The sequence below is a fragment of the Bufo gargarizans genome, chromosome 5 (assembly GCF_014858855.1).
Source record: "Bufo gargarizans isolate SCDJY-AF-19 chromosome 5, ASM1485885v1, whole genome shotgun sequence".
NCBI lineage: Eukaryota > Metazoa > Chordata > Amphibia > Anura > Bufonidae > Bufo > Bufo gargarizans.
Genome location: NC_058084.1, coordinates 417,731,071 through 417,875,249, shown reverse-complemented (window position 1 = coordinate 417,875,249; position 144,179 = coordinate 417,731,071). Strand labels below are relative to the sequence as shown.

The following is a 144,179-nucleotide window of genomic DNA, read 5'->3' as shown; positions in this document are numbered from 1 at the left end:
AACAGAAGTCTGGCATTGTTTCCAGGACTATTCCTTGGGGTGAAAACAAAAACAGAAAATATTTGTAGGAATAAATGTAATCCCGTCCTTTCTGGCTGTTTCTTCTATCCTTTAGGCCCCTTTCACACAAGCGAGTATTCCGCGCGGGTGCAAAGCATGATGCGAACGCATTGCGTCCGCACTGAATCCGGACCCATTCATTTCAATGGGTCTGTGTACATGAGCGTTGGTTTTCACACATCACTTGTGCGTTGCGTGAAAAATCGCACCATGTTCTATATTCTGCGATTTTCACGCAACGCTGGCCCAATAGAAGTGAATGGGGCTGCGTGAAAATCGCATCGCATCCGCAAGCAAGTTTTTCACGGATGGCTGCTAAGAGATGTTGTTTGTATACCTTCAGTTTTTCATCTCGCGCGTGCAAAAAGCATTAAATCGCATTGCACCCGCGCGATAAAAACTGAACTGAACGCGATCGCATTCTAAACTGAATTAACTTGCTTGCGAAATCGCGCATTTTTCACTGAACGCATCCGGACCTCATCCGCTCACGCTCGTCTGCAAGGGGCCTTAACCACACATAATTGCTTATACTTGTGGCCTTCACAATGAAAGTTTGCAGTGGTTATAACTGAAATAAGCTGTCAGATTTGTCCAACCAGTCAGTGGTAGCGCGAGAAGAATAACTGCCCAACATCTGTTTTAGGCCTCTTTCACACTACCGTATGGCTTTTTCAGTGTTTTGCGGTCTGTTTATCACAGATCCGTTGTTCCGTTTTTTTGTTTCCGTTTCCTTTCCGTTTTTCCGTTCCGTTTTTCCGCATGGCATATACAGGTCCTTCTAAAAAAATTAGCATATTGTGATAAAGTTCATTATTTTCTGTAATGTACTGATAAACATTAGACTTTCATATATTTTAGTTTCATTACACACAACTGAAGTAGTTCAAGCCTTTTATTGTTTTAATATTGATGATTTTGGCATACAGCTCATGAAAACCCAAAATTCCTATCTCAAAAAATTAGCATATTTCATCCAACCAATAAAAGAAAAGTGTTTTTAATACAAAAAAAGTCAACCTTCAAATAATTATGTTCAGTTCTGCACTCAATACTTGGTCGGGAATCCTTTTGCAGAAATGACGGCTTCAATGCGGCGTGGCATGGAGGCAATCAGCCTGTGGCACTGCTGAGGTGTTTTGGAGGCCCAGGATGCTTCGATAGCGGCCTTAAGCTCATCCAGAGTGTTGGGTCTTGCGTCTCTCAACTTTCTCTTCCCAATATCCCACAGATTCTCTATGGGGTTCAGGTTAGGAGAGTTGGCAGGCCAATTGAGCACAGTAATACCATGGTCAGTAAACCATTTACCAGTGGTTTTGGCACTGTGAGCAGGTGCCAGGTCGTGCTGAAAAATGAAATCTTCATCTCCATAAAGCTTTTCAGCAGATGGAAGCATGAAGTGCTCCAAAATCTCCTGATAGCGGCTGCATTGACCCTGCCCTTGATAAAACACAGTGGACCAACACCAGCAGCTGACATGGCACCCCCGACCATCACTGACTGTGGGTACTTGACACTGGACTTCAGGCATTTTGGCATTTCCCTCTCCCCAGTCTTCCTCCAGACTCTGGCACCTTGGATTCCGAATGACATGCAAAATTTGCTTTCATCCGAAAAAAGTACTTTGGACCACTGAGCAACAGTCCAGTGCTGCTTCTCTGTAGCCCAGGTCAGGCGCTTCTGCTGCTGTTTCTGGTTCAAAAGTGGCTTGACCTGGGGAATGCGGCACCTGTAGCCCATTTCCTGCACACGCCTGTACACGGTGGTTCTGGATGTTTCTACTCCAGACTCAGTCCACTGCTTCCGCAGGTCCCCCAAGGTCTGGAATCGGTCCTTCTCCACAATCTTCCTCAGGGTCCGGTCACCTCTTCTAGTTGTGCAGCGTTTTCTGCCACACTTTTTCCTTCCCACAGACTTCCCACTGAGGTGCCTTGATACAGCACTCTGGGAACAGCCTATTCCTTCAGAAATTTCTTTCTGTGTCTTACCCTCTTGCTTGAGGGTGTCAATGATGGCCTTCTGGACAGCAGTCAGGTCGGCAGTCTTACCCATGATTGCGGTTTTGAGTAATGAACCAGGCTGGGAGTTTTTAAAAGCCTCAGGAATCTTTTGCAGGTGTTTAGAGTTAATTAGTTGATTCAGATGATTAGGTTAATAGCTCGTTTAGAGAACCTTTTCATGATATGCTAATTTTTTGAGATAGGAATTTTGGGTTTTCATGAGCTGTATGCCAAAATCATCAATATTAAAACAATAAAAGGCTTGAACTACTTCAGTTGTGTGTAATGAATCTAAATTATATGAAAATCTAATGTTTATCAGTACATTACAGAAAATAATGAACTTTATCACAATATGCAAATTTTTTTAGAAGGACCTGTACAGTATACAGTAATTACATAGAAAAAATTGGGCTGGGCATAACATTTTCAATAGATGGTTCCGCAAAAATGGAACGGATACGGAAGACATACATAAGCATTCCGTTTTTTGGGGCGGACCCATTGACTTGAATGGAGCCACGGAACGTGATTTGCGGGCAATAATAGGACATGTTCTATCTTTTAACAGAACGGAAAAACGGAAATACGGAAACGGAATGCATACGGAGTTCATTCCATTTTTTTTGCGGAACCATTGAAATGAATGGTTCCGTATACGGAATGCAAAAAACGCCCCGCAAAACGAAAAAAAAAAAAGTGTGAAAGAGGCCTTACTACTAGGATCCAGATTTACTACTCCTATAGGTGGTATAAGCTTAGACGAGTGTCTAGACCTGCACCAGATTTATCACTGGGGTTTAGGCTGGATGATGAATGTGGTGCAAGGTGTGAGACAGTGACAGGTCTCATGCAGGTTAGAGCCACAGGTGAGACCAGCTGGAGGTACTCAAGGGCTTATAAACAACCCTTAATGTATCAGGAGGGGGCGAGTTTTTTGTGAAGCAGAGGCTCTGTGTGTGGTCTCAGTCAGGAGGATTGAGGGGCCACAAGGCTTTGAATAGCCTGGAGTTTTGGGGGACCACGCCTGCAGTGAGAGGGTTGCACGGCCAGAGTCAGGCGGACTTCTGGGCCCTAGTTCCCCAGACATACTGTTTTGCTACACCACGGAGGCTGCTGAGCGACTGGCTGAGAAAGCCGCATCTGATTCCAAGTGTGAACTGCGTTATGTAGGTGAGTCAGGGATATTATTCTGTTTAGGTAGAGCCCAGACGGGCGAGGTGTTTCTTTTGTATGATTATTTATGTTTACGCGGATGTGCCGCAATAAAGCACTGTGTTTGGACCTTAAAGTTGGTTTCTGGCAAAGATATCTGTGAGTGTGACCCCCCGAAAGTGAGCGAATCCCTCACAAGGGATAGACACCTTCTTCTGACTCTATCCCAAATATTAGTTAGCTTACATTCAGATACGTTTGTACACCAGATTTGTGGCTCAATTTTGGTGCAAAATGGCGCATCTTAGGCTCTGCGCAATTCCCGCTAAGCATGCCCTGATGTATGTTGGATGCACCATATTGCACCACCTTTTTAGACAGATTTTTGGTGCATATCTAGGCCTAGAAAACTAAGATTTCTTTCAGTTTTAGCAAGTTCCTGGTTCTATTTTCTTACTTTTCATAGTTTTATATACTGTATTCATGCAGCGACCATGCCACAGTGGTGCGCGCGAATGTGGGTGGCCAGATCGGTGCATATTTTTCTACCCTTGTCCAGATATATGCTTCTACACAATCCTATCTCTGAGCTCTACAGGCAGTTCTTTACTCCCCATGGCTTGGTTTTTGCTCCAATATGCATTGTCAGCTGTGAGATCTTATATAGACATGAGTGTGTCTTTCCAAATCATGTCTAATCAACTAAATTTACTGCAAGTGGACTCCAGCCAAGTTGTAGACATATCTCAAAGATGATCAAGGAAAATGAGGGCCCCCAGGCCTGTTTCAAGTGTCATAGAAAAGGGTCTGAATACTTATGTCCGTGTGAAATAAAAATTTCTCCTTTTTAATAAATTTGAAAAAATTTATTTTCTTTTTTTCCCCCCACTTTCTCATTATGGGGTATTGAGTGCAGACGGTGATAGGGAAAAACTTAGGACACAAAATAAAACAAATTAAAAAAGTTAAAGGGTCAGACTTTCCGAGTGCATTGTAAATCTTTAAACCTGCAAACTTGGGAGAATGTATGTGTTTGTGAGGAACACAGCGGGACAGAGGGCCATTACCCCTAACCAGAACACTAGACACAATTTCTGTCTCTGCACCCTCAATAGATGCACTCTGTTAAAGGGGAATATTAATTATTGATATTTATGCCAATCTCAGTAAATAATATTCATAAATAGGCGTGAGTCGTCTAGTGATGCCTCTGCCTATTTATACCAATTAAACAAATCACTACTGATTACCTTACTCTACACTGAACTGTCTACGTCTATTGCTGTGGCGCCTATTACAATAAGAGACCACACACGGTGATTACATGAAAGGTATTTATTAAAACACTATATGTTATAGACTAATATCTGTTTATAATTATATATATATATATATATATATATATATCAATGGAATAGATATATATATATTTATAGCAGCACACAACAATATAATATGTAAACGACTATAACAACACACTAATACGGTACTAACTACACAAGACACAATCCCACTTACAATACTCACCCCCTAAATCTAACTATACCTAACACTTACATACACGTTAACAGCCCACCCAACCTGGCTCTAAGCTGTCCCTAAGGGGTTAATACAGACTCAGCTGCTGCTGGGGTATGCAGAGCAGCCGTGAAAGGGTATCAAGGGGTACCAGGGGTAGAAGATGAGGTGATATATACCAGGGGAGGTATAAGGGTTGAATTACAGGGGTGAAACCAGGGGATATAGGGGAATGAGGGATACTTAGGGTACGTTGGTGGTATAGGGGGAGTAAGGGTTAATGCGTTGGTGTTATAGGGAGGGTTAATTCAGGGGAATAAGGGTTTGTTGGTGGTATAGGGGGGTAAGGGTTAATGCAGGGGAAGAGATAAGGGTTAATTCGTTGGTGGTATAGGGAGGGTTAATGCAGGGGAATAAGGGTTCGTTGGTGGTATAGGGGGAAGGTAAGGGTAAATATTGTTGGTGGCATAGGGGTTGCAGGGGTTAATTATACTCAGCACTCGTTGTCCAGGGGGTGCTCGTTCGTCTAGGGCAGTGATGGCTCACCTTGGCACTCCAGCTGTGGTAAAACTACAACTCCCAAGATGCTCCCCTTGCTTGGTTGGTCTCAGAACTCTATAGAAATAAATGGAGCCTGCTGGGAGTCGTAGTTTCACCACAGCTGGAGTGCCAAGGTTAGCCATCACTGGTTTAGGGGATGATCCTCTCCGGCTGCTGGTGGTAAGTCCGTTCTAGTGAGAGTTGCGCCGCCGGACTATTTAAGCTCGGCGACGCTCGCTCCCGTATCACCAGTGCAGCGCCGCCAGCAAGAACAAGAACACGTGGTGATATGACGTCACCGCGCCAGCCCACGTCCTCCGGAGTCGGAGGTCAGCCACACACAGGGGCATGGGAACTCTTTGTTCCCATGTCCCTGTTAGGTGACAAAGGGCAGAGGATCTTATTGATCCTCTGTACTTTGAAGGGGCCGACGCTGGACAAATCCAGCTGTCGGTCTCTTCCACCCATCCCCCCACCCCCCCAGCAGGCACATTTCAGAGGGGGGGGGGGGGGGTGGGGCGGGGGAGACTGGCCACAATTCCTTTGGCCATATATGTTTATAGATACTTGGGGCACATCTTTAAACATATATGAGCGGACATAATATATACATATAGGGGGCAGATATACATTATAAGCCCACCTATACCATATTTATATATATATTATATACATAGAGATGCATGCTGCCGAGGGGGCGTATATACATCTCTATGTATATACACACCCCACCTGGACAGGCCCATGAAAAAGGGCCAATATATATACAAATATATATGTCAGGGCATATATATATATATATATCTCACACTTCCCTCAACACACTCATGTGTATAGGTACTATGGGGGGAAGTTGCCATGTTGAGTATCTTTGAAGTCAGTATTGCTGGAGGCAACATGCTATTATTGGCAACAAACATATCAAAATATTGCATGATGTTGATACATTTATAGCATCTTTAAATATATCCAGAGATTTGTCTTCAATTTGTATGCCACCTGCTGGCGTGAGATTGCACCAAAAATTTGCATCATTTTAAAAGTAATTTTAATAAATGTGTTTACGTCCTGGCCAGGAGGCAAGCGATGCCAACTTTTTACTCCCTTATCACAAATTGACAGTCATAGCACACATGGCTCTCTTTTTTTGGCACAAATGGTTATTACGTCGTCCTACATCAGATAAACCATACATTTTAGAGTAAAAAGTGCAAATACATTAATAATTGTGGGCCCGTGTCAAAAAAACAAAACAAAAACTATAAACATAAAATCTCTGTAATGCCTTCATTAATCTCTTCATTTCCTTTAGGGTCCATTCACACATCCGCAAAATGGGTCCAATTTTGCGGAACGGATGCGGACCCATTCATTTTCAATGGGGCTGCAAAAGATGCGGACGGCACACATGTGCTGTCCGCATCCGCACTTCCGTTCCGCAGCCCCGCCAAAAAATAGAACATGTCCTATTCTTATCCGCAGCCACGGACAAGAAAAGGCATTTCTATCATAGTGCCGGCCATGTGCGGTCCGCAGAACAGTTGCAGACGTGTGAATGGACCCATAATTCTACTTTGCCTTATGCAGCAATTAAATCTGGGGAAAATATAGATATTTCTTCTATATGTATACCAGGAGATCAGCCATTTCAGCGGCTATAACACAACTAACTGCAAGTAAAAATACTTGGAAGACATTAAAAAGTATTTAACCTATTTTTCTTATTCTTTTTTTTTATGTATGGCATAAAGCAAAACAGAACAAAACAACAGCTTATCTTAGGGAGACCAACTGTTTTTCCTTCCCTGGAGGGATATCTGGCTTTCACTGTGTTGAAGATCCATAACTGGGGCTCCACAGTTATTTTGCATATAAACCAAAACCGGGTTGGAGCAATTGCCTCTGACACTTGAGGTAGAATCGTGTATGGAATCTGCCCTACATATATTATGATGAAAAAATAAACAGACCTAAAATAGTACTATGATGGACCTGATGGTTCTGAAATGTAAAGAAAAGCATCCGCCATGAGGCAAAAGGAGTATCCTGCCTCTGAAGGGTGGCGGCAGTTCACAGTGGCGCATGGGAGTCTATGGCTGATGTCCCCGCCATTCACTCTCATGAGCCATAAGCCTCTAGGCCTGAAGCCTATGCAGCTGTATAACAGTGCAGTGGGCCATGATTACATCATTGTGACCTCCTGCGCTGGGTCTTAGGCCTCTTTCACATGAGCGAGTTTTCCGCGCGGGTGCGATGCGTAACATGAAAGCATAGCACCCACACTGAATCCTGACCCATTCATTTCAATGTGTCTGTGTACATGAGTGTTTTTTTTTTTTTTTCACGCAGCCCTAACCCCATAGAAGTGAATGGGGCTTCAGTGAAAAATGCATTGCATCCGCAAGCAAGTGCGGATGCAATGCGTTTTTCACTGATGGTTGCTAAGAGATGTTGTTTGTAAACCTTCAGTTTTTTTATCACGTGCGTGAAAAACGCTTTAAATCGCATTGCACCTGCGCAGAAAAAACTAAACGCAATCGCAGACAAAACTGACTGAACTTGCTTACAAAATGGTTCAAGTTTCCCTGAATGCACCCTGAACGCATCCGGAGCCAATCCGCCACGCTCATGTTAAAGAGGCCTTAGGTGGTGCGAAGACACGATGACGTAATCGTGCTGCCTGAGACTCAATGCAGGAGGTCATTATGAAGCCATCACGAGTGCCTGTACCAGGCTTCTTCCCAGTAGTAGATGCAATGCAGAAGGCAGCATGAATCAGTTGAGTATTTTGTCTTTTATTTTCACGTCACTACTGGCAGCACTACGGGGAGGGAGAATGTTAAATACTGGGGGTACTATTGAGGGGGGAATGCTAACTACTGGAGATACTACAAGGGGAAAATGCTAAATACTGGGAACACTACAAAGAGGGGTGACTATGCTAAATACTGGGGGACACTACAGAGGGCGATGGCCATGCTAAATACTGGGGGTACTACAGAGGGGGATCATGCTAAATACTGGGGCGCTATAGAGGGGGACCATGCTAAATACTGGGGGCACCACAAAGAGGGCCCATGCTAAGTACTGGGGGGCACTATCGAGGAAGGGAGCCATGATTAATACTGGGGACACTATAGAGGGGAGCTGCAATGCAAAATACTGGGAGCAATACAGAGGATGGAGGCCATGCTAAATACTAGGGGCACTAGAGTGTAGAATGCTACATACTGGGGCACTACAAAGGGGTGTGACCAAGCTAAATACTAGGGACACTACAGAGATGTGCAGCCATTGAAAATACTGGGGGCACTACAGAGGGGGTGGCCATGGTAAATACTGGGGGCATGACAGAGGGAGGAATGCTAAATACTGGGGGCACTACAGACAGAGGGGGCCATAAGGCCATGCAAAATATTGGGGGTAATACAGAGGGGGGCCTAGCTAAATACTGGGGGCACTACAGAGGGGGCCATAAGGCCATGCTAAATATTGGGGTACTACAGAGGGGGGCCTTGCTAAATACTGGGGGCACTACAGAGGGGGCCATAAGGCCATGCTAAATACTGAGGGCACTACAGAGTGGGTCATGCTAAATACTGGGGGGCACTACAGAGGGTGGCCACACTAAATGCTGGGGGAATTATAGAGGTGGCCATTATAAATACTGGGGGTGCTACAGAGTGCTAAAAATAAGCGGGTCATTATAAATACTAGAAGCTCTACAGTTTTTGAAAACCATGTATCATTTTCTGTTCACTTCACACATACTTGCTACTTTGTGTTGGTCTATTACATAAAATCCAAACAAAATACATTTAAGTTTGTGGGTGTAAAAAAACTTGGAAAGGTTTAAAGGGAGTCTGTCAGCAGATTTACCCCTTTTTAACAGTTGCCATTCCACTGTAGCCGCAAAACAGATGATTAACACAGTACCTTTATATGCTTTGGTGGACTTTTAAATATGCCAAAAACGAACTTTGATGAGGGCTCGGAAGTGCCCAGGGCGGAGTCCACCGGGTTGGAGCCCAGGCAGCTCTGCCTCTTCGGCTCTTATCCCCGCCCAGCCTCCTCCTCTGCTCGCCTATCTGTTGTCTCTCCCCCTCAGCGAGATCCCGCGCCGACGCGATGACTTCCTTGGTCGGGGCATGCGCATAAGCTACTGCGATGCCGTGTCAGCAATGGGCATGGCAGTGCGCATGCCCCGGCCAAGGAAGTCATCGCGTCGGCGCGGGATCTCGCTGAGGGGGAGAGACAACAGATAGGCGGGCAGAGGAGGAGGCTGGGCGGGGATAAGAGCCGAAGAGGCAGAGCTGCCTGGGCTCCAACCCGGTGGACTCCGCCCTAGGCACTTGCGAGCCCTCATCAAAGTTCGTTTTTGGCATATTTAAAAGTCCACCAAAGCATATAAAGGTACTGTGTTAATCATCTGTTTTGCGGCTACAGCGGAATGGCAACTGTTAAAAAGGGGTAAATCTGCTGACAGACTCCCTTTAAGGGTTATGAATACTTTTTGAAGGCATGGTAGATAGATAAAGATGGATGATAGAAAAATAGATTTTTAGAAATATCTTTTACTATTTTGCTTTCTTTTATGTCTTTTTATGTGATGTTCAAGGAAAACGTTATTAGTGTCAATTTACAAATATTAAAGGATATTATAGGTATGAACACGATTGCATTGCTGGCCAGACAACACCATAGTTATCATGCTAGTCACATCCATCCCTATGGGAAACCTTCCCAGTATTTTTGCATGAACAACAATAACTAGAAAATCTAAAGAGAAATAGGACACATGCAGCACAGAGCATTAGACACTCAATTACCGCTTACACTAAGGAACCCTGCAATCCTAACAATGCAAATGTTTTTTTGCAGTATATACAGTATATCATTTCAGGCAAGCAGTGGTGGTGGTGGGTGTTTTGTGTTTTCTTCAAAGATCCCATTATGTTATTGTAGTAAAGCATTATGGATGAACTGTAGATCAATTTCACAATGGAATCAACATAACCAGTATACAAAAGATACATTATCTGTTTTAGAACCAAAACCTAAACAAAATGTCATCAAAGTTAACTTCTACAGCATTAGACAGAGAAATGAGATATTGCAACTTCTAATTTATATGGTTTCAATCAGTGGTGGCCGAATAGTAGATCATGGACTACCAGTAGATGTCAAAGTAAGGCCTCATGCACACGACCGTTGTGTGCATCCGTGGCCGTTGTGCCGTTTTCCGTTTTTTTTCACGGACCCATTGACTTTCAATGGGTCCGTGGAAAAATCGGAAAATGCACCGTTTGGCAGCCGCATCCGTGATCCGTGTTTCCTGGCCGTGAAAAAAATATGACCTGTCCTATTTTTTTCACGGCCAACGGTTCACGGACCCATTCAAGTCAATGGGTCCGTGAAAAATCACGGATGCACACAAGATTGTCATCCGCGTCCGTGATCCGTGTCCGTTTTTTCCTATCATTTCAATGGCAAACTTGACTTAGATTTTTCTTTCATTTTTCATGTCCGTGGATCCTCCAAAAAACAAGGAAGACACACGGACGAAAAAACGGTCACGGATCACGGACCTACGGACCCAGTTTTTGCGGACCTTAAAAAAAAACGGTCGTGTGCATGAGGCCTAAGGGCGGGTTCGCACTTGCATTAGGGCATTCGGTTATAGGTTCTGTTTGTAACAGAATATAACGGAATTCCTGGACGGAATGCAAAACGGAAGCCTTTACGAGGCATTCTGTTTTGAACCGTCATAATAGAAATCTGTGTGAGCAAGCATAACGGATCTCGTCTGGTTTCCGTTATGCAGAACGGAAAACAAAGTCCTATCGTCAGGAAACCAGACGAGATCCGTTATGCTTGCCCATAGACTTCTATTAGGACGGATCAAAACGGAATGCCTCGTAAAGGCTTCCGTTTTGCATTCCGTCCGGGAATTCCGTTATATTTTGTTACAAACGGAACCTATAACCGAATGCCTTAATGCAAGTGTGAACCCGCCCTAAGTAGGGACGATTAGATCTTGAAATTAAGTCACCAAGCTGTTCTCCTCCTAGCCCAATCACAGACGGTTTTTGGGAATCCGTGCTCCTGTCATTAACCATTACTAGTGAAATGCTTATACACGAGTCATATAGGGATATGTGAATCTTGACCAGTGCTATTAGCGGGTGAGGGTCTCGCATGCTTCTTGACAACTAATAGACACTCAGACATGCTCAACCTGCGGCCCTACAGCTGTTGTAAAACTACAACTCCCACAATGCCCTGCTGTAGGCTGATACCTGTAGGCTGTTCGGGCATGCTGGGAGTTGTAGTTTTGCAACAGCTGGAGGGCCGCAGGTTGAGCATGCCAGAGAAGAGCAGCACAGTCATGTGTAAAGAAGACATGGCTGTGGAAGAGTGCAATAAACATCAGACAGGGGCATGCAAACAAATTTAAATAGTGTCCTCCAAGTGAATTAATGTACCATATAGAGCAGTGGTTCTCAACCTAGGGGTCGCAACCCCTTTGGGGGTCGATCGGCCCTTTCCGGGGGGTCGCCTGAGGCTTCCTATTGTGGGTCGCCCGCACAACGGCAGCGGCCCCTTATCCTCGCGCACAGAAAGTGATGTCCTATCACTGCCTGTGCTTGAAGGAGCCTGACGTCTGGACGGGTAAGTCGGGCCGCCTGTCTGCTGAGGTCCGAGTTTTTTCGTTAATGACACCGCCGCTGAGCACCACTGCCACAAATAATTTAATTGAGCCTGGCTAATTTTATTTTAATTATCTGGCTGAGCAAGGCTTAATTTATTTGGGGGGACATGAAGCACCGCTGATTTATTTATTTGGGGGACCCTGAGCACTTCTGATTTATTTATTTGGGGGACCCTGAGCACCATTGATTTATTTATTTGGGGGAGACCTGAAGCCCCGCTGATTTATTTATTTGGGGGGGACTTGAAGCACCACTGATTTATTTATTTGAGGGGTACCCAACATTTTGTCTTTGTGATTAATTACTCTGCTTTAAAGGGACTCTGTCACCAGTTTCTAACCCCCACTTTTATAACTATGGTTCTCTCTATTGTCCCCTTCTCATTACAAAGCTGCTGTTAGAAGTAAAATCCGCCGTGTAGTTTTCATATAAATCACTTTTATCTAACCTGTCAATCTTCAGTATAAGGTGCCCAGGGCGTTTCTGTTGTTCTGAATGTGCCGGTTTTCGCCGCCGCCGCCGTTGGTGCCCAGCTCCTCCCATGTTCTTTTCTGCGCCACCTCGATGTTATGCAATCCTCCTCCGGATCTCGTCAGTGCCCCCTCCTCCTTTGCAAAGATCTCGCGCGTGCGCACAGGCCTGTGCCTGATGCGCCCGTGCGGACGTTTAGTTTCTGCCTCGTGGAGCGTACTGCGCATGCGCGCGATCCGGCCATTCATTCGCGCGATCGCACGCACGTGCGCTCGCTTAGTTCAGCCTCCTCATAAGACGAGCAGTGCCGCCAGCCACTCAGCTTCCGAATGAATGAATGGCCGGATCGCGCGCATGCGCAGTACGCTCCACGAGGCAGAAACTAAACGTCCGCACGGGCGCATCAGGCACAGGCCTGTGCGCACGCGCGAGATCTTTGCAAAGGAGGAGGGGGCACTGACGAGAGCCGGAGGAGGATTGCATAACATCGAGGTGGCGCAGAAAAGAACATGGGAGGAGCTGGGCACCAACGGCGGCGGCGAAAACCGGCACATTCAGAACAACAGAAACGCCCTGGGCACCTTATACTGAAGATTGACAGGTTAGATAAAAGTGATTTATATGAAAACTACACGGCGGATTTTACTTCTAACAGCAGCTTTGTAATGAGAAGGGGACAATAGAGAGAACCATAGTTATAAAAGTGGGGGTTAGAAACTGGTGACAGAGTCCCTTTAATTACCGTATGTTCAATTTGTAGCAATAAAAATACATCCTGCATATCAGATATTTACATTACAATTCATAACAGTAGCAAAATTAGTTATGACGTAGCAAGGAAAAAAATGTAATGGTTGGGGGTCACCACAACATGAGGAACTGTATTAAGGGGTCACGGCTTTAGAAAGGTTGAGAACCACTGATATAGAGTATGACAATCTCCTTCCAACAAAGCCAGCCCTGTACCTCACATGAAGCCAGAGATCTCCTCATGAATTGCTCCAATTGCTAGATTTATTTCAGGTTGGCAGCTCAGAGGATGTGTCCTCTCTCAGGGAGGCATGTCCTTTCTGCTGGAGCTCTTTCCCTTTACCCTGCTTTCACACCTGAGCGTTTCTCAAACGCGCGTTTTTGTCGCGCGTTTTTATGCGCGTTTTTGTAATAGTAAACGCGCATTTGACGCGCGTTTGTGTGATTGACTGCAGTGTCCTATGGCCACAAACGCGCGTCAAAACGCCCCAAAGAAGCTCAAGAACTTGATTATGCATCAGGCGTTTTACAGCGCGATCGTACGCGCTGTAAAACGCCCAGGTGAGAACCATTCCCATAGGGAAGCATTGGTTTTCATGTGTTGAGCGTTTTACAGCGCGTTTGAACGCGCTGTAAAACGCTCAGGTGTGAACTTAGGGTTAAAGCTTCATTCACACGTCAGTGTTCCACGGACAGCACACGTCCCCATTCATTTTAATGTGTGTATTCAGACATCAGTGTTTTAGCATGGTCCTTGGGTCCGTGTTTTCAGCACGGATGCTTGCTCTATTTTGTCAGTGTTCACGGACCCATCACGTCCATTATAGTCTATTGGTCCGTGAAAACCACGGATGCCATCAATGTTGCATCCGTGTTTCACGGATCATTAGGAAGAGATGCTTTGAAAAAAAAAAATTCAGCTGTTCAGTGTCAGTAAAAAACACGGATGCAACACGGACAGCAAAAAATGGGCACACGGACCCAACACGGAGCTTCACGGATGCATCACTGACCACCTGCTCACGGATTTGAGCACGGACACGGACGTGTAAATGAGGCTTAACTGTCACAGCTTCTAACAGAAGTTATGGTTGGTGAGAGTTGAAGATTTAAACTGAGTGCATGCGACCACTTCAGTGAGGTGGACGCAGAAATCAGGGAAAGAGCAAACAGCAGGTGACGCTATACAGATTTTATTAAATACCAATTTTAGTTACATTGAATTTTAGAAGTATTCAGATCCAGGGGCTAGTTTGAGAAATGTAGAATATTTTTAATGGGTTTAAGTTTTTTTGGGGGAAATAATTATTCACTGAATCCCCCTAGCCTGCATTATAGATTCAAACGTACCCGCTCCTCACTGCTCCAGTCCTGTCACTCCATCTTGTGGGCCCCAGCTTATTTTCTTCCAGGTAGATACCCCAAGCGGCAAGTCAAAACTGAAATCGGTTAGTGGCTGCAGTGGCACATGAGACCATGTTCATACCTGGCCTAAAGAAAACAAGCTGAGGACCGGAAGATGGAGGAACAGGAGACAACATTCGGAAGAGCCAGTAAGTATGATCTATCAGCAGATGATACAGAATAGGGACCTTACTAATTATTTAATTATTCCCAGAAAACCCCTTTAAGGCCCCCCAGGATAGCGGCCATTATTCCTACTAACGCTTGTTCCCAATTTTATTTCCCGTGTAAGTTTGCCGCCGTCCACCCAATGAAGAAGGAAGGGCATCTTTTATGCGACACATAAAACAAATGTCTGCCAGCAGCACTCGCCCAGTGTAAACAGGGACGTTCTTCCAGCAAGCAATGCATTTATTTGGGGACAAGGGGTTGCAATAACGATCACTTGTCCCCCCCATACAGAGGAGATGCTTGCTGGGCTTTGGCTTGTGTAAAACAGCCTCTAGACTATACAGTCTAAGGCCTCATGCACACGACCGTTGTGTGCATCCGTGGCCGTTGTGCCGTTTTCCGTTTTTTTTCACGGACCCATTGACTTTCAATGGGTCCGTGGAAAAATCGGAAAATGCACCGTTTGGCAGCCGCATCCGTGAGCCGTGTTTCCTGGCCGTGAAAAAAATATGACCTGTCCTATTTTTTTCACGGCCAACGGTTCACGGGCCCATTCAAGTCAATGGGTCCGTGAAAGAACACGGATGCACACAAGATTGGCATCCGTGTCCGTGATCCGTGGCCGTAGGTTTTAGTTTCATACAGACGGATCCGAAGATCCGTCTGCATAAAAGCTTTTTCAGAGCTGAGTTTTCACTTCGTAAAAACTCAGATCCGACAGTATATTCTAACACAGAGGCGTTCCCATGGTGATGGGACGCTTCTAGTTAGAATACACTACAAACTGTGTACAAGACTGCCCCCTGCTGCCTGGCAGCACCCGATCTCTTACAGGGGGATATGATAGTACAATTAACCCCATCATATCCCCCTGTAAGAGATCAGGGCTGCCAGGCAGCAGGGGGCAGACCCCCCCCTCCCCAGTTTGAATATCATTGTGCGGCCCCCCCTCCCCTGTTGTTAACTCGTTGGTGGCCAGTGTGCGCACCCCCCTCCCTCCCTCCCTCTATTGTTTTAATACATTGGGGCCAGTGTGCGCGCGCCCCCCAACCCCCCCTCCCTCCCTCTATTGTTTTAATACATTGGGGCCAGTGTGCGCACCCCCCCCTCCCCAGCCCCCCCCCCCCCCCCAGCCCCCCCCCCCCCGATCATCGGTGGCAGCGGAGTAGAAGATTTTCATACTTACCTGGCTGCTGGCTGCTGCGATGTCTGCGTCCGGCCGGGAGCTCCTCCTACTGGTAAGTGACAGGTCTGTGCGGCGCATTGCTGTCACTTACCAGTAGGAGGAGCTCCCGGCCGGACGCAGACATCGCAGCAGCCAGGTAAGTATGAAAATCTTCTACTCCGCTGCCACCGATGATGATTACAATGGGGGGAGGGAGGGGGGGGGTTGGGGGGGTGCGCACACTGGCCCCAATGTATTAAAACAATAGAGGGAGGGAGGGGGGGTTGGGGGGGCACGCGCACAATGGCCCCAATGTATTAAAACAATAGAGGGAGGGAGGGAGGGAGGGGGGTGCGCACACTGGCCACCAACGAGTTAACAACAGGGGAGGGGGGGCCCACTGGCCACCAATGAGTTAAAAACAGGGGGGGGGGTCTGCCCCCTGCTGCCTGGCAGCACCTGCCAGGCAGCAGGGGGCAGTCATGTACACAGTTTTTTTGTATATTCTAACCTGAAGCGTCTCCATCACCATGGGAACGCCTCTGTGTTAGAATATACTGTCGGAAATGAGTTTCACGATGTAGCTCATATCCGACAGTATATTCTAACATAGAGGCGTTCCCATGGTGATGGGGACGCTACAAGTTAAAATATACCATCGGATTGGAGAAAACTCCAATCCGATGGTATAACAGAACTCCAGACTTTACATTGAAAGTCAATGGGGACGGATCCGTTTGAAATGGCACCATATTGTGTCAACATCAAACGGATCCGTCCCCATTGACTTGCATTGTAATTCAGGACGGATCCGTTTGGCTCCGCACGGCCAGGCGGACACCAAAACGACTTTTTTTTCATGTCCGTGGATCCTCCAAAAATCAAGGAAGACCCACGGACGGAAAAACGGTCACGGATCACGGACCCACGGACCCCGTTTTTGCGGGCCGTGAAAAAAAACTGTCGTGTGCATGAGGCCTAAGGCCCCTTGCACACAAACGTTGTGCATCCGTTCCGTGCATTGGGGACCGCAATTTGCGGCAGCTAGGACGGATCGAGACTCATTCAACTTGAATGGGTCCGCGATCCGTCCGCACCGCCAAAAAATAGAACAAGTTCTATTTTTTGGGGTGCGGAGGCACGAACAGAAACACCACAGAAGCACTCCGTAGTGCTTCCGTGGGGTTCCGATCCGTACTTCTGTTCCGCATCTCCGAGATTGCGGACCCATTCAAGTAAATGGGTCCGCATCCGTTATGCGGAGTGCACACAGGCCGGTGCCCGTGTATTGCGGACCTTCCCTTCGTGGGCCGCAATACGGCCACGGGCACACAACGTTCGTGTGCAATAGGCCTAAAGATGCGGCAGGTTTATCAGAGTGGCTGATGCTGGATGATACGGCGGATTTTAACAGTGGAATTTGGTGCGTATTCTGTACCAAAAAGCCGCCCACAGCCATCAAATTCTTCCTGCCAGCTTCCGTGTGAATGGGGCCTTAGATTTTAGCGCATTTTCTGTGCACATTGGAGGTAATTTATTATGACCCCCTATGCCAGAAACTGACGTAAAAAGTTGCCTAGCCACATTTCTGCAACCTTTTGAATGCCCGTGCCTATAAATTCAGGCGTACGTGATGTTTCTACGCCACCCTCACCACTGGGAAATGACGTGGGCGTGTTGTGGGCAGTATCACCCACCATCAGATGCTCATAACGATTTTTAGTTAACCAGCGCATTAAAAAATTGGTATATGCAAATGGGGCTTAAACAGGAGTCGTCACCTCTCCTGACAGGTCTGTTTTAGTAACTACTTGCATCTCCCATGTAATAACAATTCTGGAGCATCTATTCCTATGGCTCTATGATGTTACATTCCTTTAACATTCCTTCTAGAAGCTATCAATGAATTATTAGCAGTTGCAATAAGGGTCCAGATGGTTGTTACCAGTTGGGGGGCGGCCCTATACAGCCTGACATTATCCAATCAGTGCTACCCGTGTTAGACACGCCCTCAACAGGTCACACCCATCTGGACTTTTATTGCAGACATTTGCAAGCATTTTATTCATAACTTTTAGCAGAAATAATAAAGGAATATCGCGCTCTCTCAACTCGCTGCATGAGATGGGAGCGAGAGGGGCTCATACTTTTTATTGAGTCGATCTCACTTCCTGTCAGGCAGCGAGGAGAGAGAGCGTGATATGCGCTTACTTATCTCCACTCATTCTAGAGATCAGTGGGGGACTCATCGCTCAGACCCTCGCTGATCTAAACTTTTGATATGTCCCTACAACATTTCAAAAGTCTGTTCAAAGCCTAGTGCCACTTTAATCTCTTATCCCGTCTGCTCTCTCATCAAGCACTGCTTGTATAGGGAATTCATAGTAGTACTCAGCAATCAGGCATACTCCGATACTTGATCTTAGTAAATATGACATCTGCTTATTGTCTTGGAGGACTGAGAATGTGTTTCTTCTTTGCTCCCATATATTTCGGTGGTGGAGTGTATTTATTTAGTTTTCTTTCACTTAGATGGGAGATGGAATTAAGCTAGTGAGTGCATGAGCATACATTAATCAGTATCATTAACCGCTGCCATACATGCAAACAGTATTTAATACAGTATAATTAGGCTGTTGATATAGTATTATTTGCCTGCCCAGTATATGGCTGTCTTTTCTTTGCAGTGAAGGGTGCCCTCAAGTGGTTCATTTTAAGAACTGCAATAATGGATGTTCCTATAAGGAAATATAGTCACAGTATGGATGAGCGAATTTCATGTTATGAAATTCGTTCACGCTTCGGTTGGTGGTAAAAGCAGCCCATAGACTTCTATTATGACAGAATGAATAATAGAATTCCTCTAAAGGCATTCCGTCATAGAATTGCGTTATGGTCCGTGGTAACGGAATCCATAACGTAATTCTGCTTTTACCACCAAACGAAGCGAGAACGAATTTCAAAATATGAAATTCGCGCATCTTTAGTAGTCAGCTTAGGCTACTTTCACACTAGCGTTAATACTTTCCGGTATTGAGATCCGTCATAGGGTCTCAATTCCAGAAAAAAACGCTTCTGTTTTGTCCCCATTCATTGTCAGTGGGGACAAAACGTAACTGACCAGAACGGATTGCTCCAAAATGCATTTTGTTCCGTTCTCATACTGGAGAGCTGCGGTTTGCTTTCTGTCCTGGGATGCGGAGCAAAACGGATCCGTCATGACCCACAATGCAAGTCAATGGGGACGGATCAGTTTTCTCCGCCACAATAGAAAACGGATCCGTCTGTTGCCTTTAATGGAGTTCATGACGGATCAGTCATGGCTATGTTCAAGATAATACAACCGGATCCGTTCATAATGAATGTAAATGGTTGTATTATCAGTAACGAAAGTATTTTTTATAAACCCTGCCGTATCCAGTAAAAACGCTAGTGTGAAAGTAGTCTGATATGTTATATACAATTACTGTATGTAAACTATTGATATTTACATAATGATCTGCAATCACTTAATGTAGTGCAGTGTAGATTGGGCTGTTTCAAAGGGACGTTCTAGCCTGGGAGACCCGCTTAGGTTAAGAAATGCTTGAATTTCCACTTTCGTGATCTGTAGAATGGTCCCAAATGATGACAAAGAAAAGAAGATTTATAGGGAACCTGGGAAACATGGTGTCTGAGCTGAAGGTGGCATGTTATAGAGCAGGAGGAGCTGAGCCGACTGATACAGTCCTGATCAAAAGTTTAAGACCACTTGAAAAATGGCAAAAAATCATATTTTCCATTGTTGGATCTTAACAAGGTTCCAAGTAGAGCTTCAACATGCAACAAGAAGAAATGAGAGTCAGACAAAACATTTTTTGAGCATTCAATTAATTGAAAATAACGATTAAACTGAAACAAGCTGTTTTTCAGCTGATCTAAATTTTAGGACCACATGCCTTTATAAAGGCCAAATCTGTGCAAAGATGTGGATTCATTGTCACTTTCTGTCAGGTAGTCACACGTTGTGATGGCAAAGGCAAAAAAAACTCTCCCTTTTTTAACGCGGTCGGGTTGTTGAACTGCATAAGCAGGGTCTCTCACAGCGCGCCATCGCTGCTGAGGTGGGACGCAGTAAGACAGTCATTTGGAATTTCTTAAATGATCCTGAGGGTTATGGAACAAAAAAGTCAAGTGGAAGACCCAAAAAAATATCATCAGCACTGAGCCTGAGGATCCAATTGGCTGTCTGTCAAGACACTGGACGATCCTCCACCCAAATTAAGGCCCTTACTGGTGCTGACTGCAGCCCCATAACCATCAGACGGCATCTGAGACTGAAGGGTTTCAAAAACAAAAAACGTCTTCAAAGACCTCGTCTCCTTGAACGCCACAGAACTTCTTGTTTGGACTTTGCAAGAGAGCACCAAACATGGGACATTCAAGGGTGGAAGAAAGTTTTATTCTCTGATGAGAAAAAAATGTAACCTTGATGGTCCTGATGGTTTCCAACGTTATTGGCATGACAAGCAGATCCCACCTAAGATGTTTTCTATGCGCCACAGTGGAGGGGGCGCCATAATGGTTTGGGGTGCTTTTTCCTTCAGTGGAACAATGGAGCTTCAGGAAGTGCAGGGGCGTCAAACGGCCGCTGGCTATGTCCAGATGTTGCAGAGAGCATTCCTCATGACTGAGGGCTCTCGTCTGTGTGGTAACGACTGGGTTTTTCAATAGGACAATGCTACAGTACACAATGCCCGCAGGACAAGGGACTTCCAGGAGAATAACATCTCTCTTTTGGCCCATCCTGCGTGTTCCCCTGATCTAAATCCAATTGAGAACCTTTGGAATTGGATGGCAAGGGAAGTTTACAAAAATGGACAACAGTTCCAGACAGTAGATGGCCTTCGTGAGGCCGTCTTTACCACTTGGAGAAATGTTCCCACTCACCTCATGGAAACGCTTGCATCAAGCATGTCAAAACAAATTTTGGAAGTGATAAACAATAACTGTGGAGCTACTCATTACTGAGTTCATGTTTGGAAGTTGGATTTCTGTTTTGGGGGGGTTTATTTTTTATTTTATTTTTTAGGTGTGGTCCCAAACTTTTGATCAGCTGAAAAACAGCCTTTTTCAGTTTATTAGTTGTTTTCATTAAATTGAATGCTCAAAATGTTTTTGTCTCACTCCCATTTCTTCTTGTTGCATGTTGAAGCTCTACTTGGAACCTTGTTAGGATCCAGCCATGCTAAATAGGATTTTTTTGCCATTTTTCGAGTGGTCTTAAACTTTTGATCAGGACTGTATATAGTTTTATAGTAAATGATTTGATATAACTTGTAGTCTACTCATTTAAATTCCTGCTCATTCTGGGCTTTGAAGTCAAGAAGGTCCTATCAGTGATTGACAGCGATCTCTGTATGCAGTCATAGAGGGAAGGCTGTCAATGCCTTCACCTCTCTCTAACTCTTAAAGGGCCAGCACACATGTACATAAATCTTCCATAGCCTATGGATGACCACATGTAAGGCCCCCTTCCCTGTGGGAGAATGCCTGAGCAATAGGTTCTAGTAGTCTTGTTTTCTGCAAATGTTTGCTATTTGCCTTGTTCACTCACCTCAGATTTACCCTTTGCTGCCTGATCTCTGAACTGAAAAAAATAGAAGGTTTCAGCACCACTCCTTAGGTTTTCAAGAATGAACGTGTGACTTATTGCAGATGCATTACCAGATGGGCATTTCTATTTGTCTGTCTTTTTTGGAGTGCTGTTCCCCCTATAATTGATCTCCGAACTGAACCTGCCTGCCCTGACACTTGGACCAAGTTTGGATTGCATGAACTCTGCCTGCCCTGACCTCAGCTTGAACCTAAGGTTTTGCCTGACCCCTCAGTGTTTCAAGTGTCTAGACCCCCTGGGTCAGCAGTCTACTATAAAAGCTGACCGGGCAGAGTGCTCTGAGCAGTGTTTCTGCCCCTTTATATGTTTTACAAAGGTTTAAGTACCCTTTTCCTTGATTACCTTCTGACAGCTGAAAACCTGAAATGCCAAGTTTACCAGTGCCCACCAACACTGATGCTAGTGCATTGCCAGTTGTGCTATTGCATTTGTGTGATGAACCCTTAATGATGCAGAATTTTCTCCAGAATTATCTCATCCCCTAATTTAAAGGGTTCTATATGATAAGAGATACAGCACCACTGGTACATGGGCTGTGTCTGTTATTGAATTGGGCTATGCTGAAATTCTAGACACAGCTCGTGGACAAGTGTGGCACTCTTTCTTGACAGAAACAGTCCTGTTTCTCATAAACTCTTTAAAACACAATCACATTTCAGAAGAACAAAAAAAAAAATCAATGTCTGTATAAACTGAAGAACTCAGCTGCCCAACCTATAATCAACCTACGCACAGCATAACCTCTACATTCAAGAGTTTCCAGTGAGGATGTTTGCAGGTGTACCGACAGAAAAAGGCACAAGTTGTTTTTAATGTGGATCTTTATTGTAATTACATAATTCACACTGAATCATAAATTAATTTTCTCTGGTCTGGAACAGGCGTGCTGACCGGGCAGAGTTCTTAGAAATAAAAAGAACATTATTTTTTTTTATCCTCACGAAATACAGCAAGAAACGGCTTCTCAGCAGCGCAAATACCATGTACTGCAGTTATTTTGAAATGTGGTTTAAGAATATCAGCATAGGTTATAGGAACAGACACTTTTTTTAAAGCAAATTTGCAGGATTAGAAAAACTTGGCTGCTATTATTTCCAAAAACTACACACGTTAACTCCGTGATTAATAATATAATTCATATGTCCATGATGACATCAGTAACAAGATGGTCAGTGGTTCATCTGTGAAGAATCCGTGTTTGGTCCGTTTTTTGCCCTCCGTGTGTCATCCTTATTCCACAGACACTGCTCAGCTGAAAATTTTATTTCAAGAGCATCTCCTAGTAATGATCCATGAAACACAGACAAAACATGGATGTCATCCATGTTGTGTCCATGCTTTTTCACGAACCCATAGACTATAATGGGCGTGATGGATCCGTTAACACGGGCAAAAATAGGGAGTGCTTCTGTGGTATAACCCTGGGCGGTGGTAAATAATGGATGTGTGAATACACACATTAAAATCAATGGGTACGGGTGCTGTCCATGGAGAACACGGACAGCACATGTCTAAGATTCACTGACTTCTGAATAAGGCCTCATGCACACGACTGTTGTTTGGGTCCGCATCCGAGCCGCCGTTTTGGCGGCTCGGATGCGGACTCATTCACTTCAATGGGACCGCAAAAGATGCGGACAGCACTCCGTGTGCTGTCCGCATCCGTTGCTCCGGTCCGTGGCCCCGCTAAAAAAATATAATATGTCCTATTTTTTATCCGCGCTTTGCGGACAAGAATAGGCATTTATATTGACGGCCGGCTGTTCCGTTCTGCAAATTACGGAAGGCACACGGACGGCATCCGTTTTTTGCGGATCCGCGGTTTGCGGACCGCTAAAAACTGAACGGTCGTGTACATGAGGCCTAAGGCCTAGTTCACACTACAGTGATTGTGAGCCAAAACCAGATGCAAAACTTTCCATTACACCTAGGACTAAGGCCGCTTTTACATGGTCAGTGTTTGATCAGTGAATTCCAAAACCAGGAGTGGAGCCTACACAGAACTAAGAAATAATGTAAAGATTTACACTTGTTCTGTTTTTGACCTGATGAAAATCACTGACCGTGTGAAAGAGCCCTAAGTAAGCAAATGTAGCACTTAAAAAGGGACTGTTATAAGAAAACTCTCCAAGTGACCATATATTCCTCAACTATTCCCCCCGCCATTTCCAGTTCTGCAGCTCCAGCGCTCTCCTCCAGTTTCTGTTTTTACAGGTTGCAGCAAGCAGTGACATAGCGGTATATGGCACATGACCCCAGCAGCCAATCACTGGCCTCAGTTTGGTCACATGCTTTATACAACTATGTCACCGTTCCAGCCTATAAACAGAAACCAGAGGTGGGGACCGAAGCTGCAGCGCAGGAAACAGCAGGGCATTAATGGGTGAGTACATTCATTATTTATCACATTTGGGGGCAGCCACTGGGGAAGTTATCTTATAACTCAGACAACACTTTTAATTAATGAAGGAAAAATATCATGAAAATATTAATAAAAACATATTCCGTGCAGGCTTGCTATTTAATTATTTTAATACATTAAAGGTGTTCTGCAGTTTGTTTTAACTGATGATCTATCCTCTGGATAGATCATCAGCATCTGACCGGCGGGGGTCCGTTAGCCGGGACCCCCACCGATCAGCTGTTTAAGAAGGCGCTCCAGCAGCGCCGCGGCCTTCTCACTGTTTACCGCTGACCCAGTGATGTCACGACTAGTATCAACTGGCCTGGGCGCGGCTAAGCTCCGTTCACTTGAAACAAACCGTAGAACCCCTTTAAGAGATAAAACCATACATAGCATATTCCTGTTCATTTACAATCAGCGTTTTCCCCAAATTCCAGAAATTCCCAGAAACCTTGTTGGGAATTTAAAGAAAAACTGTAATATATTTTACCTTTAAGGCCTCAATCAAATGGAACCAAATTTACTGTAGGGATCTATGGTCTGAAGCCTAACAGTAGGTTAGGGATAGTCAGTGATATTGGTTTTCCTTGTCGAGTCCCAAGGATTGTTAAAAAGTCAGACTTTGACTCATAGGGAACCACTTCTAAAAGAAGGTGCTAGTGGGATGGTTCTCATTTCCTGGGAGATACCTTTTTGCATACTGCATCAGCAAAAAAATGTTGGCAGGGGTTAGGAACCACCAGGGTTGCCAGCCATAATTTTTCAATTTCCTGGACAAGTTTTCCAAAAATCACAGACTTTTTTTTCAATTTATTTTACAGACAAATTTAAAAACCATAATGAATAATAAAGATTATAAGTAATACAGGTCTATAGCGCAATATACTGATAACAATTCAATACCGTATTAACTGGGAACTGCAAAATACCACAAAAATAATCCGATCAAGTCCCACCAGTCACAATAAAAAATCAAGAACACACCAATTATTATTTTTCACAGACATAGGAAAGTCGCCTATTTTTATGGACCGTCCAGCAATTTCCTGACGGTTGGCAATCCTGTGAACTACGTGAAAACTTAGATCTGCTTACTTAACTGTGTCTGCAATGTCATACTTTGAGGGGGGCTGGGAAAGAAGACAATTTGGATGCCTGGGCTATGGGCGTTACGTGCTAGATAATTTACTCTCTGCTCTGCACTGATGAGGGGCAATCACCCCGAAACAGCTGTCTGCAGATGAGGTGCTGGCTTATTTAATATCCGAGTCATGTCTCAAAGCCCATTGACTTAAATATAAATGATATAACAAGTATGATGAAAATAAAGGTGCCTCGAGGTTAGTGAATGCTAGCGGAGGGGCCATTATGAAATAAGCTGGCAAAAAAGCACACAGCAAGATAAAGAATATGCACACAGTTCCAGCTTTGAACAAGTCAATTCCATTCATGGGTGTTTTGTTATAGAAACTGTTTTTTAAAGGAAATCTGTCAACTCCAAAACACCCCCCAAACTAGAGTAAGAGAAGTACAGTGTAAGTGGTGCCGAGTCCGATTATATCATTTTTATCTCTTTATATTGACTTGCATTCAGATGCTGTGCTCCAACAAACCAGCAGTAAAATGCATTGAGAGGACTCCTCTTTGAGTCCTCTCCATTATGTGCATGAGCCCGGGAGTCCTCTCAATGCATTTTACTGCCAGTTTCTTTGAAGCACAGCATCTGAATGCACCGCTTCCTCTAGTTTGAGGGGTGTTTCGGAACTGATAAATTCCCTTTAAGGGTCGGTGTGACAGCTCAGCCTCCTGCAATTCTATGTAGTATGCTGCAATAGCAGAAACAACCCATGGGCAGGTGTGGCACTAATTCCAGAACAAAGGAGCAACATACTTCTAAGGGCTCATGCACACGAACGTTTGTTGCGTTCAGTATACTGCCCGTTTCTTGAGTTCAGTATGCATTACTTATACTGAACCATTCATTTCAATGGGTCAGCAAAAAAAAAGTGTCTCAGTGTGCATTCCGTTTCCGTATTTCCGTTTTGTTGAATAGAACATGTCCTATTATTGTCCACAAATCACGTTTTGTGGCTCCATTCAAAGTCAATGGGTCCACAAAAAAAAGCGGAACACATACAGAATGTACTCTGTACGTCTTCCGTATCCGTTCCGTTTTTGCGGAACCATCTATTGAAAATTTTATGCCCAGCCCAATTTTTCCTATGTAATCACTGTATACTGTATATGCCATACGGAAAAACGGAACTGAACTGGAAACACTACTGAAACAAAAAAAAGGATCCGTTAAAAAATGCCTGCAAAACACTAAAAACGTGTGCATGAGCCCTAATTCTGTACAACACTTTTAAATGAAAATAGACCTCAGGGGGAGGGAGGACTGAGAAAAGTTCTCAAAAAACAAAACAAAACAAAACTATGGCATGATTCATATGGGCAGTTTTGGTAATTCTTGTGAATATTTGTAATATTTGAAAATAAATGGGGTGTTCTACTGCCTATCTTTCATTGGTGGCAGGCTTGAATTTATTGGCTTGTTAGCATTTGGCATTCCATTCATACAGCTAAAAATATTAGTACATTAAATAATTCAGACAATTTATTATATATTCACTATTATTTTTAGCTCTACAGTATCTTACTGAACAAAAAGTATGTGCCCACATCTCCCAGTGAATGGGATGCCAATTGCTCACAGGCAGATAAAATCAAGCCTAGAACCAATAAGACATTAGCAGTAGAACTGGCTGAACTGCAGAGCTCAGGGACTTGCCTTGTGGCACTGCATGGGTAATATATACAGTCACAAAAAAATCTACCGCACGTGAACACTAATGGGATAATAGTTACCCAACATTTGCAGTTCTCAAGAGCAAGTGCTGTTATTGCATTGGAATAGTGTCAGCAGAAAATGACCTACTTGTTAAAGAGGACCTTTCATCTGGCAAAACATTGTGAACTAAGTGTCATGGATCTGTATAGCGGCACCCAGGGATCTCACTGCACTTACTATTATCCCTGGGCGCCGCTCCGTTCGGCCGCTGTGCCCTCCGGGATGTTCGGTCACTTGGTTATAGTCGGAGGAGACTGCCCTTGTTCTCCTGGGCATCTCCTTCTCCGAGGCTGTTGCGCTGGCCAATCGCAGCGCAGAGCTCACAGCCTGGGAGGTTTTATTTCTCCCAGGCTGTGAGCTCTGCGCTGCGATTGGCCAGCGCAACAGCCTCGGAGAAGGAGACGCCCAGCAGAACAAGGGCAGACTCCTCCTACTATAACTAAGTCTCCACCTACTATAACCAAGTGATCGAACATACCGTAGGGCATAGCGGGAGAACGGAGCAGCTCCCAGGGATAATAGTAAGTGCAGTGAGATCCCCGGGCACCGCTTGTACAGATCATGACAATTAGTTCACAATGTTTTGCCAGATGAAAGGTCCTCTTTAACAAGTAGGTCATTTTCTGCTGACACTATTCCAATGCAAAGGGGTTGTCCGGGATTAGAGCTGAACCCAGGCATCCCCCCCTGATGTTAGCATAGGAGCATTTCATGCTCCGATGCTCTCCTTTTCCCTGCGCTGGATTGCTGGATAGTTCTCTTATTGACCCATAGTTATAATACGTGGATAAATAGCAGCAACATAGTAAGAGCGAAATTACTCACTTTTTTAGAAGGATCTCAGCTCGCAGTTCCGGACTTTCCGTGGCGTCCCACGTGTTGTGGTACAAAGACTCTTACCACCGGCTTCTTCCTATGGTGAGTAGTTGCGATGTATTGCTTGGATGGACGCTTGTTGACCTGCGCCGAGGTCTCCCAACATCAGGCGCTGTCTGTGTGTCGGCGTTCGACGTGTCTCAATACTTTCAAAAGCAGCAGAATTTTGTATGCACTTTAACAGGAGTGCTCCAGAACCTTGTCGCTTTACTACGCGATTGGTTTTCAGGCTCAATTTGGCCAGGAGACTTATTCACACCATACGCGTTTCGGATTTAACACAGACTGCTTCCTCAGAGATCCCTCTAAAAAAGTGAGTAATTTCGCTCTTACTATGTTGCAGCTATTTATCCACGTATTATAACTATGGGTCGATAAGAGAACTATCTATAGATACCGCAAGATATCCTCACTATAAAGTCTATTTATCGCAGGACATCAATTACAAAGCCGATTTATCGCAGGATATCAACAGCACAAACTTTTATATACAGACGTTTGTATTATATGATACTCCTCAACTCAATATAATCAGTTGGATTTATTTCAGCATCCATAAAAGCCTGACCATATACAGCGGGGATCCTATCATCATATAGTGTTCCTAAGGGACTTGCAAAACACCAATATTTTTCCATGTTTTATTATTCATTTGTTTTATATATTTATTTTCTGGTTTTTCATGTATTAATAACATGTCTTATTGCCTCTATTTTTAATCATCTTCAAGTATTAAATTCTATTCCAGTTTACGATCTATGTATTTTATGGTTATAATAATGTCACTATTGGTGGATTTGTGATGTGCCGATATTTATAATAAATGATTTATATTGTTACAATTATATTGTTACTATGTTTGTCCAGGTGTAGGTGTGCCCTACTATTATTAGAATTTTTTTGTCCTTATTAAGATTGGGTGGCTCTTGCACCAGGTGCACCATTTCCTTGCTGGTCGGAGGGTGAGCAATCTCAACATATTTTAGGCCTAGTGGCCAATGTGAAAATTGCAGGGTTCTATAAGTTTTTTAATATAGATAGGGAAATGGAAAAAAAAAAACACACCATAAAAATGTTTAACATAAAAATGTGATTTAAACAATAGGTCATTATCTGATGACACATTCCTTTTAAGCCACAACCCCCCCTACGGAATCTGAATGTGGACCAGGAAGCAACATCAGCATTGGAAGTGTTATCTGTGAGCTTCACAAATTAGGTTTTCATATACCTGAAGCCAGGAGCTCAAAAGATGCGAGCAAGTCAAAAATAACCAATTGCAACACATCAAAAAAATGCAGTCTAAAAACAAAATAAAGGGGCTATCTGGGAATTTGAGATTGCTGGCCTATCCTCAGGATCAGTTGTTCGAAAAGGCCACAGCGCTCTGTGAGCACTTAGGCCTCTTCCTAGGTCAGTGACGTCACCGTATATTAGTCACATGGCCTAGGTGCAGCTCATTTCCATTGAAGTGAATGGGGGCTGGGGTGCTGCGAGTCAGACCCTGGCTGATCTGATATTTATGATATTCAATATCAAAATCCTGGATAACCCCTTTAATGGCAGCTTTGGAGTAAGCAGTTGGCAATGATGAGGAGCATTGTACGCGTACAACTCGCTGATGCAGGCAGCATGCAGGTGTGATTAATGTATTAGTCAGCACTAAGGAAGTGGTTTAAGCGTTTAATTCCCAATGAGAAAAAATATTTTTTGCTTCAGCCATCAAGGTTATTGCATTAACTCATAGCAGAAGTTTTTGTTCTCTTTAAATTTTGTATCTTTTTTACATTCAAACAAAATAAAACTATTACATCTAATTGTGGATTTTATCTACAAATTAACTATTGCTTATTAAATCTTTCTTTTTTGAGAATAGGGGCTTGAAATGATACTGTTTTTTTTTTATATATATGGGTAATCAATCTAGCCAATTCCATTCCCCAACTGTTCCACATTGTTTAGAGACGAACCCAATGGCCTGACGTCCACAGCACGTCTCATGATCAAGGCAGCCAGTTGGCTATGGTGATGTGTCACCCATAGTGACCAAGTGGTGGTGACTGGCAGTTGTGGTGACATGAAGCCGCTATAGATGTCATGTTATCTTATTAATGTCTAAGCAAAGGGGACTCTGTGGAAAGCATGCCACCAAAATGAAGCCATATTGGTGAGTTAAGTATAGTACAAAGTTTTTTAAGTTTCTGGCCAAGGAAACTTAATTCTTAAAAGGACCTTTCACCGGTCCTGACATTACCATGGCTGTGAGCTGTCCAGTCAAGGTGAAGAGCGTCACAGCCAGGGAGAAAGAAAAAAAAAGCTCACCTTCTCCCTTGTTGTGACGCTCTCCGCTGTGATTGGGCAGCTCACAGCCAGGGAGAAGGAGACGCCCCTTGAAAAACATGGCCGTCTCTGCCTCCCTGTAAGGATGGTATGGATTTACATACAGGGCGGGAATGCAGAACGGGGGGCACAGCTGTTGAACAGAGCAGCACATAGAAAAATAAAATGAGCGATATCACATGTCATTAGTATGCCCTACACTGCCAGGTATTTATAGGGTAATGTCAGGACTGGTGAAAGGTCCTCAGTCCTCTTTTACATACCCCCAAATTAATAGCTATCCATGTAATACTGGCTGGCACTAGCTCCAATAGAGCAACAATTGATCTTAAAGGGGTTCTTCAGGAGATTTATATTGATGACTATCCTCAGGATAGGTTATCAATATTAGACTGGCAGAGGTCTAAAACCCCTATCAGTTGTTTGAAGGCTACACGTCGCCTTTCTTGCAGCGGAGGCACAGTCTAATTACAAGTGCCGATCCCATTCACTTGTAATTACACTGCGCCGACGCTGCAAGTAAACCGACAATGTAATCTTGAAGAGGAAAGCTGTGCTCGCAAGTGGGCCTTTCTTCTCTTCAGCTGATCTGCGTGGGTGCCGGTAGTCAGACCCCCGCCAATCTGATATTGATGGCCTATCCTGAGGATAGGTCAATATAAAACGCACAACCCCTTTAACACCTTTCTGCTCTGGCTGATAAAGAATGTCCCAAGGGTAGGTCCCTCCTCCATGATGCCCCAATAGAGCATAAAGAATGGGGATGTCTACTCTAAAAGAGTTTTCATCAAATAACTTGCTTAGACCAATCTTTCTGTATTCACTTTTAAATATTTTTTGGAGAACACAAAAAAAATTCACATCCCATAAGACGCAATAAAAAAATAAAAAAACAGACCATATTCCCCATGAACCAGTGTGGCACATTTATTTCCAAGACAGGGTACAGTTTTTATTTTTTTTAACAAGCATTTGCAAACCTGTACTACTGCCAAACTGAACCCCTTGCTACTAGGCATGTTATGTACCGACTGCTTTATACACAAAAAAAATTAAACAAAAAATTTCTAGTGCAACCACAATATAATTTAAACCCCTTAAATTCTGGGAAATAAACAAAAGCATTGACTAAACTCATGGGCGCTGCAATCTATCCAGCATCCTGTGAAGACGAATCCCTGAGCGGAGCAGCGTGGATTTACATTTGCTGAGCACATAAGACATGCAGCAGAGGGAAACTAATCCACAGGGTGCAGACAGACGGGCCACCAGAGGAGCGATCTCTACTAATTTTCTTTTTTATTTGAGTCTAATAAGGTAACAAGTCTAATAATGTAACAAAGCTTCAAATAAAAATATATACAAAAACAAGATGGGTGTTAATATTGCGGCCATAGAACGGTGGTGCTCTTCGGTGTACAGTAGGTAGATCTTGTGGGTCCACCTCAGTGGTACGGTTTGGAAGACTTGATTTTCTTTTGCTCCTCTCTGTGCTTCTGCCTCTTCCTCTTGCTTCCTTCTTTGTGTCCTGAAGAAACACAATCTATTAACAACTTTGCCAAGTTGTGAAGTTTATCAAGTACATTTATGGAAAATTTATGGGGGAAAAACAACAGAGATTCTTGTTCTTACGGTTAATGAATTCAATAATAATTTACCAGTAAATTACCACAAGCTTACTTACATTGTACCTGTCCACTACAGTCTGAGCTTGGGATGCTCTGCCAATCCACTCAAAAAGATATTTTCACGAAAGGTTCAATTGACTGCTAAATCACATAGGAAGACGACGACGAAATCGTGAAATATTACTAAAGTTTTCCCATAACCAACACTTCAACAGGATAGGTAGTCAATGTCTGATTTTCGGCTGTCAGACCAATGAGATCTCCACCGATCACGAGAACGGAGATCCTGTGTCCTCTGTCTGAAAGAAGTGGTGGCCACACAGGCACATTACCGACTATCGATCTATATCTATGCAAATGACAGCAATCGGCTAGTGCGGCACCTACCTTAATCAGTCTCCTAAACATAAAATGGAGCAGTACTGCACATGCCTGACCACTGCTCCATTTAAACAGAGGGCAAGAAACCTCCATTCATGTGGTTGGTGGGGATGCCAATGCTTGGACACCACAGCAATCAGACAGTTATGACCTATCCTGCAGACAGACGATATGGGAAAATCACTTTAAGGAACTAAGGCACATTGCCTAGAAATATCCTTCTAGGCCTGTGATGGCTAACCTCCGGCACACCAGCTGTGGTAAAACTACAAAGATGTCAATTAGTTCATCCCCATTTCTTAAAGGGATTCTGTCACCAGATTTAACCCTATTAAGCTAGCTGACATTAGTGATGTGATAATGTCAGCTAAACCTAACTAGCCTATTCCTACTTTTATCTATGCCCCCGTTATGCCAGAAATCTAACTTGTATAATATGCTAATTAGCCTCTAGGAGCAGGTGGGGGGGGGGGGGGGGGGGGCGTTGTTCCTGCTCCTAGAGGCCCCGTTCTCCCACCTTTGTTGCCTCCCTTCAGGTCCTGATTGACAGGGCCAGGCAGCACTCACGCTGTTCAGCATTTGGCGCAGTGAGGGAAAGACGCTCGCAGGCTGCCAGCATCCTCCCCACACCTGCGCCGAATGCACATCGCTAGTGTCAGCTAGCTTAATAGGGTTAAATCTGGTGACAGAAACCCTTTAACTGTACTTTTATTTCCCCCCACTAAACATTAGTCCACGGATTCTGTACTCAACCTTTCCACAGGGGGCCAAACCAGTTAAATGTTTTTGGGACCCTTCGCATAGATAAGCTGCTATTCTGATGACCTTGGCTGTTTTAAAATGACATTCAAATGGTCTTAAACATTAGTATGTAACCTATACAAAACTAATAAATAGTTCAATAAGTAAATCAATAGACTGATACAGGATAGAGGAAAACACATTCATTTACATAAGGCAACTCTAACACCCTCTTTTGTGTATAGTGTATGATATATACCATGATAGGCTTCCACTTCCATAGTGTCCTCAGAATTAGATGCTATACAGCAAGTCATGCAGGGGGTATTACCATCCTAAGATGGGGTATTGCAACACCGTGAGTTTTCTTGCAATTAGTTAATTCTGTTATGTGATTATACCTCCAACCCATATCCAGAAAATGCATGTGTGCATCTTCATGTCACCTTAAAGGGGTTGTCTCACTTCAACAAATGACATTTATCGTGGTATATACAAAGTTGAAGGGGTTGTGCGGGCAGTATATGTTGATGACCTATCCTCAGGAGAGGTCATCAATATATACTGCCTGCACAACCCCTTTAATACAAGGCACTTACTAATGTATTGTGATTGTCCATATTGTCTCCTTTGCTGGCTTGATTCATGTTTTCATAGTATTATACACTGCTCCTATCCAAGGGTTACAACCACTGCTTCAGCGCACACAGGAGGTGGCCATGGTGGGAGTTGCTGCGCATCACGCGGTCCCAGGCGTCAAAGAAACCTGGCCCTTTTTTTTAATAGTCTACAAACACGTCCACATTGGGCTCTAAACCCCTGGGAACGAGCAGTGTATAATGTGCTGAAAACATGAATCCAGCCAGCAACGCAATATGGACAATCACAGTACATTAGTAAGTGCCTTGTATTAACCTTCTCTACATGATAAATGCCATTCGCTGAAGTGAGACAACCCCTTTAAGGAGTTTAGGCAGCAGACAGCTTCCCATAACCACATCAAGTCTGAATCTGTCATCTGCACCTGGAATTACGAGGCAAAAGCTTAAACACTGAAACACTGCAGGCTGAAGGATCACCTGCCGCTGCAGACTGAGAAAGAGGCGTCTATACCAGAAATTACTTTCTTTCAGACTTGTTGTAGCCGCATAGCAAAAAAAATATTTAAAAAAACCACACGCTAAGCAAAGTAGAGGATTTCACCGGACTATGTCGCTCTAAGAAGGGGTTTAGGATTAATTCATTTCAGAAAGGATATGTTAAAGCCGATTGAAGGAACATGCAAATTCCACTTTGCTACAACGATGCCAAAGATTTGACAGAGCAGAACTGTGCTATTCCAAGACTGCACGGGGGAGAAACGCGTGTCATAGTAAGAAATCTAGGATACATGTAATAGCAAAATCGTGATTAACCAAATGTGTGATTGAGGAATGGAGCCAGTTGAATGCAATGAGCCGCTCCTGATATGATGCAACGGTTTGTGAACGACAGACCGACGATTGCGAACACAGGCATGTATTGGCTATAGCTGTGCCAAAGTTCTTTGTGCCATGGCAGGAGTTCAGTGGTGAACATAAAGTGTGAGTATATTTCCAACCTTAAATACCATTATACATTCTAAATAGATTAAAAATGTGTGTACTGACGAATTTCTTAATATATATTCATAGCAGTCGAGACAGAGCTAAAAGACATGAAAGAGAACATGCTCACTGCTTGCAGCCACCACTAGAGGGAGCTTGCTGCACGCGGTCATACATGGAAGGCGACAACCACACAGTATGCAGTGGCTCCAGGCAGGCAGCATGTGATCACTACATCTCTGCCTATACAGGGCAATGGACTGTTGGAAAACAGATTATCTTTAAGTCGAAATACTTCGACTTAAAGATAAGCATACACTGCAGATAAGGGGCAGTATTTATAGTGGGATCTACAGAAACACTTTAAAAACAACCACTTAATGTTTATGACTGCTGTAAACGCCATATGTTGAACCTTATTATTTGGCGACCTGTTTTCATTACAGCAGATTGCAGCAGTGTTTGGGCTTTCTCTCTGGCAGTGTCGCGCATTTATGTGACTGGCTGACGTACACGTTGCCATCTATAACCCCCTCCCCGGTCTCTGGTTGCACACCTGAATAAATGTGAGAATCCCCTAAGAGATTTGAGCCTCGCAGTCTCTCTTCTTCCTCCTCATCGCTAATGTAGCTGGGACCATGCCGGGAAAGGCCAGGAGGTCTGTGAGATCTGGAAGGCTTACTGCTGCTACTTGATGGCAAAGCATTCTGTCCCCGACGTCTGCATTCTTCTGCAAGGCCCAGTTCATCTGCCACACCTGGGGGAAGAAAAGGAAAGACAAGGGTAAAAACTTCGATAAATCACATCTAAATGTTGTTTGTATCAGGGCTGGAAACGAGTGACCTGAAAACTGTGATCTGAATACATCTGGTTAATAATGAAAGGTTCTCACAATATAATTCAGTAAGTATAGAAATGAAAAGACCATATAGGCGCAGATGGTGAAGATATAGATAAGGCCACATTCACAGTAGACTGATCCAGCGGGCCGTTCGGGCAAAATGACGGTTGTCAGTCAGACAAAAACAGATGCATTTATGCCGGAAAACCAGATGGATTACCGCCGGATCCCATTACAGTCAAAGGGGAGCCGTCAGTACACGGTCATGTCTGGCAGTGCCAGATACGGTGAACGCCGGAATCCTGAGTCTCTGTCGGATCAGGCTACCGGATTCCCAGCACTATTGTGAATGCACACTAATGGGTCTAGAACAAAATCATACCCAGCACAGACCCAAAATGCATGCATCTGGGACTGCGCCAGGCAAGGTAGCTTGCACTGACTAGGGTCAATAAGGACCGATTTGTGACAGACCTAAGGCTACTTTCACACCAGCGTTTTTACTGGATCCGGCAGGGCTCAGCAAAAACGCTTTCATTACTGATAATACAAACATGTGCATCTGTTGAGAACGGATCCGGTTGTATTATCTTTAACATTGCCAAGACGGATCCGTCATGAGCTCCATTGAAAGTCAAAGGGGGATGGATCCGTTTTCTATTGTGGCAGAGAAAACGGATCCGTCCCCATTGACTTGCATTGGGGGTCATGCAGGATCAGCCTTGCTCCACATCCCAGGACGGAATGCAAACTACAACATGATGCGGTTTGCTCTCCGGTATGGGAACGCAACTAAACAGAACGGAATGCATTTTGGAGCACTCCGTTCTGTTCAGTTACGTTTTGTCTCCATTGACAATGGTATTGAGCCCCCTATGACGAATCTCAATACCGGAAAACTAAAACACTAGTGTGACTGTAGCCTAAGACATCTGCTCCAAAGTCGGCTTCAGATGCTGCTGTGCTGCCCAGTTTATTGGAAACTGTGGTTCTATGATGTCCATTAAAACACCACTGGTCGTACTGAGGAGGGGGCACAACGTGTACATGTCCATGCTGTCTTTCACTTGCAGTATTTTCTAGATATGTTAAACTAAAAGGGATGGGTTGTAAGAAAAATGCTCATGTGAACACAAAGAATCATGTGCCAGCTATGGTATGGCCTAGGAATGAATTTCCATTTCTTAGAGAAAACTGTATTATGATACCACACAGGTTCATTAAAATTGAGGAAAACCTATGCAAATCTGTAAAGATGAGAGCATGCTACAGGCTCACTACACTGGTGCCACAAATGAAGATACCCTTAGGGCTCTTTCACACTTGCGTTGTCCGGATCCGGCGTGTACTCCACTTGCCGGAATTACACGCCGGATCCGGAAAAACGCAAGTGAACTGAAAGCATTTGAAGACGGATCCGTCTTCAAAATGCGTTCAGTGTTACTATGGCAGCCAGGACCCTATTAAAGTCCTGGTTGCCATAGTAGGAGCGGGGAGCAGTATACTTACAGTCCGCGCGGCTCCCGGGGCGCTCCAGAATGACGTCAGAGCGCCCCATGCGCATGGATGACGTGCCATGCGATCACGTCATCCATGCGCGTGGGGCGCTCTGGCGTCACTCTGGAGCGCCCCGGGAGCCGCACGGACGGTAAGTATACTGCTCCCCTGCTCCCCACTACACTTTACCATGGCTGCCAGGACTTTAGCGTCCCGGCAGCCATGGTAACCATTCAGAAAAAGCTAAACGTCGGATCCGGCAATGCGCCGAAACAACGTTTAGCTTAAGGCCGGATCCGGATTAATGCCTTTCAATGGGCAATAATTCCGGATCCGGCCTTGCGGCAAGTGTTCAGGATTTTTGGCCGGAGCAAAAAGCGCAGCATGCTGCGGTATTTTCTCCGGCCAAAAAATGTTCCGGTCCTGAACTGAAGACATCCTGATGCATCCTGAACGGATTTCACTCCATTCAGAATGCATTAGGATAAAACTGATCAGGATTCTTCCGGCATAGAGACCCGATGACGGAACTCTATGCCGGAAGAAAAGAACACAGGTGTGAAAGAGCCCTTAGCTAGCTTTTCATACAGTCAGGGGTGCACCACCAATGAGGCCAGGTGAGGCCATCGCCTCAGGCAGCACCAGGTAGGAGCAAGAGGGGGGGCAGGCGAAGGGCCATGGGCTGAAGGGAAGGGGTTAAGTTAAGAAATTGGCATTGGGGAGTGGGGGGCGCCCTCTCTGTTTTCGCCTCAGGCAGCAGAAAGGCTAGGTGCACCCCTGCATACAGTGGTCTACAGGAAGGCATTTACAAGATACTGGTTAAATTAAAAGGAACCTGTCATGTTGTATAGGCAGTCCCAGGTGTAGAGCAGGAGGAACGGAGCACAGTGATTTATAGTTTTGTGGGAAGAGATTCAACATAACTTAAATTTTATTTATTTAAATCCCCGTTCTTCCTCTGCTCAGGAGTCCAGTGGGTGGTCCTACTAAGTGATTGACAGCTATTTCACACATAAAAAATGATCGCCCACTGGACTCCTAAGCATGGAACAAAGCTACATATCAATCTGCTCCGCTTCTCCTGCTCTATGAAATGAGGTCCACAAATCAACCACCAGGTTCAACATGACAGGTTCCCTTCAAAAACTTTTTACAAGAATCAGCAACATTCTGCACTCAAGCTGCTGCGAAACTACAACTCCCAGCTTGTAAACATGCTTGGCCATAGAAGTGAATGGAGGACACTGGGAGTTGTAGTTTCAGAGCAGGTGGCGTACTGGAGGTTGCGGATCCCTGCCCTATTATAATCTTATAATACTAGTGGTATTTGAGTCAAGCATAAAAGCAAAGACCAAATAAAAGGATTATACGCAGAGGTGGCTTGTTTCGCACACACACGTGGGTGCCCTTTTACTTGCTCTACAAATAGTCGCTTCCTCATATCCTTTGGATGTGATGGAAAATGTAATTACTTGGGGGTCAATGCGACATGAATGACAGGTTCTATTGTCTACTGGCAGATATGGACGATCGGTAATCCATATGGGTCAAATGTGTCCATTGGTGCTGCCGATCAGCCTGCTCCTGTCCCAAGTGTTACAATCTATGGGAAATCTGCATAGTGGTTGAAGGGGCTTCAAATAACACAGACGGTAGTAGTGAGATGGTTCTGACACTATATCAATGCTGAACATGCAGCTTCTGAAGACAAGCAATAAAACCGTGTCTGCACTTCAGACCCATATAGGACTGTATCATAAATGTTATTAATTATTGAACCAACGGCAAGATATAACATGTCTCAAAAGATGTAATAAAACTCCAGACATAGAAAGTGTTCAAAGCTCATGTATACCAACAAGCCATGCCCGGGGATTCGGGAAGTTGGTGAGGGGTCAGTGAGAATTGTGCAAGAATCTTCTCATTGCTCCCCATATTCAATAACATGTGCAGCAAGATTTCACAATTCCTGAGAAAACTCTGGGATCAAGCCATAGAAAAACGCATCGATCCAAAAATCCAATAAAGAATGAAGATACATTTACTATAAGACAGATTTTCAGGACTAATAATCCAGTATTTAATGAGTTGAGTAGATAATAGCACAGAGGATACTACTGGTGGATGGCTGAAGTCCCCTCAAGGGCTTGGCTGCATGTCACCAGCCGCGCTGTCGGGTCGTACCCTATACGTTGCGAGTTTGCCCATGCTCTTAAAATTTATTACATTTTAAATAGTATTAAAGGAGTTTTCTAGAAGTAGAATATTGATGATCTATCCTCCGGATAGGTCATCATTCCCTGATCGGTGGGGGTCTGATACCCAGCACCCTGAGGCTCTAGTGAGCACGAAGTCTCCTCGCAACTTATCAAGCAAAACATTGATATTGCAGCTCAGCCCTATTCACTTAAAGGGGGCTGAGCTGCACCTAGGCCAGTGATGGCTAACCTCCGGCACTACAACTCCCAGCATGCTCCATTCATTTTTCTGGAGCTCTGAGAACAGCCAAGCAAGTGTGCATCTTGGGAGTTGTAGTTTTATCACAGCTGGAATGCCGGAGGTCAGCCATCACAGACCTAGGCCATGTGACCAATGAACGTGATGTCACTTGCCTAGGAAGTACATTGTGCCCTTCCACTAATCCCTGCCCACGTTTTAAAAACTGGTGAAAGCAGAAGACACAAAAAGTTGCAAAACTGCTTTTGTGCCCAATTTATTTTTGCTTTACAGAATAGTCAACAGTCAGAGGCAGTAAAAAGACAAGTATATTACGTGGTATATGTATATTTATTTAATATGGCAGACGGAGGCATCTGTACATAGTCGTAATATGGCAGCGGTATTGTATAGATTCTTCTGTATATCTATATGCCTCCTCTCCTTCAAGTACTGCTTCATGAAGAGACTATCTCCAGAAAACAATGCCATGTGGTGGGACACTCCATATGTCTCGGACCAGAAACTGTGCATATGTTCATTGAATAAACCAGAGTATATGATCCACCGGGATTCAGAAGACACTATACTTGTGATCAAAAGGTGTCTCCTCATGAACAGGAAGGTCTGGGAAGTGTGATACACAATTAGTAAGAAGATCAAAACATCTCAGCACCTTAAGGCGAGTAGATCCAAGAGTCATAATGATACAGCATGATGCGGCTGTGGGTTTCATCATACGTACAGAACCACAATGCTGCTGAAATCCTTTTAATCATACCGATACATCCCATCCTAGTCATAAGCTTAGTAAATGATTACAGTAAGCAAGCGTTCACAATTTCTTGATCTTTGCACGTACATCTATGTTTAGGTCCTTCAGGATTCTGACTCTTGGTTACCATAGAAACATGAAGGTAGACTCGACAATTGCAGCAAACCCCAGCAGAGAGGATGAGAGTGATACACCCACGCTGCTGTTTAACCCCTTTGTTTGCACACTTTGACTTTGTAATTTATTGTGCGCAGCTATCATCCAGTCTTCAGCCTGGCTCCATCAACCATAATCCCATAAAGCCTTTTAGTAAACAGAATGCTCTTATTGCGTGGGGTGGCTTATAAATAGGACCTGGTGACATTTTGCAATCAGCAGCAGACGAGTCACTACTAAACCATAAGCTACCCCCAATGCTCAGTAATTGAATACCGTGAGCGACGTGCTTTTACAGCCCTGATAACAAAGCAGTGAAGTCTACCGAGTATGTTGCTTGCATTATAAATTGGTTTCCGGAGCAGATGAGTCTGTCCTCCGTTGCTCCAGACCAGCATGCCCCTCCAGCCATCTTTGTAGGAAGTAACACGGACAATTTCAAGGTTGTAACAGGATAAACCATAGAGAAAACAATAGTGGCAGCTCCTAATGACCATGTCACCGCTGCAATATTAAAGGGGATGTCCAGCCACTTGACAAGTTTTACCAAAAGCTTTGCACGCTATAAAATAACGAACGCGAATATCCTTCTGTTAATGCAGTCTTGATATGTTGTACATGAACTTAAACGTTCAAAGAATGTTCTACATTAAAATCCAATAAAAACAATTTGACCCTGTATATGTAAGATTCACGTTTCCAACACTAATTAAAGGGGTTGTCCCATCTCCACCTTTCATAGCCGAGATGGGAATGACTCACAGTAAGTACCGGCACGAGTTACGCAAATGGCCGAACTTTCGTCACTCTGCTCTTCCCGTAACTATTTGCATAACTCCCATTCACCGCTGTGGAATTTATGGAAAGAGCGGAGCACAGTCCGTTATGCTGTTTCCGTACCTAAAGTTAGTTATTCCCATCTCAGCCATTAAAGATCAAGATGGGACAACCCCTTTAATGTCTAACTATGTTCAAATATGATCCAATGATATATGGGGGTAAGCATACAAATCTCTACATCAAGCCGAACAGGCAGAATCTACACAGCCCATTGTTGCTTCCGCTTCTCCTCGCTCTAGAAAAGCCTGGCATAGCAATCTGGTGCCGGGTATCCTGCATCGATGTGCTATGCAGAGCTTTCAGCAGAGTGGGCTCAGGTATGACCAGCGCTGTGTGCTCCTGGCAAAATCAACATTCGCAAACCGCCTTTACGGCTGTGCTGTATGGATTCTGTATGCAAAGCAATGGAAAGTGCTACAAAAAGGGGGGGGGGGCTGTTTTGCTAGTAAAACAATAAAATAAACTATATTACAGAAATAGTTTTTAGTGTACGAGTCAAAACCAGGGCTATGGAGTCGAGGTCGGAGGCAATTTTGGGTACCTGGAGTCGGAGTCGGGTAATTTTTGCTCCTACTCCTACTAAGTTTAAATTGGAATAGAAAAAAAATAAGCAAGTTTAAAGGGGTTCTTCACTTTCATTTAACTGATGATCTATCCTCTGGATAGATCATCAGCTTCTGATCGGCGGGGGTCCGACACCCGGGACCCCCGCCGATCAGCTGTTTGAGAAGGCAGCGGCGCTCCAGCAGCGCCGCGTCCTTCTCACTGTTTACCGCCGGGCCGCCCGCTCACTGACGTCACGACTTGTATCAACTAGAGTGGGCGCGGCTAAGCTCCATTCAAGTGAACAGAGCTTAGCCGCGCCCACTCTAGTTGATACTAGTCGTGACGTCAGTGGGCGGGCGGCCCGGTGGTAAACAGTGAGAAGGCCGCGGCGCTGCTGGAGCGCCGCTGCCTTCTCAAACAGCTGATCGGCGGGGGTCCCGGGTGTCGGACCCCGGCCGATCAGAAGCTGATGATCTATCCAGAGGATAGATCATCAGTTAAATGAAAGTGAAGAACCCCTTTAAATGTCCCAATTCACAAAAAGTTATAATTACTTCTCTACTGTAAGAATAAAGGCCAATGCATGCAGTGCGTCACGTTACCGCAAAACGAACACGTTAAGTGACCGTGAAGAAGCATGCTTTTCATATGCTTCACTATATGGCACGCAACGCACAGTTAAGGAGCGGCAATACTTATACTTTCCATTGTGTTGTGTTCCGCTGTTACAGGGAACGCAACGCCCATGGTTAGCCTAGCCTCTCACTGATAACTGATTAAGTAAATATGTTTTTTGCAGGACTAGAGACACTTGTATAAGTGAAGGGAATGGATAGTCAATAGTTCAAGACTGAAGCTGTAAACCAGTGTTTCCCAACCAGTGTGCCTCCAGGTGTTGCAAAACTACAACTCCCAGCATGCCTGCACAGCCAAAGGCTGTCCGGGCATGCTGGGAGTTGTAGTTTTGCAACAGCTGGAGGCACGCTGGTTGGGAAACACTGCTGTAAACCATTTGAAAAACTGCTGTCATTCAGCTAAGGCTATAAAAACTTGTAAACTCAGATTGTTAGCTTAAACTTTAAACATGACTATGGGATTCTACTAGGGAAATCATGTTTTACAATAAATGCCCCTTCCCCTGCCCCTTCCTGGATCCCCCCACTGCCCTATCTTCAGCAGAAGATCAGCACACAAAGGAGAAGGCAGCAGCACCATTTTTGAACTGGTAAAGTTCCTGTCCCTGATGTTTATGCCTACCGCTTGATAAAAAAATTAAATAAAACTTTGTTGTTTTCATTGTGTTTGTCTTTTGCTTAAATTGCTCAATACAGTAGACTGTTGGCTTCCTAGCCAGTAGTTCTGTGGTAATGACATGTATATTGCCTTTCTTTCCTTCAAGGAATGTATAAAATACATTCGCATATTAAATACAGAGGAGTCTGAGTCGGAAGTACCAAAAACTGAGGAGTCGTAGTCGGAGCATTTATCTACCGACTCCACAGTCCTGGCAAACGCACTAAATTTTCAGACGTGCCTTTTAAAAGATTTGGCACAATTCACTCCTGTGCTATGTGAGTGGGTGTTGCTTTTGTGTCACTCATAAAATAAACTCATCACAAAAATGCATACAAAAAAGAAAGACTTTTTACTGTTAAATAATTGTGGTTATGGCGTGTATAGCTTTAAACATGAAACATATTGATTTAACATGTCTCAACTGGAGAATAAATGCATGCATTTTTTTAAGCGTTTTTTAACCACCTCCGGACCGCCTAACGCAGATGTGCGGTCCGGAGGTGGCAGCCCTGCGCTCAGCGACGCATATACGCGTCATCTCGCGAGACGCGAGATTTCCTGTGAACGCGCACACACAGGCGAGCGCGCTCACAGGAACGGAAGGTAAGAGTGGATCTCCAGCCTGCCAGCGGCGATCGCTCGCTGGCAGGCTGGAGATGTGATTTTTTTTAACCCCTAACAGGTATATTAGACGCTGTTTTGATAACAGCGTCTAATATACCTGCTACCTGGTCCTCTGGTGGTCCCTTTTGTTTGGATCGACCACCAGAGGACACAGGCAGCTCAGTAAAGTAGCATCAAACACCACTACACTACACTACACCCCCCCCCCCTGTCACTTATTAACCCTTTATGAACCACTGATCACCCCATATAGACTTCCTGATCACTTCCCTGTCATTGATCACCCCCCTGTAAGGCTCCATTCAGACGTCCATATGATTTTTACGGATCCACTGATACATGGATCGGATCCGCAAAACACATGCGGACGTCTGAATGGAGCCTTACAGGGGGGTGATCAATAACAGAGGGGTGATCACCCATATAGACTCCCTGATCACCTCTGTCATTGATCACCCCCCTGTAAGGCTCCATTCAGACATCCGTATGCGTTTTGCGGATCCGATCCATGTATCCGTGGATCCGTAAAAAATCATACGGACATCTGAATGGAGCCTTACAGGGGGGTGATCAATGACAGGGGGGTGATCAATGACAGGGGGGTGATTACCCCATATAGACTCCCTGATCAGCCCCTGTAAGGCTCCATTCAGACATTTTTTTGGGCACAAGTTAGCGGAAATTTTTAGTTTGTTTTTTCTTACTAAGTCTCATATTCCACTAACTTGTGTCAAAAAATAAAATCTCCCATGAACTCACCATACCCCTCACGGAATCCAAATGCTTAAAATTTTTTAGACATTTATATTCCAGACTTCTTCTCACGCTTTAGGGCCCCTAAAATGCCAGGGCAGTATAAATACCCCACATGTGACCCCATTTCGGAAAGAAGACACCCCAAGGTATTCCGTGAGGGGCATATTGAGTCCATGAAAGATTGAAATTTTTGTCCCAAGTTAGCGGAAAGGGAGACTTTCTGAGAAAATACAAAAAAAAAAAAAACAATTTCCGCTAACTTGTGCCAAAAAAAAAAAAAAATTCTAGGAACTCGCCATGCCCCTCACGGAATACCTTTGGGGTGTCTGCTTTCCAAAATGGGGTCACATGTGGGGTATTTATACTGCCCTGGCATGTTAGGGGCCCGAAAGCGTGAGAAGAAGTCTGGGATCCAAATGTCTAAAAATGCCCTCCTAAAAGGAATTTGGGCCGCTTTGCGCATCTAGGCTGCAAAAAAGTGTCACACATGTGGTATCGCCGTACTCAGGAGAAGTTGGGGAATGTGTTTTGGGGTGTCATTTTACATATACCCATGCTGGGTGAGAGAAATATCTTGGCAAAAGACAACTTTTCCAATTTTTTTATACAAAGTTGGCATTTGACCAAGATATTTCTCTCACCCAGCATGGGTATATGTAAAATGACACCCCAAAACACATTCCCCAACTTCTCCTGAGTACGGCGATACCAGATGTGTGACACTTTTTTGCAGCCAAGGTGGGCAAAGGGGCACACATTCCAAAGAGCACCTTTCGGATTTCGCAGGCCATTTTTTACACATTTTGATTGCAAACTACTTCTCACACATATGGGCCCCTAAATTGCCAGGGCAGTATAACTACGCCACAAGTGACCCCATTTTGGAAAGAAGACACCCCAAGGTATTCCGTGAGGGGCATGGCGAGCTCCTAGAATTTTTTATTTTTTGTCGCAAGTTAGTGGAATATGAGACTTTGTAAGAAAAAAAAAAAAACATAATTTTCCGCTAACTTGTGACAAAAAAATAAAAAGTTCTATGAACTCACTATGCCCATCAGCGAATACCTTAGGGTGTCTACTTTCCGAAATGGGGTAATTTGTGGGGGTTTTCTACTGTCTGGGCATTGTAGAACCTCAGGAAACATGACAGGTGCTCAGAAAGTCAGAGCTGCTTCAAAAAGCGGAAATTCACATTTTTGTACCATAGTTTGTAAACGCTATAACTTTTACCCAAACCATTTTTATTTTTTTGCCCAAACATTTTTTTTTTTATCAAAGACATGTAGAACAATAAATTTTGCTTAAAATTTATATATGGATGTCGTTTTTTTTTGCAAAATTTTACAGCTGAAAGTGAAAAATTTCATTTTTTTGCAAAAAAATTGTTAAATTTCGATTAATAACAAAAAAAGTAAAAATGTCAGCAGCAATAAAATACCACCAAATGAAAGCTCTATTAGTGAGAAGAAAAGGAGGTAAAATTCATTTGGGTGGTAAGTTGCATGACCGAGCGATGAACTGTGAAAGTAGTGTAGTGCAGAAGTGTAAAAAGTGGCCTGGTCATTAAGGGGGTTTTAGCTAGCGGGGTTGAAGTGGTTAAAAGCAATGTATAACCCGCCCATTTTATTGGTAAGGTTTATGAAATGCCAGTGTTGGGCTTTTTCAACACGACCGATATGGTTTCTGTTTCATTTGCGATCTGATCCTTATCTGTTTTTTGCATCCGGGTTGCATCCGAGTGTATTCGGCTTTTCATTGATCCGTTTTTTGACGTATGGAGTTTAATTTGTGGCTCGGGTCAGTGAAAACGGACATGTTCCAAAAATATCAGAATGGATACACGGATTGGTTAAAATAGCTGTAGCGTACATTATGCCATTCAAATACACCAGTTCCACTGCAATCCAAGTGACATCAGTTATTAAAAAAAACTGACGCCACGCTGGGGAAGAAAAAACGGTTGTGTATAAAAGGGCCTTAGGCCGGGTTCACATCACTGTTTAGCTTTCCGTCCTGATCTGTCAGAACGGGGAAGGGGGGGGGGGCGGATACGTTATTTTGAGCATCAGTTTGCACTAAAAATAGTGTAGGTGGTAAAATCAGAATTGAGTTATGGATTCCGTTACCACGGACCATAACGCAATTCTATGATGGAATGCATAACGGAATGCCTTTAGAGGCATTCCATCATAATAGAAGTCTATGGGAGCACAACAGATCCGTCCAGTTTCCGTTATGCAGGAGAGAAGTCCCATAGACTTCTATTATGACGGCGTGAATAACGGAATGCCGCTAAAGGCATTCCGTCATAGAATTGCGTTATGGTTCGTGGTAACAGAATCCATAATGCAATTCTGATTTTACTACGAAACAAAGCATGAACGAATTTCAAAACATGAAATTCGCTCATCTCTAGTCCTCATGTACCATCATCTATGATGGAAATAATATAACAATAACAAAAACAGGCGCACACTGCGGTCTTACTAACCCTCGTACTGGTGTAAAATTGAGAGATTAGCCAACATATCCTGCATGTTGCATTTTTGCTGGGGATTGCCATTAGCAGCGGACCACAAGTGCAGGATCTGCCCCCGGTATAGATGCACCACCTGCTTTCTAATACCATGCCAATCTGTAGTTTGCAAATTGTATTTTTTTAGAGGTGTATAAACTCCTAGTCTGAATGTGCCTTTATTTCCATCTACAGGCAGCATTCTGGTGCACATGTGAGGCCCGGGCTATATCAGCCAGTCTTGGGTGGGGCTCAGAGCTCTCTGCCTCCTCCCACTGTATGCATGGTCACATGCTGGAGGTTACTGGGAGATTGACTGCGCTCCTGTAATTTGCCCACTGGCTCCTGGTATTGCCCATACGGCTCAGGTAGGTTTAGCGTTAGGTCCCGAGCTACTTGAGAAACCTTGGTGCGATGCTCGGGCTCAGACATGTCCTCCAAGCAGGATATGTTGGCTAATCTCTCAATTTTACACCAGTACGAGGGTTAGTAAGATCGCAGTGTGTACCTGTTTTTGTTATATTATTTTTACTGGTTTATTACATCCACACATTTGCTATCCTGTGTAGGGTGTTCATTGTGGTACTTGTGGTTTGCAGCGGACCACAAGTGCAGGATCTGCCCCCCCGGTATAGATGCACCACTGCATATGGGGTTGAGCACATCCTGCTTTCTAATACCACGCCAATCTGTAGTTTGTATATGAGGGAAATAACCCTCTTAATGAATTTTTACTGTATATAAAACAGGGGCTATGTTTATGTATGTAATTATGCAACATACATGCACACTAATATTATTTACAGAAGAAAGAGGAGAAGACCCCGGGTATCTCACAGGCAAATAGAGGACAGTGCCTACACAATATAACTGCAATGGGTACCCGAAAGGAGGCGACTCGGTACAAGCTCCGAGTATAATAATAAGGGAAAAGAAAAAAAGAGCTCAGAGTACCAAAGAAGTGATGATGAATAAATATTTTTATTGTATCAAAAACATGATTAAAAACACACATACAAATGATACCATGGACAGGGTAGAGGGAGCGGGGGAAAGGAAAAAGCGCCACCCTGGATAAACACACAGGTCACACTATATATAGTACAAAATTAGTAAGGTCATTAGAAAGATATACGGGGTACAATAACCAACTCATGGACCAGATGTAACAAAGGATATATGAAAATAGATGTAAGGCAAGTAAAAGGTCAGTAAGACAACCGGCTACAGCTGTAGTGCATAGTATGCTGACCAAAAAAGTAGTACAAGAGTTGTATAGGATCAGCAAAGCAGTAAGATGGGCCCAGTGAGAAATCTCAGCATCGGCAGCACATAGCCGTAGGAGGGAGACTATGACCTAAAACTTACCTAAGGTGGACCAAGTGTGGACAAAGAAACCAGGATGGCGCTACCCCAACGCGCGTTTCGGCGTGCCTTCTTTCTAATGACCTTACTAATTTTGTACTATATATAGTGTGACCTGTGTGTTTATCCAGGGTGGCGCTTTTTCCTTTTCCCCGCTCCCTCTACCCTGTCCATGATATCATTTGTATGTGTGTTTTTAATACAATAAAAATATTTATTCATCATCACTTCTTTGGTACTCTGAGCTCTTTTTCTTTTCCCTTATTAATATATTTTACACCCTGAAAGTGTTTTATAATTTATAATTTTTTTTAAAGTAAGGCATTCAACAGTGCCCATGATCACGTATGGCTATTTTTACATTAGGAGGACTGTGATATCTGCTCTGGACTCTGTTCAGCATTTTTCTGCAGTTACATCTACTGCTTCCCTTTTAGGAATTTAAAAAATAAATATATATAGGGAACAGAGGCCTAAAGGCACAAGTATGCTTTAAAATGTGGATGACGTGGTTAGCAAGAGCTTACTGTACATTCAAAGTCAGAAATTGTTGCTTATTCACGATAGAAGAAATTACATAGTAACATACATTGTAGGCTGAAATATGTTCATCCAGTTCGGCCTAATATTCTGCATAAATGATCAATCAAGAGGAAGGCCGGCCAATCTTCTCCCCCAAAATAGCCGCACCTTTCCATACTGAGGTGCAGCCTATCCCTACCACAGAGCCTGTAGCCAACAGAGAAGTCAGCCCAATTCTCCAGGAACCCACAGACCTCCTTCCTGCAGAAGCTCTTCAGCCAACGCCTTAGGGCAATCCGGAAGTCATGCTCCGTGTTCTGGACACTGCTCGTCTTGCAGGAGCGCGTGGCATTATACTGATTTATAATGCTATGTACCTCTGCATGACATAAAGCTGTCATTATGATTCTGTAACAGTAAGGTCAAGCAGAGGCACATAACATAAATCGGTATAAGGCCTCTTTCACACGACCGTTTGGCTTTTTCAGTGTTTTGCAGTCCGTTTTTCACTGATCCGTTGTTCCGTTTCCGTTGTGTTTGTTCCGTTTTTCCATATGGCATATACAGTAATTACAATAGAGGGTTCCGCAAAAACGGAACGGATACGGAAGACATACGGATGCATTTCCGTATGTGTTCCGTTTTTTTTGCGGACCAATCACGGAACGTGATTTTCGGGCAATAATAGGACATGTTCTATCTTTCAACGGAATGGAAAAACAGAAACGGAATGCATACGGAGTACATTCAGGGTTTTTTTGCGGAACCATTGAAATGAATGGTTCCGTATACGGAACGCAAAAAACGGCCTATAAACTGAAAAAAAATAAAAAAATAAATAAAACGGTCCTGTGAAAGAAGCCTAATGCCTTACGCTCCTGCAAGATGAGCAGTCTCCAGAATGGAGGATCATGCTCACATATGGAGCGTGATTTCCGGACTGCACACGCTCGTGTGAAACATCCCTTACTCTCCCTCTGCCTCTCTGGTGGGGGACAGGTAGCATTTTAGAACACACTACAATCTGAGGTCTTTATCTTAAAGGGGATTTCCAGTTTCTAAAGGGAATTATGAAGCAGCGTGTAAAGCATGCTGGGTTTGGTTAGAAAACTGAGGGTTGTGAATGTAAGCATCCTGCCAGGATGCAGTGATGCTCAGAACAGGGGAAGCAAAAATGTGCAGAGTTTAGGGTACTGAATGGAGATTTAAAAAATCATTATGAACCGCTTTAACACTTTGGCTAGCGGAGGTTTTTTTTTTTTTCGTTTTTGCGTTTCATTTTTCTTCCCTATTTTCCGTGAGCCATAACTAATATTTCCAGTCACGTAGTTGTATGAGGGGCTTATTTTTCGCGGGACAAGTTGTACTTTCTAATGCCACCATTAATTATGGCATAAAATATTGTGGGAAGCGGGGGGGGGAAATTCTGAATGGGGTGGATTAGAAAAAAAATAAATAAAAAACGCAATCCCTCCACAGTTTTACAGGTTTTGGTCCCACGGCGTTTTGCTTACGTCAAAACTGACCCATGCCCTTCATTCTCTGCGTCAGTACGATTACAACGATACCCCATATGTATAGGTTTTGTAGTGTAAATAGCATAAAAATAAATTACAACTTTGAGAATTTCTTTAAATTTTTTTTATATCACCATATTCTGACCCCCATAACTTTTATACTTATGTCTACTGAACTGTTTAGGGGCTCATTTTTTGCGGGAAAATTCATAGTTTATTGGAGTGTGCATGACTTTTGGATCACATTTTATTTCTTTTTTGGGTAAGAGAAGCAATGAAAAAAAAAAAAAAAGGCAAATCACCCATTTTTACCCATTTTTCCGTTACGCCATTCGCTATATTGGATTTTTTTTTATATTTTAATATTATGGGCGTTTTCGGTCGCGGCGATACCCAGGATGTTTATATTTGTTATTTATTTTATTTTTTATTATACGGAAAGGGGGGTGATTTAAACTTTTATATTTTTTAATCATCATTTTAAGGCTCATAAATGACCTTATAAATGATGTTTTTTTTAATTCTGACCTATAAGGGATTTAAAAAAAAATGAATTTCTTACCAATTTTGCTCATTTCTTATGTTGGCCTGCCATCTGGTTGACTTGAATGGGGCTGAGCTGCAATACGAAGCACAGTCGCTATACAATGTACAGAGCTGTGTTGGAAAGCTGCCAGGAGCCGGCTGCGCCGATTACAGCTCTGGTGAGTGTGCCAGCTCCTTAACTCACATGTACAGCGCTGGAGCGATGGGTAAACATGGTAGGCGGGTCTCTGCTGTTTCAAACGGTAGAGAGCCGCAGCTAAATGACCGCGGCATCTAAAGGGTGAAAAACCTTGAAGCACGTGCTTCAAGGCTTCTTACCAGCATCCTCTGTGACCAATGAGGATGCCGGTAATTGGTTTCAATATGAAGAGAAACAGGGTATTGGAACTGCAGCTCTTATTTTGGCCAACAGGTGGCAGGCCAACATGAGAAATTCTAGTACCAATATGGATATATAATTAACATAATGGTACAGAATAAAAAAAAAAAAAGAACTACATGAAGTCTTGTAGCCTCAAACACCCCCCTTTCCGTAGAATAAAACAAAAATACATAGATAAAAAATAGAAACATCATGGGCAACACCCGTACTATTAAAATCATTTTTCCAATTCGGCGAATGGCGTAACGGAAAAAGGTCAAAATGGGCGATTCTCTATTTTATCGCTTCTCACCCCAAAAATTTAAAATGTGATCAAAAAAAGGTCACACACACTTCAGAATGGTATCTATAAAAACTACAGATCATCCTGCAAAAATGAGCCCCCACACAGCTCAGTAGATATAACTAAAGAAGTTAAGGGGGTCAGAATATGATGATAAAAAATAAAAATAAAATACAACCCCATTTGGATTTTTTTTTTCCCGCTTTCCACTACATTGTATGCCATATTAAATGGTGGCATTAGAAAGTACAACTTGTCCCGCAAAAAAATAAGCCCTCATAAGGCTTTGTGAACAGAAAAAAAAAAGTTATGGCTCAAGGAAGAAAAATAAAAACAAAAACAAAAAGAATATATATATATATTAAATCCTCCGGCATCTAAAGGATTAAATCAGCTGATCGGCAGGGGTGCCGGGACTCGGATGCCCGCCGACGTGATAATGATGACCTATCCTCAAGGTCAAGTATCCTCAAACTACTGCATATTTCCATTACTTTTGAAATAGCCAAACATATGTGGATGCATCATGCAGAACACAATGTTCTCCTGATTAAGAGCGTACACAGGCAGATCAGTATTCATACAGCATGTACATGCTGGCTTTAACTGCATTACACCAATACACTATCACTAGAACAAGCCAGGTGTCCAGGGCCATCCCAAGGCTTTCATCTGAATGTTCTAGACACCATCCATCCAGAGTTTATACTCAAGTCAATGGAGTCCTGAGCGCAGGCAAATCTCGGTAAGTAAGGAGCAAATGTGAAGAATCGCTGGCACAGGGCCCAGAATGGTGCAACGGAAACAAATTGGCATTCACCTAATCCTTGGACAGAACTAAGATTATATAGTGTGTACAGGCCAGGCTGAAATGAAAGGTCATCAACTTCTTAAAAAACGCATTCACAAACAAAAACTGCCATTTATCAGGGCAGCCATAGGTGTATAACATCATCATAAGTTAGACAGACAGAAGTGGCATATTTATGCAGGGCTCATAACTGTTGCAATCATATCCTCATATTGACAGAACGGTAAAAAGTTGCTCCGAAAGTTACAATGGCCTATCCCGGCCCTTCCTAAAACACGACTTCATGCAACTTATAATGCTGGAGACTGCGCCTAACTGCAGTGCACATTTCACTGGTAAATCGCCTGTGATTGGCTACAGTGGTCAGCCAATCAGTACGCTGCAATGGAGGCGAATATAGCTACTTAATGAGCGCTAGAGTAGTAGTGCAAAGACTATGGGGGGGGTCACAGACATTTTTAATTAAGTCATAGCTTTCCTTTATAATATGCTTATAATGGAAAATAACGGAATTGATAAACCGGAAACCTTTCCATTTTAATCCGTCCTCATATAGTCCAATGGAGAAAAATAATGAAAACCAGACGGAATGATGGTTTCCGTTATTTATTCACCATTGAAGTATATGAAGACGGATTAAAACGGAAAGGTTTCCAGTATATCAAATCCGTTCTAGGCATGTGATAACAGAAAGCTATAACAGAATTGAAAACGCCTATGTGAACCCCCTTAATCTCAGGCATGGCCAGATGGGAAGAGTAGTGCCATATACTGTGCAAACATCCAACTGTGACACAATCTGCTCCTTTGGATGCCAGGCGACGGCAGCCCCATTTTATTTTGGCATATAGACCTTGAGCAGCTCTCGCTCACTTTTATATATAAAGACTTAGGGCCCTTTTTACACAAGCCAACAGAATAGGCTCATTAGCTGTATTTACATGCAGCAATCATTGCTGCTGTATAGGGATGAACAAATCGCTACTACGATTGTTTGCCCTTATACGGTTTCTATGTTAGTAGGCAGCAAATCCCTTTTTCACAGGGTGACGTACCACCACCAAAGATTTCTATTGCCTCGTTTGTTGGGTGATCGATGCATGGGCCAAATATCAGGAGCGAGCAGTTTGTTCGCCATCCTCAGCCCATGCATACTTTTGGCAGCACTAATTGTTTTTATTTTTAGGTGACATCTTGGAGTCTTTGGAATCACGAGTTTTACATAAAGTGACAGTCTCAAGTTGGCCATCCTAGAATTAATTATTATTGTAAGTCAAGGGGTCCCTGTGGTTCTTTGTTAGCAGTACACGGTTATTAAACAGCAGAGTTCACAATGATTCCAGCAAATGGCGTCGTTTAAGCTTGGCCATGCAAAACTTGATCAGATCTTAAGGTTCTTCTAAGTGCAAACATATGGAGGGTTCTTCTAAGTGCAAACATATGGAGGATTCCAGTTTAACATCATAAAGTTAGGATCAAAAAGTTCTTAGAACAGTTGTAAATCACATTGTACGAGCATAAAAGTGAGGGCATGGCCTTCAAAACACAGAAACCGACGTGTACATTTTCCCTCAATATCATTTTTATGAGCAGTTAGATTTATTTATACAGTTCCTGTTAAACTATCTTAACTTCTGGGAATTTGAACTTCAATTGTCTTGTTGCTTTGGAGGAAGTATATGAGAAAGTAACAAGACTCACCCCCTAATGGTATGTTTGTGGCATTTCCACTGGAAAAAATTTCTACAGCAGGTGGTCAGCAACCTCCAGCACTCTACTGAGGAAGGATGAATTCTGAAGTGTTTCGGGCAATATTATCTGCTCATATTCAGCCAAATGCTTCAGAACTCATTGGACGGCGCTTCACACTGCAGATGGACAAAGACCCAAAGCATACTGCAAAAGCAACCAAAGAGTTTAAGGGAAAGCGGAATGTTATGCAATGGCCAAGTCAATCACCTGACCTGAATCCGATTGAGCATGCATTTCACTTGCTGAAGACAAAACTGAAGGGAAAATGCCCCTAGAACAAGCAGGAACTGAAGACAGTTGCAGTAGAGGCCTGGCAGAGCATCACCAGGGATGAAACCCAGCATCTGGTGATGTCTATGCGTTCCAGACTTCAGGCTGTAATTGACCGCAAAGGATTTGCAACCAAGTATTAAAAAGTGAAGGTTTGATTTAGGATTATTATTCTGTCCCATTACTTTTGGTCCCTTAACAAGTAGGAGGCACATATGCAAACTGTTGTAATTCCTGCACCGTTCACCTGATTTGGATGTAAATGCCCTCAAATTAAAGCTGACAGTCTGCAGTTAAAGAACATCTTGCTCGTTTAATTTCAAATCCATTGTGGTGGTGTATAGAGCCAAAAATATTAGAATTGTGTCGATGTCCCAATATTTACAGCCGACCAAGTGTGCATGTTGGGAATGGTAGTTTCACAATAGCTGGCGTGGTGGAGATTGTTGACCATGGGAGCGAAGGGGGAAAGCAATGGAAATGTACAGCCTGCTGTAATTTTTCCTTATTAAAGTCATAAGGTTTTCTTCAGAGAAGGGGAGGGGTTGTTGAGAGAGCCCTTTAAAGGGGTTTATACTGATAACCTATCCTCAGGTCAGGTCATCAGTACCTGATTGGTGGGGTCTGACACCCAGGACCCCTGCCAACCAGCTGTTTGAGGGGGCCGCAAGGCTGCAGTCAGTTATGTGGCCTTCTTGCTTAGGCCAGTGACGTCACTTTCATGGGAATGGGGCCGAGCAGTGATACCTAGCACAGCTGCTATACAATGTACTGCACTATGCTTGGCAAGCTGTGATGACGCCCCCTCAAACAGATGGTCAAAAGGAGGTCCTGGGTGTCAGACACCCCCCATGATCACATACTAATTGTCTATCTTAAAGGGGTTCTGCACTTTCAATTAACTGATGATCTATCCTCTGGATAGATCATCAGCTTCTGATCAGCGGGGGTCCGACACCCGGGACCCCCGCCGATCAGCTGTTTGAGAAGGCAGCGGCGCTTCAGCAGCGCCGCAGCCTTCTCGCTGTTTACCGCCGGGCCGCCCGCCCACTGACGTCACGACTTGTATCAACTAGAGTGGGCGCGGCTAAGCTCCATTCAAGTGAACAGAGCTCAGCCGCGCCCACTCTAGTTGATACAAGTCGTGACGTCAGTGGGCGGGCGGCCCGGAGGTAAACAGTGAGAAGGCTGCTGCGCTGCTGGAGCGCCGCTGCCTTCTCAAACAGCTGATCGGCGGGGGTCCCGGGTGTCGGACCCCCGCCGATCAGAAGCTGATGATCTATCCAGAGGATAGATCATCAGTTAATTGAAAGTGCAGAACCCCTTTAAAGGGATTCTGTCACCAGGTTTCACACCCTCCAGATAAAAATATGGCTATGTTCAGGGAGCTTTAACCATTCCTAATGTGGTCTTATAAATGTAATCTGTAGGCTCATTTTGCTAAAAATACGCTATTACTAACCTGTCATTCATAAAAATAAGGTGCCCAAGGGGATGTAAATGGCTCCAAGCTGCCACCTGCACCCGCTGCCGTTCGTGCCCAGCGCCGCCTCATAATCTTCTGTGACGCGTCCCGCTCTCCCTCCCTCCAGCTGTAAGATTGCTGCGACGCCTCCCCCTCCTCCTATTACATCGCTGTGACGCCTCCCGCTCTCCCTCGCTCCCCCCTCCTCCTGCTGTAAGATTGCTGTGACGCCTCCCCCCCCTCCTCCTGCTATTACATTGCTGTGACGCCTCCCGCTCTCCCTCCCTCCTCCCTCCTCCCTCCTCCCTCCTCCTCCTCCTGCTATTACATTGCTGTGACGCCTCCCACTCTCCCTCCCTCCGCTGTAAGATTGCTGTGACGCCTCCCCCCTCCTCCTGCTGTAAGTTTGCTGTGATGCCTCCCGCTCTCCCTCCCTCCCCCTCCTCCTGCTGTAACATTGCGATGTTACAGCAGAAGGAGGGGGGAGGGAGGGAGAGCGGGAGGCGTCACAGCAATCTTACAGCAGGAGGAGGGAGGTGGGAGGTGTCACAGAAGATTATGAGGCGGCGCTGGGCACGAACGGCGGCTGGTGCGGGCGGCAGCTTGGAGCCATTTACATCCCCTTGGGCACCTTATTTTTTATGAATGACAGGTTAGTAATAGCGTATTTTTAGCAAAATGAGCCTACAGATTACATTTATAAGACCACATTAGGAATGGTTAAAGCTCCCTGAACCTAACCATATTTTTATCTGGAGGGGGTGAAACCTGGTGACAGAATCCCTTTAAGGATAGGGCATCAGTATAAAACGGTCAGGAAACCCCCTTTAAAAGGGGTATTCCCAACTCAGACAATGGGGCATATCGCTAGGATATCGCTAGGACCCGCAGCTTCAACAAGAACGAAGCGGGGAGCGCTGTGGCTGGAGGACCCCAGATTTCCCGGGGTCCGTCCACCACCAAGCGCTGCTCCCATAGAAGTGAATGGGAGCACACCGAGCATGCGCCGCCCATGCTCCCATTCAATTCTATGGGGCAGACGGCAATAGCGCTCGGTTATTTACGCGGCCCCAAAGAAATTAATGGAGGGTGGCCGCGCATGCGCTGTGCGCCCTCCGTTCATTTCCCGACTCAGTTCTCATTGTAGGTGCGGGTCCCAGCAGTGAGACCCGCACCTATCAGACAATGGGGGCATATCCTAGCGATATGCCCCCATTGTCTGAGATTGGAAAACCCCTTTAAGCTTGGTAATGATGTAAAGCATCTACAGAAACTATATTCACATTGTCCTACTTGTAGGTTTGTACCTGCTTTGCATAAATGGGAAATACTGCAGCGGCCAAAACTGGTATGTGTGATGTCCTAGAAGAGTGACTGGTGGGAGAGGAATGGCTGCCAGGCACCTCCAGCAATACTCATTACCAGAAGAAATATGGATTTGGAATATCCAAATGTATCCTTCATCTGACATCCACACAGACATCGGCCGACTTGTAAGTCATTAAACTGTAAGCATATCCTACTGAACACGGTATTAAATATTTAACGCATACAGACGTCTTGGCGCGAGGTGCAATTTTTTTTTTCCTGGAGAAAAGTAAGCAGCTGATTCTCTTTAAGTGGCTTCTAACAGATCTCTTTGGAAAATATACATATTATACACACAAACCCCTAAGACACCAAACTACTCCATTCTGTTTCACTCAATTTTTTTTCTTCCGTCTCGATCTCTATAGTCCCTGCTCAGTAAATGTCATCATAATATATGGTTCATATAACACAGATCCTTCGCCTCTGGCGTTGTATGGGAAATATTCTGGCCACTGCTTAGAAACCATTAAACAAAATATATATATTGAGAACTGTATGTTATAGTCGTTGGGAGACTTACTCATGGTAACGCAATGACACAAAGAATCTGTGGCATGTGTAATATATTGTCCATTTAGGGAGAAAAAATTACTAGTAAAAAGTAAGGCAATGTACCATGAATTACCTCTCTAAGTTGCTTGCTGTACAAATGGAAGCAATTCTAATAAAACTGGCTCCCCGCCATTAGTCTGCAGGCCATGCCTGGATGGTAGTGCTGCCACTGATGCCACACTGACCGCCAGCTTTAGCCTGCCCTATAAAGAGCTGCCAGGGAAATTGAATAACGCTGTCTTCCTCTACTGCAGACTTAGAACTGGTAAAGGACAAAGGAAGCAACGGCCTTAACAACCAAGCACATTATATAATTTGGGAACTGTATATAGGCTATTGCCTAATGTGCAACATACTTGTAGCTTCACATTAAGGGCTCGTGCACACAGACGTATAGTGGCCCGCAGCACAGCATGTATTCACTTGAATGGGTCCGCAATCCGGGAGATACGGTGCAGAACAGAGGCACGGATTGGAAGCACTACGGAGTTTTCTGTCCGTGCCTCCGCACTGCAAATAAACTAGTGCATGCACAATTTTTTTGTGGTACGGACCGTCGGATGCGGATAGCGCACCTCATTCAAGTGAATGGGTGTTGCGTCCACATATGGTGGCCCTACGGTCGGAACCCGTGCACTGCAGACCACAATTTTGCTTTCCGCACCACAGGCCCGGCAGACATACGTTCGTGTGCATGAGCCCTAAAGTTTATGGACACATTTGGACGCACCTCTTTTTTTGCACTAACTATTTAGGCTTAAACCATTTCCAATAGTTGTGACAAAATTACAGCTAGTATCTTTTCACATATACTATAGGCTGCTCCATCTCCTCCTCTGTGCACACCTGCTGCTCCAGCTCCCTCCGTCGGCCTCTCCTTGAATAATTAGGCTATATTGGTTCCAGCATAGTCATGTTGCCTGTCTAAGCAGAGGTGCAGTGTCTCAGGACCACCTTTAGTGGGTATAACACATTATCCCCTATCCACAGGAAAGGGAATAATTATCAGATTGATGGGAGTCCTACCATTGGGACCCCCAACGATCACGAGAACGGGGGCCCTGTACAATTCCGTTCCCAGAAAAAAAATTATTTATAGAACATTATAGGCATTTTCTATTATAGTGCTGGCGATAAGCGGTCTGCGAAATGCGGAACGCACATTGCCGGTGTCCGTGTTTTGTGGATCTGCAAAACACCTACGGACGTGTGAATGGACCCTAAGGGGGATCTTACGTGATGGTTCCTTGTGGCTGGTCAGGTTCATTCAAAAGAAAAGAAACAAACAATATAAAACCCAAGTCCATGAAAGAATCTCTCACTTTACACCAGTTTTTATTAATCTCCCCCATTTGAATCACAACTTCTCTCTTCTAAGCATCCCTTTAATGGCCGCTATTGTAACACAAGTTTACTTATGTTGATGTAACAGGAAATTTCATACTTTCCGTGTGCAAAACACGTCTATATTTGATAAAATCTGCTTCAGCTGGTCTCATGAAAAAGCAATGCTTGGAATGCCAAGAATAAGACTGTCGTAACATGAAGTTTAGAGCACCAGACGTAATGCGAGGAATCACTGAGAGGTCCCTTATATAAAGCCCCCTCATTTCCTCTTACATTCTGCAAACTAAAATAATTCAGTTAAAACTAAGTAAAACAATGATCTGCAGCACACAAGCATGTATGGCAGGAGGGAACCAACGATGCAGGATAGACTTGTGCCGTCATGCCTACCTGGATGCCATCACTCACTGGGTACACGTATCTGTTGCGATTGGCCCAAACCTGATCATACACACTTGTGAGGAAAAGACCCAGCAGAGGGGGGTAGAGACGGGACCCCATTCAGGTTAGGGCCACTAGGTAATGCTTATTATTCCTGCAGTTGATCAGGATTTGATGTGGCAAACACTGTGGGATTGTCTTGTTTGTTACTGCTTACCCAAGAAAGACACACTGAGTAATTAAGCAAGGCTACACAAGGTCCCCAAAAAAAAAAACAAGAAAAAACCCACTCGGCCTAGCGTGTCAAGGCGAGCTGGTCTATTGGAATGAGGTGTGGCTTAGGATGCCATTTTTCACCCAAAAAAAAAAACATTCTGGTGTAAAATTACTGCCAATAACTGCTATCATGGTTTAGCCATGCACCAAATAGGTTTTGTTACTTGATGGCTACAATCCCCAGTATATCTCCCACAGAAGGTCCACATAGCAATCCTAGAATCCTACATAATTCTGCTTACGGCTCATGCACGCGACCATGGTTTTGCCCGCACCCGTGTGCTTTCTGCATCATAAGTCCGTTCCGCTGCCCCCTCAGAAAAATAGAACATGTCCTATTCTTGTTCATTTTGCAGACAATGATAGGACCTTTGTGAACAAGGTTCCGCGATTTGCGGACTGCAAAAACAATAGTGTCCGTGTGCATGAGACCTTAGTTTAAGGCTAGGTCGATGAAGATAAGCAATACTGACGACTCTACAGTAAGCAGTGGTAACCAGCATGTCAACCATTAAAGATGCACTATGGGGTTGTAGCCAGACATTGACCTAAACATTAAAGTGAGTGTCATGACTCACATTTTTGTTTTTGTGTAGGGACAGTGATAGGGAACATTTTTCTAATACACTTTATTTAGTGAAGTTGCACATTTATAGTAGAAAACATGCCTAGAAACGTCCCTTACTGACGCTCTCTAAATGCCAGACACACAAGCGAGTTGGATGTGATAAACTCGCAGCATGTCAGTGAGATGTCCAGTCCTGACCGCACTCCTGACAGGATCACACAGTATTTGGGCTCATGCACACGACCGTATGTATTTTGTGGTCCACAAAAAAAACTGATCTGTAAAAAATACGGATGACATGCATGTCAAACAGGCCCCTAATAGAACAGTCCAATCCTTGCCCATAATGCGGACAATTATAGGACACGTTTTATTTTTTTTGCGGAAAGAAAGTACAGACATACGGAAACTGAATGCACATGGAGTAACTTCAGTTTTTTTTTGCGGACACATTGAAATGAATGGTTCCGCATACGGGCCGCAAAAAAAAAACGGAAAGAAAATACGTTTGTGAGCATGAGCCCTTATACTGAAAATGCTGTCAGTGTAATACAACAGATTTCAGGACTTTCAGGGTCAGTGGCTGTTCGTCGTTTTTGCTGGAACAGAAAAAATATAATTGGGCAAACTTTTGACTCAGTTTGTCACGGTTTATGATTCTGTTTGTTTTTTATTTGCAGGGCAGAACAACGTAGCATACCAGGTTTCTCTGCCATGCAAAAAAAAATAATATAGAAAAGTACACCGGTACTTTATTTTTTAGATTGCAGTGAATAGATTGATGGAAATGTAAGACAATAGGTTTGCATCCGTTAAATGTATCCCTTTTTTTTTAGATGATGCTTTAAAATCTTCATTTAAAAAAAAGAAATATGTTCCACAAAAACACACTTGTTAAAAAAAATTAAAAAAAAAACTGACACATAGGAAAGTATGCACATCCATCAAACATATACACAAAAAAAAAAACTTAAAAATATCCACAAAATCTAATACTTTTTTTTTTTACTTTATAAACGTATCCACCTGACATACAGCAAAAACTAGATGTGAACAGCCCCAAACGCTGAAAGTCCTGAAATCTGCTTTATTACACTGATAGCATTATGTCAGTGTAAGGCCTCATGCACACAAACATTGTTTGGGTCCTTTTTTGCGTATCGGATGCGGACCCGTTCACTTCAAGGGGCTGCAAAAGATGCGGACAGCACTCCCTCTGCTGTTCAAATCTGTTGCTCCGTTCCGTGACCCGCAAAAAAAAAAAAAAAAAAGTCCTATTCTTGTCCGTTTTGCAAGAATAGGACATTTCTATTATGAGCGCCCATTCCATTCCGCAAATTGCCGAAAACACAAAAGGTGGCATCCGTGTTTTGCAGATCCGCAATTTGCAGACTGCAAAACACAGCACGGTCGTGTGCATGAGGCCTAATTCAGTAGATTTCAGGACCCTCAGGGTCACACAGCATTATAAAACACTATAAGGCCACGTTCACATTTCTGTGTCCGTTTAATGTCAGTGGAAATTTTTTTAAAATAAATCAATCAATGTTTCTTCTGTGAAGATGAAGGATACGTGTTTGGTCGTCGTGTCTATTTTTTACCCCTCAGTGTGCCATCCATACTCCACAGACGCCGCTCAGCTGAAAATTAATTTTCAAAGCATCTCCTATTAGTGGTCAATGAAAAACTGACGCAACACAGATGGCACCCATGATGTGCCTGTGATTTTAGCGGACCCATAGACTATAATCGGAGTGTTTGGACCACATCACAGATCAAAGTAGTGCATGGGTCCATGATTTTATTTTTTTTTCCTCTGACCCATGGTCGTTAAAAAAAATATAAAAAAATAAGTACTGATGTGTGAACAGACACATTGAAATGAATGGGTACGTGTGCTGTCTATACATAATATGGACAGAACACATCAGTGAAAAATGGAGATGTGAATGAGGCCTAATGCTGTGCAATCCTGTCAGACGAGTGGAGGACAGAAAGGGATTTCACACTGACAACCGTGGCGAGTTCCTTTTATTCAACTTGTGTGTGTGTCGTGCCTAAGGCATATCTGTCTTCCTAGTACAGTAATAACTGAAGATGGGCTGGGTGCTGCTGCACTCACTGCACCTTCACAGTGTACAATATATTGAGCCAGGTACTGTAGATATAAAAATACATAGAATAGTCACATCGGTTGTTAAAGGGGTTCTCCGGGAAGTAAGAAAATGAAAATACCTTAATATTACTTAATTATAAATATATTCCCAAATACCTATCATTAGCTATAATACTGTAGTTAGTTTTGTCTAGGGAGCAATCATTAGGAGAAATAAAATGGCCACCGTCCTATTGGTACACACAAAACCCGTCCTAATCACACAGCAGGATAAGTTATTTCACAGCACTGAGGTAAAGAGCTGCCTCATCCTCCTCTCTGCTCTATTGTCCGAGAGTATGATCCTAAATACAGCTGATAAGATCTTCAGCTGTAACTCTGTAGGAATGGAGTTCATTAGGAGACCTGAAGTACAGAGAGGACAGACTGTGGTGATGGAGACTGCATACTAGTGCTGCTACTCATTACCCCCACCCTCCTCTCTCCTCATCAACTGTATTCAGGATCATACCTGAGAGGAAGAGGAAGAGGAAGAAGAGGAAGAAGGAGGAAGAGGAAGAGGAGGATGATGAGGCAGCTCTTTACCTCAGTGTTGTGAAGTAACTTGTCCTGCTGTGTGATTAGGACAGGTTCTGTGTGTACTAATAGGACGGCGGACATTTTATTTCTCCTGATAGCTCCCTAGACAAAAAGAGCCATGATAACTGATGAAAGGTATTTGGGAATTTATAATAAAGTAATACAACTATTTTCATAATTTCCAGAGGACCCCTTTAATGTGATGGAAGCAGAGCTTTACAGGACACAAGTAGTTGTGATATTTGTGCTACTTGGAACCAATGTTTGTTACTTGCTAAATATTTAGGGAGACTTAAAAAAAGCAAGTGGGACCAATATTACTCAGAATTTCTTCAACTAAAAGTAGAATTAACCAAAATACAGATAAAAGGTCAGGCTGAAAGGAAGCTTTTATGCTGGAAAGCGTCCGGATCACCGTTGGATCCCATTGTAGTCAACTGAGATCCGGCAGTGTTTGGCCACATCTGCCAGACCAGAGTAATGTAGTTTATGCCACATATGTGAACATAGTCTTAGATAATCATTGTAGAAAATATTAAAAATATGAAGGTTCTCTCTTTGAAGCCCAGTATAAACAAAATTTGACATTTTAAGCTAATATCACACCATTTGTTCTTTCAAAGGCCGACATTTAGCAAAAAAATAAAAAATTCACCAAGACCTTTCAAAACTTCCAATTAATTTGTTAAGCAGCCCAAAAAGGTTCTAACTCTTAGTCAGGGACATTTTTACAAAACAAACTCTGTTCTTCCTACTCTGCTAATATCACAGTTTAGTAGATCTTGAATAACAAAGGAAGAAGCTTTAATTCAAACAGCCATTATAAAAAAAAAAAAAAAGGGACTGCTGTCAGAAGATGTATCAGTGGGGGGGCACCAATACCTAGAACAAAGTGGCTGCACGCTCTTCACAGCACAATGGGCTAGATTTATCACGTGTAGTATTTTAAGTTAGTCTTGCTGGAGGTCTTAACATAAATGTGGCACATCTTTAGGCCTGTTTCCGACGAGCATATCCTGTGTGGAAATCACGCTCAGTGTATTAGCACAATTCCACATTAAGGACACTGCTCGTTTCGCAGGAGGGCATGGCACTATAATGATTTATAATGCTGTGTGTCTCTGCATGACCTTACTCCTACAGAATTACACTGATGGGGCAAGCACCCATCCTGAACTCCTAGCACTGACCGGGTCACATAGCATTATATTGATCTAGGATGCTATGTAACCCCTACAGTTCTGGAATGTATTGTATAAAGCCTCATGTATTTTCTTTCCGTGTCTATTCCGTTTTTGCGGACCATATACGGAACCATTCATTTCAATAGTTCCACAAAAATAAAGGAAGTTACTCTGTGTGCATTCCATTTCCGTATGTCCGTATTTCTGTTCCACACAAAAAAAGAAAAATATAGACCATGTCCTATTATTGTCCGCATTACATATAATGATAGTACTGTTCCATTAGGGGCCAGCTGTTCCGTTAAATACGGAATGCACATGGACGTCATCTATATTTTTTGTGGATATGTTTTTTGCAGGCCGCAAAATACATACGGTCGTGTGCATGAGCCCTAACACTGACATAATGCTGCCAGTGTTATCTAATACATTCCAGAACTGTAAGGGTTACATAGCATTATAAATTACTGTCATGCTATGCGACCTGGTCAGTGCTGGGAGTTGAGGACGGGAGCTGGTGCAGACTCCCGTCCTTTACCAAATGTGGGGTTGTAGGCTGGAATGGCTTATAGTGGTGTACCCGCAGCTGTAAAGGTAGAAGTGCCTGCTGATTTCTACATACAGTGCTCTAATTCCTCAGAATTGTGCAGCAGGGCAAAGCATGACTGATCATCTCCACTCTGTCCACCTGAGCTTTCTTTCCCCTATCGCACTGATGCCCCAGAATTCTGCTTATAAAACGGATAGCACAGCTGCTGTGCACGTTACATGCCTGTTTGTGTTGCAACTGCTGACATTTAAGAGACTGTGATGTTTAATTTTTCCTAAAAAGGCAACAGAGAGGCCCCAACTGAATGTGTCGCTTCATTTAGAAGATCTCTTTACATCTAGAATGAAATGGGGTGAGAACAGCAGATAAGACATTATCTACATCAGCTGCAAAAACTGTGTGAGCCCTTCAAAGAGCAGACGCACAGAAAAACAACGGTGAAACTTCTTCACATATTGTCAGTTTACATTAAAGTGCACCTCCGAGTATAAGTTACTTTCAGTAAATCAATAGCACAAGTGAAACTTTGTAAAACAACTTTCTCTCACCACCTATCAGGCTCCTTCCAAACTACCCCCACAGCCTCCTAAAATCTTCAGGGAGTCTTAACAAGGTGAAGGCTCATGCACACGACCGTATGTATTTTGGGGTCTGCAAAACAATATGGATGACGTCCGTGTGCATTTTCCATATTTTGCAGAATGGAACAGCTGGCCCCTAATAGAACAGTCCTATCCTTGTCCGTAATGCGGACAATAATAGGACATGTTCCGTTCTGCCCCAAAAAAATAAAAATAAATGAACTACGGACATATGGAAACAGAATGCACACGGAGTAACTTCCATTTTTATTTTGCGGACCGTATACAGAACCATTCATTTCAATGGGTCCTGCAAAATAATGTAACGGACATTGACAGAAAATACATTTGTGTGCATGAGCCCCAAAAGTGGAGAAGGAGGCATTTTTCTCAGTGATAAATTACAAGATTTCTTATCTTCATTTGTGCAATTGTTGTAGTCATGTGAAACTAATTTAAAATCGGTTTCTATGAGGAGGTAAGTAAGACTTGACCATGGCGAATCAATGGATCTCGACTTCTCCAAAGCATTTGATACTGTACCACGAAAAAAACTCTAGTGTGAAAGTACCTTTGTTTTCCGGCACTGAGTTCCGTCCTAGGGGCTCAATACCGGAAAAGAACTGATCAGTTTTATCCTAATGCATTCTGAATGGAGAGCAATCCGTTCAGGATGCATCAGTTCAGTCCCTCTTACGTTTTTTGGCCGGAGAAAATACTGCAGCATGCCACAGTTTTCTCTCCGGCCAAAAATCCTGAACACTTGCCGGAATGCCATTTCCATTAAAATGTATTAATGCTGGATCCGGTTTCCGGATCTGTGTATGTGCAGACCTTTAAAAATCAAAAAACAAAAATAAAATACATTTGTCAAACGGATCTGGATTGCCGGATCAGACAGGCAGTTCTGGCGACAGAACTGCCTGCCGGAATCCTCGGCCGCAAGTGTGAAAGTACCCTTAAAAGGTTAGCACATAAAATGAGAATGCTTGGACTCGGGGAATGTGTGTGTATGTGGGTAAGTTACTGGCTCAGTGATAGAAAACAGAGGGTGGCTATTAACGGTACACACTCAGATTGGGTCACTGTCACTAGTGGGGTACCTCAGGGGGTCAGTATTGGGCCCTATTCTCTGCCATATATGTACTAATGATCTTATAGAAGGCTTGCAATACCTTTCAAATTTTCTATTGATGAAGCCATGTGAGAACTTTGTGTGGAGAAGCACCATTTTGGGGTCCATTAAAACCTTTTATGCCATTTTTGGGACCTGGCATGTTCACAAAAACAAAACAGCAATTCTAAAAGGTTTTCCCTTTCACCCACAGCATTCACTCTGCGGTTTGCAATTTTAACTTTAGGCCGAATGCACACGGCCGTGTTCTGCGGCCGGTGGTAGGCCGGGCTGGATTCCTGTTCAGAGCAATAGCGCACGGTGTCATTGGTTGCTATGACGCCGTGCACTTCATGCCGCCGCTGTACAGTAATACACTTTTTAATTTTATTTATTCTGTTTTGTGCAAGGCAGGACAATGAACCTGTAATGATCAGCATGTAGTTCAATATTACTAGAAAAATGACTTACCTCCGTATTGCATGGCTGGCGTTTGCTTTAATTGCTGCTCCGTTTTCAATGTCTCTTGACAGCATGGCAGCTGCTTGAAAATCCAACACTGAGCAGGAGCACGGACATCGTGCTTGAACTACACTGATGCTACTGAACTACTGTTCGAAGTATGACACTTAAGGTCCATTCACACGTCCACAAAACACGGACAGCGGCAATGTGCGTTCCGCGGCACAATTGCGGACAAGAATAGGACATGTGCTACCCGCAATTCTGTGTCCGGGTAGCACATCGTTCTGCCCATAGAAATGAATGGGTTTGTGGAACGAAATTGCGGACGTGTGAATGGACCCTTACTGGCAATCTCTCCACTATCTCCAGCTATGAAAAAGCTCTATACAGCAAAGCTGCTCATGTGGCGCCAAACCAGTTAAGACCATTCATTCATTTGAAATAGAGGGCAAACAATTTTGACATGTCTTTCTAAACTCTAAAATTTCAGCACTATGTCAAGTAAATTATTGTATTTTTCGCCCTATAAAAGACGCACCTAGGTTTTTGAGGAGGAAAAGAAAAAGAAAAATACACACTTTTGGGGTTAAAAAAAAAAGTGCGTCTTATGGGGCGAAAAATACAGTAATTTACTTGGCAGCTGTATTATATATGTTGATGTTAAAAAAAAAAAAAAAAAAAAAAAAAAAAAAAAAACACAACACAAGACATGCTTTTATGTACATGTTAAGTTTGAAACAAAGAGGTCCCAAAACTACTACATTAAGGAGTATTCCAGGGACAACTTTAACAGCTAGGTCAGTGTCAGTTTTGTTAACTCAGTACTCACTTTACTTATTCTGCGCTGTTGCTGTTCACATGCTGCTCTAATCTCTGCTCCTCGCCACTTCCTGTTCTCATGAGTGACACTGGAAATGGCTTGGACTGCCCACTAATTAAGTCACTGGTTGATGTCTGTGCCCAGTGGTTAGCGAAGAGGGTAGTCCAAGCTATTTCTGGTGTACAGAGTCTGAGAACATGAAGTGGAGGAAAGGAGCTGGGGCAAAACAGCAGGTGAGAATTGATAGTTTATCATTTCATCCCAATCTAACAATTTAACCACCACTGATTTCAGCAACCTGTCTGCTCTCATGACTGGCACATTCTAACTGCCTGTAACAGTTGCCTGCGAATGGTTTGGCTTATATCCTTAGTTATGTTGCAGGTCCTGCTATAAAAGGTTAGACAATAAGGCTACATGCACACAAACGTTTTGTTTCCGTGTCCGTTCCGTTTTTTTTTCATATAGGATGCGGACCCATTCATTTGATTGGGTCCGCAAAAAATGCGGACAGCACACCGTGTGCTATCCGCATCAGTATGTCTGTTCCGTAGCCCTGCCCAAAAAAAATAGAACATGTCCTATTCTTGTCCGTTTTAGGCATTGTTAAAATGGACCCGCACAACTAATGAAGGGGAACTTCACTTAAAATTTTACGAAAAGTATGGAAAGCCAACAAAATAGTCTTAAAGTTGGCCATACACATTAGATGCAAGTTAAACAAACCCTCCGACTACAGTGGGAATATACGACTAATGTCTAAAATATACTCCAAAATTCCCCCCAGTTGCAGGGTTCAGGGGAAAGAACTACTGGACTGTAGAGTTTCAAGCAGGCCGATCCTGTGTACCCATGGGAGATAGACATTAAAGGGGTTGTCACTTCAGCAACTACCATATATCATGTAGATAATGTTAAAGGGGTATTCCCATCTGAGACCTACACCAAGATCAGAGCAGGGAATTTGGTGACTGGAGTACCACGAGTTACCCCGGGTCCGGCCACCACCAATCGCTCCCCACATTAGTACGAAATAGGAGCACACTGCGCTTGCGCCACCACTGCTCCCATTCATTTCTATGGGGCCGACGGAAATAGCCATCCACAACTTTTGGTGCGGGTCCCGCACCTATCAGACAATGGGGGCATAGCCTAGCGATATGCCTCCATTGTCTGAGATGGGAAAATCCCTTTAATACAAGCCACTCACTAATGTATTATTACCCATATTGCTTCCTTTGCTGGCTAGAATAAAAATTTTCCCATCACATTATATACGTCTTGTTTCCATGGTTATGACCACCCTGCAACCCTTATTAGCATGGCTCTGCTTGCATACTATAAAAACGCACCAGCCTATGTGAGCTCCCACGATCACCAGCATTTTTTTCTAAAGTGTGCAAGAGTGACCACCACTGATGGATTGCATGGTGGTAGTAACCACAGAAATGAGCAGTGTATAATTTGATGGCAAAATTAATCCAGCCAGCAAAGGAAGCAATATGAGTAATACATTAGTATATGGCTTGTATTAACTTTCTCTACATGATAAATGCCACTTGCCGAAGTAACAAAACCCCTTTAACGAAGGCAGTTCTGGCATTGACTTATTCCCATGTCTCCATGGAGAACACATGTACGATAGAGAGAAGTAGCTGTAGGCCGACAGTTATCTAAAGTGTATGGACACCTAAACATAGAAAAGGCAGTCCTGTTCATACACTACAACCGGAGTAGGTTATACACAGATGTAAAAGAGGAATGCAATTTGTTGCCGCTTAATAGAAGAAAGCTCACGAACCACAGACATGGATGTTAAGTCTTTGGCTTCGTTGCACAGTAGCATACATTGGTAAAGTGGGCAATCTTGGAGTGGTCAACAGGAAAAAGAAAATAGGCTGTCCAGACTTTTTAAGTGATGGCTTAACCTCAGGATAAGCTTACAAGTCAATGGGGGCAGTGCTGCAGTAACAAGCACTGGCGACTACAACCCAGATGGCGCAGTGTAGTCCCAGTGCCAACTTTCAGTAACAAAGCTACACAACTAATGACGGCCTGTCATTACAATAAACAAAAAAAGCTGGACAAATCCTTTAAAAGGTTCAGAATACAAAATGGTTTACAAGCAAATACCTCTTACTTCCATAATCCCTTATTAAAATGGTCACTGACAGGCAATGATGGCATAGTGTTTGTTTTCAGTGGATTCTGCGTAATCTGTCTATTATAGTCAGTCATGCGACCTCTGGGGAAAGCCATACGAAGAGGACAGGAGTTTTCTTACTGCAAGTGTCACTTTGTTTTAGCAATCAGTGCAGTTCACATACACCATCAATGCCCAGAGACAAGCCCTCCCCTTAAAGGCTGAATTTTACTTTTAAACTTAAAAAGGCATTGCTGTTACACCTAGAGGACCTCTGCACTTTGATAGGGCCAGGTGTGATCACGGTTAGCACTGCCTGCCCTATCAAAGTGCAGAGGGTGTGACAGTTGCAGAGAGAGCAGAGTCTCGGTGTAATGGCAACGCCCCCGTTGCTCCTGGAGGATCAGTTGCATATATTAAAACTTCATTTTTCTTAGCAATGCGGGCACCTATGAACATGGGGGCAACACAGATGCCTTCAGCTGCCAAGTGCACATGTAACAGGTCAGCCAGGGTCATAGGGACAACTCTGCTGACAGGTGCCCTTTAATTTACTTGGATAAAACTGTTGCACAGCACTATGAGGTGGCTGCAGCACTCCGTGAAGAGCTACAGTCACAGTGCAGCTCAGTCAGGCTGGGTTCATATCACCATTTAGTTTTCTATTCTTCTGATTCGTCAGAAGAACAAGGGAAAAAAGTGTGTGGGGGGGATGTACCTGCGTCTTATGGGGTGAATACTAATGATTAGTACTGGAGGACCAGGAAGCGGTGAAGGCTCTGTACTCACAGCTTCCTGGTCCTCGGCTGTTGGCTGTGTGCGCCATTCACAGCACAGCTGGAGGAAGAGCGCTGGCGGTGAGGAGCGGCTGCGTCCAGAAGCAGGAGAGGCAAGTGGTTTATTTTGCGATCTGAGGCTGGGGGCTGCTGAATTATGGCTGGGGGCTGATCACATATGGCATGGAGGACTGATATGAGGCATGTGGGTCTTCTTTATATCGGGCTCTGATCTGAAGTCTTATTAACATTGGGGATCTGATTGGGGCTGTGAGCTGAGGTCTGATTTACATGGGGGGGGGGGGGGTCTGATTGCTGATCTGATATCTAATGAAAAATATTTTTTTTTTTATTTGTCCTCCTCTGAAACCTAGGTGTGTCTTATAGGGCGAAAAATACAGTACCTTTACTTGTGGGGTAACCCCCACTGATGCTGCCACCCTGCCTGATTTTTTTTTTTTTTTTTATATCACACGCATCTTGATATTAGTCCAATCATGTGATCTAGCTCTGTATGAAGGAAGTGAGGACCGGAGGACTTAGCCATGCCAGCTCAAAATCTGACAAATGGACCAAGGCTCATTATTTTATGTTAAATGTGGGCGGCTTTACAACAAGAATCAAGATATCAGGTTTTCAACTTGCCAAGGTGGCTTCTTAAAAGGCGAAGCACAGATCTCAATGGATAAGTTACAAGCATAAATTAAAGATAACCCTCCAGTAAAAATGATTACAGGGTTATAAAAAGGTACAAAGTTCCCCAAATTAATAAAAATTTATCAACCCAGGCCCTGTACCAAGCATAAATCACAATGTGTCAGTTTCTGATCTGTGGTTGGTATGGCAGCAGATAGCCAACGATTCTGAACATATGTGAATTCTGAACAATTGCAAAATCATTGAGAGGTTCCCCTAACTCCCATTGGCAACTCACCAATCAAGATCAGCACCAAAAGGGCTCTACCCTCAGAAGCAGCAGGGGGTGACAAACCAGGTTAAATATAAAAAAAGGGTTTTGTTGGAGGAATGGGCATTGTAAGTGACGGTGTAAGGTGGTGTGTTGGTGACACATGTAATCCAAGTTTGCATCCATTAATAGTCAATACATGAAGATAGAAGCTTTACAGTAATCATTGGCTGGGAGAGAAACCAGTGTAATAAACCATGCATGTGCAAACCAGTGTCCGATAAGAACTTCATTTCTCATTGCCTTCACATGCAGGATCCTTACAGGACAGAGTAGTGCGTTTCTAAACAGACACAAAAGCGGCATCGTTAAAGGGGTTGTCATGTCCACAACTGGCATTGATTATGTAGAATAGTGAATACAAGGCACTTACTAATGTATTGTGATTGTGCATGTTGCCTCCTTTGCTGCCTGGATTTAATTTTCCATCACATTATACGCTGCTCATATCCAGGGGTTACGACCACCACTGCAGTGCAGATATGAGGTGGCCGGGACAGTAGCTGCTGCACATGCCTTCCTATGTGCAATCCCACGGTCCCGCCCGGCGCTTTTTCCAGTAGTGTGCAAGCACGACCACAGCTGCTGGATTGCAGAGTGGTCATAACCCCTGGATATGAGCAGTGTATAATGTAATGGAAAAATTAATCCAGCCAGCAAATGAAGCAATATGGACGATCACAATACATTAGTAAGTGCCTTGTATTAGCTTTCGCTACATGATAAATGCCATTTGCAGTAGCAGTGAGACAATCCATTTAAACCGTATACTGCATGCAGGGGGAGATATCCATACTTGGGAAACCCTGCATTCAGGTCAATGTATACAGTGCATTTAATATGGAAAATATGTGTATACAAATATTGTTGTCAGAGGCTTAAATGGGTTGTGCAGTGCTGTAATTTGATGGTCAATCAGCTGTTTGAAGAGGCCATGGTGCCCGTGCAGAGCATTGCGGTCTCTTCACAGTTTAACTGCAAACCGTTTAACTTGTGGTGGCAGTGCAGAGAGACATCTGTCCCATTCAAGTAAACAGGACGAGGAATTGTAACAGCGGTACAGTGTAATTACATGTTAGACGGCATGCAGTTAAAGAGGTTTTTGCGACAGCCTAAGCTCTATCCTCCAATGAGCGCCACGGCCTTCTTACAGCTTACCCTAGGCCAGTGACGTCACGTTCATGAGGCCTTGGCACAGCTCAGTCCCATTCAAGTGAAAGGGGCTGAGCTGTGATACCAAGCACATCCAGTGTACAGGGCTGTGCTTGGTAAGCTGTGAGGAGGCAGTGGTGCTCACCCGATTGGCGAAGTGCCCTCAAATAGGTCATCAGTATAAAAATAAAAAATAAATAAGTCTGAAAACAGTGAAGAAGAGGCAAAGCAAGCAAGAGCAAAGTGGACTCTTCAAACAGCTGATCGGCAGGGAATTGGACCCCCGCCAATCTGATAATGATGGGTCATCAATTTACTTGCACTGCACACCCCCTTTAAACTGCTCCTCCAAGGTAAACCCTATCCGTGCTGTAAGAAACCAGTAAAACTGAATTGGCAAACTATGGGGGAGGAGGGAGATTTATCATAACTGGTGCAAAAGAAAACTGGCTTAAGCTACTTTCACACTTGCGGCAGAGTGATCCGGCAAGCAGTTCAGTCAGAACATATGCAAACTGATGGCATTTGTAAGACTGATCAGGATCAGTGGCGTAGGGATCGCCATAGCAACCATAGCAGTGGCTATGGGGCCCTACGCCACTGGGGGCCCGTCCGGACCGCATAATTTTTTATTAATACAAACACGACACACACAGGCAGGCCCGACCGCCCGCCCACTGGGCGGGGATCGGGCGGTCTGCGGCTCGGGCCTGGCTGGGGGGGAAGGAAGCCAACAGGAAGGAGGCGCTGTAGTAGGAGCAGGCGGGCCCGGGCCAGGGCGCACTGTCTGTCGCACGCACAAGGAAGGAGAACATGAGGTGGAGGGGGCCGGAACGGGGGCGGGGCTAGGCTGGCACCAGCACAGTGCGTGCAGGAAAGATTTCCTCCGGCTCTGCCTCCTAGAGTCCTAGTAACTAGAGGGAGGACTCAGGCGGTGGAGGGGGCAGGGCGGCTGTTGTGGAGGGTCCCGCCAGCCGCACTGGCGCCAGTCAGATTAGGCGCTATGCGGCTGATATATTAATCTGACTGCCCGAAACCAGTCTGGCTGAGCAGAGCAGGCGGCGGCGCAGCTCAGAGCCTCACTCAGAGAAAGTGAGAGAGAGGGGAACCCACCCATGACCTCACAGTCACTCCAGTCCTTAGTCTCAGTGGAGTCAGTGCCTGCCTCACTGCCTGGTCTCCACTCTCCAGTCCAGTGACAGTCTCAGTCCCGCCGTGACACCGTCGGTCGTGCCACTCCAGTCTGTGCCTGGCTGGCACCTGCTGTCTGTGTGACTACAAGTAAGTGATGTGAATATGTGATTCATTGGAACTTAAGGAAGTGAGAGTATTGAGAATTTATGATTTCTGAGATAATCTATATTCTTAAGGGTACTTTCACACTTGCGGCAGGACGGACCCGACAGGCTGTTCACCATGTCGGATCCGTCCTGCGGCTATTTCGCCGTGCCCGCGGACCGCCGCTCCATCCCCAGACTATAATGGGGACGGGGTCGGAGCTCCGGCGGTGCACGGAGAAAGCCGCCGGACTAAAAAGCCTGACATGCAGTCATTTTAGTCCGGCAGCCTTTCTCCATGCACCGCCATGCTGCGTCAGAGCTCTGCCCCCCGTCCCCATTATAGTCAATGGGGACGGAGCGGCGGTCCGCGGGCACGGCGAAATAGCCGCAGGACGGATCCGACACGGTGAACAGCCTGTCTGATCCGTCCTGCCGCAAGTGTGAAACTGCTCATGGCGGTGGGAGATCTAGGATGGGTGGGAGCTCTGGAAGGGGTGGTGGGAGGCCCGATAGATATGTGGGGGGCCCATACATTTTTTTTTGCTATGGGGCCCATGCATTTCTAGCTACGCTCCTGATCAGTCTTAAAAATGCATTGAAATTCCAGAACAGTCTTTCCGGTGTCATCCAGCAAAACGGATCCTGCATTTATTTTTTTCACTTTTTTTCGGAATGCCGGATGCGGCACAGATACATTCCTATGGGAAAAAAATATATATGCTGAATCCAGCATTCAGGCAAGTCTTCAGGGGATATGCCTGATCAGTTCTTTTCCGGCATTGAGCCCTTTTGACAGAACTCTGTGCCGGAAAAGAAAAACGCAAGTGTGAAAGTACCCTTAGATGCCCACAGAAACCAATCAGATTCCATATTCCATTTTTCAGAGCTCCTTTGAAAAATAAAAGGATCAATCTGATTGGTTGTTACGGGCAAATAAGAATGTTTGTATAAATCTCTCCCCCCAAACTTTGATTTCTATTTGACACTTAGGATATTCTAGACCTGTGATGGCTAACCTACAGCACTTGAGCTGTAGTAAAACTATAACTCTCAAGATGTACACTTGCTTGGCTGTTCTCAGAACTCCACAGAAATGAATGGAGCATGCTGGGAGTCATAGTTTCACCACAGCTAGAGTGCCAGAGTGTAGCCATCACTGTTACTAATACAACCAGGACATAATCAGGATTATTATAGAAAAATCTATACATTCCAATAAGGATTTATTTATTTTTTAACTAAATGTTAGTTAATACATTACTGGTTTCTTGATTTTCTGAATGGATTTGTCTTTTAAACTTCTAATACTACATATTAGTGTTATGGCTACACAGCTAAAAAGTGAGGTAAAAGAACTGTTTAACCAAGCAGGGAACATGGAAAAATCTTGGTTGCAATTTTTAATATACGTGAAATGAAAAGGACTCTCTCCCCCGCCCCCCCCCCCCCCCCCATAATCTGCACAAACCTGTATGAAAACTATTAACATATACACACAAGGCTCTGTTCACATAATTTAAAGCATATAGGTTACCAGCCAGCAAAAAGTATTTCCATCCAATCTCAACATTGGATAAGGTACAATAACCCCTCAAAAAAAAAAAAAAAAACAGAAACCTACAATTTTTATTGCAAACAAGTTTTCTCCATTTTGTGGTTTGGAGTAGTGTAGTATCAAGAGGTTCACACAAGAGAAGCAAAAGCAAGTGTGTAAAGAGTGCAGCCGGGAATTTTGTCGGAAAGAAATTCCCTTATTTTATACACAGCGAGTGAGGCGGACGTGCCCGATCGTCCGTGCGAGAAGCAGATTTTGTTGTGAGCGTGATCAAAATTACCCACCGACACAAGAATGCTACAAGCACCAAGAATAAAAGAATGCACTACAAACATAAGCATTTATTCAAATCCAACTTTTAGCAAATGACAAAAACATGGAAAATAGTGCTGTCTAGTGCTTGGCGGAGTTACACAACAGCTTTCAGAAAAGTGTGCCGGACTGCCGGCACCCATGCAGTTATAAAACAAACCTGAAAATACAGACACTGGAAATCTGTCAACGCTTCGCATCCTCTAGTGTAACGGAAGGTGTACAGTAAATCATGTTTCGCTGGGAAAGTTGGATTAATAGCAGGCTGGACAGATAACACTTGGTTCACATTTCAAACAAAATAAGTAAAACAAGTCATGCGGTTAGTGAATATTTCATTCACCCACTACTGAAATATCATGGCCCACTTCCCGTTTAACCCTTCCAACTAGCAGGGAGGTCTATAAAGCACTGCGCTAACGCCACCCCACCCGCAACTTTGAAGGTAAACGCTTAAAAGTGCATACAGAAATGTTCGATATTAAGACGAATACCAAAATATTATACTAAAAAAAATAATAATGTGTATGGTCCTATGAACGTGGTCCCAAATTTGAACTGAGAGTCTATGACAAGTACCAGAAACTCTCCACGAGCTTCTTTAAGTTATGTCTTAGAATACGCACAGACAAGTTCTTTAGATTTCTTCAAAAATGTTCCTGATAATCCACAAATGATGCTTGTTTAGGTTAATATTTCTGATACATGCGTGCGTTGAATCTACTTGTTATCCAAGCGTAGCAGCTGCTCCTTACCATTTATTGTTAAGGACTTTAACTGGCCGTCTTCTTCAACTTCAACGCGCTCCTGACCATTTTCAAGGATCCTATAAAACAGACATGACAGAAACATGACTCAAGAATAGAGGAAACCCTTTTCTATGTATAGTTTATGTCAGTGCACCACACTTCTCATTCCAAGTTTTCCTATATCGAGGTTACACAGAATTAGTACACGTTGTACCGCACTTTTGTCCATATATTTAGTGGCACTACGTGGATGACTACTTATGTGTTTGTTTTTCTGGATTTACGTAAATGACTTTAAGGGGTTGATTCACCAGGAAATATCTTTGTGAAATGTGGTTGGGTCCCAAGATTGACTGTCGCAGGTCCAGCGCTATTGTCAGGGGAAGCTTTTAGTTATCCATTTGCTCTGCACTAGTCACTGCAGGAGAAATGTAGCATTACACCGTGAAACAATGATTTTGCTACTGAGAGAAACCTGCGATTTATACCAAGATGAGCGCTCCTGACACATCTAGATTGTAAGTTATACATGCAAAGCCTATTCAGTTATAGATGTCAGCAGTAAGTATATAAGGCAAGCTGGATATATTTTGATAAAGTGATCTGTTATAGTGCTATCAGTTTTGAAACTTAAGATGGATAAACGCAAATGTGTTAACGATCCAGACAATTTCTGCTACATATGTGGCAAATACACTACTTATGATCAGCGCAAGAATCTGACAGAGTGCGTCTAGCAGCTTGGGATGCATTTGTGCTAGTAGTGCAGAACTTCCTTGGGAACAGACGAGCTGCAAATGCTTACAGCATATGAACAACTTGGCTGCCGAATGTCATTGAAAGAGCATTTCTTACATTCCCATCTTGACTTTTTCCCACCCAATTTGGGACACGCACGTGACGAACATGGAGAGCGGTTCCATAAAGATATTTCTACAATGGAGAATAGGTATCAAGTCTGCCGGAATACCAACATGATGGGAGACTATGGCTGTTTTTTGCAACGGGAAAATATGACCATTTACAAGCGCAAAAGCAGATGCCTGAAGCACTTTTAACAGTACTGGGCCTTGCTCAAGTAAGGGCTCTTTCACACGTGCGTTCTTTTCTTCCGGCATAGAGTTCCGTCGTCGGGGCTGTATGCCGGAAGAATCCTGATCAGTTTTATCCTAATGCATTCTGAATGGAGTGAAATCCGTTCAGGATGCATCAGGATATCGTTAGTTCCGGAACGTTTTTTGGCCGGAGAAAATACCACAGCATGCTGCGCTATTTTGCTCCGGCCGAAAATCCTGAAGACTTGCCGCAAGGCCGGATCCGGAATTAATGCCCATTGAAAGGCATTGATCCGGACTTAAGCTAAACGTCGTTTCGGCGCATTGCCGGATACGACGTTTAGCATCCAGGCAGCCATGGTAACCATTCAGAAAAACCTAAAGTCCTGGCAGCCATGGTAAAGTGTAGTGGGGAGCGGTGGAGCAGTATACTTACCATCCGTGCGGCTCCCGGGGCGCTCCAGAGTGACGTCAGGGCGCCCCACGCGCATGGATGACGTGATCGCATGGCACGTCATCCATGTGCATGGGGCGCTCTGACGTCATTCTGGAACGCCCCGGGAGCCGCACGGACTGCAAGTATACCGATCCCCCACTCCTACTATGGCAACCAGGACTTTAATAGCGTCCTGGCTGCCATAGTAACACTGAAAGCATTTTGAAGACTGATCAGTCTTCAAATGCTTTCAGTACACTTGCGTTTTTCCGGATCCGGCGTGTAATTCCGGCAAGTGGAGTACACGCCGGATCCGGACCACGCAAGTGTGAAAGAGGCCCAAGACAAGTTACATTACTGAAATAAATGAGCTTTGCACAAATTTTTCAAGTGTCATCTGTAAAAAGATAAGGGTGCCAGTGCAGAGCTGTTGATACTTTTAGGCACTAAGCTGCGGTCGAAACTCATTATGACGTTCAACTGTCCCAATAACACATGGAGAGAGGCTGCCTTATTAACTCAACTTTAAGGGCAGCCTAAAACGAGTAAACTAAGCAACACTGACACAATAACCTTTCTAAAAAAACATTTTGGTGCACCTGCTGCCTGACCTGAAGTTGTTTGTTCACCTTACTGCTGCAATGCAATGATGGGATGTTCACCTGGAGGTCAAGGCAGCAGCTGATATTCATCCCTACAGAAAATACTCCCATCCACTGTAGGTGTCTGGAAAGCAGCAAAAAGTCCCCTGCAGCTGCTCAGTACCTGAAGCAGGGCCTCCAGATCAGAGTCTGTGCTGCAGATGGTAAAAGGGGTTAAACTCTGCTGAAGAATCCAGTGGGAGGGAGACATCTAGTAGACAACTCAGCCAGCAGATCAAGCAGTGCAGGGGGCATGGCCAGTCACTCCAACCAGCACAGCCTTCAGTGACGTTCTGTGCGCAGAGGCAGACCTGCTCCTCGTGCAGCACCAGCTTCACAGGTCATGTCACCCCCAGCTAAATGGGAGAGCAGGGCCACTGTGGATGAAGGAATTGAATACCCCCTACACTAGCTTAGTTAGAAACAGAAAAAAAAAGGAGAAAAAAAAACAACTTTAAGACAAATATGTCAGGAGGCGACAGCTCCTCTTTATGCTATTCATGTAAACCTGACAATCCCTTTTAAAGAGAGAGTTTGCCAGCAGTTTTGACCTTGCTAAACTGCTGATAGCACTAGGCAGGGTCTGGGGTCACGAAACAATTTAATACAGAGAACACTTCACAGAAAAGCTCCACCCCGGACACAAGGGGTTGTTCCAAGTTTTAAAGTTATCCCCTAACTGATCAGTGGTGGTCTGACTGCTAGGACACCCAGCGATCCCACTCCTTTGATCTGATGGGGCAGTAAGTCAGGCACATCCTCCACCGCTTCATTCATTCTCTATGGGACCATTGGAAATAGAAGGCTGTATTCGGCAAAATCCAGCAGTCCCATAGAGAATGAATGGCATAGAGCATGATAGGCCTGTTGTTTTATAAGATCTGTGGAACGGAACCCCTATTCTCGAGATCCGTAAGGTGGTCCAGCTGTTAGACAAAGTCAAAAACCTGGCAACGCTTTTACAGGAGCAGAATCTGGAATAAAACCGCCTATTCACTGTATTCCTGAAAATAAAAGCTCTACAAAAGGCATGTTTGTAGCTCTTTCCCCAGCCCCTACCTAGTGCTGTCAGCAGGTCGGCACAACAAAACTACTAAGACTCCATTCAACATTTATTAGGCATTTCCATGCTTTATGAAGAAACAGTTTCACATCATATAATAAATTCCTAAGTGACTCTGGATCAACAGGATAACAGGCTGAACTGGATGGACAGAGGGCCTTTTTTCAGCATATGTAACAATCTTAATATAAAAAAGGAAAACTTCTGGAATAAGAGTGGAAACAGTAACTACTCTAGGTAATGATGTCTACACAAAATATGAAAGCTGGGAAACTCCGTGGAGGCGGCTGCGCTGGACAGCCGCTGTGCTATAGAAATTTTTAGTTTTAGTGTGGATATGGCTTTTATTCTTTAAAAACAAGATTAGTCAATGTTCTGTACAAAAAACCCATAAAGAAAACTGATTGTAACAAAAATAAGGAAATGCCAGTCACGCCCGAGACAGCTGGGTATGACATGTATTGCAGTCACACGTCCTGTCTAACTCGCACATTTTGGGTATTTTTCCATCGCTCTGCTGGATTCTGTAACCGTACATTCTCTGTCAGCCATTAGGACTATTAGCACTTCCTGGTGTGATGTCAGAGCTGTGACATGGGCTTTTACCCAGATGTCTCTCCCTTTATGATTCCCATCCTCTCTCATTTAAAAGGGATTGTCTGTTCCTGACATTGATGAACTATCCTCAGGGTAGGTCATCAATATCACATGGGCGGCTCGGACTCCTGCCACATAGCCGTATGAAGACTTGTTTTTGCGGGACAAGTTGTGCTTTCTAATGGCACAAGTTAATATTGCATAGCACGTAGTGGGAAGCTGGAAAAAATTCCAATTGTGGTGGAATACCACCACAATTATGGGTTTTGTTTTTACAGTGTTCACTATGCAGTAAAACAGACTTGTGCTCTTCATTCTCCGGGTCAGTACGATTATGGCAATACCACATTTTTATAGATTTTTTTGTGCATTTTAATACTGAAAAAAGATAAAAACCTTGAAACCTTTTCATCACCATATTCTGACCCTTATGGCTTTGTAGTTATGTGTACAGAGCTGTGGGGGGGGGGGTCTAATTTTTTGTGGGATAATCTGTACTTTTCTTTGACATCATTTTGGGGGTTTTGTATGACTTTGATCACTTATTTAAATTTTTAACAGGAGTTGACGCGACAAAAACTAAACATCAAGTCGACCATTTTGCCTTTTTTCTGTTTCACCTTACGTGAACAGCTCTCTGTACACAGAAATGGGGGGGGGGGGGAGGTATTATCAGCGACTACAGCACTGACTGTGTATTAGGGATCGACCGATAAGGGTCCATTCACACGTCTGCAATTTCGTTCCGCATTTTGCAGATCCATTCATTTCTATGGGGCAGCACGATGTCCGTGGAATTTTTTCCTGCTTATGTGAAGGGGGATCGCCTTCTCAGCCGCTGGCACTCAGTCTACACTTGATATACAGCGGTGCTGCCCAAATCTTTTAATTCTATTTATATCATTTATTTATATTTTGGGGGGGACGGGAATAGTACTGGCCGCCATGGTGGATTCAAGGAAAGGGAATTAGGGAGCAAAAGAGATCTACCCGAGTGTTTCGTTTGGAAGCAAATAAATCTATTTCGGGATGACCCCATCTTTCAGATATCCTTTGAAAGATCCTCCTGCTCAGGGACCATTCTCCCGGATCTATTCTCTCTCTGCTCAGGTAGTCTGCCACTGTATTTTCGAAATCCTTTCAAGTGGACAGCGGAGAGCAATAAGGTGTTTCTTTCTGCCCAAGAGAAGATTCTTTTTGCCACTTCTCCTAGCAGGCTGGACTTTGTCCCTCCCTGGTGTCTCAGATATGCCACCGTTTTGGTGTTGTCAGACAGGATCTTTAGATGCTGATCTTTTAACAAACTTTCTACTTTTGTTATGGCCTTGAGAACTGCATATAGTTCTCTGAAGTTGGATACATTTCTTTTTATGTCCTCTGGCCAGGTATCCTGAAAAAAAATGGTCTCCTTTTTGGCTCCCAAGCCCTCGAGACTTGCACCCGTTATTACTTGAACCTCTGGATGGTTCCGCCAATCCAGTCCCCTGAGTAGTCTTTTCCTTTGTTTCCACCAGTTGAGATCGGATTTCACACAGACTTTGGTATCCGGATCAGTCTGTCTAGGTCTCCGTCTTCCATTCCCTTCCCTCAGGATCCAGCCCTGGGTTATTCTCGTGTGGCTCTGGCACCAAGGTACTGAAGGCTTCCTAATAAGCTCATAGCTTCCCTGATGGAGCATCTGTGAGATCTCAAACTCCACGACCTTCTTTTTCAGAATCTGTTTTGTCCTGAGGAAGAAAGGTTTTTAGTAAGGTTGAGTCCAGTTTTACCCCTAGGAACCTTATTCTCCTGGATGAAGTGAGTGTGGACTGTTTGTTAATAATCCAACCGAGATGCGTTAGGTTTTCTTCTTCTGTCCTGTCGAGAATCAGAAAGTAGTCGCAGTATGGAATGATCGTTATGCCCTCTCTGCGAAGATAAGCCACCATCTCTACCACGAGTTTTGTAAAAATTCTGGGAGCAGAGGAGATGCAAAATGGAAGAGTGACGTACTGGAAGAGGTGGATCGAACCGTGTGAACCGTAGGTGCTTCCTGATGCGAGGAAGGAGGTTTCGAGGTAAGGGAGTACCGCAGGCCCCAGCATAGGCCGGGACGAGGGTCCTTGTTGCTCCATGGTGTCCAGCCTTAGCCCCTGCCGCGGGAGGACAGCAGGAGATTCCTGTAGGAGACAATCTTGAATAGGATACTTCAACCCTCCCGACAGGAGGGCTCTCTCCACATGTTGGCCCCTGTAGGGGCAGGAAAGCACTGAGGAGGTGGAGGGGTGGGGGGAATTTAAACTCTTCATGTGTTCCTGCCCCTACAGAGGTCAAGGGTCAAATCTCAGGATTTGGTACATTATCGGTATCTAACCTTACCGATATACAGATAATGCTTATGGTAGCGCGCACTAGTATGCATCGGGTGCCGTGAGTGGGGAAGAAGCGCAGCAAACGCTTCTAATACTCACCCTCCCTGGTCTCTATTGATGGGGTCTGCGCTGCACTGTCCTGCCCCCCTACAGAGTCAGGACATAGTGCGCGCACTAGGACCTGACGCTGCGGCAGGTGACAGTGCAGCGCGGGCCGGACAACACAGGGAAGCAAGACGCCAGACCTGGAGATGAAGAGCCACGGCGCAGGAAAGGAGGAGGAGTTTATTTCATTCATCTGAGATCTGATAGGGGTTAATAAAGTCAGTGGGGGGGGGGGAGATGGTGTGGAAATTTGCATTTGGCACTAGTATATTATAAATGTATTATAATTTATTAATTACATTTCTAATATACTAGTGCCAAATGCAATTGGGGTCCTAGGTCCTAGGTTCGAATCCGACCAAGGTCAACATCTGCATTGAGTTTGTATGTTCTCCCCGTGTTTGCGTGGGTTTCCTCCGGGTGCTCCGGTTTCCTCCCACACTCCAAAGACATACTGATAGGGACCTTAGATTGTGAGCCCCATTGGGGACAGTTGGATGATAATGTCTGTAAAGCGCTGCGGAATTAGTAGCGCTATATAAGTGTGTATAATATATATATATATATATATATATATATATATATATATATATATATATATATATATATATATATATATATATATATATATATATATATATATATATATGATCCCTAGTGTGTATACAGAGATAAGGTAGCTGTCGGTCACCAAGAGTTAGAAAATACAGTTTACTGAATCTTTTCACAGACAGATATCTGCTCAGTTACTCCTCCATAACATGCTGCCTGCAGATTGCATTGCATTTTGCAGTGACAGATCCCATATAGATCCCCCTATTCCTTCCATCAAGTATTTTTTTTTTTTTTTTTTTTTTTTTTTTATGAATGACAAGACTTCTGAATATTTACAGACAGAAACCAGAGCAGTCAGACTACTTTATTATAAATATATTCCCAAATACCCCTCATTAGTTATAACGGCTCATTTTGTCCGGAGAGCATACAGGAGAAATAAAATGGCCGCCACACAAAACTGCTGCATTTGAACATGTCCAAACTATTAAATAAAAAGATTTTTCTGCGTGGTGAACGATGCAGCCAATCACTAGCCTCAGCAAGAGGCCAGCGACTGGCTGCAGTGGTCACATTGTCAACATTGCATCACTGCTGCAGCCGGGTTAACTCAGCCTTGCCAGGGGATCAGGACATGATCTGTTAGATAACCATCTATTTCTTACAGCAGGTTTATTGGATGTGCTGTCTGGTTTCCTAAACCAGGACAACTCCTTTAACTACAATCTGCTAAACAGTTAGAAATGTGTTGGGCTGTGAGGGCCCATCACACTTTCACTACAGCCACTTAAAAAATATGTCAGGAGCAGTGGAGAAAGGTTAGAAGCAGCAAAATTTTGCACAAACATTTTCAACGTTTGCACACCAGGAAACTGGCATACTGCCTTGGTAAATGAATCTCTGAATGTTAAGATGCAGCATAAGCCAGGGAAGTTTGACAACTTCGTAAATGATGCTAGACCAAGTGCTATGACTTTTTTTACTACTGTATGGTATGGGAAGGGTGGGGGAGACAACCACCAGATCAGGTCAAGACAACTATGCCAGCAACAAACCTGAACAAGCAGCACACACCACCAACAATGAAGCAATAGATTAGAGCGGAAACGTACCTCTTAGTCGTAATTTTCCTGCCATTTATCATTTTGGTTGAAGTAGATACAGATTTGAAGTTGCCCATTCCAGAACCCCCGAAAGATGAAGAGGAGAAGGAAGTAAAACCACCATGCCCCAGGGGACCAAAGGATGAAGTAAAACCTGTTTTTAATGATAAAAAAAAATGTTAATTACCTTAATGAACTTTAGAGAATACAAAAAGTTTCTAATGTGAGATTTTTAACCCTTTCACGTCTGAGGATGTATTAGACTTTAAAAGCTTGCCATGACTAAAATATAAAGGTGCAGCCTTTGATATCCTATACAGCATCTACTGACCCCAGTGTGATACATGGACTTTTAGTCATCATACTTAATGGGGTTGTCCACTATTACAGACCCTTTGCTCAGACCCCACCACATCCTCTGCATCTGGAGGAAAGGCGGCTTGCACACAAACATAGAAGAGGATTCTTTACGGTAAGAGCAGTGAGACTATGGAACTCTCTGCCTGAGGAGGTGGTGATGGTGAGTTCACTAAAAGAGTTCAAGAGGGGCCTGGATGTATTTCTGGAGCGTAATAATATTACAGGCTATAGCTACTAGAGAGGGGTCGTTGATCCAGGGAGTTATTCTGTTTGGAGTCGGGAAGGAATTTTTGTATTCCCCTAAAGTAGGGAAAATTGGCTTCCTCAGGTTTTTGTTTTTTGCCTTCCTCTGGATGAACTTGCAGGACAACAGGCCGAACTGGATGGACAAATGTCTTTTTTTCCGACCTTATGTATTATGTTACATCACCATACCAGCAGAGGGAAGCATACTTAAGGTACTTTCACACTAGAGTTTCTCTTTTCCGGCATAGAGTTCCGTCACAGGGGCTCTATTCAGGAAAAGAACAGAGCCGTCATATCCCCATGCATTCTGAATGGAGAGTAAAGCGTTCAGGATGTCTTCAGTTCAGTCATTTTGACTGATCATGCAAAAAGATAAAACCATAGCATGCTACGGTTTTATCTCCGGCCCAAAAACCTGAAGACATGCCTGAATGCCGGATCCGGCATTTTTTCCCATAGGAATGTATTAGTGCCGGATCAGTCATTAAAAATACCAGATCCGTCCTTCCGGCCTGCGCAGACCGGTAAAAATGTGAAAAAAGTTACAAGACGGATCTGTCTGTTCGCATGACAAGCGGAGAGATAGATCCGTTCTTGCAATGCATTTGTGAGACAGATACTCATCCAGATGCCTCTAACAAATGCTTAGTCACATCCAGATCGGCGGATCCGGCGGGCAGTTCCGACGACGGAACTGCTTGCAAGATCACACTAGCGTTTTTTTTGCTGGATCCATCATGGATTAGCAAAAACGCTTCCCTCATAATACAACCGCCCGCTCCGTTATGACCAAATCCAGTTGTATTATTTTTAACATAGCAATTATGGATCTGTCTATAAAACCACTAAGTCAATGGGGGGCGGATCCGTTTTCTTTTGTGTCTTGCTCCGTATGCCAAGACGCACTCAAAAATGCTGCTTGCTGTGCTTGTGTGAGTCATGGGAACGCAATGAAACGGAATGCATTCTGTTCCCTTCAGTTCAATGACAATGAATGGGGACAAAACTGAAGCGTTTTCCTCCGCTATTGAGATCCTATGACGGATCTCAATAGCAGAAAGGGGAAACGCTAGTGTGAAAGCAGCCTTACCTGCTCCCTGCTGCTGGGTTCCAGCTCTGCCAGTCCTGTTTGACAGGGACCAAGAGCCCACTGCAGCCAATGTGTTGCCGCAGCAATGATATGTCTCCCCATACATCATGTCACTGGGTCACATTCTGCTTGGGGGACAGATCACTAGTGTGGCCAGTCACTGGCTGCAGTGGCACACATGACCCCCATCCATTCCCAAAGCGCACAAGGAGGGATCTCAGCAGAGCAAATGCAGGGATGGATCGGAGGAGCCAGAGCCAAGTGGCAGGCAGCAAATAAGTGGGTTTCCCTACACAGCTACAATATAGGGTGGGATCTGACCGAAAGCTGGACAACCACTTTAAATAAATATGTCAGGCACTTCCTTTTTCAGAAGCTGACCTGTTTCTGTGGCTTCGCGAAGCTTCATATGCAATTATTCAGTCTTTCACTGTATCTGTTTAATTACTAAAATCCAAGTGAGTTTTTGAAATAAAAAGCAGTAGTAAATCATGCCAGGACTCCTAGAAGAGACAATTAGTCCTGATTATCATGCAGGATGAGTGGCAGGTTTCTCTATATATGGGTGTATAGATTGTTGCTGATCATTGTATGTGAACAGAGTAACAGGGAATCTGTCTCTTTAAAAGGCATCCTGGCATGATTTAGGCCCCTTTCACATGAGCAAGTTTACTGCACATTGCGCCCGCACAGAATCCGGACCCATTCATTTCAATGGGTCTGTGTACATGAGAGTTGTTTTTCACGCATCACTTGTGCTTTGCGTGAAAAGTGTCATGTTCTATATTCTGTGTTTTTCACTGATGGTTGCTATGAGATGTTGTTTGTAAACAGTTTTTTATCACGCGCGTGAAAAAACGCATCAATGCGCATTTCACCCGCGCAAAAAAAAAAAAAAAAAAAAAAACACGAACCACTGAACGCAATCACAGACAAAACTGACTGAAATTGCTTGCGAAATGGTGTGAGTTTTCCTGAACGCATCCGGACCTAATCTGTATTGTTCGTGTGCAAGAGGCCTTAGGCCTCTTTCACACGGGTGTTACGGATTGGGGCCGAATAGGATGCGTGTGCGTGGCGGGGAAATAGTGTGAGTGAGCACACAATTTTAGTCAGTTTTGACTGCGATTGCGTTGTGTGGTTCAGTTTTTTCTGCGCGAGTGCAAAGCTTTTATAACATGGTTATAAGGGAAAAGAATAGCATTTTTTAATACAGAATGCTTAGTAGGTGGTCAATAGAAGGTTAAAAAAAAAAACCTCACCTCCTCCATAGCTGCCGTTCTCTGCTCTTTCTTCGGGACCTGTGGTGACGTCACTGAGCTCATCACATGGTCCATCACCACGGTGATGACCATGTGATGTGACGTCACCACAGGTCCTTTAGCCGGCAGCTCATGATTAAAGACGTAAGAAGAGATCGGCAACTACGCGATCAAGAGGAGAAGGTGAGTTATTTAAATTTTTTTAATCCCTCAATCCACATTTTACTAAGCATTCTGTATTGAGAATGCTATTTTCCCTTATCACAATGTTATAAGGGAAAATAAAGATCAGGTCCCCATCCCGATCGTCACCTAGCAACCATGTGTGAAAAATCGCACCGCATCCACACAACTATCGCAGAGCTCCACTTCTCTCTATCATATCATGCGCTGCAGAAGAACCCACCTAACAGGTTTTAACTTCCAGAGACCAGCATTTTTTTTCTTCCAGAGGCTAAAACTTTCTGCTTGAAAAAGTGAAACATAAGTCGACTGACAAACTATATTTTCGCCCTATAAGACGCACCGGCCCATAAGACGCACCTAGGTTTTTGGGGAGGAAAATAAGAAAAAAAATTTTTTTTACCAAAAAGTGTGCTTTTGGTGGGTTTGGAACTAATGGTGGTCTGTGGGTGGCACTATTACTGGGGATCTGTGAAGGACACTGTTATGGGGGGGGGGGGGATCTGGGGATGACGGACACTGTTATGGGGGGGGGGGGAACTGTGGATGACGGACACTGTTATGGGGGGGGGGATCTGTGGATGACGGACACTGTTATGGGGGGGGGGGGATCTGTGGATGACGGACACTGTTATGGGGGGGGGATCTGTGGATGACGGACACTGTCATGGGGGGGGGGGGGGGGATCTGTGGATGACGGACACTGTCATGGGGGGGGGGGGGGGGATCTGTGGATGACGGACACTGTTATGGGGGGGGGGATCTGTGGATGACGGACACTGTTATGGGGGGGGGGATCTGTGGATGACGGACACTGTTATGGGGGGGGGGATCTGTGGATGACGGACACTGTTATGGGGGGGGGGGATCTGTGGATGACGGACACTGTTATGGGGGGGGGGATCTGTGGATGACGGACACTTATGGGGGGGGGGATCTGTGGATGACGGACACTTATGGGGGGGGGGATCTGTGGATGACGGACACTTATGGGGGGGGGGGATCTGTGGATGACGGACACTTATGGGGGGGGGTCTGTGGATGACGGACACTTATGGGGGGATCTGTGGATGACGGGCACTTATGGGGGGGATCTGTGGATGACGGACACTTATGGGGGGGGATCTGTGGATGACGGACACTTATGGGGGGGGATCTGTGGATGACGGACACTTATGGGGGGGATCTGTGGATGACGGACACTTATGGGGGGGGATCTGTGGATGACAGACACTTATGGGGGGGGATCTGTGGATGACGGACACTTATGGGGGGGATCTGTGGATGACGGACACTTATGGGGGGGGGATCTGTGGATGACGGACACTGTTATGGGGGGGGATCTGTGGATGACTGACACTGTTATGGGGGGGGATCTGTGGATGACTGACACTGTTGTTATGGGGGGGGATCTGTGGATGACTGACACTGTTGTTATGGGGGGGGATCTGTGGATGACGGACACTTATGGGGGGGGATCTGTGGATGACGGACACTTATGGGGGGGGGGATCTGTGGATGACACTTATGGGGGGGGGGGGGGGATCTGTGGGTGGCACTGTTATACATGTGCCATCCACAGACCCCCCCCACCCCATAACAGTGCCATCCACAGCCCCCCCACCCCATAACAGTGCCATCCACAGCCCCACAGCCCCCCAGCCCATAACAGTGGCATCCACAGCCCCCCAGCCCATAACAGTGGCATCCACAGCCCCCCAGCCCATAACAGTGGCATCCACAGCCCCCCAGCCCATAACAGTGGCATCCACAGCCCCCCAGCCCATAACAGTGGCATCCACAGCCCCCCAGCCCATAACAGTGGCATCCACAGCCCCCCAGCCCATAACAGTGGCATCCACAGCCCCCCAGCCCATAACAGTGGCATCCACAGCCCCCCAGCCCATAACAGTGGCATCCACAGCCCCCCAGCCCATAACAGTGGCATCCACAGCCCCCCAGCCCATAACAGTGGCATCCACAGCCCCCCAGCCCATAACAGTGGCATCCACAGCCCCCCAGCCCATAACAGTGGCATCCACAGCCCCCCAGCCCATAACAGTGGCATCCACAGCCCCCCAGCCCATAACAGTGGCATCCACAGCCCCCCAGCCCATAACAGTGGCATCCACAGCCCCCAGCCCATAACAGTGGCATCCACAGCCCCCCACAGCCCATAACAGTGGCATCCGCAGCCCCCCAGCCCATAACAGTGGCATCCACAGACTTTTTTTTTTTGGGGGGGGGGGGGGGGGGGGGGGAGTGCGTCTTATGGGGCGAAAAATACTGTATTTTTGGGTTCAAAAGAGCCGGTGCTTGATTCCTGTGCTTGTACAGATAAGGCTACTTTCACACTTACGTTCAAAGCGGATCCGTCTGGGGTCTGCACAGACTGATCCGCTCATAATGCAGACGATGGGATCGTTCAGAACGGATCCATCTGCATTATATTTTAGAAAAAAAAAAGTGTGAAAGTAGCTCAGACGGATCCGTCCAGACTTTACATTGAAAGTCAATGGGGGACGGATCAGTTTGAAAATTTAGCCATATTGTGTCAACTTCAAACGGATCCGTCCCCATTGATTTACATTGTAAGTCTGGATGGATCGGTTTGCCGCCGCACTGCCAGGCGGACACCCGAACGCTGCAAGCAGCATTCAGGTGTCCGCCTGCGGAGCGGAGGCCAAACGCTGCCAGACTGATGCATTCTGAGCGGATCCGCATTCTGAGTGGATGCGGATCTGCTCAGAATGCATTAGGGCTGGACGGAACCGTTCGGGGCCGCTTGCGAGAGCCTTCAAACGGAACTCACAAGCAGAGCCCTGAACGCTAATGTGAAAGTAGCCTAATATGCATATTGAAATTTTACATATTTGAACAATAGTAAAGACATGTCACTGCCCTTAAGAGTATTTAGGTTACAACCCCATATGCTAAAGATTTATATATAAAGAAAAAAAATAAAAAATAAAAAGGGTGCAGGCCACCACTAACTACATTATATACTTAAAGGGGTAGCCTGACAAATTTTCCCATAAAATTTATACACTGCTTGTTTCCATGGTTATGACCACCCTGCAATCCAACAGTGGTGGTCGTGTTTGCACACTGTAGGAAAAAGCGCTGGCATTTGCACACTCCCGTGGTCCCAGCCACCAAAGAGGCCGCCATGCAAACACGACCACCACTGCTGGATTGAAAAATGCATCAAGCCAGCAAACAAGGTAATATGGACAATCACAATACATTAGTAAGTGCCTTGTATTAACTTTCTCTACATGATAAATGCCATTTGCTTAAGTGAGATGACGCAGTTAAAATTTTCAAACTTTGTAATAGATCTTATGACAAAAAAAACAAAAAAAAAAAAAAAAAAGTGTCATTTTCTCTCCTCCTAAAGAAACATTTTCTAGTATGCCCATCTTGAGACGACACTGCTGTCTTCTCACTGAAGGATCTGATTACAAGCTGCCCAAAGTCGTCCCTGAAGTGGGAAGAGATGGGAACTAATGAGCTGCTAGACAGACTTCTCTATTAAGATATATTACAAAGTTTCTTATAGTCACCTGCACTATTGATTTATGAAAAGTTTGTTGAATGTACAGAGATAATTTATGTTCAGGACAATCTTTCTAATGGTCTCTTCTGTGGTACAGGCAAGAGCAGGCGGAAACATGCATGGTAGTTATGGCGAGTATTATGAAGAGTGCCTGTCAAACAGCTTTGCTGAAAAAGCTCCCAATTAATGCAGACCGCAGTACACAATACTTCTTTCTTTGCAGATTCAGTCTAACTATACAGCAATCAATCAAAACACAAAACTGGTGTAAAGGAAGACTGGCTTAGTTACTGCACAACAACCAATCAGATTTCACCTTTCATTTTCAGAGCGTCTTTGGAAAATGAAAGATGGAAACTGAATGGTTGCTAGGAGCAACTAAGCCAGTTTTCCTTTATGCCAGCCTTGCTAAATCTCCCTCAGTGTGGATGAATAAAGATTGTCCATGTATACTTTTAATATGCATTGTGTGTAAAAGTTCTATGCACAAAAATATATATATATATATATATATATATATATATATATATATATATATATATATATATATATATATATATATATATATAGTTATTTTTCAATATCAAATACCTGAATCGAATGGTGAAAAGCCTGGACCAACTGGACTAAAACTAGGAAAACCACCAAAAGCTGAGAAGAAAGGACCTTGAGGCCTACGGTTTCCCCTGGGGCCTCTTCTGTTACCAAAGAAGTCTTCAAAAGGGTCTTCTGTAACAAGAAACAAATGGGGGAGATTTATCAAACTGGTGTAAAGTAGAACTGGTTTAGTTGCCCACAGCAACCAATCAGATTCCCCTTTTCATTTTTCAGAGCTCCTTTGGAAAATCTAAGGTGGAATTGGATTGGTTGCTATAGGCAACTAAGCCAGTTCTGCTTTACAGCAGCTTGATAAATGAATGGCTGTAAACATGAGACATGACCATACATCAACCATTCCACATTGAGTCACCAGTAAATTTGGATCTGTATTTGAAGGGTTTACAAAAGATTTTTGTAGCATGGTGTCAGCGTATTAGAAAAAAAAAATAATAATCTAGTTTTACCTTCCAGAGCTCTTGCTTATTCAGCACTGTAGCTCCATATTTTTCCTCCTGTGATTTATTGTTCTGGCTGTAGCGGTAACAACCCATATACTGCTGAAGACTATCACTGGCCTCAGCAGTATACAGCAGAAGACCACTGAGGCTGGTTATTGGCTGCAACGCTATATGGGACCTCAGCACTGAAAGCAAAATATTATGGCACAGCTGATGTCTGGGAAGGAAGATGTAGCAGTGGAGCTTGATCAGAGGGCGGTTGGGAAAGTACTTTTTTTATTATTATTGTAACAGGCTACCTGTCACTGTGCCACAAAAAAAACACTCTGAACACCCTTTAAAATGTGAATTACACATGTTAAACAATATCCTGCAAAGTTAAAATATAAATCACATGTCCATAAACGGTAAAGAAGTTCTCCCATTCCCCATCACAGTGAAGACCCCACAACAAGGACCAAGCAGGAGGGCTTGTGAAAGAGCTGCTGATCAGTAGGGTCCCTTCATTCCGAGAAGAGATTTCGTTAAAATGCAGTATTTTTTCAGCATATTAAATGTTTAGATATGCTTGAAATTCATTGCATGGTTGGAAAAAGTGTTATTTATTTTGAATCATTTCATACATACGATTTACTTGGAGTCTATAACATAACAGAAAAAAGCTATTCCTAGGGAATATTTTGGGTGGGGGAGAAACATCACTGATCCTTAGGCCTCTTTCACACGACAGTATGTCCATTTCAGTGTTTTGCGGTCCGTTTTTCACGGATCCGTTGTTCCTTTTTTTGCTTCCGTTGTGGTTCCGTTTCCGTTCCGTTGTTCCGTTCCGTTTTTCCGTATGGCAAATACAGTATACAGTAATTTCATATAAAAAATTGGGCTGGGCATAACATTTTCAATAGATGGTTCCGCAAAAAACGGAACGGATACGGAAGACATACGGATGCATTTCCGTATGCATTCCGTTTTTTTGCGGACCCATAGACTTTAATGGAGCCACGGAACGTGATTTGCGGCCAAATATAGGACATGTTCTATCTTTAAACGGAACGGAAAAACGGAAATACGGAAACGGAATGCACACGGAGTACATTCCGTTTTTTTTGCGGAACCATTGAAATGAATGGTTCCGTATACGGACCGCAAAAAACGGCCCGCAAAACGGAAAAAAAAAACGGTCGTGTGAAAGAGGCCTAAGGCTGAGTTCACATGGGCGAGATTTCCGTGCGGATGCAACGCGTGAGGTTAACGCATTGCACCCGCACTGAATCCTGATCCATTCACTTGTATGGGGCTGTGCACATGAGCGGTGATTTTCACGCATCACTTATGCGTTGCGTGAAAATCGCAGCATGCTATATATAGTTCTTTTATCACGCAACGCAGGCCCCATAGAAGTGAAAAGTCGCAAGCAAGTGCGGATGCGGTGCGATTTTCGCGCATTGTTGCTAAGATGACCGTCTATTCACTGTATTATTTTCCCTTATAACATGGTTTTAAGGGAAAATATTAGCATTCTTTAATACAGAATGCATAGTAGAAGGTCAATTGAGGGTTAAAATAAAATATTAACTCACCTTCTCCAATTGATCGCATAGTTGCCGATCTCTTCTTACTTTGGCCTAGTTCACACAAACGTTTTTTTTTGCGAGTGTATGGGCCGTTTTTTGTGTTCCGTATACGGAACCATTCATTTCAATGGCTCCGCAAAAAAAAAAAAAAAAAACGCTGTGTTCCATATGCATTCCGTTTCCGTATTTGTCAATGGGTCCGCAGAAAAAAAACAGAACACATACGGGAATGCATCCGTATGTCTTCCGTATCTGTTCCGTTTTTGCTGAACCATCTATTGAAAATGTTATGCCCAGCCCAATGTTTTCTATGTAATTACTGTATATGCCATACGGAAAAATGGAACGAAAAAAACGGAACAGAAACGGAAACACAACGAAATAACGGATCCGTGAAAAACGGACCGCAAAAAACTATAAAAGCCATACGTTTGTATGAACTAGGCCTTAATCATGAGCTGCCGGCTAAAGGACCCGTGGTAACGTCACATCACATGGTCCATCACCATGGTGATGGACCATGTGATCTCAGTGACATCACCACAGGTCCTGAAGAAAGAACAGGAGACCGGCAGCTACGTGATCAATTGGAGGAGGCGAGTTACTTTTTTTTTTTTTTTTTTTTTTTTTTTTTTTTTAAACCCTCAATTGGCCTTCTACTAAGCATTCTGTATTAAAGAATGCTATTTTCCCTTATAACCATGTTATAAGGGAAAATAATTACAGCTACACAACACCGAACCCAAACCTGAACTTCAGTGAAGAAGTTCGGGTCTGGGTACCACATTCAGGTTTTTATCACGTGCGTGCAAGACACATTGCACCCGCGCGATAAAAACTAAACACAATTGCAGTCAAAACTGACTGCAATTGGGTACCTACTCGCACGGGTTTGCCGCAACACATCTGGACAGGCTCATGTGCCATAAATAAAACAGTTTGAAGACTTAGCATTATTTTGCTAGAAAAAAAAAATATATGCAGCAAAATGGTGTAAATTCAGCCTTTAAGAAAATCTAAGACTCAATTTATAATTTTATAGTTCAAGCACAAGAAACACCAGCACAAGAAAGACCAGCATTAACTGAAAAAAAGATTAAATAAAAAAAAATGTACCAAAAAAGTCAAAGGAAAATGGGTCTCTTCCTCCAAAGAAGTCTCTGAAGACATCATCTGGGCTTCTAAATGAAAAGCCAAACTCAAATGGATTGTCATAATGGCTTCCACCTAAAGAAAGAATTGAAAACACAAAAATAGTCAAACACAGCTCTACAGTTTTGGCACTATGAGATAAAACATAAGACACGTGTTTAGATAATCACTTTTGCAATATAACCCCCTTTGAATCGGTCACTGTAATGTAATACTAGAAAACATAGTAAAGTGCACACAGTACTTACCGCCACCTCCGCTTGTTAATCCTTCTTTTCCAAATTTGTCATAGATATCTCTTTTCTTGGCTTAAATAAAAAATAAAATAATGAAAATTGGAATCAGTAGCACAGGAACATTGCACAGACAGCAGCATCGGGGACTCAATCCTGTAGGGTATGTGCAGTAGGCTCATGTGCAGAGCAGAAGGCTGCCGATAAACTTGTGACGATTCAGGAGGTACAGCGAGGTTCTACAGCCTCATATTAACTTTACGTTTTTGCCATTTTAAACTTTGTAAGCTTGTTCGTATTAATAATCGAGAACATTGAAGATTGGAGTCATCATTTATTGGGTACACAGGACCCAATACCAATTTTATCCAACTATGCTACAATGAGGACAACGTGAAAATTTTCTTTGCATCTCAGAAGATCTGTTAACCCCTTAGTGACCAGGTGTTTTCCTTCCTTTTCAAATTTTTCGTCTATATAGCTTTATGAGGGCTTGTTTTTTGCGGGACAAGTTGTAGTTTGTTTTAATAGTGCCATTTTGGGGTACACAACTTTCTGATTAACTTATTAACTCTTTCTGGGAGGGAGATGGGAAAAACGAGATTTTTGTGAACTCACCTTGTAAAATCTCTTTCTCGCTTTATTCATTGGGGGACACAGGACCATGGGTATAGCTTGCTGCTGCCACTAGGAGGCGACACTAGGCTGAAAGCTGTTTGCTCCTCCCCTGCAGGCTATACCCCCTCCAGCCTGGAGAGAGCATATCAGTTTGTGCTTCAGCAGTAGGAGAAACATACCGAAACAAAACAAAACAGGAAGACCACAGTCCAACCAAACAACCGAACCTGACCTCAGTCCCAACCGGTAACTTGGACCACTGGTCTCAGTAGAAACCAACAACAATGGGTGGGTGCTGTGTCCCCCAATGAATAAAGCGAGAAAGAGATTTTACAAGGTGAGTTCACAAAAATCTCGTTTTCTCGCTCATATCATTGGGGGACACAGGACCATGGGACGTCCTAAAGCAGTCCCCAGGGTGGGAAAACCGCTGACTCCACCTCCACAGTCGAGCCACTACACTGCGGCCTGTAAGATCCTACGGCCAAGAGCAGCATCCGCCGATGCGAACGAATGCACCTTGTAGAACTTGGTGAAGGTGTGCAACGAAGACCAAGTCGCTGCCTTACACAATTGAGACGCCGAAGCGTGGTGAAAGTGTGCCCAAGAAGCCCCGACCGCCCTGGCAGAGTGAGCCGTGACGCCAGGCGGAGGAACCCTGCCTTTGGAGCGGTAGGCCTCGTGAATGGCCGATCTAATCCACCGAGCAATCGCCACCTTGGATGCCGCCAAACCCTTCCGAGGACCCTCCGGAACTAGGAACAGAGAGTCCGCTCGCCGAAAGGAGGCTACCGCGGCCAGGTAGATCCGTAAGGCCCGCACCACATCCAGACGATGAAGCGCCACTTCCCTAGGATGAGAAGGTTTAGGGCAAAGCGAGGGGAGGACAATGTCCTCATTGACATGGAACGCCGACACCACCTTCGGCAGAAACGACGGCACCGTCCGGAGCACCACCTTATTCTGATGGAACACCAAGAAAGGCTCCTTGCACGACAGTGCCGCCAGTTCCGAAACCCGACGGATGGACGTAATGGCAACCAGGAATGCGACCTTCCATGACAACATGCGGAGGGAGACTTCCCGCAGGGGTTCAAACGGCACGGACTGAAGTGCCACCAGCACCAAATTCAGGTCCCAGGAATGTAACGGTGGCCGATATGGAACCGCGGTGTGCGCAACACCCTGCATGAAGGTCTTGACGGGCCCCAGCACCGCCAGTGTACGCTGGAAAAATATGGAAAAGGGCCGAAACCTGCCCTTTCAGCGAACTTAGGGCCAGACCCAGCTCCAAACCCGCTTGAAGAAAGGCCAACACCGTAGGGAGGGAAAACCTCCTAGAGGGGAGGTCCCTGTCCTCACAGAATTTCAAGAACGACCTCCACGTACGATAGTAGATTCTCGTGGAGGAGGGCTTCCGAGCCCTAATCATCGTGCGAACGACCGCATCCGAGAAACCCCTGTTCTTCAGCAGGAAGGTTTCAATAGCCACGCCGTCAAACGCAGCGTATGTAAACCCTGGTGGAAGACTGGGCCCTGTGAGAGCAGGTCGGGCCTGAGTGGAAGAGGCCACGGCGCGTCCCCCAGGAGCAGAACGAGCTCCGAGTACCAAGCTCGGCGCGGCCAGTCTGGGGCAATTAGGAGCGTTTGAACACCCTCCATCCTGATTCTGCGAAGAATCCGCGGTAGGAGCGGCAGCGGCGGGAATACATACAGAAAACTGAAGTCGTCCCACGGTGCCACGAGTGCGTCCACGTCGTAGGCCATCGGATCCCTTGCGCGAGACAGGAAGCACGGGAGTTTGTGGTTCAACCGAGATGCCATTAGGTCCACTTCCGGGCGACCCTACCGGAGACAAAGGTCCTCGAACACCTCCGGGTGGAGAGCCCACTCCCCCGAGTCCACCGTCGTTCGGCTGAGGAAATCCGCCGTCCAATTGTCCACGCCCGGGATGAAGATCGCCGCGACCACCGGGACATGGGCTTCCGCCCACTGCAGAATCCTTGCGGCCTCGTCCATCACCGGTCCGCTGCGCGTCCCCCCCTGGTGATTGATGTAGGCGACCGCTGTGGCGTTGTCCGACTGTATCCTGACCGGACGGCCCCGCAAATCGGTGGTCCAATGGCAAAGGGAGAGGTAGATGGCCCGGAGCTCCAGGATATTGATGGGTAGTCTGGACTCCGACAGAGACCAGACACCTTGGGCTGTCCGAGTACCGAAGACCCCTCCCCAACCGCGGAGGCTGGCGTCGGTCGTAATCACCGTCCATGACACCGGCAGGAACGACTTCCCTGACGACAGGTGGTCCGGAATCCTCCACCAGGCGAGAGCCTCGCGAACGGGCTGAGGCAGCGAGATCCTGAGGTCCAGTGAATCCCGGGACTTGTCCCAGGAGGACAGGATGAGCCGCTGAAACTCCCTGGTGTGGAACTGGGCGAACGGTACCGCCTCGAATGAGGCCACCATCAGCCCCAGAACTCGCATGCAGTTGCGAATCGATACCTTGCGATGCCGGTTGAGCAGCACCACAGCATTCTGAATGCCCAATCTCTTGTCCAGAGGGAGACGGACCACGGCGGCCTCGGAATCCAACGTCATACCCAGGAACCTGATCCGAGTGGTCGGAGACAGGCATGACTTCCTTCGGTTGAGAATCCAGCCGAAGCGAGTGAGCGTGCTCATCGTAATCCGAAGGCTGTCTGCGCATTGCGACGCTGACGGGGCTTTGACTAAGATGTCGTCCAGGTATGGGAGAAGGGTAATGCCCCTGGACCGCAGAATCCCCAGAAGGGGTGCCAGAACCTTCGTGAACACCCGCGGGGCCGTCGCCAGACCGAATGGCAGCGCGACGAATTGGAAGTGATCCGACTGGATGGCAAATCGGAGGAAACGTTGGTGCATGGTAGCAATAGGTATGTGGAGATACGCATCTTGTACGTCCAAAGACGCCATGTGCTCCCCCTGCACCAATGAGGCTACAACGGAACGAAGGGATTCCATTCTGAACCTCTGAACCCGTAGATAGCGATTCAGAAGTTTGAGGTCCAGCACCGATCTCACATCGCCCTCCTTCTTGGGGACCACAAACAGGTTGGAATAAAAACCTGTGAAACGCTCTTCTGGAGGTACCGGAGAAATAACCCCCCGCAGAAGTAAGGACTGGACGGCGTTCAAGAAAGCCGCGGCCCGGACGGGATCCCTGGGAGGCTGGGAAGGGAAGAAACGGTTGGGGGGAAAGGACCTGAATTCTATTTTGTAGCCCGAGGAAACTACCTCGAGCGTCCATGCGTCCGGAATGTGGGCGTGCCAAATGTCCTGGAACAGGAGAAGACGCCCCCCCACCTGAGAGGGTGGGGACAAACCTTCATGCGGAAGGCTGCTTACTTGGCGCTGTGCGAGGTTGCTGGGCACGCGGACGCCAAGCCTGCTGAGGCTTAAAGGATGGGCCCTTCCGCCGATCCTGGTTGGGTGGTCCCGCCGCGGAGGTGGGAACTGAACGGGTGCCCGAGAAACGGCGAAAGGACTGGAAGCGTGAAGACGCAGGTCTGGACTGAAAAGGCTGCTTCGCTTTGGGTTGGGGCAGATGGGTGCTTTTGCCACCCGTAACTTCTGAGATTATGACATCCAGTTTCGGCCCGAAAAGCCGAGCCCCAGAAAACGGAAGCTTTAGGAGAGAGCGTTTAGAGGAAGAATCAGCCTTCCAGGCCTTGAGCCATAACTCCCTGCGGACCGAAGTGGTGAGAGCTGAGGCACGAGCAACCATCGACCCAGCATCCAGTGCCGCTTCACAGATATATTTTCCCGCATGTGAAATTTGGAGCGCAGACAACTCGAGCTCAGCAGGCGGGAGGTTGGACAAAATGTCCTGGCTTAACCGGATGGACCACTCCGAAACCGCCTTGGCTACCCAGGCGGACGCGAAAATCGGACGCAGCGCCGAACCGCTCGCCGTAAAGATTGACTTGGAGAGCGACTCTACGCGACGGTCCACCGGGTCCTGGAGTGACGAACCATCCGCTACCGGAATGGTCGTAGATTTTGCCAGTCGAGCCACCGGCGGATCCACCTTCGGCGGGGAGGACCACAGTTCCACTGTCTCGCGTGGAAAGGGGTAGAGAAGGTCCAGGCGTTTTGGGATAACAAAACGCAAACCTGGCTGGTCCCAAGCCTTGTTAACCACAATAGAAAAATCCTCGTGCAACGGAAAAGCCTTAGGAGTCTGTTTCGCACGCACCCCTTGTTGGCTAGTGGAGGGAAGATCCTCCTGAACCCGGAAGGTGTCCCTTATTGCCGAAATCAGGCTATCCACCATGGAAGCAATCTGAGAAGAGTGCTCCAGATCCATATCCGCATCCGAATCCCCAAGCTCACCCTCTGACAGTGCGTCGCCTAACAGGGAGGACGCCTGTGACTGGGATCCAGGAGCAGGGGGGATGCAGAAGCGTCAGAGGAGGAACGGTTACCTGCTCTGGGGCGCTTACTAGGAGGTCTGCCTCTGGTTTGTGTGCAATGCGGTTGCGCGGATTGCACCGGTGGCGATTTTTCTACCAAACGACCCAACAGAGAAAGGGTGGAATGGGAGACCTTAGAGAGATCCTCCACTGCCCGAGACAGGGACCTTGCCCAGTCTGGTTCCCCCTGAACAGGGCGATCTAAGGCTTCTGTGGGCTGCAGTGTTCTAGGGGGATTGCCCTGCGCAGGCTTCTGACAAGCCGAGCACAGTGAGAGTGACTGGCCCCGAGGGAATTTGGCTGAACACACTGAACAGGCATAGTGAGTGGTCACACAGGTTGCCTGAGGGGGGGTCAGTGGCCGGGTCAGACATGGTTTGATATCCTGCTAAACGGGGTATCTATCTCCTACCAGAGTGGAGCGAGAGCCAAGGTCCTGTGTCCACCACGCTGCGCCGGGAGGAAGAGGAAGTTTCAGCAGGGCGGGAGAATAAGCCACGCCCCCTGACAGCCCGGGAGCGGCAGGATAATGAAGAAGGCCGCAAGCGCCGCCCACCCCTGTGCACGTGACCGCAGCCGCGGCCAGCGTGCCTAAAGTCCCCGATAATATGGCTGCCCAGAAGGGGCCGCTTCGCTGCAGCAGAGGGGAAGAACCCGACACCGCCGTGCGGCAACGAAGGTCCCGGCGCGCCGCGAATAGCGCATCTGCCCTGCGCAGTGCCGGCTGCGATCGCACAGAAAGATACTGCTGTGCGCGATGCAGCGGCGAGAACGGAGGGAGACGGAGCGGATGGGTCCGAGACAGGTGCCGGCGGAACGCACACGGGTGCGGGGGCGCGGGCGGGCGGGTGGACGGGGGGGGGGGGCGGGGGGGCTGGGGGCTGCGCAGTGCCGGCTGTTCAGGGGCACTGGTGCCGTGCAGTACGGCACGCTGTTATACCGCGAGTGGGGGCCTGGGAGGCGAGTCACTTACCTATCTTCATCTGTAGACTTCACCCTCAGTTGTAACACCAGCAGGACCACCCTACGACCGCTGGCACCAGGCAACAGGGGTCCGGGCAGAAAAGGGCTGAAGAAAGGGTAGTCCTGTAGCTGGGGGGAAGCAGGGGAGCGAGGCTGCCCTGGTCTGCTTTTTCTTCTTGGGGCGGCAGGGCGGTGAACGAGGTACACCGGCCCGCCTCCCGGGGATGCAGGGACGCAAGCGACCCTGGACCCCCCATCCGGATTCTGGAAAAAATAAAAAATAAAATAATCAAAGCGCCACCCTGCAAAGCAGGGAGGTCTGCCTCCTACGACACTAAGCTAAAAACTGATATGCTCTCTCCAGGCTGGAGGGGGTATAGCCTGCAGGGGAGGAGCAAACAGCTTTCAGCCTAGTGTCGCCTCCTAGTGGCAGCAGCAAGCTATACCCATGGTCCTGTGTCCCCCAATGATATGAGCGAGAAAACAGCAATACTGCCACTGAGTTTTTACGTTATAAATTTTACGGCGTTTATTTTTCGGTATAAATAACATAATATCTTTATTCTCTGGGTCACTACGATTACAGTGATACCAAATATATAGTGCTTTTTCCGTTTCACTACTCTTTTGCAATAAACCCCATCCCCCCCTTTTATTTTTTTTAGTTTTATGGAGTTGTGTTAGGGCTTGAGTTTTGCAGGACGACTTGTATTTTTCATTGGCCTAATTTTGGAGTAAATGGCGCTTTTGATCGCTTGCGATTAAATTTTTTCGGTGGCAACTAAGAATAAATGAGCAATTCTGTATTTTTACAGCGTTCACCGAAGGGGATAATTTACAGGATTTTTATGTAGTTTGGGTGTTACGGATGCGGCAACACCAAACATTTTTATGGGATTTTAATTTTTTTTTTCACTTTTTTTTTTACCACTTAATAGTCCCACAAGAGGACTACAACAGACAACATTCTGATTAATTTTAAAATGCAATGCACTATAGGGACAATGTATTGCATTTTAAAATCAGTGCTATTCTGATATTGACCAGCAGGCTGCGCCAGAGAGGCACAGCCTGCTGGAAACTAATCAAGGCAGGCTTGGGGCCTTCATAGACCCCAGCCAGCCTTCTCACACACACATCGGCATCCCGCGATCGCATTTGTGCGGTGCTGATGGGAGACAGAGGGAGTCCGTTCCCTCTGTCAGCACTTTACATGCAGCGGGCGCCATTGCCCGCGGCATGTAAAGTGTTAAACAGCCCGGATCAGCACTCCTGCTGCTCATGCGAGTCGGATCCCCGCGGGACCCGTGCACTGCTTAGACTGGGCTGCCGTTAAAAGTGGCTGCCCAGCCTAAGGCACCTTAGTGACTGCTGTAAAAAGGAGTATGAGTGGTCACTAAGGGGTTAAATATCCCAATTCCCAGACATTGACAACTGATCTGCTCCTTCGGAACAAGACGGGCCACAAAAGATCTTCTTACAGACAAAGGGACACTTCCATCAAAATGTTGTCACATATTAACTTATATGTGAATATAAATCACTCCATAAATTCCACTTCCTGTCCTGGCTTTAACTTCTTCTTAACCACTTAACTCCCTCAGTTAGGCCATCACTGTGACCTCAGAGTGCCCCTCCTCGGTAGTGACCCAATTAGCACATTACGCTCTTCTAAGCAATGCTACTCTGTGGGCATCTTTAACCAAGTCTGCCAATGGGACAAGAGAGTTGTCACTTATCAAAGTCTACACCTACTATTGTGAACGACAATACCCTTTAGACAATGGGTTTTACCTGTGACTGCTACAGAAGGACAACGTTTCTGTATTTAATTTTCAACAGCAGAGTACAGCCTAAATACAAAAGATTTATTTTTTGGCGAGTTTTAACTTTCTGTTGGAAGTGTCCCTTTACATGGGATGATTAGGGGCTGTAACCAGCACCAATAAAAAAAAAGTCTATTAATGCTCGTTTAAAACCGCCTTGACACAGGTTGATCTAACCTGTATGGGGTGAAAGAGCAGTACTACAATTGTCCATTCCCTGTAACACTTAACATTAGGTCAGCAGCACGTTCCCCGTTTACCGCCAACAAACAAGCTTCTGTGTAATTGTCAGCTGATCGGTGAGGTCTTAGATGGGCCGATGACTTGCGTTAACCCAAAACGAGACTTGAGCTAGTAGAAGAGCTAGCAAATGGGTTTTAGAAACCAGCTGACACATTTGAAAAAAACAGGATTTTAGAGTATCCTGTATATCTCCAATCATGCAGAAGGCATATTGTGTAGCACACTGCAGGGGTGAGATCTGCTGCCCATATTTATTTCTCATGAACAAAAACTCTGTAGTTCACCCTTTAAAGGTGGTCACACAGATGAGACTAAGGTCGGCCGACCGTTCCGATTTCAGCAGGACCAGCCAACCACCTAATGTGTATTTGATGACTGGCCAATGTTGGAGTAAAAAAAAAGGAACCGGTGTGTAGAATTTCAACATCCCCATTTTCCTTTGTTCTCAATAGAAAGAGGTGGTGTACAGGGCGGAGAGGATGAAGAGCAGCATTTGGCCGATAGCTACTGAAGGAGCAGCTCATACAGACTACATTAGAAAAACGGCAAAAAGCTTTACCATCTGATAAGACTTCATAAGCCTCAGCAAGTTCTTTAAATTTCCTCTCCGCTTCTTCTTTATTATCTGGATTTTTATCAGGGTGCCACTTAAGGGCTAATCGTCGGTACCTACCGGTTGCATAAATAGAAAAAACAAAAAATATACATAAGTAAGGATCCTTTAACACAGCCCTATGCAGGGCCACAAAGGGCACTTGATGATACAGCCTACACATTATGAACATAATTTGGACGACTTGCTCGCCCTTCTGTGGGTGGGCAGCAGTTCATCAAGCAACCGCTTCTCCCAGGGTCTACTGCAGTTAGCTCTCGTTAACCCTTTCTTCTCCAGCATAGAAAATACTCCCTCAAATATGATCTCAGATGCATATGGTACGAAATGCCCCCCACAATTTCCTTCTTATACAAGTACTGTATTTAGATATATTCTGTTTCCAGACAGTTGAGAAGTAATTTGGGAAGGGGTACTACACACAATATGTATCTAGGGCTAGGGACTCTTTTCTAAGCAGGAAGGGAAGGGGATAACAATAGTAATAAACCATGAGTAGGGATGAGAGAACTTCTGTTTTCAAGTTTGGTGTACAAGGTTCGGGTTATCTAAGAGTGGATTTTAATTTTTTTGTTACATTTGTTGGATAACACCTTAAAAAATGCACACAGCTACTTAAGCAGTTTAGGCTACTTTCACACTAGCGTTCGGCTGTCCGCTCGTGAGCTCCGTTTGAAGGGGCTCACGAGCGGACCCGAACGCTTCCGTCCAGCCCTGATGCAGTCTGAATGGATGCGGATCCGCTCAGACTGCATCAGTCTGGCGGCGTTCAGACTCCGCTCGCCTCCGCACGGACAGGCGGACAGCTGAACGCTGCTTGCAGCGTTCGGGTGTCCGCCTGGCCGTGCGGATCCGTCCAGACTTACAATGTAAGTCAATGGGGACGGATCCGTTTGAAGATGCCACAATATGGCTCAATCTTCAAGCGGATCCGTCCCCCATTGACTTTACATTGAAAGTCTGGACGGATCCGTCCGAGGCTATTTTCACACTTAGTTTTTATATGCCAATATAATGCAGACGGATCCGTTCTGAACGGAGCCTCCGTCTGCATTATTATGATCGGATCCGTTCAGAACGGATCCGAGCGAACGCTAAAAAAAAAAAAAAAAAAAAAAAAAAAAAAAATTGTTAGTTGTCTGTCAAGCTTTTGGATGATTAGTATTTTTTAAGAGTTCAAATAATAAGGATTGATGAAATTTATATTAATTGAAAATAATAAAATAGCAAAAAAAAAAAAGTCCATAAATATCCGACTGTTGAAGACTGCACACTATATAACTTAATGTCACATTTCCCATAGAAAAAAAAAAAGCTGGCAGGGCCTAGGAGGACACCCTTTCAGTTCTGGTGCACAGTCAGATATATGTCACAAGGTGATAGTGGACCGGCATATACAGCAGTCCTAATACATTTCTCCCTCAAGTGTAAAATTAGGGCTATAAAAAGGTCAGCTAGACAATTGTCGGGAGGGAAGAGTTCCTTCCTGGCAATCGCTTGCTCGTCAGTGAAGGAGACCGCTGCTATTACATGAAGCGATCTCCTCCACAGTATGGGGAGGAGCAATCACCAATGCCAATTGCTCATCATAAGGACTCTTTGCTCGTCAGCAGCAGATTGTGATTAGACAGCACGATCTGCCGCCGGCAAACAATGATTTTTAAGCCTACTTAAAAACCTGGATTGCCCGATGAACGTTACTTCGAACATCTGCTAGCGATGATCTGGCAGACAATCTGCCAATGTAATACAGCCCCGAGTGTGAGGAAAACAGTCGGCTGTAGACAACAGTTCACCCAATAACTGCATGCTAATAACCCCCCTCCTCTACATAACCACCCACCGGAAATGGACAAATACTACTCACGATTTCTTAAGATCGTCTGGAGAGGAATTCCTGTGGACTCCCAACACTTGGTAATAGTCAACCATGACTTACACGGAACGAGTCTGGGAACCTGTAAAAACGTTAACACTTCAGTCTATTACGAGTAAAATTAGCTGTATGTACTAGGGGGAGAATAATCACTAAACAAAAAAATAAAAAATAAAAAATAAAAAAAAGTGAATGAATATTTATCTTGATAGAGAGAATAGCCCATATGTGGAGCAAACAGGTTGGTTTTAAAGATTTGATAAGGGGCATAAATTACAGCGTGCAAAAGCCATGGGGGAGGGGTGCACAGAGAAACAACAAAAAGTGTCAGCTGACTCTTGCCAGAGTTTAGGAATGGTATTTTTAGAAATGCTCGCTCCCAGCCGTGCTGCAGGATTTCACTAGGTCACACGTAGTGTGTGCCAATCTATTCCAGACGACACCGGCACTGTGAACACAGCCACATTTACCTGGCAGGTCCAAAAGGCATCGCCTACATCAAAAATATCAGGGTCCCCGATTTCCAGGAGAAAGCCTTACACCTCTCCTTGGAAATGCAACCATGTTAAAGAGAATCTGTCACACGGATTCTGAACTATTATCTGCAGTAATACACAAGAGCTACAGCACATAAATAGGGCTGCAGATGGCGACCAAAATAGTTGCTAATGAGACTTTGAATTGCAAAATGGCGACAAGACTTTGTAGTCTTGTCGCCATTTGCGCCTAGACCCTCCGCTGCTCTGCCTCTAAGAAGAAAGGGCTTTCATCCAGCAGACACACGAGTTGAGCCAACATGGCACGCGCTGCTCTCAGCGCACGCCATGTTCACCTCAGCAGCACAGGGAAGAAGACGGCAGTCCCTCCCCCCTGTGCTGCTGCCACCAATAGACTGATAGCAGGGAGGAGGAGGAGCTGGGGCCACTGTGCCACCAACGAATATAGTTTATCCCTGAATACAAACGCAGGCTGCGGGTGCCGGCCATATCTCATAACCGGCACCCAGCCTCTGACTGTGCGCTGCGATCCACCGCAATTAACCCCTCAGGTGCAGCACCTGAGGGGTTAATTGTAGCGCACAGTCAGAGGCCGGGTATGGGATATGGCCGGCACCGCAGCCTACGTTTGTATTTAGGCATAAACTATATTCACTTAAAGGGTTGTACTAATGGCAGCTGAACATAACTATATTAGTGCCATCTCACTGTGTGCCGTCATTATTGAGACTAAGTTTTTTTTTATAAATGCAAATGAGCCTCTAGGTACAGGGGGCGTTGCTCCTGCTCCTAGAGGCTTTGTTCTCTCACCTCTGGCCACGCCCTGCTACACTTGATTGACAAGGCCAAGCAGCGCGGTCTCTTGCCAGCCCTGTCTGCTGTGGAAATCGCACGCCTGCGCCGCCCCGTCCAGTATTCGGCGCAGGCGCAGTGAGCGAAGCCGGCAAGCGTCCTTCACTTACTGCGCCAAATGAAACTAGATGAGTTGTACACAATCCCGCAAAACCCTCTAACTACTGTTCCTTCCAGTGAACAACAAGCACACAGGTAAGTATACTATATACAAGGAAATATACCACATAATTATATGAAAAGGGTCCAGGCAGGTACCACATGCTATACGGCAATTTCTGGAAATGGTAAGTACAAGCTGTCACAATTACATGGAGCAGTCAGCACTATTGTAATGATAAAGGCCACAAAGACAGAGGATATGCCTCCGATTCCTCTACTCTTAGATATCACCCTATTGATGCCAATGGTTTCGGTCACAGTGTAGCACCAGTAATGGGATTCAGACTTTCTATTTTAGGAGATCTAGCAGCTCCATCTTTACACTGAAAGGCTCGAAAACCTAAGTATCTCCAAGATTACAGGCTGGAAATAAGCCTATACTAGTAAGTATTTTCATCCTATAGTTAAGGCTTGGTTTTAAAGTAACTGCCATTTCACTACCAAAAATGAAATTCCCAACACATGTGATGCTGAAGGGAAGATGTTCATGCATTTTTCAGCTAATTTTACCTTTCTGATGTCTGTATTCAGCCCTTAGCAACCATATTTCTTTGTGCCTCTATTTCAGCAACTTCCTAAGATGGCCTCTGCTGCTCTTCCTGTGATGATCCTTGCCCTTCCTTGAGGCCATCCTGCATTTCCCTCACTTCCCATAAGCTCTTGCTCTCCTCACATGAACTAGCAGGACCAATCAAAACGCAGATAACTTCCCACAGTTCCCAGAGCAGTGTGTATCCTCACATACAGCTAACCAGAGACAAGCCCTGCAAATTACATTAAATCAGTAAGCATTTCTTTTAACCTCTTAATAGCCAGCTGTCCCTCATTCTCTTTCAGACTGACTGGGAGAGGGGGGCTGCTTTAGCTGCTCATCTCTCTAATTTGGTACCAGCTAGAAATAAACAATACCAGAATTACATAAATCTGTTCAGTACAGGGGGAAGATATCAATTATAGAAATTGGGATGCTGTGAATGAAGCTGAAAGTAAAAGCAGATTTTACCCACGATTATTCCGGACTATTTCTAGGCAGCGCTCATCTGTCTGCGAGAGTGCGAGCCCTGTGCTCTGGTGAAATCTCGCGCCGTTCAGCATTCGGCGCAGGCACAGTGAGGGAAAGAAACTCGCAGGCTGCCAGCTTCCTCACAGAGCCTGCGCAGAATACCGAATAGAGCGAGATTTCACCAGAGCACAGGGCTGGCAGACCGATGCGAGCGCTGCCTGGCCCTGTCAATCAGGACTTGGAGGGAGGCGACAAAGGTGGGAGAACTGAGCCCCTAGGAGCAGGTACAATGCCATTCACTGTATTGGATTTTTTTTTCTATTTTAACATTGGCGTTTTCAGTTGCGGCGATACTCATGAGGTTTATATTTATTGTTATTTAGGTATTTATTTTTTAATTATACGGAAAGTGGGGTGATTTTAACTTTTCTATATTTAATTTTTTGTGATTTTGTGGCCCATAAATATGAGCTTATAAATTATGTTTTTTAATTTTTCATTGTTCTTTCAGGGATTTCATATTTACCATTAAAAGTAAATTTTGCTAATTTTTTTATAAGAATTGCAGCGAGGCTGAAGGTGTTCAGCGCAAGTACCCGTGCCCCATTTGGCCACACGGGGCATCGGTAGGAAGCACAGAAGAATGAGCTTCCAGGTTTTTGCACATTTAGATGCCGTGACCTCACTTGGTCAGGGCATGTAAAGCCTTTAATTACCGTGATTGGCATTATTGCCGGTCACGGTAATTAGCCGCATGTCTCTGCTGTATGAAACAGTAGATATCTGCTGGCTATGACGCCCACTGCACGTGAGAGCTGGCGCCATGTACGGTGCTGGTAGCGAAAGGGTTAAGAGGCAAGTTAGTTTGCTCCATCCTAATGTAGTCTATGGCCATAAACAATGCTTCCATTTTGTTCTGTTATACATGGGAAAAAAATTGTCCTGATGGAAAAATGAATCCAGCCTGCAAAGGAGGCAACATGGATTATCACAATACATTAGTAAGTGCCTTGTATTAACTTTATCTACATGATAAATGCTGAAGTGAGACAACCCCTATATGACCCTATTACACTGCACAATTTTGGGCAAATCATTGGGAATAGGAATGCTCATTCCCGATAACCTGATAAAAAAAATAAAAAAATAAAAATAAAAATCGAGCAGTAGATAAAGAAGCAAATGCTTGTTTATTTGCTGATTGACTTTCATCAGTATGAAGGATGCCCGATTATCAGCAGCACATCACCCTGAGTCAACAGATGTGCTGCCCATAATCAAGAGAACAGACTGAGGGAGAAACCACTGTGGTAGTAATCGTTCCTCCAACATTCAGGATGCATCGGTCTGCGTAATCAGGCCAGTGCAAACGAGCACTGATGGATGTGTTATCTTACATCGGCTTCTGCACTGCCCAAAGATGGGGTAGTGTAATATCACCCTTGCTGCGATAAAAAAAAAAAAATTAGCATTATGGAAAGCCAAAAGGCAAAAAAGTTAAATCATCTGAACTCTTGCCGTGCATCAGCTCCGCTTCAAGTGATGTGTACAGAGAGCTGAAGGTCATGTTAGAAGAATTCCTACACACCCACACATGCTATTTTTACAGTCCTCAGCTCTTAGAGCAGCGATACCAGCGCCTGTATTAAAGAGATTTCCTCATCACAGGATTCAATAACCATATTCACTTATAAAGAAGCTCTTATAGACTATTAAAGGGATCCTTGGGGATTTTCACAGCAAATGAGAGAACACAGCCGACTCCCCCAGCGACTCTGTGCATACGGTAAAGGAGGCCATTCATTAGTGAATGACTGGACAAACAGCTCCTCCTGTGTTCTCAAGGAGGGAGGATTGGCCAACTAGAAATAAAGTATGCCCAAACCTCACCAAAATATCTGACAGGGAGGGTCGAGAGACCCCCATATAAAATACATTGGTCCCGCCAGCGGAAGACTAAACCGAGAAAAATGATGCAGCCAGTCTTGTAGAAATCCCGCAGAGCACACAGGGTTAATCCGCAGCCAATCGTCTGAGGGGACATGGCCCAATCTTCATCCTAGGTCGCAGCATGGAGGCTCTTAAAGCCATATACAAGACAGTAGGAAGGAGTTGGGGACATGGCTGCCCACCTGAGATACACCAGGAAACGAGAAGGGAGGACGTGCGGGGATAGTTTTCTTTTTAATGTTTTCTGCATTTTCTGTGTTTGGTGTCCCCTTATACCACACCTCAAACGCAAGGCCCGCAGGCCAAATCCGGACGCGCTCGTTTTTTGTGACCCACTGGTAAGGGCCCTAATGTGAGAGTAGTGCCGCTCAGAGTAATGGCAGTGCCCATAGTTGTCTCCCACAGCCACAGTGCTCAAATGGGTTTTGCCACTTCAGCCAGTAGCATTTATTATGCAGAGAACATTTCCATGGTTTACGGCCACCCTGCAGTCCAGCAGCAGGTCCCGGCCACCAGAGAGGCTGGCATTCTTTCCTATAGTGTGCAAGCACAACCACCACTGCTGGATTAGAGGGTGGTTGTAACGAGCAGTGTATAATGTGATAAAAAAAAATTTAAGTAATGAACCAAGCCAGCAAAGTAGGCAATATGGACAAATCACAACATTAGTAAGGCAGACCGATAAACCATCGGTGACAGAGCCATGTACATATCTATACACACTTAGGCCTCATGCACACACAAGTATTTTCAGTTAGCATTTTTATGGATCAAATGCGGACTCATTCATTTCTACGGGGCTGCAAAAAATGTTGACCACACACAAGTGTTATGTGTGTGCTGTCCGGATCCATTTATCATGTAGAAAGTTAATACAAGGCACTTACTAATGTGTAGTGATTGTCCATATTGCTTCCTTTGCTGGCTTCCTTTTTCCATCACATTATACACTGCTCGTTTCCATAGTTACAACCACCCTGTAATCCAGCAGTGGTGGCTGTGCTTGCACACTATGGGAAAAAAGTGCCAGCCTCTGGTGGCCAGGACCATGGGAGCTCACGTAGGCTGGTGCTTTTGTCTATAGTGTACAAGCACAGCCATGCTGAGGACTGCAGGGTGGTCGTGACCATGGAAACTTTCTCTGCATAATAAATGCCATTTGCTGAAGTGGCAAAACCCCTTTAAAAGGGATTCTGTCATCAGATTTGAGGCCTATAACCTAAACATATGGCGAGGTCCCTACTAATACCCTGAATCCTAAAGTGACCTTATCAAATGCGTCTATGGCTCTATCATATAAAATAGGTTTATATAACCTGTCACTCACGTCCCAAATGTGTCCAAGGGGAAGTCTCATAATGCAGGGTGCCCGGCTGCCGCCATCTCCTTTTGGTGCGACTCGGCACCGCCTGCCCACCCTCAACTCTGCACCGCCCCTGAAATAGTCTGCTCTCCTCAGCCAGATCCTGCTCACTAGGTATAACCTGATGCGCCCATGCGGACTCCGGGCAGCAGCCTCATTGAGCGAAGTGCGCGAATGCGCCAGCCGGCGCACTTAGCTCAAACCTGCCTTGACTGCCCTATTGCAGCCACCCTCTCACAGCCGCACGGGATCTGGCTGAGGGAGCGGACGATTTTGGAGGCGGTGCCGAGTTGAGGGAGGCGGAGCTGAGGTGAGGAAGGCAGCTCTATAGAAAGGGAGGGTGGCGCTGGGCACCAAAATGAGATGGCTGTAGCCAGGCACCCTACATTATGAGACGTCCCCTTGGACACATTTGGGACGTGAGTGACAGGTTATATAAACCCGTTTTATATGATAATAGAGCCACAGGTGCATTTAAAGAGGACCTTTCACCTGGAAAAACAGTGAACTAAGAATCATGCCATATACAGCGGCGCCCAGGGATCTCACTGCACTTATCCCTGGGCGCGGCTCCGTTCTCCCGTTATGTCCTCCGGTATGTTTGGGGACTTGGTTATAGTAGGCGGAGACTTGGGACACTGTTATAGTGGGCGGAGACTGCCCTTGTTCTGCTGGGCATCTCCTCCTAGGCTGTAGCGCTGTCCAATCGCAGCGCAGAGCTCACAGCCTGGGTTTTTTTTTCTTCCCCAGGCTGTGAGCTGCGATTGGCCAGCGCTACAGCCTAGGAGGAGGAGGAGGAGACGCCCAGGAGAACAAGGGCAGTCTCCTCCTACTATAACCAAGTCCCCGACATAACGGGAGAACGGAGCGGCGCCCAGGGATAATAGTAAGTGCAGTGAGATCCCTGGGCGCAGCTGTATATGGCATGATACTTAGTTCACCATGTTTTTCCAGGTGAAAGGTCCTCTTTAATAAGGTCACTTTAGGATTCAGGGTATTAGTAGGGACCTAGCCATATGTTTAGGTTATAGGCCTATAATCTGATGACAGAATCCCTTTAAGGATGTCCTGATGCTTGAGTCTGGGCGTTCTGTGCAGGGCTCAGAGCAGGCACCGCCTTACCCCACATTGCCACGCTGCTGCCACCTTTTCCCAGTCGGAAGAGTTCTCAGCAGCGCAGTAACGGGGAGGTGGCGCCACCATCTTAGAGCATGACTAAAGTAGCACGTTGCCTCTTCTTGTAGATAGCGATATGGAGCATGCTGGTATAACCTGGGTATCTCCTGTAGTATAAAGGTGACGCCCAAGTTATGGTCATTCATATTACTAGATACAAGATGTATAGAACTTATACCAGCTGTACATATATAACTATATACAGCCAGATTATACCAGCATGCTCCATATCACTAGATACAAGAAGATGTATAACTTATACCGGCTGTACATATAATTATATTATGTCTTGTGTTATTTAACAGTACGTTATCAGCCTTATGGTTTCCTTCAACAGGCAATGAATGTAGCTACACCTAACTGGCATAGTTACTTTTCTACAGTCAACGACCCTTTGAAGAAAGCCATAAGGCTGATGTGTCCCTCAGCAAAAAAAAAAAAGTTTGACACTCCTGCCTTAGGCTCCATTCCCACGTCCGCAAAATGGGTCCGCATCCTTTCCGCAATTTTGCGGAAAGGGTGCGGACCCATTCATTCTCTATGGGGACGGAATGTGCTGTCCGCATCCACATTTGCGGATCCGCATCCGTGCTTCCGTTTCCGCAAAAAAATAGAACGTCCTATTCTTGTCCGCAATTGCGGACAAGAACAGGCATATTCTATTATGTCGGCAATGTGCGGTCCGCAAAATGCGGAACGCACATTGCCGCTTTCCGTGTTTTGCGGATCCGTGTCTCCGCAAAACACATTGCGGACGTGTGACTGGAGCCTTACAGTCACTGATGATTTAGACAATGAATTAACAGCACCTGTGAAAATAAGAAACCTTATATTTCTTAAGTGGAGAAAGGAATTTTCTTCTTATATCAGCTAAATCTCTGCCCTACAAAAAAAATACCATCATATTTGATTGAAATAGTATTAACATCTCAAAATTTACAGTATATTCACAGGCTATAAAATGTCTAATAGGTAGCCATTTTCTGGAACGCTCCCCACCACCGGTCAGCATGAGGTGGGAGTTCCCTGTTGTATCATATTCTAATGAATAAAGGCCTTTTTCTTCTTATTTCAGTGCATTTAAAAGCAAATAAAACCACTGTAACCCGATACAAGAGTCATACACCCTTCCACCTGAACCCTACTTCTTTGGCTTTGCTCACACTTTGTTCTAGGGTCAGGATTTTGTTTCTTGCAGCACCCTACAGTCGGCATCTACAGCAAGGTCTTCTCACATTCCCCCAGAAGACAGACGGCGCTCCTGTCCTTTCATCAGCAGTCCCAGTTTCCTAGTACACAATGGCTCTCACCTTTCTTGGAGATACAGTAGTCGTCCCCCCCCCCCCCCACACTCACACGTTGTGACTTCTGCTGAAAGCTTCCGATTCCTGCTTTGAACTATGTGAAAGGAGCATAGAACATTGTCACGGTTGGAAAGGCTGCCGAGTACTGCCCGGCAAGTGGTCTGCGACCTCCTGTGCAGGAACGGTCAGCCCGGCTCTATGCATTCAGCAGGTGGTGGAAACACCTGGCCAAGAATGCACGTAGGGCTGGGGTCTCTAATATGGTCAATAGCTTCAAATCTGGCTGCATGCTGCGCTATTCTTCCTGTCAGCTGTCAGAATCTGCAACAAAGGCTCCAAGGCAGAGGTGAATGGAGCCTAAATGGCCTATTTTAATTCATTAGAGTAGGAATTTATAGCGGCAGTAACATTAATAGAGGCTGTGTAACTGGTTTGAAAGCAAAGCTTTTTAATTACCACAATGGAGTCATACCTACAAGACACTGAAGCACTAACCCTTATATTCCCATAGATCACACAGGCCAATCATACAGATCTCTTGCACCCATGTAATCATGAATCTAATCTAGGTGCGGCGTCTCATTTTAGGTTTTCCCATGTACAAGGGTGTCTGCTCTTCCATCTAGGCATCAAAGACTACAAGATCGGTGTCGCAAGTCAACTCATCCTCTGGGCATCATGGAGTATATGATGCAAGTCTGCAGATGATAACGATTACATGACTGTGTCTTGGATAATTAACACACACAAAGCTTTTAAAGGCTTCCAGAATTGAGCAGACTGATGCAACAATGAAAAACTAATTGTAATCTAGATCTGTACTATACATTAGAAGAACTAAACAGGCCCAAAGGGTTACTCCAGTCAGACATGTAGAAGAATCCACAACTAATCGCCAGAGCGGGGGCTGCGCATGTGCATCACTGCTCTATTCATTCCCCCTGGATGTGGCATGAGATGGGGGTAAACAGGTCTCAGTATTATGTGGATAGGTCATACATGTGTTTGTAAGAATACCCATGTTTGTAAGAATACCCATTTAAAGCTCACTTAGCACAGAAATCTTGTTTCCCTTAGGCTCCATCTTTGTGAGATGGAAACATATCAGCTGAGACTGTATATTACCTGACCAATACGTGCCATCAGGCTTAGCCACTGTGCCTTGAACACTGATTGAGCATTTTGCTGATCTGTCGAGTCATACTGGAGGTTTTTCTAAGATTAGGTCATTAATAAGGGTTCTTTCCCTCTACATAATCATTTTTTGAACTATATGAAGCACCTCCCTTCACACAGGACACCGGCCGTGTGCATTCCGCATCACGGATGCAGACCCATTCACTTGAATGGCTCTGCAAATCCAGAGATGTGGTGCAGAACGGAGTGCTTTCGTGGGGTTCCGTGCTTCAGTGCAATAAAAAGATAGAATATGTCCTATCTTTTTGCGGAAAAGACGGTTCGCAGATGCGCATGCAGCTGTGGACCATGGTCAGTGCCCATGCAAATTGCGGTCCGCAGCACACGTTCGTGTGCAAGAGGCCCAAGAGTATTAAAAGGGTTTTTCCAAGATTTTAATACTGATGGCCTATCCTCTGGATAGGTCATTAGTAAAAAAAAAAACTCCTTTAAGATTACTTGCTGCATCAATGTTAATAGGCTCTGCATTCAGATACAAGAAGCTATTCATGAAAACGTCTTAGCCGATGACTTTCAGGGAATTCAAAACTTGGAGTTGGGCCGATCATGTGGCAGGATGCCTTATTACCGGGTTTTTAATGCTTCTGATCTTTGGTGCACACAATAAATCCCCAGAGAAAAATACCTTGTGTTACGGTGCTTCACTAATGAAGGTTCTCCAAATCGTTTTAGGAGATAGAGTATTGCCTGAAGATTAAGTGAACGTCACCAGCAAAGACAAATGTTTGATGAACAGCTGCCTATATCTGAATGAGAAGCATATTTACATTGAAGACGCTTGTACTCCTAAAAATCTCTTAAAGGGAACCTGTCACCGGGATTTTGGGTATAGATCTGAGGACATGGGTTGCTAGATGGCCGCTAGCACATCCGCAATACCCAGTCCTCATAGCTCTGTGTGCTTTTATTGTTTAAAAATAACGATTTGATAGATATGCAAATTAACCTGAGATGAGTCCTGTACATGAGATGAGTCAGGGACACTACTCATCCCTGGTTCATTTGCATATGTATCAAATCAGTTTTTTTACACAATAAAAGCACACAGAGCTATGGGGATTGGGTATTGCGGATGTTCTAGCGGCCATCTAGCAACCAATGTCCTCAGCTCTATACCCCAAATCCCGGTGACAGGTTCCCTTTAAAGCATACCAGAGTTTCAAAAATAAAAATAAAAGTTAGCAAAATGGCTGTAATTCTTTGTAAAATCATATCTGTGAGGGAACAGTTGTGTTTCGGCTTCCCTAATGTTTTTTTCAGCCATATGATTCCCCGTTTCACCTGCACAGCTAGATGCATTTCACCCAGATGCAGGGGGGGGGGGGGGGGGGGGCTCCCTTCTGCCAGCACTGTACTGCTGTGACATCCTTTCCCTTAATTCACACCATGTTTGGATTAGCTCTGAGACGGCCCCACTTTCTCTCAGCCATCTTCTGAGTCTGTTACCAGGGACAGATCTTGTTTTGACAGCAGGCAGTGGACTGCAACTTAGGTGGAAGTGAGACCCCTAGTGGCCATGACTTTGCAGCTTTTTCAGGTGGATGCAGGCAGATTTTTTAAAAGTGACTTTGAAATTTGCCAATTACCCCATTCTTTATTAAATGAAATTATACAACAGTGACTCTTTAAGCCTTATGTACACATCAGCAATTTTTGTTGTCGATAAGTGTGGCCATGCCAAATTAAGGCATATGTCCTATTCTTGTCTATATTGCAGACAGGACTAGCCCTTTCTATCGATAGGAGCAAGAAAAATACAGAATGCCATGGAGGCTATACATTTTTGCAGACCAAAATATGGACATGGCTGTGTGCATGAGGCCTTATCCTGAAAAAGATGTTCTACTGCTATAGGTTCTACTGCTATAGGGAAATGTATTCTATTAATTCTGACTTTAGGGAAGACAACCTATTTCTGGATTAGGCCTCATTAACACATTAGTGTCAAGATCTGGCACAAGACAGTGTTTTATCACTGACAAAGTTTCTGAAGGGTCTGTGTTTGGTCCCTCCATGTGTCAACCGTATTAGAGGGGTTATTCGACCCCTGAAATCCCCCAGCATCACACACAATGTACTTATCTGGCTCCTCGGTACCCGCGTCGCTTCTCCCTGTGCACGGATGAAAACATACAGGGGGGAGGTTGTGTGTCTGTTAGCCAATGGCATCGCAGGTGAAGGTAGGGAGGCTCATTCCTGTCGCGGCCTGCTACTGTCTGCCCCCGACGCATGAATCCACGCACATGGAGAAGCAGCAGCGGTCATGCTGGCTTCAGTAAATACACTGTGTGTGAGGGGCTCGGAGGGGGATTTCAGAGGTTGGATAACAGCTTTAAGAAATCAGACATCCCCTTTAACTTTTTTCTTTACATTCCTTTTCAAAGTTTTTCAATATATAATAAAAATTTTAATCACCTCTCCATTTCCCATTTAAAAAAAATATATATATAAAAAATTAATCATGGGCATCGCCATCAGAATGCAGCAGACTTGCAGAAAACAGCAGACTTGCCATTTTTTGTTTGCTTCCCCCCAAAATATTTAATGAAAAGTTCATTTACAAAAAAAAATAAAAAATCTGACAGGAAAGGGTTAAGATGGGATAATACCAGGTAATGACATACAGAACAGAAGGGTAACCTATCTTTCACAGATGGTAAACACCATTGCTCCAAACCCTCCCAAGCATGGAGCCAGATTCCTAGAAAGCTCAGATGGGGGGGGGGGGGGCTTCCTACTTCTCAGTGACGAAAACAAACTGAAACTTGGGCTTTGTGTGCAAATTTCTTTACCAGTCATAATCTCATAGCGTGTTAGGTTCTAGAAGTTTACTTCTAGAGCATGAAGCAAGACAACATAACCGTACCTATAACGCACAACACACCCAAGAAAGCCAGAAGATTCAGCACGCTGACACGGCATGGAGAGGCGTCCGTCTCCTCCCAGCGTCACTTGTTTGTATTGGAGCAGTCACAGATGTGAGCGCTGATCCTGGACAGCAGAGGCTAAAAGACTGCAGCAGCCTATAAAAGGCAGTTTATAACTTTACTCTAAATCTGCCCATACACGACATCACGGCTGACCGCTATCTTCACTCGCTCCCCCATTAACATGCCTGTCATTTCCATGGTGGAGTAGAGCTATCTGGTGGGAAAAGAAGTAGTGCAACCACCGTGTCCCTAGACAGGCGACCAGTCAGGCTGGCTATGGGCAGCTTTCAGCTGCTTAAAGGGGTTGTCTCACTTCAGCAAATAGAATTTATCATGTAGAGAAATTTAATACAAGGCACTTACTATTGATTGTCCATATTGCTTCCTTTGCTGTCTGGATTCATTTTTCCATTACATTATACACTGCTCTGGCTGTGCTGCACGGGCATTAGTAGGGCTACTTTCACACTAGCGTTTTTCTTTTCTGGTATTGAGTTCCGTCCTAGGGGCTCAATACTGGGGGGGGGGGGGGGGGAATTATCAGTTTTATCCTAATGCATTCTGAATGGAGAGCAATCTGTTCAGGAAGCATCAGTTCAGTCCCTTTTACGTTTTTTGGAAGGAGAAAATACCACAGCATGCTGCAATTTTATTTCCGGCCAAAAATACTGAACACTTGCCGGAATGCCGGATTCGGCATTAATTTACATTGAAGTGCATTAGTGCCGGATTCGGCATTAAGTGTTCCGGCAAAACAGATCCAGCTTTTCAGTCTGCGCATGTGCAGACCTTCAAAAATGCAAAAGAAAATTAAATACCAGATCCATTTTTACAGATGACACTGGAGAGACTGATCCGTATCCATTTGACAAATGCCATCAGTTTGCGTCCGGATTGACGGATCCGGCAGGCAGTTCCAGTGACGGAACTGCCTGCCGGATTCCTCTGCCACAAGTATGAAAGTACCCTAAGCACAGCTAAAGCTTGCCATCAGCCAGGGTGTCCCTTTCATTTTCCATACAGACTTGTACGTTATCAGTAGCTATGAGCAACTCCTCCACTTTCTGGCCATACACATTAAATAGCCGTTGGGTTCGGTCTAGTGTGCATGTGTTGTCAGAGCGCTGCAGCCATGCACTTCTGGTGGTGGGTTATCTCCTAGGGCAGACATCAGAAACCTTTGGCACTCCAGCTGTTCCAAAACTACAATTCAATTCCCAGCTTTCTTCATTAATTTCCATGAGAGGAGCATAGCAAGTATGCATGCTGGGAGTTGTAGTTTCACAAAAGATGGTATGCCGGAGGTTGCCTACGCCTGTCCTAGAAGAACAAAAGGATCAGGTGATAATATTCAGTCCGCCTGATCTTTCTCTCCCTCCATGTAATCTGTTAGGGATTGGGATTTTGGGAATTGGGACCTCCTCATACACAGACTTTCAGAGGGGTCTAGCCGACAATACACTAATGTTTATGGGGCCTTTACTGCATTTCCTCCATTGTCTGGGATTCCAGCTCTAGCAGAGGCAGCTGATGGCAGTGATAAGACAGGGATCACGGCTGCTATGTCAAGTATTTTGCCAATGGTATATATTAATTACAGCAGTTCACATAACTACATAGAAGAGGAGGGCAGCGACCATTAAGCTGGCGTGCAGCAGGGACTTCCACTGAACAGTGGCGAGGTACAGATTGCTAAAAACAAAACAATGAAAGATTACTGCTGTTCTGAAACTAGCTATAAACCCCTCCTTACCAGTGATAAGGGCCATCTGCTTGTCCCCCAATGCACCCTGTGACGGGAGACAGCAGACTGCAGCCCCCCCACCATCACCACAGGAAAGAGCTTGTCATGTAACACACAACATACAGGAACCCAGAACACTGGCCACACGTAAATCACATAGCGTGAAGATACAGGAGCAGCCCTGGACACAAATTGTAGAAAAACTCCCAATGAGGCCGCCATCATCATCCGAGGGAGAAAGCAAATTGATCAGCACACCACGTGGACACCAAATATACCCAAGCTTTCCTTTTACCCAAGTTATGCTCTTTGCCAAAGAAATCACTTGTTGCAGACAGTTCTGGTGGGCAAACCTAGGATTATTTTCACAAAAGCTAAGAAAATGGAGGCAAAAAAGGTGACAAAAACTAAAACCATCCAAACACACTTTTAGGGTCCATTCACACATCCGTTTTTTCTTTCCTGATCTGTTCCTTTTTTGCGGAACAGATCAGGACCCATTCATTTTCAATGGGTCCTGGAAAAAAAATAAAAAAATAAATAGACAATGTGTGCTGTCCGTTTCAGTTGTTCCGTTCCGCATGTCCGATTAAATATCAAACTTGTCCTATTCTTTTCCGCAAAAAAATCGGATCCTGGTACAATACAAAGTCAATGGTTCCGCAAAAAACGGATGACATTCGTATGTCATCCGTTTTATGCGGAATCCGTTCCTGGAAATTAAATCCTGCCCAAAGAAATCACTTATTCACTTTTTTTTTTTCAAAGAAATCCAAACAACTTTATTTGCTTTGTGAAATTTATACATGTTTCCGTTTTTTGCGGAACCGCAAAAAACGGATGACATACGGAAACATTTTCAGGAACAACGGATACGCAAAAAACTGACCGAAATTCGGGATATAGAAAAATACTGACGTGTGAATGTAGCCTTAAGGGGGTTGTCCAGCAGATAAAATATTCCTAGAACAGGGACAAAATCTGTTATAAACAAAACAATAAATAAACACAAACAATACTCCCCTCAGTGATCGCCTGCTGCTCCTCCGATACTTCCCGGGTCCCACTCTAGTCCGTACTGTCTCCCAACACACAGGACCCTCTATACGAATCACAGGAAGGAGGGTCTCTGCTATGTCCAGTTATCGGCTGAGGGGGTAATTTCTATTTTTTTACCCATTTGGCCACTTTTCTAAGAATTTCCGTTAGAAAACGTCTGATAGATTAGGTCTGTTCACAGATATATACACATTTGGCTTTATTTTATACCAAATAGTCCAATTCAGATATTAACCTGTCAGATGCCAAAAGGAGCCAGGGGAATATAACCAGTAACTACTGTAGTGTTGTGGCAGACCAAGGGTCAGTCATGTGAGGATCGATACCACATGTTCAGGTGAATGATGTCAACGGAGGAAAATGACAGGGGGTCAGCGGATAGTTGAAAACTCTGCCAGGATCCCAAAAAGGGAGTGACATGATTGGTTTACAAATGTTCCGACAATCACTTCTGATTGGGACACAAATACTTCTAATTGGTCAGAACTGAATCCATTCATTGATTTGTTAGCATTCTATATTCTACTAATGTGTTAATAGCCAAGACCTTATCTAAAACACACATACCGTATGCTAACTTCTATAGTTTAGCTTATCTCTGTCATCTTATGGCGCACACAGAAATTAAACACAAAGGGCCAGATTTATCATTACTCTGAGGCCCCTTTCACACAAGCGAGTTTTCCGCACGGGTGCAATGCGTGACATGAACGCATTGCACCCGCACTGAATCCGGACCCATTAATTTCTATGGGGCTGTGCACACGAGCTGCGATTTTCACGCATCACTTGTGCGCAGCATGCTCTAAATTCTGTGTTTTTTCACGCAACGCAGGCCCCATAGAAGTAAATGGGGCTGCGTGAAAATTGCAAGCAAGTGCAGATGCGGTGCGATTTTCACGCACGGTTGCTAGGAGACTATCAGGATGGGGACCCGATCATTATTATTTTCCCTTATAACAGTTATAAGGGAAAATAGCATTATTAATACAGAATGCATAGTAAAATAGGACTGGAGGGGATCTCTATCTCCTTAATCCACAGCCCGGCTTCTCTTCTGTCTTCATCTTTGCTGTGCACAGGAAAAGGACCTTTGATGACGTCACTGCGATCATCACATGGTCTGTCACATGATCCATCACCATGGTAAAAGATCATGTGATGGACAAGTGATGGAGCGCAGTGACGTCAAAGGTCTTTTCCTGTGCACAGCAAAGAAGACAGAAGAGAAGCCGGGCGATCAAGTGGATTAAGGTGAGTTATATTATTTTTTTAACCCCTCCAGCCCTATTGTACTATGCATTCTGTATTCAGAATGCTATTATTTTTCCTTATAACCATGTTATAAGGAAAAATAATAAAATCTACACAACACCTAACCCAAACCTGAGCTTCTGTGAAGAAGTCCGGGTCTGGGTACCAAACATGCCGATTTTTCTCACGCGCGTGCAAAACACATTACAATGTTTTGCACCCGCGCAGAAAAAACGCAAACTTGGAACGCAACCGCAGTGAAAACTGACTTGTTTTCGTGTCAAAGAATCGCACCATTTTCCCCTGAACACATCCGGCCCCAATCATCGCACGTCTCTACGAAAAAGTCGCATGTTCTTTTAAAAAGTTGCATAAGATAAGCATGATCCTCACTGGAGTGATTTTGTGACTTTTTTAATTGTCGCAATAGTAAATCTGTCTAGAGATTCATTTACATAAGAAAACCTGCCCACTTTCAGAAAACTGGCGAACATAGTGCAGAGCCAATAAAAGTGGCAAAATTTTGCGCAGTTTAAGTGATTGCGCAAAAATTTGCGACTTTCACTCCATTATTCTGACTTGAGCTAATGATAAATCTGGCCCAAAGTCTCTTTATAAAATCCAGTTTTCCTTAAAGGGCTTCTGTCACCCCCCATTGTGCAATTTTCATTAGCTGACATTAGCAATCATACATGTCCTACTTTGTCTGTGGCTTATTTCTTGTAAAAATCATTTTTTATCATATGCAAATTTCTTGACTATCAGCAAGTTGGGCGTGTACTTTCTGGTAGCCGCCTTATCTGCCGCGTCTAGACATGCCCCATCTCCTCTTGATAGACAGGGCCAGCGAGCGCTCTCCTCCTCCCGCTGACCCCGTCTGCTGCTGAATTCCCACGCCTGTGCCGTTACTCGATCGGCGAAGGACGCACGCTTGCCAGCCCCTTCCTCAGTGCGCCGATTACATCACACTACACCCAGAAGAGAAGACTGCCGATTATCGCTGATGCCGGCAGTCTTGTCCTCCGGGTGTAGTGTGACGTAATCTGCGCAGGCGCACTGAGGAAGGAGCTGGCAAGCGCACGTCCATTCAGCAGCAGACTATGGTGACGGATGTATACAGTAAACAGGACGAAAACGTTATGTGAATCCAACCTAATAGGGCCTTTATCATCAAACTGTCATTGTGAGAGACGCATAAAAAAAAAATAAAAAAAAAATAAAAACACACACACACACACACACACACACACACACACACACACAAAGCGGTACTCCTATTATTCAGGTGATTAAACTCACCATAAGGCCCCATTCAGACAAACATATGGTTGTCATGCCCACAAATAATGGTCCGCAATACATGGACACTGGCGGACTGAATTCAGGGCTGCAGTGCCAACCCATTGACTTGAAGGGGTCCAAGATCCGCAAGATATGTGTAAAACTTGTCTGTGTAACAAACACTGCAGACAGGAGACACAGCTTAAAGAGGAGCCGTCACCTCTCCTGACAAGTCTGTTTTAATAGCTCCATGCATTCCCCATGTAATAATTCTGGAGCATCCATTCTTATGGCTCTGTTGTGCCATTCTTTTATTATTTCTACTAGAAGTTATGAATGAATTGCTAGCAGTCTGCAGTAAGGGTACAGAGGGGAGGTAACCAGTTAGGGGGGTACCTGCACAGACGGACTATCCAATCAGTGCTGCCATTTTCAGACACTGCAGGGACACCCCCGCCCCCCAAACTGGTTAACTCCCCTCTGTGCCCTTACTGCAGACTGCTAGCAATGCATTCATAACTTCTAGTAGAAATAATAAAGGAACGGTACAACAGCCATAAGAATAGATGCTCCAGAATTGTTATTACATGGGGAATGCACGAAGCTATTAAAATAGGCATGTCAGGAGCGGTGACAGCTCCTCTTTAAAGAGTTTGTCATGGCGGTTAAATGGCAGAGATGAGGAAAGAAGGTTTACATCACAGTAGAGGTCACTGGATGTAAGAAGTATGTGGTGCTGTATTCTCTATGTATTGTAGTGCTGGCAGGCAGTACAGCTGGCTCACTACCATGACCCATGTCTCACCTCAATTATTTTCTTTTTACTATGCATGGTTATATTAAAATGCATATTATATACATTTAAAATTTGTCAACTACAAATTTAATTTGGCTCCTCAATATTACAGTTTAGGAGCCAATGGCCCCTACGTATTTTTTTTTGTCTGGAGCACTGAGATTTATCAAAACTGGCGCAAAGGAAAGCTCTTTTGGAAAATGAAAGGTGGTTGCTATGGGCAACTATGCCAGCTTTCCTTTACACCAGTTTTGATAAATCTCCCCCAATGCCTTTTCACGCATTCCTCCCTGGTGAAGAGGACTGTATCCCACCTTCACACATCATAGACACGCTGCAGAACTGCATACAGAAAATCTGCAGTGCTGTACTGTACCAGCAAACAGTTTTTAGCAGGTCTCATCCACATACCACAGAAAGAAAAAAATAATCTGCACCATGGCAGCTATGCTGTAGCTTTCCATAGCAGATGCTAAGAGTGAAATGTGACTCACATCTGCAGCAATACTGAAACAAAACCCTGCACACATCATTAGTGGCAATGGGCAGTGCGCCCCCCAGTATTGATCATTGGTGGCAGGGGGCCCCTCCCCCCCACATCATTGGTGGCAGCATTTCTCTGTGCGCATGATAGAATATGGTGACAATTGGAAAAACAAGAAGATACCAATGACATAAGCAAAAACTATAGAAGTTAGGGCTCTTTCACACTTGCGTTGTCCGGATCCGGCGTGTACTCAATTTGCCGGAATTACACGCCGGATCCGGAAAAACGCAAGTGAACTGAAAGCATTTGAAGACGGATCCGTCTTCAAAATGTGTTCAGTGTTACTATGGCAGCCAGGACGCTATTAAAGTCCTGGTTGCCATAGTAGTAGTGGGGAGCGGCATACTTACAGTCCGTGCGGCTCCCGGGGCGCTCCGGAATGACGTCAGAGCGCCCCATGCGCATAGATTACTTGCCATGCAATCACGTCATCCATGCGCGTGGGGCGCCCTGACGTCACTCTGGAGCACCCTGGGAGCCGCACGGATGGTAAGTATGCTGCTCCCCCGCTACCCACTACACTTTACCAATGGCTGTCAGGACTTTAGCATCCCGGCAGCCATGGTAACCATTCAGAAAAAGCTAAACGTCAGATCCGGCAATGCGCCGAAACGACGTTTAGCTTAAGGCCGGATCCGGATTAATGCCTTTTAATGCATTAATTCCGGATCCGGCCTTGCGGCAAGTGTTCAGGATTTTTGGCCGGAGCAAAAAGCGCAGCATACTGCGGTATTTTCTCCGGCCAAAAAACGTTCCGGTCCGGAACTGAAGACATCCTGATGCATCCTGAACGGATTTCTCTCCATTCAGAATGCATTAGGATAAAACTGATCAGGATTCTTCCGGCATAGAGCGACGGAACTCTATGCCGGAAGAAAAGAACGCAGGTGTGAAAGAGCCCTAAGCAGTGTGTGTTAAGATAAGTGTATGTACATACTACTAACCAAATATGCATTTCTTGCCAAAACCTAACTTAGCAGTTAACACGTTATTGGGAAGAGGAAAACGTATAAAATATTAACCAATCAATAGATGGATTCAGTTCTGACCAATCAGAAGTATTATTTATTTGTGTACCAATCAAAAGCCATTATTGAAATATCTGTAAACCAATCATGTTTTACTTTGAGAGGTTAATCCCTTTTGGAACTGTGTATAAATGAAAGGCCCAGGACACTCCCACTTTGGGTTCCTGGCGGAGTTTTGACACTGATCTCTGTCATTTTCCTCCGTCAAAGTCATTCACCTGAACACGAGGCAACGATCATGTGACTGACCCTTGGTCTGCCACAACAGTTGCTATAAAGCAACTAATCACTGCAATTTATTTTTAGAGCAGTTTTGGAGAGACGACTACTTAGGCCTCATGCACACGACCATTGTGCCATTTTTTTTTTCGCAGACCCATTGACTTTCAATAGGTCAGTGGAAAAAAAATAAAAAATAAAATGCACCGTTTTGCAGCCGCATCCGTGATCCGTGTTTCCTGCCCGTCAAAAAAATAGGACCTGTCCTATTTTTTTGACGGAGAACGGTTCACGGACCCATTCAAGTCAATGGGTCCATGAAAGAACACGGATGCACACAAGATTGGCATCCGCAGGCTACTTTCACACAGACGGATCCGCAGATCCGTCTGCATAAAAGCTTTTTCACAGCCGAGTTTTCACTTCGTGAAAATTCAGATCCGACAGTATATTCTAACACAGAGGCGTTCCCATAGTGATGGGGACGCTTCTTACCAGTAGAAGGAGCGCCCGGCCGGTCACAGACATCGCAGCTCGCATGCAAGTATAATGCTTCTAAAAATTGCTAAGTAACCATGGCAACCAGGACTGCAGTCGCATCCTGGTTGCCATGGTTACCAATTGGAGCCCCAGCGATTAAACTGGGACTCCGATCGGTACTCTCCGCTGCCACCAATGATAGGGGGGAGATTTTAAATAGGAGGGGGAGGGAGGGGCCACCAATGTGTTAACTACAGGGGAGGGAGGGGGGGGGGGGCGGCCGCACTGGCCACCAGAGAGTTAAATACAGGGGGGGGGGGGGGTCTGCCCCCTGCTGCCTAGCAGCACCTGCCAGACAGCAGGGGGCAGTCATGTACACGGTTCTTTTAGCATATTCTAACTTGAAGCGTCCCCATTACCATGGGAACGCCTCTGTGTTAGAATATACTGTCGAATCTGAGTTTTACGTTCTAACACAAATCCGATTGTATATTCTAACAGTGGCGTTCCCATGGTGATGGGGACTCTTCAAGTTAAAATATACCATCGGATTGGAGAAAACTCCGATCCGATGGTATAAAAGGGACTCCTGACTTTACATTGAAAGTCAATGGGGGACGGATCCGTTTGCAAGTGCACCATATTGTGTCAACGTCAAACGGATCCGTCCCCATTGACTTGCATTGTAATTCAGGACGGATCCGTTTGGCTCCGCACGGCCAGACGGACACCAAAACGACTTTTTTCATGTCCGTGGATCCTCCAAAAATCAAGGAAGATCCACGGACGAAAAAAAAAGGTCACAGACCTACGGACCATGTTTTTGCGAACCTTAAAAAAAAACAAAAAACAGTCGTGTGCATGAGGCCTAAGGCAGTGATCAGGAATTTTGCTCAGCTATACCCGACAGACCCAATGAGGTAAATGGCAGTAACACACGTGACCAGCATTCAATAGGGAGAACACAGGATCACTGTTCTCGTGATTAGTGGAAGTCTCAGTGCCTGGGCACCCACAGACTACAGTCCTGTGTCCTATGTATTGTTCTTTCGAAAACCCCTTTAGGGGTATTGCGGGATTTTAATATTGATGAGTATCATCAATATCAGATAGGAGGGGGCTCTGGCAACCCTGCTGATCAGCTGGTTGAAGAGAAGGCCGCTCACTGTGCCAGCGCAGCCTTCTCTTAACTGAACCTCCTGACGAAGCTTATGTGAAACGCGCGTCAAGCTGTTTGAACCCCCTGCTCCACGCTCCTTCAAACAGGTCTCCAGGTTGGTTATTTCCTTGATTTATGTTTTGGTGAAGTGTATGGACACTTCCTCTTCTGTCCTGTAGTGACTGAGGAGTGGAGGCAGCTTTAAGTAGGGTTTGAACCCCCCCCCCCCCCCCACTGCAGTGTGGGGTCCTCCGCCTAGTTACTGGATTATAGAGATTGGTAACCCCTGTATAAGTTATATGTATTTTCAACTCTCATGGAGAGGGTTTTACATTTAGTGCAGCATTAGTGGAGATGATTCCATAATCTGATGTGATTTTTGTATGATATTTATGTCATCATAAAATAACTATTTCATATTATTTCAGCCTCTTGTTCTACCTGTTGGGGGTTTGTGTGTAGGTTTTTCGGTTTGATTGCAGCTGGCTTTAATTTTTTTGAGACTTCATTTGTTTTGGTTTTCGTTCTCTTAATTGTTTACCTGCTTGCCGTTGACATTGCAGCAGCGAGCAGGTGTACCGTAACTACTAGGCCGTCCCATTCACTTCGACAGCAAGCAGGTAAGCAATGAAAGGACGGTTGTGCTCACACAGAGGGGGCGCAGGGTGTCGGACCCCCACCAATCTGATATTGATGACCTATTCTGAGGATGGGACATAAATATTAAAAATCCCAGAAAACCCCTTTAAGGCTGTATTAGACAGGCAGACAAGCATTCGTAGTAACTAGTTAGCGATGATATGGCAGTGTAATACTGCCGTCGATTACCCAAAAAACGAGCAAATACTTGTTCAACAGGCAATCCAAATCTTTCAACAGGTGTAAAAATTATTGTTTGCACAATCTGCTGCCAGCAAACCATGATTCAGTATAAGGAAGAGTAATGGCATAGTGATACTGCCTTCCTATACTGTGGAGGAGACCGCAGCATGAGCAGACGATTGTCAGGAATGCTTCCCTCCGACAATATCCTGCCTGATCTGGCCGTCTAATACAGCTTTAGGTTAGGGTCACACTTGACTGATTAATTGCGAATGTTCTGGTATGTTTTGTTGCTGAAATGCTGCTTAGATTCTCATTTTTCATTCTTTGCACTGAAAGCGTGAAATCCGCGGTATAAATCGACATGCTGCAGATTTCAATCGCCCACCACAAGTCAATTTCGGCTGCAGATTTGTTCTGCCACGTGTGCTGAAAACTCATTCACTTCTCATCAAGGCTTGGGTGTCACTTAAGCCTCATGCACATCAGCACGTTTGCAGTCTGCATCTGATGTACCTGCATTTTGCGGATTGAATGTGGACCCAGTCATTCCAATGGGACGGCACAGCGTGCACTGGTCTGTTCTTTAAGGCCTCATGCACACGGCTGTGCCGTTTTTTGCAGTCCGCAAAAAAAACGGAAGCCACAAACAGAATCCGCAAAACACTGAAGCGGAATGCTGTCCGCATCTTTTGCGGCCCCATTGAAGTGAATGAGTCCACATCTGAGGCGCCAAAACGGCGGCTCAGATGCAGACCCAAACAGTCGTGTGCATGAGTCATAAGTCTGCAAAAAAAAATATAGAACATGTTGTCTTCTCAATTTGGCAGACAAGTATAGGACATTTCTACAAGAGTTAAAAAAAAAAAAAATTATAAAAAATTCGGCTTGCACAGCCAGGATCAGCGTTTTGCAGATCTGCAGTTTGTGAACCACAAGACACTACAGGTGCATGAGGGCTTACGTGAAAAGGCATCCTATGACATCCAAGGGCAACATCTGCATGGAGTTTGTATGTTCTCCCCTTGTTTGTATGGGTTTCCTCCCACACTCCAAAGACATACTGATAGGGAACTTAGATTGTGAGCCTCATTGGGGACAGAGTGATGCTAATGTCTGTAAAGGGCTGCGGAATATAGTAGCGCTATATAAGTGCATAAAATAAATAAATGACACGACCCATATACTGTTAGCGCTTTAGAAAAATCTGAATTTGAGGCCAAGCTAAGGCTACTTTCACACTAGCGTTCGGGTTTCCGTTCGTGAGCTCCGTTTGAAGGAGCTCACGAGCGGACCCGAACGCAGCCGTCCAGCCCTGATGCAGTCTGAATGGAGGCGGATCCGCTCAGACTGCATCAGTCTGGCGGCGTTCAGCCTCCGCTCCGCTCGCCTCCGCACGGACAGGCGGACAGCTGAACGCTGCTTGCAGCGTTCGGGTGTCCGCCTGGCCGTTCGGAGGCGTGCGGATCCGTCCAGACTTTCAATGTAAGTCAATGGGGACGGATCCGTTTGAAGATGCCACAATGTGGCTCAATCTTCAAGCGGATCCGTCCCCCATTGACTTTACATTGAAAGTCTGGACGGATCCGTCCCAGGCTATTTTCACACTTAGCTTTTTTTAGCTAATATAATGCAGACGGATCCGTTATTATGGGCGGATCCGTTCAGAACGGATCCGCCCGAACGCTAGTGTGAAAGTAGCCTAACATTACGGACACCCGTGGAGAACTGTCAATTGCCTAGAAGAAATGTTGCAGGGCAGCATCATACACATTACTGAAGACTCATGAAAATAGTCTATGGCTACCTGCACACCGCTGCGGCCGCCTTGCAGAAATTCCACACCAAAAACCGCATGTGTTACTTGCGTTTTTTGGTGCAGATTTGATAGGTTTTTGCCGCAGATCTCATCCTTGCATTGAAAAGGGCGAAATCTGCACAAAAGAATCAACGTGCTGCGGCTCTCAAAATCTGTATGACAGGCCAATTTCCACATGGAACGAAGAAGTGAAGTGTACATGAGATTTGGCTAATCTCAAACCCATCGCTGGCATTGTATAACTGTGTTCTTACACCGCACGCGACACCTGGAAAATTTACCGTACTAAAAGGGGTAAGAGAGGAGTGAAACCTACTCCCGTCAAGGACTGGCGTAGTTTTCACTCCTGGCGCATAGACGACCGGAGACGCACCTAATTACGAGGCCTGCTGCAGCACGGCGAAAGGCCGCCGGACTAAAATTACTGCATGTCAGGCTTTTCAGTCCGGCGCATATCGCCGTGCACCACCCCAGTCCCCATTATAGTCAATGGGGACGGAGCGGCGGTCCGGCGAAATAGCCGCAGGACGGATCCGACATGGTGAACAGCCTGTCGGATCCGTCCTGCCGCAAGTGTGAAAGTAGCCTAAGCCCGCCATCATGTGTCACCTGGAAATGAGATGACCTGTGTCGAGGGAATCCGGAAAGCATCATAAATCATATGTCATCATAAATCATATGTCATCATAAATCATATGTCATCATAAATCATATGTCATCATAAATCATATGTCATCATATCTTGTCAGTCTATGTACTTCCGGAGACTGCGTACATTGCATCTCTAGAGAAATAAACAGTCTAGCAGGGACAGGAGAGGCGGCGGTCTGAATAGGCAGCATGGTGGCTCAGTGGTTAGCATGTGGTCTTAGGTTCGAATCTGACCAAGGACAACGTTTGCGTAAAGTTTATATGTTCTTCCCATGTTTGCATGGGTTTTCACCGGTTTCCTCCCACACTCCAAAGACATACTGATCGGGACCTTAGATCGTGAGCCCCACTGCGGACAGTGTGACGATTATGTCTGTAAAGCGCTGTGGAATAGGTCAGCGCTATATAAGAGCTAAAAAAAAATAATATATAATAGGCGAGTACATGTTATTTTATTTGTAGCCGCCCCCAGCCAACATTTCTGCCCTTGAAATAGGAGATACAGGCAAAGCTCACTACAGACAACACCCATAGACACAGGGACCCTTCCCCTACTGCTGGCTCCAAAAATCAAACAAGCACTTCACCCGTCTGCCAACATGGGTCCCTTTCCAGAAACATTTACAACCCCATAAAAGAAGGACAGACAACACTGCACAGTCCAGGGAGGGGACAATACGACTAAGGCTACTTTCACACTAGCGTTCGATCGGATCCGATCATAATAATGCAGACGGAGGCTCCGTTCAGTACGGATCCGTCTGCATTATTTTAGCATAAAAACAGCTAAGTGTGAAAATAGCCTTGTACGGATCCGTCCAGACTTTCAATGTAAAGTCAATGGGGGACGGATCCGCCTGAAGATTGAGCCATATTGTGGCATCTTCAAACGGATCCGTCCCCATTGACTTACATTGTAAGTCTGGACGGATCCGCACGCCTCTGCACGGCCAGGCGGACACCCGAACGCTGCAAGCAGCGTTCAGCTGTCCGCCTGTCCGTGCGGAGGCGAGCGGAGCGGAGGCTGAACGCCGCCAGACTGATGCAGTCTGAGCGGATCCGCTCCATTCAGACTGCATCAGGGCTGGACGGCTGCGTTCGGGTCCGCTCGTGAGCCCCTTCAAACGGAGCTCACGAGCAGACAGCCGAACGCTAGTGTGAAAGTAGCCTAATGGTACTTTCACACTAGCGTTCGGGTGTCCGCTTGTGAGCTCCGTTTGAAGGCTCTCACGAGCGGACCCGAACGCTTCCGTCCAGCACTAATGCATTCTGAGTGGACGCGGATCCGCTCAGAATGCACCAGTCTGGCAGCGTTCAGCCTTCGCTCCGCAGGCGGACACTTGAACGCTGCTTGCAGCGCTTGGGTGTCCGCCTGGCCGTGCGGATCCGTCCAGACTTACAATGTAAGTCAATGGGGACGGATCCGTTTGAAGATGACACACTATGGCTCAATCTTCAAACGGATCCGTCCCCCATTGACTTTACATTGAAAGTCTGGACGGATCCGTCTAAGGCTATTTTCACACTTAGGGCCCTTTCACACCTGCGTTATAGTCTTCCGGCATAGAGTTCCGTCGTCGGGGCTCTATGCCGGAAGAATACTGATCAGGATTATCCTAATGCATTCTGAATGGACAGTCCGTCCTTCAGGATGCATCAGGATGTCTTCCGTTCCGGAACGGAACGTTTTTTGGCCGCAGCAAATAGCGCAGCATGCTGCGTTTTGCTCCGGCCAAAAATCCGGAACACTTGCCGCAAGGCCGGATCCGGAATGAATGCCCATTGAAAGGCATTGATCCGGATCCGGCCTTAAGCTAAACGTCGTTTCGGCGCATTGCCGGATGCGACGTTTAGCTTTTTCTCAATGGTTACCATGGCTGCCGGGACGCTAAAGTCCTGGCAGCCATGGTAAAGTGTAGTGGGGAGCGGGGAGCAGCATACTTACCATCCGTGCGGCTCCCGGGGCGCTCCAGAGTGACGTCAGGGCGCCCCAAGCGCATGGATGACGTGATCGCATGGATCACATGATCCATGCGCATGGGGCGCTCTGACGTCATTCTGGAGCGCCCCGGGAGCCGCACGGACTGTAAGTATACCGCTCCCCCCTCCTACTATGGCAACCAGGACTTTAATAGCGTCCTGGGTGCCATAGTAACACTGAAAGCATTTTGAAGACGGATCCGTCTTCAAATGCTTTCAGTACACTTGCGTTTTTCCGGATCCGGCGTGTAATTCCGGCAAGTGGAGTACACGCCGGATCCGGACAACGCAAGTGTGAAAGAGGCCTTAGAAATATTTTAACAATATAATGCAGACGGATCCGTACTGAACAGAGCCACCGTCTGCATTATATGAGCGGATCCGTCTGAGACGGATCCGCTCTGAACGCAAGTGTGAAAGTAGCCTAAGACAACCCAAAATGTTAGACTCCCACAGGGGGAAAAAAAAAAAAGGGTCATGTGAATAGCCATGCAGTCCATAGGAGGGGTCACTGTGGTGGGCAGTGTTGTCTTCTAGTCAGGGGTACGGTGAGCGCTCTCCTGGCTGCCTCTTGTGATCATTCACCACGTGCCAGGAAAGCCCCTGACGCATCCATTAAACCAGGGGTGCACAACCTGCAGTTGGCCCATGTGGGGCCCTCGATACCATTCTATGCGGCCCCCACCCATCTGGTAAAAGGCAGGTCTGTGTTGTGTGGCAGCTCACTTCATTTTTTCGTATTCTCTCATTTATGGCCTATGCCGTGTGTTCGATGCGTCACACGGTATTTCAGTGGTAATACCCCTTTTATTTTAGTTTTACTTTCGGTCCTTGGGATTAGTGTAGTCTGACAGTGTAGCCCCCAATAGGTTATGTGCCCCTGTGTGAATAGACCCAAATGCATCCAGCATGACATATCTATCTCCAGATGGTGTTTTACCCGCAAGGAAAATAAATAAATAAAAAATGCAGAAAAACACCAGACAAACCACTAAAAACATAAAACCTGCTGGATGCTGCCAGAAGAACAGCCCCTTTTGGTGTTCGTCGGTGTAATGAGATCTATGGGTCGGTTTCTGAGGGGCTGGGAAATTCCGCACAGCTCAGGGTAGTCAGGAAAGACACAGTCTGAACAGAGCCCTATGAGAAGGCCATGTAAACATTTCTCATGCTATTAACAGATAAACTGGACAATTCCTTTAAGGGCATCATTTGCGCATATTTTATCCATAAATAGTGAAATTAATCGATACGAGATATTTCCATGCATAGCGGCGGAGGACACAATGGACGCGGGGCAGGAGCCTGGTACAAGCTGCTGTCCGGCAGACAGAAGCGGTCACCAGCCAATGGGAGCAGAGCGACACAATGATGACAACTACCTGGACATGCTGGGACTTGTAGTACTACACCACCTGACCTGCAACCAGCTGCGTACTAGCCGCAGTCTGCAGCCGCCATGACAGCAGCGGGGTGAGGGGCGCACAGCGGGCAGGACGTCTCCCGTCCCTGCATTGTCCGCCCCGGGGCCTTTCCCGTCACATCCCACGGCCGAGGAGCGGAGCCGCCGCCGGTTTACAGCTCACGGCCCCATCCTCCCCTCATCCCCCTCACCTCTGCCCGTAGATATCGCCTCACACTCGGCTCGCCGGTCGCTGCTGCTTCAGACGCAGTTATCAACCCAGGACCGGAAGTGTGCGTTACTAACGCGAGGCTTGGGAGAACGTCACTTCCGGTCTCTTGTCTGAAGGGACAAAGACACAGGAATTTTCTGGAAAGGTCTACAGGGGGCGCTGTGACCTCAGGGGCTTATTTAGCTAGAGCTGCACTTCACTTGCGCGACAATTTGTGTAGCAGGAGACTGTCGCGACATACAGGTTCTGCTATGTGTCACAGCTACAGCAGGGGAGGATAGTAGAGGGACCCTTCCTATAGAGGACAGTGCACATGGCTGGGTATAGAACGCCCTGGATGCGGACACGTTATAGTGGATGGGCCAATTCACATGTCCAGTTTTCCATACAGACCGTTGGTTGGTACAAAGGAAATTCCAGTCTTTGCCCATGTGGGACAATTCTCATGCATGACGTGCCCGATTAAAGGGGCGTTCCAGGCTACGGACCTGGATAACCTATTTTTAGGATAGTTCATTAACCCCTTAAGGACGAGGCTCATTTTCACCTTAAGGACCAGGCCATTTTTTGCAAATCTGACCAGTGTCACTTTAAGTGCTCAGACCTTTAAAACGCTTTGACTTAGGCTACTTTCACACTTGCGTTCTGAGCGGATCCGTCTGCATTATAATGTTAAAAAATTTCTAAGTGTGAACGGATCCGTCCCCATTGACTTACATTGTAAGTCTGGACGGATCCGCACGGCCAGGCGGACACCCGAACGCTGCAAGCAGCGTTCGGGTGTCCGCCTGCGGAGCGGAGGCTGAACGCTGCCAGACTGATGCATTCTGAGCGGATCCGCGTCCACTCAGAATGCATTAGGGCCGTACGGATGCGTTCGGGTCCGCTTGTGAGCCCCTTCAAACGGAGCTCACAAGCGGACACCCGAACGCTAGTGTGAAAGTAGCCTTACCCAGGCCGTTCTGAGATTGTTTTTTCATCACATATTGTACTTCATGACACTGCTAAAATTGGGTCCAAAAAGTTAATTTTTTTGCACAAAAAAATAAAATTTTTACCAAACATTTTGAAAAATTCACAAATTTCAAAGTTTCAGTTTCTCTACTTCTGTAATACCTAGTAATACCCCCAAAAATTGTGATGACTTTACATTCCCCATATGTCTACTTCATGTTTGTAGCATTTTGAGAATGATATTTTATTTTTTGGGGATGTTACAAGGCTTAGGGTACTTTCACACTTGCGGCAGGACGGATCCGACAGGCTGTTCACCATGTCGGATCCGTCCTGCGGCTATTTCGCCGTGCCCGCGGACCGCCGCTCCGTCCCCATTGACTATAATGGGGACGGGGACGGAGCTCCGGCGCAGCACGGCGGTGCACGGAGAAAGGCCGCCGGACTAAAATTACTGCATGTCAGGCTTTTTAGTCCGGCGGCTTTCTCCGTGCACCGCCGTGCTGCGCCGGAGCTCCGCCCCCGTCCCCATTATAGTCAATGGGGACGGAGCGGCGGTCCGCGGGCACGGCGAAATAGCCGCAGGACGGATCCGACATGGTGAACAGCCTGTCGGATCCGTCCTGCCGCAAGTGTGAAACTAGCCTTAGAAGTTTAGAAGCAAATTTTGAAATTTTTCAGAAATCTTCAAAATCCCACTTTTTATGGACCAGTTCAGGTTTGAAGTCATATTGTGAGGCTTAGATAATAGAAACCTCCCAAAAATGACCCCATTCTAGAAACTACACCCCTCAAGGTATTCAAAACTGTTTTTTCAAACTTTATTAACCCTTTAGGTGTTCCACAAGAGTTAATGGCAGATGGAGAAACAATTTTGAAATTTCTATTTTTAAATTTTTTTTCCAATATAATCAATTTTTTCCAGGAGTAAAACAAGGGTTAACTGCCAAACAACACTCAAAATGGGTTACCCTGATTCTGTAGTTTGCAGAAACACCCCATATGTGGTCGTAAACTACTGTTTGGCCGAACGGTAGCACATAGAAGGAGGGGAACGCCATATGGGTTTTGGAAGGCAGATTTTGCAGGACTGGTTTTGTTTATACCATGTCCCATTTAAAGCCCCTCCTGGCACCCCTAGAATAGAAATTTCAAAAAAGTGACTCCATCTAAGAAAGTACACCCCTCAAGGTATTCAAAACTGGGTTTACAAACTTTGTTAACCCTTTAGGTGTTCCACAAGAGTTAATGGCAGATGGAGAAACAATTTAGAAATTTATATTTTTTGGAAAATTTTCCAATATAATCAATTTTTTCCAGGAGTAAAACAAGGGTTAACTGCCAAACAACACTCAAAATGGGTTGCCCTGATTCTGTAGTTTGCAGAAACACCCCATATGTGGTCGCAAACTGCTGTTTGGCTAAACGGCAGGACATAGAAGAAGGGGAACACCATATGGGTTTTGGAAGGCAGATTTTGCTGGACTGGTTTATTTACACCATGTACCCTTTCAAGCCCCCTGATGCACCCCTAGAGTAGAAACTCTATAAAAGTGACCCCATCTAGGAAACTATGGGATAAGGTGGTTGTTGTTTTGGGACTATTTTTGGGGTAAATTTGATTTTTGGTTGCTCGATATTACTCTTTTTTGAGGCAATGTAACAAAAAAATTAAATTCTAAAATTGTTTCTACATTCGCTATTTAGTTTTGTGGAACACCTAAAGGGTTAACATAGTTTGTAAAGTAACTTTTGAATACCTTGAGGGGTGTAGTTTCTTAGATGGGGTCATTTTTTTGGAGTTTCTAGTCTAGGCTACATCAGGGGGGGCTTCTAATGGGACATGGTGTAAAAAAAAAAACTGTCCATCAAAATCTGCCTTCCAGAAACCGTATGGAGTTCCCTTCGTTCTATGCCCTGCCGTGCGGCTATATAGCCATTTACGACCACATATGGGGTGTTTCTGCAAACTACAGAATCGGGGCAATAAATATTTAGTTTTGTTTGGCTGTTAACCCTTGCTTTATTACCGGCAAAATGGATTCAAATTGAAATTTTGCCCAAAAATGGGTGTTTTGGCACAGTTTTTATTTTATATTTTTAACACCGTTCATCCGAGGCGTTTGGTCAAAAGTTATTTTTATAGCGATGACTTTTACGCACGCAATGATGCCCAATATGTATGGCTCTCAGACTTTGGAGACACTAAGCAGGCATCCTAAAACTGCGGCCCTCCAGATGTTGTAAAACTACAATTCCCACCATGCCCTGCTGATGGCTGTAGGTTGTCTGGGCATGCTGGGAGTTATAGTTTTACAACATCTGGAGGGCCGCAGTTTGAGGATGCCTGCACTAAAACTAATATTTTTTGGGGAAAGAAAAATTGTTTCCGTGTCTCCAAAGTCTGAGAGCCATAGTGTTTTATGTTCTCTAGGGGACTGTTGGGGATTATAAAAATGTAGTACTCCATGAAAGTGTGATACTCCCTGAAGCAATCGATAATGCAGAGGCCCGGATGATCGGGGCACGTGTCGCACTGAGTGGTGGTGTCCTTCCGTATCCCCCTCTTGTGACACACTCTGCCTTTTTTTTGGGTTCGTCCCTTCTTTCCAGTATGGGGGACCACACCTGGAAAGTGTTGGCCAGGGACGATCCGGGCGCCTCCAGTTCCCGAGGTACTCCGGCCTGCTCTTTCCCGGTCCGAAAAGATCAGGTCCTTGAGGACTGCCTCATAGAATTGGAGGAATGTCCCTGTGCTGCCAGCGCTTCGTGATAGTACAAAAGAGTTGTACATGGCAACCTGCACCAAGTAGACCGCAACTTTTTTGTACCATGCCCGGGTTTTGCGCATGGCGTTATATGGCGTGAGGACTTGATCAGAGAGATCAACTCCTCCCATATACCGATTGTAGTCGACGATACAATCGGGCTTGAGGACCGTTGCCGTGGTACCTCGCACAGAGACTGGGGTGGTGCTGTTACCGTGGATTGTGGACAGCATAAGGACATCCCTCTTGTCCTTATACCTGACCAGCAACAGGTTTCCACTGGTAAGGGCACGGGTCTCACCCCTGGGGATAGGTACCTGGAGGGGGTAGGCAGGGAGGCCGCGTTGATTTTTCCGCACGGTCCCACAAGCGAAACTGGATCTGGCGGCAAGGGACCTGAACAAGGGAATGCTGGTTTATGACCAGTTCAGTCATGAAGTCACTTTCTGGGGCTTTACATATTAGAAACCACCCATACATTTTAGAAACTAAACCCCTCAAGCTATTCAAAATAGATTTTACAAACGTTGTTAACCCTTTAGTTGCCCCACGAGAATTAAAGGAAAATGGGAATGAAATTTCAAAACTTCACTTTTTTTAGCAGATTTTAATCAATTTTTTTCTGCAACACATCAAGGGTTAACAGCCAAACAAAACTCAAAATCTATTACCCTGAATTTGGAGTTTATAGAAACACCCCATATGTGCTCAAAAACTGATGTATGGGCGCACAGCAGGCTTCAGAGTGGAAGGAGCACCATATGGCTTTTGGAGAGCGGATTTAGCTGGAATGGTAATTGGGAGCAATGTCGCATATGAAGACACCCTGAGGTAGCTCTACAGTGGATACTCCCAAAAAGTGACCCTATTTTGGAAACCACACCCCTCAAGGAATCTTTCAAGGTGTGTAGTGAGCACTTTGACCCATCAGGCGTTTCACAGAATTAGGAAACACTTGGCAGTGAAAAGGAAAAATTACAATTCTTTCCCGAAAAAGTTGTTTTACACCCACATTTTTCACTTTTCCAAAGGGTAACAGGACAAAATGCACCCACATGGATTTTGCTGGCAGGCCTGAATTGGCAGACATGGATTTTTTTTTTCCAACATTTAACATATATACATGTATAATATCCATTTCACATAGTCAAGTGCATGCCTATATAAATCCCTCAACATCTTTCCCTCCCCCCACCCCTTAACCCTTTCCCATCTGGATACGGCAGTCACTCCTTATTTAATATACCTATAGGTATCTTACCGACATTTCAGGTCCCTAATCTACCTTCAAATTCCCCAATGTCCCTTTTAAGTCTCTAACCAAATACCACTCTGTAAGCTTGAAATTTGTCATAAGAGTGGCAGACATGGATTTTAGGTGCCATGTCGCATTAAAAAAATTTCTGAAGTCCCCAAAAATGAAAACCTTCAAGAAGTGACCCCATTTTGGAAAGTGCACCCCCATACGAACATTTTAAGGGGTGGAAAGGGCACTTTTAACCTAACAGGTGTTTCACAGAAATGAATATGTAGTGGTTGGTGAAAAGTGGATCTGTAAGCTATGAGGACTAAATCAGAGGTATAAGGTGGTAAAACTACAGGGTACATCATGGATGAAATTAAATTAAAACTCCATGGATGAGTGGTAGATTCTGAAGCACTCCTGCATGCACAGGCCAGGTTTTTCCGGGCAGGTTTCGCAGTGGTAAATGGTGTCTTTCCTTATCCCCCTTTTGGAACACACCCTGCATCTTTTTTGGGTCCTTCCCTTCTCTTTGCTGTCTGGGGAACTTGACCTGCAAAATAATGCCCCGGTACAACTCGGGCACCATGACTTCCAGAAGTACTGGGACCCTCCCCGGCCTGGCTTTGAAAAATTAGGGCCTTGATAACCACCTCTTGGAACTGAAGGAAAGTTCCTGTGTGGTCTGCAGATTAAAATAGCACGTACGCATTACACATTGCCATCTGTACAATGTGTACGGCCAGCCTTTTGTACCACACTTTCATTTTTCTTGTGGCACTGTAGGGCTTCAGAAGTTGATCTGAAAGATCCACCCCTCCCATGTGCCTGCTGTAGTCCAGGATACAAACGGGTTTGGCGGTAGTGGTTGTGGAACCTTGTACAGGAGCAGGGGAGCTGGTGTTAGTGGTCCTCTTGTCCTTGTACTTAACCACCAGCATGTTCTTATGGAGGAGAGCCCTACTTTTACCCATTCTCAGTGGTTGCCCTACCAGGAATCTAGGGAGGCCTCTCTGATTTTTGCGCACTGTGCCACAAGCCACAGTACCCCTGGCAGTTAGGGACCTGAATAGGGCTATGCTGGTATAATAGTTATTCACATAGAGGTGGTAACCCTTATCCAGCAGTGGGAGCAGTAAGTTCCACACAATCTTCCCACTAACTCCTGGGATGGAGGACATTCTGGGGGTTCTATCCAGGAATCTTTCCCTTCATAAATGCGGAACTTGTGGGTGTACCCGGAGCTACTCTCACAGAGTTTGTATAACTTTATGCCAAACCTTGCCCGTTTGCTAGGCAGGTACTGCTGGGATCTAATCCTCCCTTTGAAAAGTAATAGGGACTAATCTACACGTACATTTTTATCTGTGTTGTACACCTCGGCAAACTTGGTGTTAAAGTGGTCAATGACCGGCCTAACCTTGGACAGACGGTCAAATGTCGGGTCGTTTTGGGGTGGTCACTGTGCATTGTCTTTGTAGTGTAGGAATTTCCTAATTGACTCAAATCGCTTCTGGGTCATGGTGTTGCTGTAAATGGGAGTCTGGTAGAAAATGTCCAAACTCCATTATTGTTTAACATTTGGCTTCTGTACAACGCCCATATGCAGCACGAGTCCCCAAAACTTCATCATCTCTGCTGCACTTACTGGGGTCCAACCTAGGGGTCTAGCATATGCCGATGTAGATTTCTGATCAATGAATTTTTGGGCGTATAAATTGGTTTGGGCCACCATTAAATTTACAAAATCTTCAGAGAAGAAGATTTTTTCTAAATCTAGTTCAGTGAAGCCTGCACAGTCTATCTGTATTCCGAAGCTGCCCTCAAAATCTAGAATTTTGGGCTGATAATCATCAGGGGGTGGGGTCCATATGGGCTCACTCTGGGGGGCTGCCTCCACTGCTACCCTGGGGTGCCTTCTAGAGGGTCCCTCATCAGCTGGTGATGATGAGGGAATAGAGGAAAGTGACATCCTCTTCTCCCTCACTGGCAGACTCAGTATCGGAGGCAAGCATGGCCTAACTCTATGCCTCTTTAGCTGAGTATACTCGTTGGGACAGATGGGCCATAACTATATGGGGAAAAAAAATCTGCACAGTAAACTGATCAGACAGGTCAGAAAAATTGATATTTCTGATCAGCGCTCAGCAGGTGCAGGACGCACGCACACACACAGATATTATGTGCATGCAAAAATCTATACTAACACTACCTAACTAAAATTGATTTCTATGTATATGACATTTTTATATATATATATGCAGTTGCAAGAAAAAGTATGTGAACCCTTTGGAATGATATGGATTTCTGCACAAATTGGTCATAAAATGTGATCTGATCTTCATCTAAGTCACAACAATAGACAATCACAGTCTGCTTAACCCTTTCATGATCAAAGGTCATTGATGCCCCAGTGTCCAGGTCAAAATTTACAAATCTGACATGCGTCACTTTATGTGGTAATAGCTTTGGAACACTTTTATTTATCCAAGCCATTCTGAGATTGTTTTCTCGTGACACATTGTACTTCATGATAGTCATAAATTTGAGTCAATATATTTCACCTTTATTTATGAAAAATCCCAAATTTATAAAAAAAAATAAATTCACAATTTTAAAAATTTCTATTTCTCTGCTTCTAAAACAGAAAGTCATACCTAATAAAATATTTATTACTTAACATTCCCCATATGTCTACTTTATGTTGGTATCATTTTGGAAATGTAATTTTATTTTTTTTAGGACATTAGAAGGCTTAGAAGTTTAGAAGCAATTCTTAAAATTTTTAAGAAAATTTCCAAATCCCACTTTTTAAGGACCAGTTCAGGTCTGAAGTCACTTTGTGAGGCTTACATAGTGGAAACCGCCCATAAATGACCCCATTGTAGAAACTACACCCCTCAAGTTACTCAAAACTGATTTTACAAACTTTGTTAACCCTTTAGGTGTTCCACAAGAATTAAAGCAAAATGGAAATGAAATTTCAAAATTTCCCTTTTTTGGCAGATTTTCCATTTTATTACATTTTTTTCTTTAACACATTGAGGGTTAACAGCCAAACAAAACTCAACATTTATTACCCAGATTCTGCGGTTTACAGAAACACCCCACATGTGGTCGTAAACTGATGTAAGGGCCCGCGGCAGGGCGCAGAAGGAAAGAACGCCATATGGTTTTTGGAAGGCAGATTTTGCTAAACTGGTTTTAAATGTCATCTCCCATTTAAAGCCATACAGTAGAAACTCCCATACAGTAGAAACTCCCAAAAGGTGACCCTATTTTGGAAACTAGGGGATGAGGTGCCAGTTTTATTGGTACTATTTTGGGGTACATATGATTTTTAATTGCTCTATATTAAGGTTTTTGTGAGGCAAGGTAACTGAAAAATGGCTGTTTTGGCACAGTTTTTTTTTTTTTTTTTACAAGATTCATCTGACAGGGTAGATCATGTGCTATTCTTATAGAGCAGGTTGTTGCAAACGCAATGATATCAAATATGTCTACTTAGTTTGTTTCAGTTTTACATAATAAAGCAATTTTGAAAAAGAAATTATGTTTTTGTGTGTCCATTTTCTGAACGCCATATGTTTTTTATTTTTCTGCCGATCGTCTTGTGCAGGGGCTCGTTTTTTGCAGAAAGAGTTGAGATTTTTATTGGTACCATTTTTGGGTACATAGGATTTTTTGATCATTCATTATTACACTTTATGTGGCAAGGTGACCAAAAAATTGGCTGTTTTGAAACAGTTTTTATTTATTTATTTTTACAGCGTTTATCTGAGGGGTTAGGTCATGTGACAGTTTTATAGAGCAGATCGTTACGGACGTGGCAACACCTAATATGTATACTTTTTCTTTTTTATTTAAGTTTTACACAATAATAGCATTTCTGAAACCAAAAAAATGATGTTTTAGTGTCTCCATAGTCTGAGAGCCATAGATTTTTTATTTTTTGGGCGATTGTCTTAAATAGGGTATTATTTTTTGAGGGATGAGGTGACGGTTTGATTGGTACTATTTTGGGGGTCATACGCCTTTCTGATCGCTTGCTGTTGCACTTTTCGTGATGTAAGGTGACAAAAATGGCTTTTTTTTACACAGTTTTTTTTTTAATGGTGTTTATCGGACGGGGTCTATCATGTGATATCTTTATAGAGACGGTCGTTATGGACGCGGTGATACCTAATATGTGTAGTTTTTAATTTTTAATTTTTTATAGGAAAAGGCAATTTTTTTTTAATTTTACGTTTTTATTTATTTTTTTATTTTTACTTCTTTTTTCACATTTTTTTTTATCAAGTCCCTCTTGGATCTTGAAGATCCAGTGGGGCTGATGGCTGTACTATACTTTGCAATGCTCTTGCATTGCAAAGTATAATACAATCAGATGCCCTGTAGGTGGCAACAGCGGACGCTTTTGCAAAGCGTCCGTTTGCCATGGCAACCATCGGGGCTGCCATCGCAGCGCAGCAGCCCCGATGGTGGAGAGAGGCAGCCCCCTCCCTCAGTTAACCCCATGGATGCCGCTGCCGCGGCATCTATGGGGTTACAGCAGAGTGTCAGCATACAGCTGACACTCTCTGCTGATGGCGGCAGCTCAAGAATGGAGCCGCCGCCATCAAACACAGCAGGGGGACCGAGCGGGGGGCAGCGC

General features: G+C 45.0%; 1 protein-coding gene across 1 annotated transcript; it reads right to left on the bottom strand.

Moving 5' to 3' along the window:
* Nucleotides 1-30,976: 30,976 nt before the first annotated feature.
* DNAJB6 (DnaJ heat shock protein family (Hsp40) member B6) lies at nt 30,977-134,655 on the bottom strand. Its single transcript, XM_044293329.1, has 10 exons — nt 134,541-134,655; nt 105,645-105,735; nt 103,724-103,833; nt 95,079-95,138; nt 94,795-94,905; nt 91,641-91,778; nt 84,359-84,503; nt 76,450-76,520; nt 34,967-35,167; nt 30,977-31,602 (listed from the first exon to the last, which is right to left on the bottom strand). The coding sequence occupies exons 2-10, from the start codon at nt 105,707-105,709 to the stop codon at nt 31,520-31,522; spliced, it is 984 nt and encodes a 327-aa protein (XP_044149264.1). The 5' UTR covers nt 105,710-105,735; nt 134,541-134,655; the 3' UTR covers nt 30,977-31,519.
* Nucleotides 134,656-144,179: the final 9,524 nt, after the last annotated feature.

Bases quoted from the DNA above. Each gene is read 5' to 3' on its own strand.
- DNAJB6 (XM_044293329.1), bottom strand. From the start codon at position 105,709: ATGGTTGACTATTACCAAGTGTTGGGAGTCCACAGGAATTCCTCTCCA. The intron at 76,521-84,358 runs GTACGTTTCCGC...TCTGTTTTATAG, and splicing joins AGGAAAATTACGACTAAGAG to GATCCTTGAAAATGGTCAGG. The intron at 35,168-76,449 runs GTAAGGAGCAGC...TTCTTCCCCCAG, and splicing joins AAAGTCCTTAACAATAAATG to GTGTGGCAGATGAACTGGGC.